Raw genomic sequence first — 144,179 nt, 5'->3', positions numbered from 1 at the left:
GAATACGTAAGATAAAAAGTACAGCAAAGATTTCGAATCCCCAGGGTCAGTTCCCTCTGGCAGTAGTTACTTGTTTGTGGCAACTAGGGATTCACAATTCCTTTCTTTCCATGAAAGGGTGAAAACATCACAACCTCACACTATTTTGAAATGAGAAAACTGGTTTTCTCCTGCCTTGCTTCCCAGCAGGGAGATCCGAGGAAGGACTATGTGAACCATTTGGGTTTCATCCCCCACTGGGGAGTTATTTGTTTCCAGCATTGCTAAGAAGAGCTGCTCCTCTTACTCCCTTAGCTCCCGAATCTGAGTGTTTGAGACACCTCCTACCTACTTCTGGAGCAAGAGCCTCTGTCTTGACAGTCATGCAGTCACAGCCTCCTAACCTTCCTTTCCTCCAAAGGCTTACCTGTACAGAGGGTCCTATCTGTAGACCGGACCCATCCCACAGGGAAGTCAGCTGCCTCCCTGGGGCCAGAATTAAGGACATACGGAGGAAACTCCCTTCCCTGGTCCAGTCATCAGATTACTATCCACTACTGATATTTCAGGTAGGCAGTGACAAAGTAGGTACCAGAAGTCTGAGGGCAATGAAGAATGACTTTAGAGGCCCTGGGACAGCTGGTTAAGGGATCGGGAGCACAAATAGTGTTCTCCTCTATCCCACCATTTGCAGGGGTAGACGAGGGGATAAATAGGAGGAGCCAGCAAATTAACTCCTGGCTCCACGACTGGTGCGTCCGGCAGGACTTTGGCTTTTTTGAACATGGGCTGATCTACAGGAAACCAGGCATGCTGGCATCAGGCGGGGGAAGCCTAACCCGAAGGGGAAGAAAGAGACTGGGACAAGAATTAGCAGGGCTTATCCATAAGGCTTTAAACTAGGTTTGATGGGGGATGGGGACGAAACCAGGATCACAAAAGTGGTGCCTGGGAGCAACATAGCAGTGCTCATGGGTAAAAGTGATAGCAAGGTCTTGCAGCCTGTCTCAGCGATGGTGGGGGATAGTGAATTGTGTGGCAGCATAGACACAAGGAGTAGTGATAATTTGGTAACTACAGTAGTGTCTGAGAATGATCAGGTGCAAATCAGGGCCTGTCCCCCCAAGAAAGTGGTAGGACAATTAACCCAACTGAAGTGCATCTACACTAATGCACGCAGCATGGGGAATAAGCAGGACGAGCTGGAGGCCATCGTGCAGCAGGGAAACTATGATGTGGTTGCCATCACGGAAACGTGGTGGGAAGACACACACAAGTGGAGTGCTGTAATTGATGGCTACCAGCTTTTCAGAAGAGATAGGCAAGGGAAGAGAGGTGGTGGGGTGGCCCTCTATGTTAGGGGTGGTTTTGAATGTCTAGAACTCAACAGTGTGAATGACAGTGTTGAGTGTGTATGGATAAAAATCAAGGGGAAGGCCAACAAGGCAGATATCATGATGGGAGTTTGTTATAGACCCCCTAATCAGGATGTAGAAACCGATGAAGTATTCTATAAGCGGCTGGCAGAGGTCTCGCGATCATCTGCCCTTGTTCTTGTGGGGGATTTCAACTTCCTGGATGTCCGCTGGGAATACTACACAGCAGAGAGGGAACAGTCCCAGAGGTTCCTGGAGTGTGTGGAAGACAACTTCCTAACACAGCTGGTGAAGGAACCTACTAGGGGAAGTGCCCTACTGGACCTACTGTTTGTTAACAGAGAAGGTCTTGTGGGGGATGTAAAGGTTGGAGGTCGTCTTGGGCAGAGTGACCATGAAATGACAGAGTTTTCAATTCTTGGTGAAGGGAGGCGGGGAGCCAGCAAAACTGCCACCTTGGATTTCCGAAGGGCAGACTTTAGCCTGTTTAGGAGCATGGTTGAGAGTGTCCCTTGGGAGGCAGTTTTGAAGAGCAAAGGTGCCCAGGAAAGCTGGTCATACTTCAAGCAGGTACTCTTAGAAGCACAGGAGAAGGCCATCCCCATGTCCCGAAAGACGAGCTGAAGGGGAAGAAGGCCAGCCTGGCTAAATAGAGAGCTTTGGCTGGACCTCAGGAAAAAAAGGAAGGCTTACATTCTCTGGAAAAGGGGCTTAGCAACTTATGAGGATTATCAAGATATAACAAAGCTATGCAGGGGGAAGATTAGAAGGGCCAAAGCTCAATCAGAACTCAGCTTGGCCACTGCAGTTATAGACAACAAGAAGAGATTTTTCCAGTATATCAACAGAAAAAGGAAAACTAGGGAAAATATAGGTCCACTGATGAATGAGATGGGTGCCCTAGTGGTGGAAGACACAGAGAAGGCAGAGTTACTGAATGCCTTCTTTTCTTCGGTCTTCACTGATAAAGCCGTCCCTCACGCATCCCATACCCTGGAGGCAAGGGGGAAGGTCTGGAGAGAGGAAGATTTTCCCTTAGTTGAGGAGAACCGGGTCAGAGACCACTTGGCCAAGCTGGACATTCATAAATCCATGGGCCCTGACGGGATGCACCCACGAGTGCTGAGAGAGCTGGCAGATGTTATCGCTAGACCACTCTCCATTGTCTTTGCAAGGTCATGGGGAACAAGAGAGGTGCCTGAGAACTGAAGGAAGGCTGACATCACTCCAATCTTCAAAAAAGGCAAGAAGGAGGACCCAGGGAACTACAGGCCGGTTAGTCTCACCTCTGTCCCTGGGAAGGTAATGGAGCGACTCATTCTGGATGTCGTCTCCAAACACATAGAGAAACAGGAAGTTATTGGAAGTGGTCAGCATGGATTTACCAAGGGCAAATCATGCCTGACCAATCTGATAGCTTTCTATGATGTTATAACGGGTTGGCTGGATGAGGGGAGAGCCGTAGATGTCATCTACCTTGACCTTAGCAAGGCTTTTGACACTGTCTCCCATAACATCCTCATTAGGAAGCTGAGGAAGTATGGGCTAGACGAGGTGACAGTGGGGTGGATCGAGAGCTGGCTGAGTGACAGAACTCAGAGGGTTGTGATCAGCGGCACAGAGTCCAGTTGGAGGCCTGTAACGAGTGGTGTCCCTCAGGGGTCAATACTTGGTCCAATTTTGTTCAATATATTCATTAATGACCTAGATGAGGGGACAGAGTGTATCCTCAGCAAGTTTGCTGATGATACCAAGCTGGGAGGGGTGGCTGACACTCCAGAGGGCCGTGCTGCCATCCAGCGTGACCTAGACAGGCTGGAGAGCTGGGCAGAGAAGAACCAAATGAGGTTCAACAAAAGCAAGTGTAGGGTCCTGCACCTGGGAAGGAAGAATGCCAAACACCAGTATAGGTTAGGGGCGGACATGCTGGGAAGCAGCTCTGAGGAGAAGGACCTGGGGGTCCTGGTAGACAGCAAATTATCCATGAGCCAGCAGTGTGCCCTTGTCGCCAAGAAGGCCAATGGCATCCTGGGCTGCATAGGGAAGACTGTGGCCAGTAGGTCGAGGGAGGTCATTCTCCCCTGGTACTCTGCACTGGTGAGGCCACAACTGGAATACTGTGTCCAGCTCTGGGCTCCCCAGTTCAAGAGAGACAGGGAACTACTGGAGAGAGTCCAGCGTAGGGCAACAAAGATGGCTGAGGGACTGGAGCACCTCCCTTATGAGGAAAGGCTGGAAGAGCTGGGACTCTTTAGCCTGGAGAAGAGAAGGTTGAGGGGGGACCTGATTAATGTTTACAAGTATCTAAAAGGTGGGTTTAAGGAGGACGGAGCCAGGCTCTTTTCAATGGTTCCCAGTGACAGGACAAGGGGCAATGGGCACAAGCTAGAACATAGGAAGTTCCGTTCAAATACACGGAAGAACTTCTTTACAGTGAGGGTGACAGAGCACTGGAGCAGGCTGCCCAGGGAGGTTGTGGAGTCCCCTTCTCTGCAGATTTTCAAGACCCGCCTGGATGCAGCCCTGAGGGATGTGCTTTAGGCAATCCTGCTCTAGCAGGGGAGTTGGCTAGATGATCTCTAGAGGTCCCTTCCAACTCTGAAGATTCCGTGATTCCATGATTCCGTGATTCCGTACGCTACAGTTACACCTGCCTTGGTCACCTTACGTCCCTCCATGGAGCAGAGAGGAAATGAGAGAAGGTAGTTACGAACCTGAGCCTGGGCTAAGCCTCGTGAGGAATCCCGGTTTCAGTACAGAGATGGGGAGAAGATAGCTGAGAAGGGGCAGTAAGGGGGCCTCATGGAAGCATCACGTTCCAGTAGCACTCAGGGCTTCTTAAGACATAGCACAGTCACACGGTTAAATGTAACCTTCAACACCCGGTAGAAGAGGACATTCCAGGAAAGACTCAGCATTCTGAAAAACAGCTCTAAAGGAGAGGGGGGAGATTAGCTCAAGGCAGGCAAAGGCAGGGACGTGAGCAATCACAGATGACTCACTGCCATGCAATGAACTCCTGCTTGTTTCAAATGGCTATGTCACACTGCTCTAGAATATTGTAAATTAATGCCTTAAATAAGCAATTAAAAGGGAAAATATAGACTACTTAAATGATAGATGAAAGTTTTTTTCAGAAAGCACATAACTTGTTATTAAAGCTAAAAGTTGTAATTCTTAAAACGTGTCATAATTTGTTTTTTAAATGTTAGATTTTTTTTTATTTAATGAATAAGTATAACGACAAAGTGGGTACCAAATATAATTATGCTGCTAGACAAACTGAGAAATGTTCTACGATTCTGTCGTAAAGATTGTTTACTTTCAACAACTAATTAATGATTTAAAAACATTTACTAGTCAACATAACATAAAGGCGCATGAAGACCATGATTTCTTATGAACAAAACACTAGCTTCAACTGCAAAAGTGTATTTTATATTTGGTGAATTTAATGAACCAACAGATTGTCTTGAATATTTTTGTTAAAAATTTAATATGTCACCATGCTGATAATTAAGCCCAGATTGAGAAGGAAAACGGTGGATCCTTGCTTTATATTTTGCGGCCCAACAAAGTTGAAAACTAAACAATCAGAATGGCCTATTTTGCAAAATTTTGCAAAACATTGGTGTTTTGCATTATCTGTGGATTTGTTTCTTCCATGACTTTTAATTTCTTCCTACTTTTTTCAGGCCAAATGCTATTCTCAGGGATGGATGTGTCAAAAGAAATGACAGTGAAAACATACGCAACACTTTATGTGCATCTTTGTTGGCCTGGTAATCATAAAGCAGAAAAGAAATGCTGTGTACTTAACAGCACACTCTTAATGCATGACGCCATGCTATGCACAGTATGCAGCAGAAAATAGCTTTTCTATTATGAACTGTCAGGGCTTAAGAAGACAACAGTCACGAATCACAACTCTAGTATCTAGGTGGCAGTGCTAAAACAGTAAATCTTCAAATATTTGAGTCACACATTTTTGTACACAGATTTGGAATAACCCGAGAGAGCAAAATACCCAACATTCTTGGGTAGAAAGGATAAGGATATGGGGCTGGGATTATAAGGTAAAACAGAGGCCTCCCAAAATAGAATTCAAAGCTCCGGTGCTGACTTCTAACTATTTCTAAACAGAGCAGCGTGAATCACATCAGGCTGAATTAGAAACAGAGGAGTTTCTTTGTTATTTAACAACACTCCACGCAGCTGGAGCCAGCCCCTTACCTCTAGAAAACTTCCAAGCAGTTGCTGATGAGCAAAAGGAGGGAAAGTGACAGAAGAGTAGGTGGAAGGAAAGAGGAAGGCGAATCAGGGCTCAGGCTGTGATAGCTGTAATCATCTTGGAGAGCTCTGTGGGAGACACACAGTGACACTCATGACAACTGAAATCTTTCTTAAACAAAGACGTCGCCTGTGGCATCTTACAGGCTTAGTTTTGCCCTTGCCAGCACAAAATAGCCTCATCAGCAACTAAATTCACACTGTCCCCCTGTCTGGAATGTCCACTACGGTCTGGAAAATTGAAGCTGATATCTGTTTCCATAGCAAAACACGAGATTTTGCCTTATAGGTCTGAAGTGGTGTGGTTTTGTAGTAGTTAAAATAGATAACAAATCAAGGTTCTCAGACCTTATGATGTTTTTATGTGAAAGTTGCAATTAAATGGGAATACCCTAAGCTAGCGTAATTTCAAACCGGGAGACCTGGAGGGTGAACATTTTGTTCAGAAATAAGAGGATTTAATGATTTGGGTTAAAAAGAAAACTCCCAAGTTTTCAGATTTGTTACAAAATAAGATGATTCCTATGGCTGCCAACCAGCTGGATATCATATGCAGGCTAACTACCAGCACCCCGGTATTTTAACGAGAAACGCGGATTTCCTAAATTTGTAGCAGCATTATTCATTCTCCCCTTCTTGCGTACTCTTCTGCTTTACAGATCTGCTTCAGCAAGATCCAGTATCAGGTACCGTTACTTCTGTCTGTCTAGGAAGCAACAAGAGTTTTCACTAGAAAGAACATGTTGCCTCCGTCAGTAATCAAATGTCTTCTCTGCAGAGCACTAATAAGGAGTGAAGGGGTCGCTGCCTTAGGAGCGCTGCACGGTAAAGGGTGAAAGCAGTTGTATTAACAGCACACCAAGCCACAGAAAATTACAGAGAAAAAGGCTGGTTTGCCTTCAGCAAACAACAGACAGCAAGTATTACACAGTATTAGAGGACAGGACCTTGAAAGATATTAAAATGCCTCACACCCAGTGGTTTCAAAGGAAATTAGATGCCTCTACATTTCTGTATGGATCACGGGTCCAGCAGATCCAAGTTTAAGTGCATAGCCGCAAAGCAAGATAGGAAGCATGAAACTGATCTCCTGCTTGAGAGCTTTTTCCTTAAGATTAATTTCTTTGATTCTAAGCCTCCTAAGCTAAATTTTAAATAAAGTTAAAAAAAATCCCTTAAGTTTAAGTAATAAACTTGAATTTGTAAGCCTAAATTTGAAAGGCCATAGTAGTACCTGGAGAACGCACCTTTTGAAAAGATAATGGGGAAGAAAGAACAAATAACAGGATGTCGTGGATGGGAAGGCTGACATACTGTGGGTAAATTTATGTCCTCATAAACCTTCAGAACAATTTCCTATAATCAGAAAGCCTCTCTAAGCAAAAACCTCACATAGCTTTTTTCTGCTGCATACTTACCCTCTGAGAAATTTCACATAGTGATGCCTAGGATACTATTGGCTTTATGTCTCGTAATAATTGCAGCCAACCACACCACATACAGCCGAGAGATGTTTCTGGCTGGGATGTTGTTGGCAGACAGATTTATGAAAATTGGACATGACAACATTTTCCTCTTTGTAGCAACTGCTCCCACTAAATCAATGGGAACTTTCCGTAGTTCTCTTTTGGAGGCTCTCAGTTTTGTTGTGCCATCTCTTCCCCTTAACATGATGAAACTGATTTTGAGTGTTAGTCAAACACAGCTCGGGATGTTTCTTTCCTGCAGAAATTTGAATTGTGTTTGTAATCCAGTAGCTTTCTTCCTAAGTGCTGAACAGCAGCCTGCCCCTGTGGGGAATACAGAGGGTTAGAAATAACTGAACATTATGTCTATGGCAAATTCTTCTTTGGGACAGGAATGCCCTCACCTAACCTCAGGACTCCAGTTTGCAAATCCACAGGCTGGGCTGCAGTCAGGAGAGACAGGTTCTCCATGGAGTCAATCGGTACATTAGCATGGATTTCATCTTAGACTAGGGTGAGCCACTGCCTGGAAATGTCTGCTTCTCTTCACTGAATAGAAAGTGATCTCGGGAGACCAGCTTAGACTAGACGTGTAATTCTGATGAGGCCAAAGCTGGATGTAATGAACCCTACCCCATGTGAGAATCATAGCGAACTCACAGCAAAACCTGGCACTAGGCTGACAGCAGTTAGCAATTGTCTTCTTACATCAACACGCTGTTGAGTGGAGCTATAATGTATATTCCTGAAAACAGCGCTCCAATTTAGGACAGATTAACACAGAAGATCAGGTATCCAAGGATCTGAGTTTTACTTTCAGATGTACCACTTGTGATGTTATCCTCAACAAGCCCCTTAGCTTGAATTCCCACTGTTATCTACTCTTATGTCTTCATTCATGATTTTCAAAAGGTGTTCTGACTTCTTTAGGTCATGTAAGGTGCTACAAAAAGAGAAAGGGAAACAATAAGTAATAATAATTGCTAGCAACTGGAAAGAATTTGCAGTTATCTGCAACACCAACTGACTTCCACTAACAAAACTGTATCTAAAAAGCTGGCAACTACATTCTGCTCTTTGATATTTTATATGTAAAAACCAAATAAAATGTGCCTTTACATTAGTTCCTCCTCAACCAGACACAGAGCTGTGTGTCAGTGATTTTCAGGCCATTATGACACAGCCTGAAGCACCTCTAATGAGATTTATGAGTGCAGACTGTCTGCTTTGTTGGGTTGTTTTTAAACACATTTTTTCCAATTACCTTCTAAAATGTCAGTTTCTCATGCAAATGATGAGAATGCTGGAAACAATGCTGGAAAATCCAAAGGCTGGTTTGTGGGGATGGAAGGGAAGGGGAGCGGGGAAGGAAATCAGTCCCTGAACTACTCGCATCGCTTGTTGTGCAGGCTTGAGAGAGAACCAGTAATTTCGCAAAAGTACAGAGGAATCAAAGTACTTCTTGACATAGCATATACTTCTCAGCGCAGCACATACATTTAGACTGTCAATTACAACTGGAAAATACAAAAAACAGTACCATAATAACACACGCGGCAGGAGGCTCGTTTGATAGGCAATGTGCATGTCTGTATATGAATGTCCATATTATCTCCTCCTCTCCATGTGACTTTCAAGGACTGCAGGCAAGATCATGAAAAAGGATGGTAAATGTGTTTGTTACGAAAATGATAATAAATATAAATTTGTTTTAATCTTGACAGGAGTTGCTTTTTTGCCCTTTTAATCCAAAAAAAAGGTCACACTGTCCTAAAAATCTCTAAATTACAGGATACACTAAAAGCTAATGTATTTGTAGTTTGCAATCTTCATTTTCAAAAAGTTTGCTTTTTCACTGCTTTATACAGCATCCACTTCATGGAAGTAAAAGTACTTTGAAAAGGCACTGCCTTTTCAGAGATAATTCAGTTTTAAAAGCCGAAAGAGCAGATTTTAAGGGCACTTAGGCATCTTTTTTGCTTTAATGGGAACCAGATGCATAAATGTCTTTGCAAATGTAGCTGCTGATTTTGACTTCGCAACTGACAGCGGAGTTTTACCGGACCCACTACAACGATACTGGTTTACATTTACACTGTGAATCTCATGTCCCTTAATGTTAAATTAAAAAATGTAGATGCATTTTATGAACTTTGCTTGCCCTTTTAAATATTTCAGTTTGTTGCCAGAGTGTATGGTACTGCATCATAATCAGAAAATTCTGCTAAGCCAGTTTGGTGGTGCTGTACCTTGTCACTGCATGAGACTGATCAGGACTATCACCACATGGTATACCTTTCAAAATGGAAATGAGAAGGGGATGCTCGAGAGCTCTCATGCTTGAAGTAGTGGAGAAGAGGCAGGGGAGTAGACACCTTGCAATGCACATGCATTTTTTTTTTTTCTTTAGAATGTGTAGCTTTACAGTTTCATTACTGAAATAGGAACTTGCATCCAGAATAATGTCGATATTGCTCACTAGAGCCCGGGGATGAGAGCTAGTAGTGCTGACACTTCTCATTTTCTACTTTTGGCAGCATTAAGAATTCAGCATGGACAAAGTGTCCATGTATTTTATGCCTCTTTTATATGTTCCAGTCTAATGTAGTTAACGTTTGTTGTTTGTGCAGAAAAAAAAACCCACCTATTTTTCAGCTATACCAATATCACAGGACTTGTGAGAACATAATGAAATATTGAAGACACAAGTCCAGATAAGGACCTAGAGCATTACCTATTTCCCTCTATCCCACTTGAAACTTGGTATGTAAAATATTTTGGTATCCAGCGTACAGACACACAAAGAAATTAAAGTAGACCTGACGAAGCAAGGGACTAGAGACTATCATCCAGCTTTCAGTCAACCATATGCATTAATCCTTCAAAACAGATATTATCCCCGGTCTAAACGCCCTGCTTGCTTTTGCACAGAGTAGCAGGGAGATTCCTTTGCTGAGTTAAAAGGAAGTACTAAGTATGCAAGCACTTAAGACTAGTGCATACAAGATGAAATTTTTATTGCAACCCCTCAGGCATTAAAGTACCTCCTACCGGCCACACTTGGAAAGATCAGCACTGGCTTAGGTATCTTCTGAGTCATGGTGCTGAAGGATACTGTTCGCTTCCCCCAGTACTCTTTTCTTCTTCATATCTTTCACATCTTCCTTTCTCAGATTCTACAACATCCACCTCCACCTTTGTCACCCCTTCTAGCTTCCATCCACAGTTACTCAAATCACAACTCCTCAGTCTCTTTCCGGTCCAGGTACAGCTGCCTTCTCTATCTGTCTAGAAAAATGCAAATTTCTTAACCTCCCTACAGAGAAGGGAAGGCATAAAGGTTCAAGAAGTGCTGCAGCCATGGAGGAGAAAGAAATGTCCAAGCAGTGAGAAGGAAAACAGAACCCCTGGACTGAGGCCAAGACTATGGTAAAGGTAGAAGGGGAGAAGAGTCTGTGGTAAAACTAAAACACAAATTATTGAGTTTTCCTTACCATTAAATGGTGATTATCAAGGCAGTTGAATGTTTCTCTTTGCTTTTTCAATTCCTGTTCCTTTTTATTCCCTACACAGAACTAACATTTGTGTGCTATAGGACTTAATGAAAAATAAAGAAAATGTAAATAAAGTAATCCCCCTTACTTGTGATGCATCTGCATTATCTGTAGATTTATTGAGTGCATTGTCAACTCCTCATTTGTTACTTATCACCTGAGTCTTTCCTAGGAAATAGGCAAGAAGACACATTTATATTCTAAATAGACTTTGCAGCTTTAAAATCGGGTGAAGTAGGTTAAAGAGACACTAAGAATTTATGAAGGCACATCTCAATGTTATCAGAAAGCAGTGCTACCTTCACATTCACTTTTGCTTTAAGGCAATATTTTAGCAGCAACTCTGCCAAAGACCGGTGTTTGTTAACTTTTCGCTACAAGTAATACACTCTCCTTAAAGGGATAGTAAGGCATCTCATAAATCTTAAAAATGTGAAAATATTTTCCCAAAAGGATGATTCTCCCTGGAGTTAGATCTTTCAGACTAGATAAATCTGAACGCTGCCTACCCTGGCAGATTTGTAGGTGTGTGGGTGCCTGGCATTACTTCCAACACATATTTATGTCCTGCAGGTACCATATGACCACGTCATAAACCTAACCCAGCTGCCTGAGAAAGAACTTACTAGAACTCCTAACTAATATGCTAGGAAGTGTTTAAATCCTATCCATTCAATTGAGCACAGTACATTTGCTGTGGGTGACGTGTCAGCTGCATTTGTTTTCTCAGTGCATTGTTACAACACATTTAGGTTGTCACTCAATTTGTCTCCTCTCCAGAACAGCAACAGAAAGTCAATGGATATGCATTTATCACCACTACATTGCCTCTCATCAGCAGCATGATTGATTCCATTTGTATTTTTAATATGACCCAGGGACATAAGTGGTGATTGAGATAGAAAGAGGAAGCACTTTCATTTTGTGTACACAAAGGAAATACGTGGCTCCAGATACACAATTACTAACATAAAAGTAAAACATCTTGTATCTGAAGAACACCTACACGGCTGAAAAAAGTCCACACTTCTCCAGACGTTAAAAATCATGTTGCTCAAAGAAGTTTGTCTCTAGCAAACATACTCTGTTTTAGGGACTGCAAGTTCCTTTTACGCTGATTGCCATTCAAAATTTAGAGTTTACCTGATGTGACCAAAATGCCATCATTATAGAGGTTTCAGGAGTACCTCTACAGAGGATACAAGGGATGGATGTCAAATATTTGGGTTTTTCACCAGTACTAGGGATTTTAAACTTTAACCCAGTTGAAGATTCACTAGGACAACAAAAATTAAGTTATATAAGCTTCTAAATAATTGGCAATCTTTAATCTAGTTATCTTTGAATAACTTGCTAACATATCATAAGATTTACTCTAAAATATTTGGAAATAGGGAATCAATCCCCTTAACACTTTACATCCAGAGATTAAGCATAGAACTCTCTATTCATACCATTCAAAGCTCTTAGCAAAAGGGCAAGCAAGGTGAAACTACTTAATTTGTATTGAAGTTAGAATGTAGAAAGAAAAGACAGAATAAGGAGACATACACTATTCTTCTACTTTCATTTTCATTTGAAATCTCAACAGCATGTGCTTCATGTGATGAAACAAGCGTGTATTATTTATCACTTGAGCAACCTTTTAGCCTTCCATAGCTTAATTTATCAGTACTTAGAAATGTCTGCCCTAGAGACTGAGATTCATCTGGTGTACAGTCATGATTTTTCCTCCAAACTCTCATTTTAACAAGACTTTAAGAAATGTATTTCTGATTTGATAGGAACATGCAAAGTCCCTAGGCCCTAGTGTCATAAGGTTGCCTTTCTTGCTGCACCTGACTGGAAGCTTCACTCAAATTTCCATAGCGGGTTTGTTTTTGGTTTTGTTTCTGTTTTTGTAAAAGGGAATCAATAGCGTGCTGAAAGAAACGACAGACAAATCATGAACATTTACCTTGTTCGCTCTTTCTTGCTGTAGTCTCACACGTGCAGACTTCAGGGCATGCTTCTCCTTCGCGTCAGGCTTTCAGGACAGACAGTTTGTGTGGTTTTTACTTTTCTACTAATTGCCATTGGGAGCTCTCTTGAAAGTGGTTCCTAAAGCTTTCCAATCAAAGAGATTAACCTGTAGTGTTTAAAAATAATAGGTTAGACATGTGCCAGCAGCTTGTCACTTCACTTAAATCCTTCTTTCAAATGTATTAGCTGGGTGTCACCACCTCAAGAAAGAGAATTAGAGAAGGCATTTGGTTTTTCACAGCTTGATTCCCAACAGTGTAAGAGGGATTTGCCTAGAAGTACTGCTCAGTGAGACCCAGGTGGCAATCTCAGTCTTCAGAGAACTAGTAAATTCTAAAAAATCACCCCTGCAGGGGAGCGAGGCTGTTCGTACCTGCTGCATGGCCGCAACTGCTCCGAGGCAGGAGCACAAATACGCCATGTGCCACAGAGCACTGGCCACGGAGCAGTTCCTGTGCTTGAGTAACTCTTCTGTAAACCATGAGCTCTCATCTTCACGCCTACCTCCTGACAATTCAACCTCCAGATCTCCCCATTTTAGTTCAGTGCAGCTTGTCCTGTTGAGAGAGCTCATAAAAGTTATTCAGGATTTTAGTGGCTTGCTTCACCCTAACACAGGTTTTCTTTCCTTTCTAAATACAAAACTTTCTGTAAACCGTCCAAATGTCCATCGTTCTTCCACCTACAAATTACCTACCATGCCTTTCTCCCCCATTACTACTGTGGGTAGATGGCACGCTACAGATACAGACGTGTAGCTCCACAGCTGCTGTTGTACAGCTGAATCTGGTTCCAGCCCTCGCGCTATCAACCTATGTATTAAGACCAAAAACTCTGCAGTGATAAATGTAGCCACTTGGGTCATACTTTAAACTGGAAATAAGAAATCTCTAAATCTTTTACTAGCAAGAAAGCTATATTTTTTATTAATAGCTTCCCAATGTGCTATTTAGCATCTGATTTGCACACACAGAATTTTCCAGAGGTCTGAGAGAGTGAAAGCAAAGCCAAAACATTTCATATTTTATTCTTCATTATGACTTTTTATGTTCACAGATTCTGGCAATGAGAACTCCAGAAACATGAACCGGACCTATACAGGATTGTAAACCTGCAAAATACAAAATACTAGCCGTAGAAACAGAACTCGCAGCATCTCGTTCCAAAAGCCCCCAGTTTTGTGTTAAAAAAGAAGCCCTCACTTATCTGCAAAATATGCTGGAAGACTTTTAACAAATTTTTGAGTTAAAAAAAAAAGTTCTGTATAAATGTCAACCTTAAAACCTGCTTAAAAAAAAAAAAAAAAGCTGCTTGTGGCTCTGGGTGTATCCAAAGCACATTCATTTTCCGGCATAGCTTTTGGCTTAATACAGTGAAGACTGCATTAGTGATCATTGTCATGACATTTCCCTCTGCAAGATTAAAGTGTTTCCATTCAAGCATCCACAGCTATTATTGAAATAACATAATTTGCGAGTTATATGAACTTGCCCGTTGCCTAGGATAATGAGTTGATGAGGCATTTGAATGAAGAACAATGTTTCTTTATTAGCAGTAAAAATACGAAGGTCTCCTCAATGGGCTTCTTTGCAACTTGCGCATGGCTCTGCTTTATTTTCATGTTCTGATGCTGATGAGAAGAAAGAGCTTTGGTAGCCTAGCACTAAGCAAACTTCATGCTCATAAAAGCTTCTGCAGTCCCTGGCCATCAGAGAGTAGCAGCAAACCCCAGCAGTACCATCTGAAACACTCATCCAGTGACTTCTCTACTTGGCAACCACTTCTGTTCTCAGTGCCTACCGTCTGCACCCCTTGCAAGGTTTCTGTAGGACACCATCTGTATCCAAGGCAAATTTACTTTTTTAATAAAAGTGAAATTCACAGCCAGCATAATGCTGAAGGCACTGGATTGCTCTGAAGCAAAACATGCAGCTCAAGGGACACGTAGCAGAGTAGTTGGTTCAGCAGCTGGGAACGTTCTGTCTTTCTCTGTTGACTACAGAAGGTGTCTATGATGATTACATTCTTCTATTAGATGCCTCGGATAAATGCCCGAAGCCTTCATGACATCTATCTCATAGATGCCTGTGCCATGCTGTTCTACTCCAGTCATGGATGCTAGTGGTATGCCACACCTTGGTCATTTAAGACCTTAAAAAGCCTCTTAGAGCAAAAGATGAAAAAAGGCTGTTTTGCATTACACCTGGGAAAGATAATCCAGGAAAACAATTACATTTTAAATTATTGTATGGCTATCACCAGCCCTTCCGAGGTGACAAAGGGTGTTTGATAGTTTGCCCTTCTGAAAAAAACCCTGAAGTTAAAGTGAGTGAAAACTATGGTATAGACCACAAGAAGCAGACATAGTTAGCATTCCATAGTTTGGCATGCACATCAAATCATGTTTCTGATCATCCTTTTTTATCAGAAGCTAGGACGTATAATGTTGTGTGTTTACTTTTGTTACTTCTGACTGTAGTCTGCCAGGTTGTTCTGTTCCCCATATTAAAAATCTAATTAAAAGGCAAAAGGTATTCCCAGTGTAAAACTTAGTGGCCAATAAATTCAAATTGACAAAGAAAGGGCATTCAATCTCAGGTATTGCATGCTAATCAACCCTGAAACTTACTTTTGCAGGGAAATGCAATATTGCACAAAAATGGTTTTAGGGATATTGATTCAAATAAAAATCAAACATCCCCTGAAGGCATTTCTGACTAATATTTTTCACCCTTAAGGGGAACCCACATATAAATAAGGGTTTTTTCATAAGAACAGTTTTTGAGAAAATGCACACAAGCATGTATTTGCATGATTATTCACTTATACAGGCTGATCAGCTAACTCAGAAGTTGTGGATTTAAAGGGAAAAAAAATGCAATGTGCTTTAGGTGATGAAAAGTAAAGTAAAATTAGTGATTTAGAAGTAGTGAATATTTGTTCTAGTGAGCTGACAATGTGCGCTCACAGCCCAGAAGGCCCATCGTATCCTGGGCTTCTTCTGATGCATCAGAAGAAGCATGGCCAGCAGGTTGAGGGAGGTGATTCTGCCCCTCTGCTCTGCTCTGCTCTGGTGAGACCCCACCTGAAGAATCGCATCCAGCTCTGGAGTCCTCAGCAAAAGAAAGACATGGACCTGTGGGAGTGGGTCCAGAGGAGGGCCACAAAAATTATCAAAGGGATGGAAAACTTCTCCTATGAGGACAGGCTGAGAGAGTTGGGGTTGTTCAATCTGGAGAAGAGAAGGTTCCAGGGAGACCTTATAACGGCCTTCCAGTATCTAAAGGGAGCTATAGGAAAGATGGGGACAAACTTTTTAGTAGAGCCTGTTGCGATAGGACAAGGGGTAATGTTTTTAAACTAAAAGATGGTGGATTCAGACTAGATATAAGGAAGAATTTTTTTACAATGAGCGTGGTGAAACACTGGCACAGGTTGCCCAGAGAGGTGGAAGATGCCCCATCCCTGGAAACATTCAAGGTCAGGTTGGACAGGGCTCTAAGCAACCCAATGTAGTGGAAGATGTCCCTGTTCATTGCAGGGGGGTTGGACTAGATGACCTTTGAAGGTCCTTTGCAACCCAAACTATTCTATGATTCTCTGATTTTCTCATCCTTTTCCTCACCTTCAGTGCATCCTGGCTTTTTTCCATAAGACGTGCAGAAGCATGTGCCTCTAGGGGTGAACCACCACTTGATTTGAAGATATCTGCAATGAATTACAGGAATATAATTTTTTTTCTGGGAGCTCTGTTTAGAGAAGAGACTGGGAATTTGAAAAAACCCTTCCATAGGGAAATGAGATGCCAGTCAAATGCAGCTAGGTGCTTTAAATGGAGTTGATATGACATGTTTAATTTTGAATTTAAAAAAAAAAAAATCTCCTGGTTTACATTAAATCAGTTTGATCTAAAATATTTCAAATTTAAACAACATGCATGATCAGAGAATGTAAAAAGACTACATTACAGCTAAAAAAGACTGAGAGGTATTGCTATTAGATGTTGTAAATATCTCAAGTTTTAAACAACAGGGAGAGAGAACAGCTATTGAGCTAGCAAAAACAAACCAGCATTGAAACTAGAGCAAATAAATACAAATTGCCCAAATAAATAAAATCAGAGGAAAGTGCGAGATGTTACTTCTAATAGGCTCAGTGGGTGTAAGAAACCCAGCTCTTTTGAAGATGGAGTGGCATACATATTTATGAAAAAAAAGTTTGTTTTTTATCATAGAATCATAGAACAGCCCAGGTTGGAAGGGACTTCAAAATACCATCTGGTCCTACCTTTCATTCGAAAGGGAGCCTAGATGAGATTATCTAGCACCATCTCCAATCACACCTTGAAAACCTCCAGTGATGGGGACTCTACCAAATCCCTGGGGAGATTGTTCTCAGTGTAAAAAAATTCTTTCTTATATCAAGATGAAATGACACCAAAGATCTTTATGACACCAAGGAACTTCATAAATCAAGATCTCAGCGTATCAACTGCCAAAGCTGGCTCACTGTCTTTCCCAATGAAAAAAAATTTGGGGGCGTAAAATCCATTTCTCAAGAAAACTATATTTCTGTGAAAGCTGAGTTTCCTATTGGGAGGGCCATTCTGATATGCCATCACCCATACAACACACATCTAAGTCTTCGAGAGAGCTTCAAAACAGGCAGCACAACCTTGAGCTCTCTGTCTCTAATCCTTATCAGTAAAATGCAGCTAGCAAATCTTTCTTTCTATTCCCCTAACCTTTTCACATAACTTGTTAAGGTGGATGAAGACATATTTTAGGTATCTATTACCTCTTGTGTTCAATCTGAGTTAAATGTCAAAATACACCTGAAACCCTGGCCTGTGTTCTTACAGCTGTCTCTGTAATATATATATATATATGTGTGTATATATATTAATACTGTGTATTCTTACAGTAACTAGTACAATGAAAGTAACTTTGCTGAGCTTGCTGGTGTATAATGAATAAATGGCTTGAGGTTCCCAGAAAAACACTTCTTTCATAACTAAAATTAGAATCACCTATACATTAGAGTAATTTTCCAAATAGCTGAAATGAATGGACGGACCTACGTACTGATTAAAAAAAAAAGAAAAAAAAGCCTCCCCCCACCCCCAAAAAAAAACCAAACAAAAAGAGAGAGGCAAAAAAGAGATTATATTTGCCATTTGACATCACAAATTTCAGAGAGACTTCCTAGAGGTAACTCTGCTGAACACAATCCCAGTGTGATCACATTGTCAGAGGTCCTTTAATACTGCAAATCTTGGGCAGGAACTGTGGCTATTACTTGTAAAGAAACAGTACTTATTAACAGTCATTCATGATCACTTTAGCATCAGTTCTTACAGCTGCTCTCTGAATCTTGTAGCTTTGCATTCATCTGCTGCCTTAAATACTCTGCACAAACTCACAGAACTGAGGAAGATGGAATTCTGGTAATACCTAAGAACCTGTTACTGGTTTTGCTAAGCAAATCAAGTTACTTAGTGTTTTTTCCCTGTAGAGGTAAATGTACTTGTGTATGTCTGATGTTTCTCTTAGAACAAGCTGCTCAGATAATGTCGCTGCTACTAAAAAATGTCAAGGACATACTTATGTCTAAGTTGAAATTCTCTTCATTAAAATGAATGATTGGCTCATCTTCGAGCAAACTGCATAATTGGCTGTCTCTGTGTAAAGCCTTCACACTCCTCTTTTAAGAAAGAAGCGCGTTTCTCATAGTGCCCAAAACATAGATCCCAACCACTGTGAAGGTGACTCTAATACTTCAGACAAACTAATATTGGCTAACCCTGACTTTGTGCTGGCAGGTTTCCATCTCCATAATAAAGTTCACTAGTCAAGGACTTGTGAGCATTGCATTTTGAGCTGTATGTAGAGGGCTGACTTTGTTCCACGCTTAAAAAGAGGAAAAAAAGAGCAGCCCTACAGGGTAGGACAATTCAATTATACCTTTAACCTCAGGTGAAGAAAACTTCTGAAGTTTTCTCTCCAGCCCAAGAGAAAAAATGCTGCAAATTCGATTTTGAATCTCCTGACATCAGAATAAGTCAAACCATTGCTGTTGTCCTGAAAAGGATGGGGCATGAAAGTGACATGACAAGCAACATGAAATCAGCACATAGGATGTGTGTCCCACACTTAGAGATCTAACACGCGATTGATTTAAATACAGCTCTGGAGACATGGAGAACAGCAGTAACTACTAGATACTACACAAGCCAGTCTAGGACACTGACTAGTGTCACCAAGAGGTGACTCTGGTCCCCTGGCGTCAGCACTTACACAATGTCCTGCAGGCAAGTCCGAGGCTGAACTCCTGTTTTAGTGCCACATAATCCAGGGGCCCCAGACACAGCCTGGGCAATGCGGCAACAACTAACATGCTCAAAAATTCACGCTGTGCGCCCTGGAGGACTGCGCTACAGCTTGTGGTTTATAGCGATCACGTAGAAAGGCCCCATCCGTCTCAGAAAGGCTGTGAGTGATCCCTTCCAGAGGGCAGTTTAATGCCTCAGAAGCCCACTGCTGGGAGTGGAAGCCGTCCCTCCCCATGCGGTACGCTTCAAAACCGGTTCAGCAATAAACTCAAACTTCAGAAATTACAAAGAACAGCACACCTAATTAGCATTCCCATGAATCGGTAATAACTTACTTTAGTTGGGTTTCAAAAGGCTTCTAGAAGGAAGGAAATTTTTTTCAGGATGTTCATCTTTATTTTTCTTATAGATTTCCAGCTGAAATCTAGCTCTCTAAGACACGGCCCTTAATGGTGTCGGAAGTGATGCACTGTGCTCTGCCACCCCGTGAAGAGAAACTTATTAAGAAGAGCAGATAGCTACTCAGCTCTCAGCTGATCAGCTATTAATTCTAGATGAATAGCGTCCATTGACGTGAGGACTGTCCAAATATTTCCTCAACCTTTTGATTGTTTGACATTGAGGTGAATTCAGCCAATTCGCTAGTGAGCAATTGCGTTTCACAGCTGACGTTTTTTCAGCCCTTGCTTGACTGCTTGTTCACCTGCAGGACACAGAGGTGGGCTTTTGTGGAGCCTGGGCTTTATTTGCACAGTGTCCAGTAAAACCAAACCTTCCCCTGTGATTGCGAGCAATAAACACCGACAAAAAAGGAAGGGTTAGTCTCAGGTTGTGTTGCTGAGTAACTACGTTTATAGCTACATAAAAATCAGAGTTCATCCACACAGAATCCTTTTCAGCGGTGGAGAGACACACAAAAACCCTGCATTATCCCCTTTACAAAACCAATTGATTTTCAGACTTCAGCATTTCAAAAAGCACAAGCACCTCGTGGGAATAGACACCATGATTCCTGACACAACTTGACCTCACTGAGCAGCAACATTGACAGCTGAGAACAAAGGAAAAATGAGAAAATATTTAAATCAGGAAGAGCCCAGTGAGGCATGTAATTGGGAGAAAAACTCTGGTGAATGTCCACTGCACCAGTGGCAGGAAAGGGCATTGTTTTAATGATTTACACGAACAAGAAAAGACAAATTCATAATTGTCAGAAGAACACTGGGGTGAAAGGCTGAAAAGAAACTGTTAGAAAAACACAGGAGTCAACTCAGAAATTTGAAATAGCAAACTGAGAAACCCCTTTTCTACCTGATTTTTTAGAATATATAAAGGAAAGTGGGAAATAATTTATGTGAAAATTTAAGATGTTCATGTTTGGTTTTGCCTATATATGCAGTCACAGTTTATGCTAGGATCTGGGAATGCAGAAAGCTCTAGCTAGTGGCATAGATTTCCAAATAGTGCCAGCTGACATCAGCAATTTCAGTCAGGGGAACATGAGCAATTGCTGAAAATCTAGTACATGATTAGTACCCTGTCTAACCCAGTGGTGTCTTCAGAGAGTTTGGGAGGCATCCTGCCTGTAAATGTACATTCTCAGTCTAAGGGACTCTGCAGTGAGGTCTCATAGAGACAACTGGCAAGATATTTAGCAAGACCTTCATGTTGCACAACCATGCACACAGAGGCCTTTTAAAATGCAACGGTAGTGAGCGTACAGGACTCCACACAGTGGCTTTTCAATGCTTCTTTCAAACCAATTATGAAAGAATGAGTCATCAGAGCCAAGCTTTTTAAAATATACATATTTGTTCATAAATGGCATGCCATGGGATTTCGCCTAGATTCCTGTGAATATCAGAATGAGAGAGTACTTATGTTAAAGCCAGGTTCCCACAGTGCAGAGAAATGGGGTTTCTCAGGGGGCCATTCAGTTTTTCCCTAGCCTTGACCAGTCTCCAAACCGCCCAATTTTTTTCCTTAGTTAAGAACTTCAAAACCTGGCACGTGGACGAAGTAAACTATTTTGTCTACAAATTTTTAGATGTACAGATCTCTCCTGCACAGCAAGAGAATCAGTGACTACTCATCAGAATGAAATTAGGTAAGGGATAGTAATCTTACTCACAGACCCCTTCTGTGACCGGGAATTGCTCCTTCCGTCTCCACTCTGTCCTGGTTTGAGGATGCACGTGTTCCGTACTCATGAACCACTGACTCCTTTTTAGAGGCAAGGAAGTGACAATGAAGCCAGAAGTTCCCACTAATAATGTTTCAGGAGAGATATAGCCCCAGGTTGCACTCATTCACAAAGTGCACTTAATATTTGGGCGGCTCTTGGTAAGAGGAGAGAAGTTCTGAGACATGGACACCAGGCAGCTCAGCACTCAGGCATCTCTCAGGCTAGTCAAACACTACTGCTCCCATCCTGGCTGACCCTGGTATCTCCTTGAACCCTGGAAAGGAAAGTGGACAGCTTGAAGGCAGAGCCCTTCGTTGATGCAGTGACTGGGAAATACCCATCATTTTGCAAAGATGATGATGAGGACCCTTTCAGAGGGCTGTGATTAATGGAGCATGGTCGAGTTGGAGGCCTGTAACCAGTGGTGTCCCCTAGGGGTCAATACTCAGACCAGTATTGTTTAACGTATTCATCAACAACCTGGATGAGGGGACAGAGTGTATGCTCAGCAAGTTCTCTGATGTTACCAAACTGGGTGGGGTGGCTGACACCCCAGAGGGCCGTGCTGCCATCCAGCGTGACCTAGACAGGCTGGAGAGCTGGGCAGAGAAGAACCTAATAAGGTTCAACAAGGACAAGTGTAGGGTCCTGCACCTGGGGAGGAAGAATGTCAGGCACCAGTATAGGTTAGGAGTAGACCTGCTGGAAAGCAGCTCTGAAGAAAAGGATCTGGGGGTCTTGGTAGACAGTAAATTATCCATGAGCCAGCAGTGTGCCCTTGTTGCCAAGAAGGCCAACGGAATTCTGGGCTGCATAGGGAAGAGCATGGCCAGCAGGTCAAGGGAGGTCATTCTCCCCCTCTACTCTGCACTGGTGAGGCCACAACTGGAATACTGTGTCCAGCTCCGGGCTCCCCAGTTCAAGAGAGACAGGGAACTACTGGAGAGAGTCCAGCGTAGGGCAACAAAGATGGCTGAGGGACTGGAGCATCTCCCTTATGAGAAAAAGCTGAGAGAGCTGGGACTCTTTAGCCTGGAGAAGAGAAGGCTGAGGGGAGACCTTATTAATGTTTACAGGTATCCAAAGGGTGGAGTTAAGGAGGATGGAGCCAGACTCTTTTCAGTGGTTCCCAGTAACAGGACTAGGGGTAACGGGCACAAGCTGGAACACAGGAAGTTCTGATCAAATATGAGAAAAAACTTCTTTACGGTGGGGGTGACACAGCACTGGAACAGGCTGCCCAGGGAGGCTGTGGACTCCCCTTCTCTGGAGACTTTCAAGACCCACCTGGATGCAGTCCTGAGTGATGTGCTCTAGGTGATCTCTAGAGGTCCCTTCCAACTCTGAAAAATTCCGTGATTCTGTGATTCCGTGAACCTTTTCTGCAGAACTAGAGATGACTACGTGAAGCAGATTTCAGCAAACAATTCTGCTTTAGTGTTCCTGTAGTAGAGTGCAAAACATTATCTGTGATGCTTCTACACACAGAATTGCAAGAACCATTAAAATTGGAAGGATAGACTTGAAGCCACTGCTATTGTACCAATACCACAGAGATTAATCACTGATTGTGTCTGATGATCCCTTTTAGCACCATGCAAAGCCATAGCAAATACTAGTTGCAAGTTAAAGACTCTGGAAAATACGCGTTAAGTAATTCAAGCAGTTCAGAAATCTTGTTTTTTGCTGAAGCTACAAGAGATGTCTGAAACCTTCAGAGTCAGCTAGGAAAGTGACACCAAAAGAGACCATGGAAGTTACAGAACACTGCTGTTGCTATGCATACTAGCAGGACTTCAATTTGTACCTTGAAGCTGTCTAATTGACTATGCGTAACATTCATCTCTATGCCAGTTGCTTGCCTGTACTGTTCCTAGTTACAAATAACTCCTCTGACACGCACTAATAACCCACATATTGCTATTGCAAACAGATTAACGTGGAACATGAGACCTTACTTTTATATTCCACAACCCACTTTCCCATTTCCTGTTGGAGGCTATTTATGGTTGACAGAAGCACTTTTTAGTGGGACCATAAGGAATTGGACATTACACTCTTGTTCTACATCATATGTTCTGGTCTTAAAAGCAAGAAATTCTGGGGCCTATTGATTTGGAATGATGGAAAGTAAGGTTGTGTGTTTTGCTTGGTTATAGGACATTCGTAAGCCACCAATACAATGTTGTTGTGAAAACAGGGAAATGCAATTTTGGAATACATCGAGTGAAGTATTTCCATGACATAAGAAGCTTCTGTTCAAGATAGATGAATCTGGAGAAGAACAGATGCAGAAATGGATTCATAGGAAAATCAAGAGAGTGTTGAGGCTTTTTAACAGGAGGAAACCAGAAAAGATCTGACTGCTGAATTGAAGAAAGATCATATCCAGCACCCATAGGTATAAATTGTTTGTGAATAAACACAGGCTCAAAAATAGAGATTGATGACCATCGACTCTAAAAGACCCTGTTGGTAGGAGCCGTGAGAACAAAGGTAACATTAGATTTAGTTATTACCAAACATATGTATAAACAATAATTTGATCTGTTTAGGAAGTGATTTTATAACTTTGCTACAATAGCGGAGGACTTGATTCATTAATGAAATGAATCCTAAAGCTATCACATTATGGCAGAGCAGGTGGTTTAGTTATACAGCCTGCACCAGATCATGGAATTTAGCGTACAACAATTCTCAAAACACCTCAGGGGAACTTTTACATCTGTACTGGCATTTTTATGTAAGCTAAAGCTTATAACTTTGTGTACCTGCAATATTTGCACATACAGCACAGAGCTGCCAAAAAAGGACAAATAAAAGGAAAGGGAAACTCAGACACTACGTTGACAGCATGGCCAGTGGTCCTTCTCGGTGCAATTTGCAGTTATAAGCAGACAAAACCTGCAAGAGGAGCACTCCTCCCGAGAAGGGCAAACCCCCCGATGGGTTTTCTGGATGTTCTGTCTCTGTCTGGATCTGCCATAGATATTCTGTCTCTGTCAAAGACAAAATAAAGGGCTATATGAACTATTGGTCTAAGCCTGCAGGGGTCTTATGCCCATAAACAAGAATTTTGCAGCCTTTTTACAAAGAACTGCTGTGCGCTTTCTACAGTTCCAGCGTTTTGCAATGAAAAGATTTCCTTGCAAAATCAGTACGAGTTATTATGCTTGATGAAGTACAGACAACTTTATAAAATCTTCAGTAAAACCAGGCTCCAGGGTTTTTAAATTCATGATAACACAGTCCTGTGATGTATGAGAGGTGAGATCCTTTATTGTTACTCCACCTTTCAAGTTCTTCCAAGACTGAAAGATTTAAAAGACAGAAGTAATCTCTCTCCCAAAAGAACTGTTCACCTATAGTGAATCTAAGACTGTTTCCAAGAAATCTTTTACAGAGTTAAAAGACAGAAGCAGAAAAAGAGAGATTTATTTGCCACAAGGGTGGTAGCTGGCTGATGGCCGTGGAGTCAATCATGCACCATTTGGGGAATGGGATCCCAAATTCTGAGAAAGACTCATCCTCTGTATCCACTTGTCTCAAAAGTATCCCATTATGAATCTATGCTGCAGTTATGAAAATACGCCAAGAGCAATGAAAAACAGGCGCTCAAACTGTAGCATTCCATACAGCAAACATGCACACTGAAAAGCCTTTTACAACCCATAAATTCTGCACAACTGCAGGTTCTGGGCTTCTACAAGAAGTTTTCTGTTTGGAAAAAAATCCCCTTCACTGCCTAATAAAACTGGAAAGAAATTGAAGAGCTAAGTGAATACTGAAGCACTTTTCTGAAGTTCTTAGCTAAGAAGAGCATTCACAGCTGAAATGTTTTATGGACAGAACTTTTGCCTGGATATAGCATTTCTCATAGCTAATGCATCTGTTCTACTTCATACACTTCCCAGCATGGATGTATGTGGTTTACACCTGTTCCTGAGAAACTTGGCTTCTCAGACGTGAACAAAATTTGCTTTAAAGGAAGAAGATTAAAACTAAAGAAATGGAAGAGTTGCTTTACTCTTTCCTTTCTTGCCTCTCTATCATTTGCTTGGAGTAGATTGTATTCATAGAAAACTAAGAAAACACACAAAAAGGAATTTTCTTGTGCTGTTTACAACATTTAGATATCCTTATGCTGACTTGTTAGTGTATTACAGCTAGCATATAAACCCTAAGCAACACAAGAGCCAATACTGAGCTCTGCGGGGACAATAAAACGCTTCCCAGGTATCCTTGAAGATCCAGAAGAGATTGCTCACATTGTGAACAAGTTTGACAGCAGAGATAAAACAGACACAGTCAGTAGCTGGGAACCTGAGGTCTATGCTAATGATATGTCAAAAGTAGTGTAAAGTTTTCCCTGCAGGTGGTCAGGCAGATGAAACACTATAAATTAGCAAAACAGAACTCTGATTTGAGTCTTCTCCTCATTCCTGTCTTAACGCCTCAGGTGGAATTAATTTTCCGCAAGGAGAACTGTGCAGAAGCAAAGTCAGAATGGCATGTCTGAAAGCCTTTTTGACACCTCTCTATACATCTGCACTTTATGTAAGAAATATTCTCTATTACAAACCTGAAGAGCCTCTTTATGTCACTAATATTCTGGTATTCTAGCTGATTCCTTAATTAACCAACTTTTAAATGCAGTTTTTAAAGCAAACTTGTCAAGTATGAAGGAATTAGAAAGGTGCTTTTATATACATATATATGTGTGTGTGTGTATATATATATGTATATATATACACTTTCTAATCATTATACCTTCTTGCAACCCCTGGCCAAGTATGCATTTTTAGTGTTACTGTCTGTGCATCTCATGGGTGATTTAAAGATGTTACTTTAGGTCAAGTTGAAAATAAGGTGACTCTTTTAAAAAAAGTTTAAAATGGAGCTGCATGCTTTGATAAAACATGACAACCTTTTCCTTTCACCTCACTTTTACAGCTACTCAGATGTAGTTATTAATTGATCTCTTTCTCTGGCCTGGAAGAATGTGTGCCTGGAAGAATAGTTCTTAGAATAATTTCCAATTGCTTTTCACTCTAGAACACGCTCTGACTAATTACCAGTTGCTTTACATAATTTGCTGGACTGTATTTTTGTTTTACAACAATTAACTTTTCTTTAAACAGATGGATGCTAATATATCACACAGCCTTGAATCTTCTATTACAGCGGATCTACCCCAATGAAATCCAGCTTCATTTCAAGTAACATTTGCCAGGTGGTGTAATGCTTTGATTATTTTGTATTGGGATTATAAACTTATCTTCTTTACAGGCTTAGAATTGTTCTGTGAAATTTCTACCTAACGTTCAGTTTATGACTGGGGACACTGAGTTTAGGAACAAGCCTCTTGAGCATTAACATAAAATATGAGAAATTTAAGCCCTTAATGTATTTAATTGCTACTTATGTAAAAAACAAGATGGTTGTTTAATTATTGTTCTTGTAAATACCTATTTGCTAAATTAAATACTTCAGTGTGCTTTTCTAAAGCACACTGGCTAGAGTCACCTCAGACTTCCAAATGAAAATAGAAATATTATTCTACGTTCTTAAACTGACCCAATAAATTTAAATTTAAATCTGGTAAGTTGCTTTCTAGCTCTAATACAGTCACCATTAAAAAAAGCCAAATGCTCTGAAATCTTCACTGTTCCAGAAGAGGGAAACCAGTCATGAGAAATTCTGACACAGTGGGCTCTGGGAAACAGCTGGGCAATCCAGCAGAGAAAGATGCGAGTCTGTCTGTACTGAGACAGCCAAGAAAGCGTACCTCTGATTTCGCCTGACTCTAACCAGCTCTGCGTCATCTGAGCCCACAGGTCCCCCAGCACTCTGCACCTGCAAGGACTTATTCAAGAGCAACCTCAGACCCAAGCTTATTCTCCTGTTTGTGTGGTTTCTAGATCTTCCTAGATCCAAGTCTTTCTAGGTGTTCCCAGTCCTGGGAGCCAGGGGCAGAAATAACCCCAATATTAGTTAAGAGGAAAGGACTGCACAGGAGTGGCCCTTCCTCTTCCTGAGCCTGAAGACAGAGGTTTGGCCCCATGGCAGGACATGCTGGAGGAGCTGAAGAGAAAATACGGCGCTGTGCTGCAGCTAAAGAGTATGTGAATTGCCACTGATTCGGCACAAAAATCAAGAAACAAAGGCTAATGTCCGCTCTACCTCAACAAAATGCTTTCCTCAGGACATCAGTGTCTGACACAAGTCCCAGGTTCAGATTTACCCTGTATCTAGAGCAATGTAAGTACTTTGTGGACAGGAGCTAGTCTATCCTGTCATTCAGAGTGAGTCTCCATAGTGGCAGAATGGCTCTTCGTAGCCCTTCATCCTCAGTTATTCCAAGGTCTAGCCAAATCTTCCAAGGTTAACAGCAGATGGGAGCCCCTGTTGTGGGCCAATACCTACTGAACTGCGAAAAAAATTAAGAACAAATATGACCCGTTCCCCACTGGAAATCAGAGCAACGCCAGTGCAGGAAAATAACAGAAAGAGCAGAAATGCCCAGTTAAAATCACTTATTCACAGAAGCAATCATTCTCAGCAGCCTCAGAGACTACAGGAGAGAGGTACTAGTACATTCAGATCCATCGTCTTCCCCCGTCTTCTGTATTTTGCAGGCTGGAAGCTTTGTGTGTAAATGAGGAGAGCAAGAAGAGCTGTGCAGCTGGTGTGCTGCCATGTCCCCGCGGACAGCTGATATTCTCCTCATCTCCATGTACAGAACCGGTAGCGCTTGCTGCGACGCTTACAGAGCACTGCTATAAACCAGGGTTCCTGTAGGGGAAAGGCAGAACAGACACACTATCGGTTATTACTAAGTATCCATAACTGAACTGGAAAAACGTTTTGTTTTGCTGTTATAAAACTCATTCAGTGTTGATGAAGACACTGTGGAGATTACACAAGATAATTTCTCTCAGCACTCAGGAAAAAAGGAACTGAATGTTCAGCATCTCACCTCACCTTATGAAAAATTTTAAGTCTAAATACAAAAATGCACAAAAGGATAGTGAGAGTTCTCATATGCCCTTAAGGGTCACCTGAATACCTGAAGGTCAGCTGTATGAGAGGAGTTACACAAAGCAAAATGGCATCTGTTATTGTCAAAACTGGGGATGAGTCACTGTGAATTCCCTGGGTATTTCTGCATGGCTAAGTCGGTCACAGACACTGGTTTACCCCACACTTCGCTGAGTCAGAATCATCTGTTCTAAAAGCGGAAACATCAGTGGATGGCATGCTAATGATTCTTTTATCCAACTCCGGGCCTTGACGGCTTGTATCCTTCACTTCTCTGTTCTGCATTTCTATTCCATTTCTAGGGCTTGTGTCCTTCACTCCTCCGTTCTGCATTTCTATTTCTATTACCCACAGGAACACCAGGGTAAGCTGGAATTGAAGCTTCAGGCAATTACATGCTGTCCGAGTGCCTGAGCACTCATGTAGCAACAAGAATATTAGACATCCAAGAAGTGCAAAGTTAGTGCTCTTGTCCCATCAGTAGTATTGTGCTGTGTCTCTGGGATGTCCCTACAGTCTCCAGGTAAAAGCTTATGCATGTAGCATCCTTGCTGCTTATGACTAATCTACCTGTAAAGGAGGCATAATGAAGGTTCCTCTACTCCAATCATAACTACACGTGCCATTTTTAGCGTATCCAAATCTGTTGCTACACCGCCACTGAAGAGGTGTCCCTTCCAGGCACTTCTGCTTGCAGAAGCCTGATATGACAGGAAAATAACACCAACAGATTTATGACAGAAATCAACAGGCATGCTGGCTATCACTGATAGCTCTCTCTCCCGCCATGGACACAGAGCATCCTCACAGACCACTGGAAAACCAGCTAAGTATATGGATAAAAACACCCCTGCACTCCAATGCTCTGCTGAATTGAGCTTTGACAAACATCCTCAAATGTTTGTACAGACTCCCCGTACCAGCCTCTTAAACGCATCTCCCTACTTTCAAGGATGCAGATGTAATAAAAGCCAGCAGTGTTTCTTGCTCTCCAGCAGCAGTGGTATCTCTGTACACACGCAGGTATGTATAAATTCATAGATACTTATTTATGCTTGCAGGCACTTTATGCAAAGTGGCAAAAGAAATTCATACTGCTCTTTTGGGGGACCGGTCTGTTTCAGTGTGTCAGCACTGATGTTTCAAGAAAAAAAAATCTTTCTTTGACCTATTTCGACTTTTCTAGTGTCCTCTTTTGTCCCTTCTAACTTTATCTCAAATTTGTGAAGTGGTTGACGCCAGATGGTTATGTAAACCCTTTTTTGTTTGCCCTGATACACTTGTGAAAGTGAGTACAACATGCCTTTCTAATGTTCCCCCACAGCCACATATCCCCTTCTCTGCCCTGAAAACAACAACCATCTTTATCCAGTTTCCTTTCTGTCTTCAAAGTTGTGGTTTTGCAGTGTTGCACAGTGAAGCACTGAACAAGTGTCTGAAGATTAGCTGCTCCCTCTTGCTTAAAGATGACTGAAAACAGCCCGTTCAAGCCCAGTATGTCAAATGCCAGCCCCGGATGATGGGATGACCGCTGGCTCCAGTGGTCATCATCTGTTCAAATTGCTACTCCTAACGATAGAACCTTGTCCTGCCAGAAATCCTCAAGGCCCCTTTGCAGCGAGCTTTGTGCTGCAGGCTGGGTCACCTCTACTCCGGGTTTAAGACTGAGGCAAGTTACAGGAGAAGGGCAGATTGAGCAGCTCCTAGCCCTTTCTCTCTGCCAGTCACCCATGTTCAGCTGACACCAGAACCCAGAAACAAGGAGGTAAAAAGACTCAAATCATGCAAGTATTTCACCTGGGTACATGCTGCACAGTCTCCACTATGAACACAACTGCAGCACGTCAACGGATGTAAGAGACCTAAGTCTAAGGCTCAAAATTGGGCTGTAATTGCAGTGAGGAGTCTCCTAACCCATAGATAGTGCCAGGAATAAAGAGGTGGTCTTAATGTAGCAATACTATTTCTGGCAATCATAGGAGCAATCTACTATATGCACCTGGAAAGGGTCATTAAAGCATCCTACCGACAAGCTTTTTTCCCCCCCTCAAATGCTCTTTTGAAATAAAATGATTCAGTCTGGTAATATCTTGCCACTTCAATGGTTTTGTGGTTCTGCACTCTGGGTGAGAAAGAGCATTGCTTCCTCAGCTGCTCCAGGAAAAGCTAATACAATGGTCACATAAAGCTAACTATTTGGTTAAATAGGCACAGAGTAAATTGACAATCTACAAAGTCTTTCAGAAAAAGACCAACTGAAAAATAAGGCAGAAGATAGGATTTCCACTTGAAAGTCTTGGCTTAATTTAGTAGAATCCAAAGTAACCAGTCATATATGAAGCATATAGGATTCTTTCAGGTTTTCCCTGTGGTTTCTCCGGGGAAAAGCAAAGAGGCCAGACACTTGCTGCAGGTAAATGAGGTGCTTTTCATTTTAGATGCCTATAAAGGTGAAGCAATTTTAGGTTAGATTTCTGTAAGATCCCTCTCTGTGGGAAAGGCCATATTGTAATGCATCCTTCCCTGCCCCCTGTAGCATTTCATAAATCCTTCTCTGCAGGAAACTGTATGTTTCAGCTGTCACATTCCAAAACCTCTCAACTGTTATAATTTTTAACTCAATCATGATATACCCGGTCTTCACTATTCCTTTCACTAAAGCCTGTTTTCTCACTCTCATGTCTAAAAATAAGATTTCTAAATGTCATGTTTCAACAATGAGAGAAATAACATAATTACAATCATGTTATGAAAATAATTTTATAGTTTTGTTTCCTAAAGGGATGGAAAACCAAGCCAAATAACATGATGCAGAAGGCAGTTTCAGAGAAAAAGCATTCCCCAAAATGTTCACAGCACCTCTTATTGTTTACTAATGTATTAAAACTTGCTCACAAAAGTATAGCTATAAAATAAAAAAAACCTCAGGTATATGTCTACTATAGATTATATTTAAAAATATGCATCCATGAATTCATATAAGCTACTCTTTAGCAAAATAGCAGACACACAGAAAACTATCTTTTCTGGACCCTGGAGACTGAAACCTATTGCCTAAATCAGAGTTCACATTGAAGACCTCTTTCTGTTGCAAGGATACCAAATACATCAGAGAGGACACCTAAACTGCTACATTTCTGTACATAAGGGTCAACTTCCTCCTCTTCTTTGCCTCAGGTATAACCTAGTCCTGTAAGTCCAGCTATATTTGAGGAATGTTCCATTTTAAAATTGACTTAGGTCATGGACACACAGAGGAGGAATCAAAGCAATTTCCTTGCTGCCCAAAACAGAGAACGACAACACACAAGAGATGGTACCCCTCCCGTCAGGCCATTACCTCTGCCCTAACCTGGCTCCTTTTACTTCCATTGCAGCGCTCAGATTTCCCTAGGCATGTTGTTCTTTTCCAGGGCTACATGATAATTTGCGCTTAGAATCATAGAATCACAGAATCGTCATGGTTGGAAAGGACCTTTGAGATCATCGAGTCCAACCATACACACATAAAAAATCCGCAACAATCTCTGCCACTAGAGCATGCCCTGAAGTGCCACATCTACACGTTTCTTAAACTCCTCTAGGGATGGTGACGCAACCACCTCCCTGGGCATGCTCTTCCAGTGCCTGAGCACTCTTTCAGTAAAGTAATTCTTCCTAATATCTAACCTAAACCTCCCCTGCCGCAACTTCAGACCATTTCCTCTGGTCCTGTCATTATTCGCCTGCGAGAAGAGGCCAACACCCACCTCTCTACACCCTCCTTTCAGGTAGCTGTAGAGGGCAATGAGGTCTCCCCTCAGCCTCCTCTTCTCCAAACTAAACATGCCCAGCTCCCTCAGCCTCTCGTCACATGACTTGGTCTCCAGACCCCTCACCAGCCTGGTAGCTCTCCTCTGGACACGCTCCAGCACTTCTATGTTCCTCTTGTACAGAGGGGCCCAGAACTGACCACAGGACTCGAGGTGAGGCCTCACCAGTGCCGAGTACAGAGGCACGATCACTTCCCTACTCCTGCTGGCCACGCTATTCCTGATACATGCCAGAATGCTGTTGGCCTTCTTGGCCACCTGGGCACACTGCTGGCTCATGTTAAGCTGGCCGTCCACCAGCACCCCCAGGTCCTTTTCTGCTGGGCAGCTTTCCAGCCACTCTTCCCCAAGCCTGTAGCGCTGCTTGGGGTTGTTGTGACCGAAATGCAGGACCCGCCTCTTGGCCTTATTAAACCTCATACAGTTGGCCTTGGCCCATCGAGCCAGCCTGTCCAGGTCCCTCTGTAGAGCCTTCCTACCCTCAAGCAGATCAACACTCCCACCTAGTTTGGTGTTGTCTGCAAACTTACTGAGGGTGCACTCAATCCCCTCATCCAGATCATTGATAAAGATATTAAACAAAACTGGCCCCAAAACTGAGCCCTGAGGGACACCACTGGTGACCGGCTGCCAAGAGGATTTCACCCTATTAATCACAACTCTCTGGGCATAGCCATCCAGCCAGTTTTTAACCCAGTGAAGAGTACACTTGTCTATGCCGTGATTCGCCAGCTTCTCCAGGAGAATGCTGTGGGGGATGGTGTCAAAGGCCTTACCAAAGTCCAGATAGACAACGTCCACAGCCTTCCCTGCATCCAGAAGGCGGGCCACATGGTCATAGAAAGAGATCAGGTTGGTTAAGCAGGACCTCCCTTTCCTAAACCCATGCTGGCTGGCCCTGATCCCTTGGCTGCCCTGCACTTGCCGTGAGAGCTCACTCAAGATGATCCTCTCCATGATCTTTCCTGGTACCGAGGTCAGGCTGACAGGCCTGACAGTTCCCCAGATCCTCCTTCCGACCCTTCTTGTGGATGGGCGTCACATTAGACACCCTCCAGTCATCTGGTACCTCCCCTGTTGACCATGATTGATAAATGATGGAGAGAGGCTTGGTGAGCTCTCCCGCCAGCTCCCTGAGTACTCTTGAGTGAATCCCATCCGGCCCCATGGACTTATGAGTGCCTGGGTGCAGAAGCAGATCGTTGACAACTTCCTCCTGGATTATGGGTGGGTTGTTCTGCTCTCCACTTGGCAGGTACCAGCAGCAGTAACCTCCATGCTTCAGTCCAGAAGCTCCTCGTCTTAGGTTTTCATACATTTCAGCCGCAGCTTTAGACAAAATGTGTCCACAGCAGAAATGTAAACCTCCTGCCTGCCAAGAGCAGAGGAAACTGTACTGCAACACCCCACTGCTGCCTGGCATCCAGTCACTGAAACTGTTGCCAAAAAAACCTTCTGAAGGCTGCAGTCTCAAAGGACTTCTATTGCCTTAGTCTCATTTGCTTCCCCTTCCTCAAAAAAAACAAAAAACAAAAACCCAAACTCAAAAAACATTAAAGAAAACCACAAAAACTCAAAACAAACAAAAAAAATCCCAACTTCTAACTGAGGTGGTGTTTCTGTGAAGGGTACATTGACCACTGATGGGACAGACACCACTGACAGAATAGACACTGTCACTTCACCTCCATCCCTGTCCGATAGCCTGAAATCCCATTCATCAGCTTCTCACCATTTCACCTTCATCCCATAAATCAAATACAGGGACATAAAAAATATTCATCTCACTAGTAATGCTCTGAATTGGGTTATGATCCTTGCCTCTGCAGAGGTGATGGATTATTGCGCTTTTGATTAAATGATTGGTTTTGAACGACAGAGTATGACACGCTACGCTTCCTCTGATGGACTGCATTGGAAGTGCAGGATGTGACCACATGTTTATGTCAGGCTCTCCTGAGGGCTCAGAACCTCATTTAAAAGCAAACTGGTCATTAAAAATAATTTTTTTTAAAAAAAGTATATACCATCCTGTCAGACATATCAACGCATCTTTTGTAACAATGTTCCTCTCATACAAAAATGCATGGGTGGATAGCTGAGAAAATCCTCTGCAAGACCTTGGCTTTCAAAAAACTTCCAAGAAGTCACATCCTTTTGGTCTCCTTTTCTTTTCTTTTTTTGCTTCTTTTTCTTTGCCTTTTCCCAATGTGTACAATTCCTATGAATTTAAAAGAAAGACTTTCTATACAAACACAGTCTGCTTAGAAGTCCAGAAAGTAGCCTGTTGTGCATTGTCACCTACATTTTCAGGTCCTCTAACCTGTCTTTGTGAGTCTTTCCCAAACTCAGAGGACATCTTTACAAAGGAGTCCTATAATTACAATTTAGCTCAGAACACCAGTTAATTTTTGTTTCATGTGTGGAGAACAGTTTATTATCCATCTTCATTCTTAGCGCATTTACTTAATTTGCTGAGGCAAACCAGCGAAGTGTAAAATCAAATTATTTAAGGAAGATTATAGGATAATAAGGTAGTCAGCATTAGTATAATAATCATTGTAATGTGCAGAATATTGCATATTCTGTGTTTTATTGCAGAAAATACAGCAATATGCTAGTGAGTAAACTGACTAGAATTTTCCAGTGGCAGAAATACACTGGTCATATATTTCTCTTTCTTAAGTAAGTTTCCTTTTAAACCTCATTCAGAGAAGGAAAGTTCCAACACTTGATTGCATCAAAAGGCATCGATTTACAGAACAAAGTTGAACTGACTATCTTGTGTGATTCATTCTGAACCCAGTAAAAATCAACGCAAGCCAATGAAAAGGATTCCCACTGCATTTTCTATGCTCTGCATCATTGCCACTAGAGACTCTAATCTTGGAGTAACCCTCCAAGACATCAGTGAGCCATCATCATCAACGATGAAGTGAAAGGCTAATTTTTGAAGCTTTGCTCCACTGAAATATTCAGATTAAGGCTTTTTATAGTATCAAATGATTTTCTGAACCCATCTGCCTGCTACGTGACAGTAAGGAATAGGCTGGGACAGTATCATAGAAACAAGGTTACCTGTGTAAATCATGGAGATGCATTGTGTCTTTTTGTGAAACTGTCTTACTTCAAAAAGCAGCTTTAAAAGTCTTCATAGGAAAATAAGTAATAAAATTAAGTTTATAAGAGGGTTTAAAACACAGCTCTCACTTAAGTTGACCTTGTAAGGTTGAACGCATATAAAATAATCCTGGATGAGAGGTATAAATTCAATTCTCACATAGATGTCTTTTTTTTCTTTTCTTTCAATTGACTGATGTGTCACTTTCAATTTTTCTATTTTAAAAGGAGGCAAAAAAAAGTGCACTCAAAGAAGCAAAAATTACCACTAAGTACATCAAGACAAAATTCCCATTCCAGCAATTTTTTCCCCTGGAGATATCAAGAGATGTCTCTACTCCTGGCTTACAGAAGTGCTTCAGGATATACACGTTCATATTCACACCGCTCCAGTTAGGAATTTTTAATATAGAGGAATTTTCAGTTAGATTTGAAAGACAGGTGAAAGTTACTTTATCTTTCTCCTGGAGTCTTCTATGCAAAGTTATGGCAAAAGGGTCAGTTTTCAACCTTGGATGCCTTTGTTGTTGGAATTCTCCAGACCAAACCATTCACCTCCGGAACTTCTCCTTTTGTAATACTGAACAGAGAACTTGTATACACACATAATACCCTTCTGTTGTCATTTAATTGATTCCTCTGTTTGCGTAGATATGCCCATGTTGATGTGCTCTCCATCTTTTCACTGTTTATCACTGGGTCAATTTTCTTAATTTTGAACAGAAAACTGGCACAAATGTTAGGAAATTTTTCACAACGTGCATTAAGGCCTCAGGAAATAGTATTGAATAACTACATTTTAGTTAATCATGTATTTAATGAGTAATACTGATACCTCTTCAAACATATTTAAATTAGGAAGCCTCCTCTCCACAGCACAATGTTGAATTTTACTGTGTTTATTCTGTGCTATAATATAATCAGAAACTGCATCATCGTTATCAGACAGATCTCACAGACTTCACAGGGACTTAGGCACCGGATTAAACCTTTCCTGAGAGGGATAGAATTACTTGTGCGAAAATACTTTGCTCTTTTGTGCTCATGGCTTAATTTCCTGATCCTACAGATGAAAAGATCTCTATGTCACTATCTAATCCTAACGGCTTGATCTACACAGTTTCCTCCCTTTGGAAAATTTTCAGAATCCAAGAAATATTTGACCTAATAAGATCTTTTAAAAATGGAACTGTATGTCAGCTTATCCTATTTATCATTATCCCTTATTGCAAATACTTTATAAATATAAATATATATCACATACACGCATATGCATTTTATTTATACATTTATTTTATATCTGTATTTCACTTATATGTATATATATTTCCATATATATGTACATATATCCATGTTCCCTGCCTTTCTTAAAATTTGGCTCATCTGTATACCTGGAATTTTCTTTTACATACTTCACATGCCTTAACTACTGAGCAATTTCCCTCTTTTTCATCTCAATACTGAAAGTCTATGCTGAAACACCTAGAACAGTGCCTTCATTATCACGTTCCTCTCCTCCTCTCCCCTGCCTGAGCTGTGTGTGAGACAACCAGGGATGCCATGTCCTATATTTCCGTATCTTCTGTAGAAAAATACATGTAAAAGCAAGGGTGGATGCAGCGCAGCAGCAACATAGAAACTGCTTAATCCTCTCAGAAGCATCATACCTGCCACATAGCCCAAAATAATTAGGGGATGAGAGATGGTAAGAACCAACACTGATTTTTAATAAGATGCTGTGATTCATTGGGCTACAGAAGATGTAAAGTACATTGCCCAGACAGTCAATAAGTAGAGCTAGACAAACTACAGCACAAAGCTAATTTCTAAATAGAATTTTAAGCAATCATTGTTTATCATTTTGCCAGCCACAGACTCTAATGTCTTTGGGGCCTGTCTGGAACAACTTGAGGGATCAATCAACAGCTATCCATTAAAAATTATTTGCCTTTTATTTATAAATAAAATTTACATAGATGATTCACAAGTAACAGAAAAACAGTCAATATCAGAAATTAGGTCCTGTCCTTGCCTCATGCCAGATCTTCCCAAATAACAGACTTGTTCTTTCTTGTCCTCATCTGCTTCCTGCTTGTTTCTGTTTTTTTAAGGCTATATCCTGAATGTTTGTCCTCCAAACAAATGTAAACTAAGCCAGTCAGGAAAACCTAGTGACAGGAAACCTGAATCCAGCAAAATGAGTCACGTCCATCTCTAAATTAGCAAATAGGTTGCCCTTGGTTTCATAAAATGTTCTATTATTCCCAGAAGCCACTATTACCATCCTGGCACTTCCCCTGCATGCTCACAGTTACACGGCAGTTAAATCCTGCCTTTCCTCTCCAGTTGTCCATGCACACTCCAAATTTGGATACTTATTAGTGAAATAATTCAGTGATTGATTTTCAAAGTCAGCAGCAAACATGAAACCAAAAGAAATTAAATTACACATATTTCTATTGACTGTAACAATGAAATGCCTAACTGAAAATTCTTCCTCGAAGCAAAAAAAAATCTCCAGTAATACACATGAAAACACTCCTTCCATAATAAACAATTCAATAAAACTTTACTGGGTTTCCAACTACATAATTCATTGAAGCGGAAAAATAAAATACCATGAATGTTACCAAGAAGTGTACTTCAGATGTACACAGATGTTTCCGCTAAAACTCCTCCTTAGTCCAATGACAGGAGTTACACTGGTACAGAGAAATCAAAGTGATGTATGGAGGTAGGGCATCTCTCCTGAAACAAGAAACAGCATCATCCCAATGAGATTGTTGCAATACTATCTATATTGGGAAATGACAACATACTACACCAACTAAAATTAGGTCCTTCGGTTCTTTTCAAGTAACCTAAACCCTCAGAGGATTTTGTGTTTGATTTTTTGTGAAAGTGTAGTGCTCAGAAATAAAAAAATCACTCGAAATCACTAATGTCATCACAAGTGGACAGAGCTTTTCGATAATGTCTTGTATAAAATTAAATAGTCTTCTGCGCAAAACATAGTTATTCCCCTTAAAAGAAAGGTAGGTGAACTGCTGTCATCAAAGATTCTCCATGAACTACATAACTGGTCCTTGTACACTGTAGGTTAAAGCACTGAACTATTGATTCTGAACTTTAGATCAAAGCACGGACACTGGCATGGAGAGCTGTTCCCTCAGAGATGATGTGTATCAAAAGATATGAAAGAGCTTCAGAAAGCCTTGCAGAACAGATGAGAACAGATGGATTTTCCAGTGAATGAGGAACAGTTTAACCATAAGAAGGCAAACAAACTACTTTTAGAAGAGAAAAAAATTCAAAGAATTCCACCTCACACATAATCAATTAAAAAATACTTGTTAGCATCGCAGCATGTAGCCATGTCTCAGCCTGCAAAAAAGCCCAAGTCTCTTAGCCTCATTAGGAAATCAGGACACATTCAAACAGGTCCAGTGAAGTCACAGTAACCTGACAGAAAGTTAAGCAAGCTGACCTGATTTTTCAACATGTGAAAGACTTACCAGAAGTACTTCTGACTGCCAGGTCACCATTTCATTTATTGACCATTCCAATGTGGAAAAAGCTTGGTAATACCTTTTGTTCACTGTTTCTATCTTATTTTCTTCCTGTAAGCAACATATGAAAAGGGAAAGAAAGGATTTATATTCTAGAGATTGATGAGGTAGAATGGGAGATGAATGGGTTTTAGTTATTTAAAAATACAATGTTTTGCAAGTTCATTTAAAAATTGATGTAATTTTCTAACGATATAAGTGTTTTGAAAGGTCAACACTATGCCCCCAAAATAGGAGTCGGTATTGCCAAGGATTTGCTTGGACTGTTCTGAAATCAAATTTTTTTCTTAAAATAAAATAAATCCATTTTGGACCAAGACAAATATATTTTTTCCTCTTCTTTTTTTTTATTGTGACCATTATGCCAAAATAGTTATTATTCCCCCAACTCTAGCCATCTCTCTTCTAGAAATAGCCTTCTTGGAGAACAACAAACAGAACAACATTGCTGATATTTTGGAAAATTATCCCCAAAGTAAAAAAAAAAAAAATTAGAATCAAAATCTAAAACCCTCTACAAAACCTCAGTCAAATGAATCCATATTTATAAGTATTTAGGAGCCCTCAGTGACCTTCGCAGTACCCGTGTACCTCATTCCAGAGATGTTCCCATTTGAAATCCTGATCTGGTTTATCCACTTAGATGAAGTTGGATGATTCAGCATTAAGGTCAAGTTACTATCTTTCTTAGTAAATTAGAAGATGTGATAAACTGCTTGTGAATTTAATCCATGGAACTGGAATGTACTTCATATATTGGGAAAAATAAATGAATGACACAAAGCTGTCCTTTCAAGTCTCAATCCCTGGCACTGCTACCCTCTTGCTTCTCTCCAGCTCCCCACTTTTCCTTGGTCTGTGATGCGGTGTGCAGAGCACCAAAGCCCATTCCCAGCATGTGGCCCAACACATATCCCATATATCAGGACCACAGTGACATGACAGACTCATTCAGACTGTCTGTGAAAGACTATTGCAGAGAAAAAATGGTGACTTATTAGCAAAATGCAGGACAGGGTGCAATGATGTGAATCTGAAATCAGTCAGAAATAACTTCTTGGGAAACGTCAGTGCAGGAAGGGGGAGAGCTGCAGTAAATAAACTAGAAGAATGGGACGTGAGAGTTTCAAGTTGACTTTTCAGCTCAGCCACAGCTTTGGACAATATGGTTTAGTAATGGTTTTTGTCATATTAGATTGATGGTTGGACTAGATGATCTGAAAGGTCCCTTCCAACTTAGGCAATTCTGTGATTCTATAACATTTTCAAATTCAGATGCCCATATTTGTGCATTAAATTTCACAGTTTCACCAGAGTTAATGCTTCTGCATGTCTAACAGTCACTGCATTTGATACCTCACATAGACACTTAAAAGTCTAAAGTTTAAGAACCTCCACTTGGAAAGTACCATTTTAATCTTAAAGTCTCAGCTTGCACACTGAGCATCATATAGTAGATGCTAAAAGATCTGTTGTGTCAGCAGAGAAACTGATGGATTAATGATGATAATGATAGCAATGATGACAAAAAGATGAAAACCCTAAAATGAAATAATGTACCAAAACATCAGCGTTATGGCAAGCTTCACATTGAGGCCCCGAGGAAAGATCATTCCATTTGACACAGCATTAATGTGGCCATTAGAGTGTAATTTAAATTATTTGCAATACCCTATCTTCTGCTAAGTGTCTTTCAAAGTGGAAAAAATACACCAACAGATATGGCATTTTTTAGATTAACAACTTCCACCTAGCCCTATTTGGAAAGAAATAAAAAAAAATATGTGGTCTGTAGGAACTAGGTTGCATACTTATGCCCTCACACTACACCCCAATTCCAGCATATCAGCGCATGCCCAATAGAAAATTACATAGTTGAGGTAACAATCTCGTTTTCTTACATCATCGTTGTCTATGGTACACTTTGTGGTCTCACCTAGATTGTCCAGGATGTGTCCCTTAGCCACATCCAGTGCGTAACCAGCAAAGATCATCCAGGCTTCACAGCCGTTGTGATGGTGGATCTTTATAGCACCATAAAAGAGAAGTATAAGCAAAATAACAGTTTTGCAAATAAACTTCAGACTAATTACTCATGCCATTTTTTACCTAAAGAACTATTTCAGATTTTCCTCTGTCATCTCAATTTATGGAGGATGAAGTTTAAACAACCTTGCTGGCTCTAATGAAGGTCACAAACTAAAAGGTACTTTTCAGCAGGAGTAAATGGAGAGAAGGTGCAAAATAATGTAATGCTACAACTGAATATTGTGTCTTTCTTTATTTTCTGGTTATGCATTTGGAAACAAAAAGCGTATGTGAAAAGTAAGACTTCTACCCTACTGAGAGGCTCATATCCACCAGTTTCTCCTATTTCAATGTTATTTGCTATAATTAGATTTATTGTGCCTGTTTCTCCATGCTGACCACTTGCCTGCTTACACAAGGCTGGGTATGGCACAGAGAGAATTACAGGCGGCCACAGTCCTGGTCTAAACAGGTGAGAGACAGGGATTGGGGGCAGGGGTGGAGCGCAGTATGATGAAGACCAACGTCATGCTTGAGGAAATCAGTGTATTACCTAAGGCAGAGGGAGCTAAACAGGAGCAGAGAAAGGAATAGCCCAGGAACGTTCCAAAACTGAAAGGAAGGGACCGCAGAGGAAAGAAGGGCTGCAATAAACTGCCAGTCCACAAAAAGCAGGGAAAGTCCAGCAGCCTGAACTGTTGTTTTTTTGTTACCCTATCATGGGTAGGTTCATTGCAGCTGCTTCTGCTCACTAAATTCCGTAGCAGTCCTCTATCTGCAGACATTTTTGCCCACAAAGTTCATTTTGTAGGTTGTTTTGTTGGACTCGATCTCAGGGGTCCTCTCCAACCATGAGGATTCTATGATTCTATGTTTTGGGAGCTTTGAGGGATTACAAATGCCAAATCATGAGTCATAATAAATAAACAGCTTTTTATTAACTAAACTGAGAGCACAGCTCCTCACACATTTTCTGGGTTTTGACCCAAAATTTCATAGTATCCTCCATGCCCTAACTCAGGCACACTGCATCGGTAATGAAAACCCAGATATGAAAAATTGTCATTCAATTAGTTATCAGATAGATTTGAAATGACTAGACTAGATAACAAAGATTTCTTGAGGAATGGTTTAGAAATAACACTTTGTATTCATAGTAATAGAACTAGGAACTTGGCTCCTTCTGCTATGCCTACCAGGATTTCTCACACAGGAGGTATTGGAAATCACACAGATGTTCCATTCTGGCAATTTCAATTTGCAAAATGACACTGTAACAGGTGTGCTGCCATCTATGATTTAGAGAAACCCCAGAGACACCCCCGAATTATGGTGGAGGCTGAACCAGCCTCTTGCAGTGTCAGCAATCATGAACACACATGGGGAACTAAGGTCTCCTTGCATGTCCAGCCTCTCCTTTGGTTTTCCAAGCAGAATAGCAGTTAAGCAGAGCTGACTTTACCAGCTTGTTCAGAAGACACTAATGAAAGCGTACTTTAGAAATCAAAATACCATGAAAAGAAATCCTGTGGAGAAGTTTCTACGATTCTTCAAGCAATTACCCACAAATACTGCTAGCTACAGAAAATAAATGACTTGATTAGCTTCTGTTTTGAAAAGGCAGCTACCGGGTCCTGTTGTCACTGTAGCAGATAACAGAGATGCTGTGCCTGCAGGCAGGACAGAAGATAGGAAAGTTGCCTCTTACAAATGTACCAGGTTTTGAATAGGAGCCGGGATGTTTAGGCAAAAATCTGCTTCTACTGCAATGAAGGTACTAATGGATTTTAAAACCCTGAGAACACTGACATGAGTAGAGCAGCACAGATGTGCACCAGCAAGAGATCCCATTGCTTGCTTTCTTAGAGTCCTTGAGTTATAAAGAACATGAAGACAGAATTTGTCTTTACTGCTGCCTTTTCTGCAGCACACTGCTAATCCACACTCAGAGTTGTTCCAGCCACTGCTCGGCTTCTTCCTTTCACCTGTATGGACTACCACAGCAATATGCGCATGCTTTGACAACTTTTATTCTTCTCTCTTTTAAAAAAAATCAGTCCCTTTATGCTTGGCCTTCCAAACACCACTTCTTCAGCCTGCACCTCCTTGAAGTCTCTTTTCTGAGCCTTTTTGAGCTTCTCCACTGTGAACTCTTACTTTCTTTTTCAGATCACTACAACTCCCATATTTATTTCTCAGGCAGGCAGGCAGCAGGCTGAGAGCGCTGCTATGTACCCACCACTTCTTTTTGCTTCCATTTCTGCTTTGAAAACACTGCAGTTCTAGTAGGGCATGCAAATAATATCTTGGCCTTTCTCTAGACCAGGATTCTGCTGTCCCCATTCCCATTCTAATTATTCCCAATTATTCTAATTTAGAGATCCCACACACTGACTTAACACTTCTTCATAGATAACAGTTTCCCCTCTTCCTAACCTCACTTAGGAAGTGCAGTAACTGAAATGTGAACCACGTTCTTTCCTTCTACTCAAATTCTTAAGAATCCTTTCCAAGTTTTGGAAAACACTGATTAGGATATAAGCACAGTCTTGTCAGAAGAGAATACAGGTCTCTGCCATTGCCCTTTATTAGAAAACCTTTTATCATTTACATACTAAACATTCACTGCATATCACTAAATATGCATAAATTTATGGATGAATATTAGAAAAGACCCAACAACATTGTATCAGGTAGGTTTATTCCCTGTCAGTGCGGGACATCTCCCTGTAGTTCAGTCTCAAAGCACTCACCCACTATAAAGTTTTAAGTAGTTCAGAAAGTAGGAATTCCATCCATTATTTCTTAAGCGTGTCTCATCTTCAAGCAGCCATTACTGATACAATACTATTCACTAACAGTTTCTCCAAATTTCTTTTGAGGATTGTTGTCAGGGTTTTTTGTGGTTATTTTTAATGTTCTCCTCCATTGATTTAGACAATGAATTTATGCTTACGTGCACCAAGTTGGTTGCCATCACACAGAGAGATAGTCGCAAATGCTAGGGAAGATAGATGTTTCCCCTAGTGAATGAAGATAAACTTCCCCGGCCAAGAAGTCAGCGCATGAGTCTAATTTGACTGGGTTCTGTAAAAGCTCATCGCCTCCATTTGATGACAGTAAGATCCTTAGGCTTTCTAAGTTAAACATGTTCCATGAATACAGTCCACGTTTCCTAGAAACCTTCACAGTCAGCTTAAGTGCAATTGCCTTTTTGAAAAATAATTTTCTATATAAAAGAGTTCTGCCTGACCTTTGATCTTTTCCTGTTATTGTTCCACAGGTTTCAACTGTATCTAAAACCTCTTCATTGCCGAGCAATACAGGTAATGCTGCCTGTGTTGGAAGAAGGTAGGGTGTTTCGGTATTTAGATTTTCCACTGCTTTTCGTTTTACTTATATTCTCTGCTAAATTATCAGGCATTATGAATTCTGGTTTTACTTTTAGCATAGCTGCCTTCCAAGGTGCTGCTATTTCAATGTGCATCCTGATATTTGTCAGTGGGTACGTTTTCCAAGAAATGCGTTCCTCCATTTGCCATTTCTATTTCTGTACAAGACACTACATAATTGCTTTAACTTACTAGGTGTTTTTACATTAGGCATATCTGTGATTTAACCCTTAAAGAAAAAGACAAATGAGCCTATCTAAAAATGAGTATCTAGGAACATGCCAATTTAGCTCCTAGATAGGTCCCCAATCTATCTTTGAATGGCCCAGGACATTTACAAGGCACAGCACAGCCACAGTGAAAGGGGAAATCCCAGTGAGGTGGAGGCCAGCTATAAGGCTGACACAAGAGACAAGAAAGGTGGCACTTGGTGCTAAGTGAGAAACGGGTCAAACTAGGAAGCTGAGAGCCATACTGTCCAAAGGTGACTAATGGATACAATGAAAAGCTTATGGAGAAAATGCTGAGCTGTTCATTAAAAAAGCTCCAGATGAAGAATGGTGTATCAGTAAGCACGCAGCTGCAATGAGGATAGTGTGTTATCGCTTCTTGACCAGGGTGGTTCAGGGGAGATCAGCAAGTCAATGTGAGAATGCAGAACAATTCAAACACTTGCTGTTCATTGCTGGTTATACACAAGAGATTATCTCAAAGTAGTTCACGTGCTAAATTTATCTGATAGCTTATCTCCCAATAAAGTATTAGTTTTTCACTACTCTGAGCTGGATTTGCTTACTGAGTTTCAAAACGCCTGCTTATTTATGTTTTCCCTCAATTTCTGTCTTTTTTTCTCAGCCAAAACCATCTCTGATCTAGTTACATCTATTGAAGGCCCAATTGATTTGCTACTCTGCTACGTCAAATAATAGTTCTGTTCTATTAAAAGATGCTTGTTTGTTATGTTTTACTAATAACACTTGTAGGGAGTAACTGTCAAAACAATTTGATCGGTTTAAATAATTAAGGACATGAGCGAAGGCAATTCTACTGCACTACTCCTCGCACTATTATGGGTAGATGATCACCAAGAAAAAGCCTTCACTCGAAGCACAGTTTAGGTCCCTGTTTTAGAAATGCAAATAAAATGGAAAAAATGTGTTAATTTGTAGAGTATTGAGGCAGTCTACCAGCTCCATAGCAACCCTTTTCCTAAGTCCTGTGCAGGAAAAAAGGATCTGTTTAGCATGAATCTGTACAAAGGATTAAATCAGTCTTTAGCTGGCTGTAACACGCTGGAGCCAAAAATCTGCCTGAGATACGTTCCACGCTTTCCAAAAGCGGCACCTTTAGATGTGCAGTTATAAGTGCCCATGGCTGCTTATACTTTTTTATTGAACATCTATAGCTTATGTTACAGAAGAGGATAAATTAACTGACGGCACGGTCAGTTTTGGTGTTATAAATTGAAAAATCTCTGTTAACAAACTAGCTTAGAAAAGACAGTTACTAGCCTCCCAAGAAGGATAACTAATGACATAAAATCAAGTAAAAGACAGGTTCCCTTATAGTGGGAGTTGTTCTAGTTATGCTGATGGCAAATAATCAATAATCAGAAGACACAGATATACAGAAACAACTATTCATTCAATATCAAGTAAATCTGTTGCACTTAACTCTGAGGAACATAAAACATTTTCCTGGAGAACTAAAAAGTTTAATTTGAGACTACCATCATTCTTGTATGCTACATGATTATCTGAAGTACGTTCGTGGAACAGTAAGGCTTTCAAATTCTTGATTAAGTCTTGCTTGTGTATTTTTAATTACTCCAGACTTTTCTCTCCTGTCAAAGGGTGATTACATTAACTTTTACTTATATATTAACTTATTATTTATATTAGCTCAATATCCTGTATGGATTCTGTACAAAGCCAGGAAAAACCGTAACCATTTTAAATCTGAAGTATTAAAATGGTTATAAAGTTGGCCACCTCCATCTGTCTGTCCTAACCTCCCAGTTGAGTCAGAGACAGATATACATCATTAGTTTCCTTTTATAGTTTATAATCATTCAGGATTGGGCAAATACAACCATTTCCAAACTCCATTATAAAAATTATTCCAGGAGACTGATCCTGTGAGGACACCTAGTGAGCAATTCCATATAAAAGCAAAATAGTAATTATTCCTACAACATACACTATGAACAAACATTTTCATCAAATCTTTCCTCGCAGACAAATATTATTACTGTTTGTATTACAGCAGCTTCTAAAGCCAGGCAGTAGTTGCAACAGGCTCCCTGTATGCTTTTTCTACAAGCATACAGAAAAAGAAATCTGTGTCCCAAAAGTTTACACTCTAAGGGAAAATTAGCTCACATATTTTCACAAGCACTTGTACAGTCTCTAGTAACATAACTTTTAGAGCCTGGTTTAAATATTTATCCTGATATTATTCCTGTGACTACCACGGGGCCGTGACTGAAGGCTTTTGCTGGAGCAGGAGCCTTCTGGAGGGGCTCTCCAGAGAGGGAGCCTTCAGCAATGGCTCTCCTTCCCCAAGACAGCTATTCCGCGCTCTCCTCCATCGGATGCAGTGAGACGGCTTCCAACCAGGTGCATCTGGCACTGGAAGCACTGTACGGAGATACTCTGGACTGGCAGGGAAAACACCTGAGATGCAGGAGAAGGGATAAGGAGCGTGTGGCGAGTATTTCACACAGACTGCGCAAGACTTGACAAGTCTTTATTTACAGAGGGAAAGAAAATGACTCTGAGACACAGAGCTTAATCCAGTAACCCTCTGGATTCAGTTAAGAACAAGACATGGTATAAAGGCAGACTTTCTCTCCCTTGTTTTCTCATTTTTTTTCCCAGGCAGCGTGATTCTCCAGGTCACTGCCATACTTTAATCTGCACAAAGTATTTGACTGGGATTGCCATCACTGTTTTTTTTATTAGACTGAAAAAAAAGGGGCAGAAACAAAACTCTCAAAGTTTACCAAGTTTTGATAAATCATTCTGGTGTTTGACCCTCTCTAGCCACAAGATATGCAAGCTTTGCATCAGAAGAGCAGCAATAATCAACAAATGATCAGCTGCAGAGTACCTTAGCTACAAAATATGCCATAAGGTCTTAATGCAATTTTAAAGGACAGAAATATTTCAAAGGAAGTGTGTTACATTGTGTCTATTTGTAACATCTTAAAATTTAGATTTGGAAGAATACCACATTCAGCCTCCAAAGACAAAATTTCATTTTGTACAGTACATAAATCACATGTTTGTTTAATTGTGTATACTACTGCGCTTCCCTAAGGTTGTTTTTGTTCTCTGCAAAGGCAGTAACTCTCTCATTGAAAGGCTGCATAGAAGAGATTCTGAGAGTCTTCTAAATTAGTAACGCCCCAAACACTGTTTGTGGCAGAATTATTAATTTATAATGCCTCCAATTTCCATCGAATTAGTGCACTAGCCAATTTCTCCAAATCCTTGCTAATATTTAAGACGTTGCAAGGTAAAGCAACAAGCTTAATGAAAAACAGAAATTAGCTACAGAAGGAATTTTTGCTACATCTCGTGGCATGAGCGTAGGGAATCCAAAATACCTGAAAATCCTGTGAAAGGAAGAGCACAAGTAGATAAATGTTTAGGTAAATTCATTAATTCTGACCCGTGCTAAGGTTTGGCATGCCTGCCCTTTTTGGGTCATCCAGACAGTCTTACACTTCCAAGAAACTTCCAGTCTAGAAATGGTAGCTCTGTCATTACATTGAAAAACACCCTCTTATGTTAGTGGAACTAGTGGAGAACAAAGGAGTTAGTTTGATGTATTTGCAAAAGCTAATTAGGTATCGTTTAGAGAAATATCTTTCTTAATCTTTTGTGAAAGCCATTCACAGAATAAACGTACCATGTGTATGTGCAAATAAGCGGGATTTAAGAATGGGTATGGAAATTCTGAAAACATACATTATTTTTTTCCTCGCATATAAGCATTGAATATTAAAGAGTACTTACTGAAAGGATTGTCTGAAAATATTTTTACAAACTTCAGGAAAAGAAACTTGACACTGATTTATTTTATGCAATTATGTTAAACATCTGAAAGACAATTGCCATGTTATGTTATTTGATGAGTTATTCTGTTAAGAGCAACCTAAAATAAGCTTATTATCTGGTATTGTTTCTGCTCTGAGACTTTTTAAAGTTATTCATGGACATTCATAGTTACTTGAAAAAATTAACGCTTGGGAAATTAAAACATTTATAAAAATTGTTGCAGAGGTACTTTTGGCATGAATCTTCATGCCAGTAGTCATGAACAGTCGGAACCACCCAGAAATGGTAATATCATAAATCTACAATGAAATGAAAAGCGAATATTAGAAAGAATGGCAGAGAAAAATTTAAATAATTCTGATATCAACTCCAACATCCAGTGCCTGCATGCAGTTTACTGAAGGAAGAAAAATCCCTGTTGATCACCAAAGCATCGTTGATTCTGCCCCTCACAAACTCCATAGCACCTAAACGGGACCTGACATTTAAACAGCTATCTAGGGCAAAAGCTACTCACTCATCAAAATTAATGCCTCCTAAATGGCTTTGAAAAACTCACCCTTGACAATCATTATACAGAATGCATAACATCCATAGAGCTGCACATAAAAATGGTAATGCCTTATTTTGTTCTAAGGGAAAGGTTAGAACATGACCTCTCATTTTACATAACATCATTTACAAAACTGTTATTTGATTAGAAGACTACTTAACATCATCTGTGTCTAATTTAGTGTGTTTTAAATTTCCCAGAACAATAAATATGAAGATCAAATAAACTGAATAATCAAGGAGTGCTTTCTGTCAGAACAGCCAAGCCACCCTTACTGCCCCAGCCGATGTAGCTCAGGCTCTCATTTTTCTTATTGTTTCTGATTTCATAGCACGGCCAGACATTCTCACCCAGACCCAGCCAACCTGGATTAAACCACTCCCGCCCTCTATAACATATGTCCTCAGCTCTGTTTGAAAAGGGGACGTGGTGTGCCACCCTTAGCTGTGCAAGTCAGAGTGGTATAGCTGAAATGACTATGTTTACCTGAAGTAATGGAGAAAGTGCCCTACTAGCAAAGCTATGAAAGCTTCCAATGCACCGCACAGGGTGAGGAGGGATGGTATCATTTTTAAGCAGCATGCCACCTTGGAAATGAAGCAGTTAGTGAGTGGAGCTTAACTCAGGCACGCTGTTTTGCAAACACACCTTTGCTGCTTCCACAGTAGACTCAGATCCCTTTGCACGAGGCAAAACCAGCGGGGACCCAAGGCACCTTATGCAGACTTCTGCACCCCATTCTTACCACCAAAAGTGCCTGGGAGCACAGTGAGCGGAGGCTCTGCATGGGGTGACTGAGGTCAGCTGGGATTTCTAATGTCAGCCATGCCATCTCTCAGGTGGTGGTTTCAAAAGCCTCCCTGAAGCCTGTTTCTTCAACTTCCTCCCTCGCAACTGCGGGTCCAATTGTTGACTAAAGCAGGTGCAGTCACACAACAGTGCAAAGATCCAGCTCATGTTCGTCGCTTCATCTCCCTGCACACTTCTCTTCGAGAGCGTGAAGGAGCAGAGAAAAAGGAGATACTTGATATGGCTGTACAGGAGCAAGCCTGCATCTAGCACAGCTTATGTTGCACTGGATCTGAACCAAGCTGTTGGGACACCACCTTTGTAGGAGGGTTTATTTGCTTGACTCAAGGGTGGGCCTGAGTCAGCCGTTTGTGTTTGCTGCAGTAACACTCCTAAGTAAATCCACACCTGGAACTTTTTATAAGAACTTTTATATTCATGCTCTGTCTGCATCAAACTACTCACTTCTGTATGGCCATTTTTACACATCTGACATCCTACTTCCATTTTGTTTGCCATTTCCCCGATTCTCCCTACAGCTGAAACACCTGAGTATTCACCGTCACAGTACTATAGACAAATGACTCCCTTTTACAGCAACCATACGCACACCTTAATGCCAAACATCAGAAGGGGAAGAATAAAGCCACAATCCTTCCCTTGGTTGTTTCCAAAGCTGAATGCATTACCTCCTCATTAGGAATCATACTAAATTATGGCATAAAAAGATGGGATGCAAACACCGGCCTTCAGTGCAACCTACATGTGTGCAATGACATTGGTGGTTTTTTGCAGTTGCCATTTATGAATGTATTGATCTTAGACCTTCATTAATTTCCATGAAAATATCTTGCATTCAAGAAATTAAAGCTACATAAAGGCTTTAATTTGCTCAGTGCCAATGAACTTTATCAAATCATAATACCAACTGCAACTGAAGAAATGCAAGCAAAATTCAATTACCAGGGAAAATAATCATGCTAGATTCCAAAGATGTTTTATTTGCTAATGCCCATAAATAAAAATATTTTCATCAACATAAAAAACCAATGGGTTTATCCCAACTCAATTGGTGTGGTTTTATACCCCCATAGATATTTCCCCCATGAAGTGAGATTCTTACTGTTTTATTTGTTCTTGTCACTATATCTTTTTTTTTTTTCAGATAAATTCAATTAGGAATTCTTTTCCTACTCATTATAGTTAATTTGCTTTGTTAGCTTAGAATTTCAGCTCATGCTTGAATCTGAAGAGAACCATCTGGATCAGACGCCTGGAGAACTGAAGCATAAGGATGAGAGGGGAAAAAGGAAGGAACTTTCTCAAACTTCAGGCAGTGTTTTGCTTTAATTTCTCTCTTTCACCACAGCTATGTTCTGTCGCAGTAAAACGAAATACTCACAGGAAAACAGAAATGCTAAAGTAATTTACTTCTAAAAATTACTAATAGTTTCTAGATACAACTCCAAGCACAACACACACGCACACAAACATATTCAGAATACCAAGCCAGGAAAACTAAAGCATTCATCACTTACTGGCAATACGGCACAAGAAAAATCACAAGTTTGAGTAAAATTTTCAAAAGAGAGTAGTCCCACATTGACTGACAGGGGAATTGGACTTTTTCTTTTTACAGAGAATAAAATTAATCTGAAAGCTTTCTACAGTTCCGAGAGCCAACAGGATACTTAAACACCCTTGAGAAGTGGTATTCCAAATGAAATTTTGTTTTCAATGGACTAAGATTTTATATTAAAGTAATTAAAATGTTATTACTGCATTTAAACTCCTTTCAACTTTTTGAATAAAGTAAAACACAACTTCTCAAAACAGAAAAGAGCTGTTTCAAAGCAAAGTCAAAGTATTCTGTTCTGTAAACATCAAAATAGAATGCAAATGAATTGTTTTATTTTGCTGGGCTTTTGTCTAAACAAGAATTCATTGACTTGGGCATACTTCCATAAAATGTCTGGGTTTAACAAAAGCAACATTTTGGACAGAAAAACCTTCTGTCCGAAAATTTCTGATTAACACTGATCATATTGTCTTTAAATGAAATAAATTAGCAAGCAGCTACATCCCAGATTTTCAGATTTATGTAGACACCTAAATACACAGATAGGCCCCCACTGGAATATTTTAAAGTACATAAATGTGTACATTGCTTTTGGAAATGAGAATTAGCCTTCTAATCCTTTCAGATACTTTTGAGAAATTAATTTAAATCTGAATCTGCTATCACATTTTGAACTATCCTTGTTTCCTTCTTTCTCAGAGAATATGCAGAAAATTCTCACTTTAAGCTCAACAGTTTAATTTTTTAATTATATTTTGTTTAAAGAAAAATTGTTTTGGGAAATCTTGGCAACTGTTTCCCAGAACAGAAGGTAGGAAAGCTTCACCATTCATGTTGGACTGTGTTTTGTCATTCCTACTTGACAACACAGAGTCACATCAGTAGCTGGACTAATGGATCATTAGGGAAGGATTGGGATATCAGCACAGTTGGCTCTGCTCTGCTCTTGGCTGCCTTGTTTGTTCTAAACAAGTAATCCATCTGTTGTTATTTTCCCAAACTTAGAGGAGGGACTAATAGCCAGAGCTAGAGAGCTGCAGTTGCCACAAACCCCCTGGCTGGACTAAGCTGGCTGCTCTACATGGCATCCCAATTCCTGGCAACTGACAGAAAATACGGCCAATGTTTCTAAAATAGCCATCCTCTCTTCGTCTGTCTAGGTCTAGCTTTCATTTCTGCAATATTCCAGACCACCTCAATACTTTTGAATGCAGCGAGAGTATGTTATTCTACACTTTGCTGTAGTATAACCAATACCAGAGAAATCGAAACAAAACAAAAAAGCAGAGGAAAGAGACAGAGGGTGTGTATATAACTATTATAGCCAAGTTTCGGGAAGAGATAGCCACCTGCATCCAGACAGACCTGATTTACCTCACTGACCTGTATATCTTAGTACATAAATCAGCCATATTGATCGTGGTTTTTTTTCATTCTGCTAGTCTACCCAGCTCCACCATTCAGAGTTTCCAATCTTGTTTTGGACAGTCAAACCTGTACACCTGATGTTGCAACCCAACATTTATGCACACAGCCTGCACAGTCTCACCAGAGACATGTTATCACCTCTTCAAGACAGCAAGATATTTGTGCTCTTTCATTTGCATTCACTTGCCTTTCTCAAAATAAGAGTTATATGGTCACAAGCAACTGGAACAAATCTTGAGTTGGCTCTGTGCCTCCCTTCTATCTGGGGGAGAACCTCTGAGCTGCCACGTGGAGGATGCCGTGCCAGAAATGCTTTCGTTCACCAAGCTGGTGGCTTAAGAGCATCTCTGCACGTGGTCCAGGAATGGACAGATGTTCTCCCCGAACACACTCTGAAGTGCTTCACAGAGAAGGGCTGCTAAGAGAAGTACTAAGGGTTCAAGGTTTCAAGTGCTGAAATAGTGCCTGACTGCAGTTCCTTTATGAATGCAACTACATGGGTATGGCTCAACATTGTAGATGCTCACACTCCCAAATCACAGAGAGAAAAAACAGAGTTTGCAGTTTGTCAGACAAAGATGGTAAGGTACAACTTAGGTGTTACAAGCCATCAATACCACAGTAACCACTAGGAGGAAGGAAGTGGCACAGTGTCATTGGGATCTCAGCAGTGCTGCAGACCACAGCCTTATCTATGACACTGCAACCACCTCCAGCCCTGCCTTAGCACAGTAGCTACACCAAAAGTTGCAGTTCTTGTAGGCCTTCAGAAGACAGTTACCTGCAACATCTACAACATCTGCTGCAAAGGATAACCTCCCCTTAGGGGGCTGTTAGGTCTCCTTTTCACCGATCCAGCCCTTTTATTCAAACCTCTGCAAAGCCATGGGACCAAGAACCCCATCCTGAGTTGGAGACCAACAGCTGAAAAAAGTTGACTGTGTAAATACAGCGTAGTCATACCCACATTGCTTGGATTTATATCTCCAATCCTCTGTCTCCTGCCCTTTTCTTATATAGATGTGCCATTTACTTTTTTTTAAATACATGCACCATAAGTTTCACATTTACATTTCAAAATCTGCCAGACTATTTGCAGTGTCCCTTGATACAGAAATAAACACTGTAATACTTAATGAGATTAGGGGAGTCAGCAAGTCTTCAATATTGCTGGAAAATAAAATGTGCTTTTTCCCTGCGAGCTCATGAAAACAACCAGCAGAGAAGGATGGAGTATTAGATAATGCTATTATTAGAAAACAAGGCTAATGGTTCTTATACTAATTAGCTCCCTATTGAGATTACCTTATCACATTTGTTCTTCTTGATACACAGTTTATTTACAAAAGAGCTAGTCTTCAGTGATACAGGTTTTCTTTCTTTACTTCATAGCTTCTGAATAGCTTTAATTAGAATTAAAGTACTATTTGGAAAGCCTCTAGCTAAAGAATTTTCAATTTTCTGAGATAACTGGTTATTTAAAGACTAGTGTATGGATTTCTCATTAAATCGAGTTTATAGCTGAAAACTGCACGGACACCAAGCTTGTCAGAGTTAGCAGCATGTTAACTAGGGCTAGGCAATAGGTTTAAAAAGCACAAATAAGATACCATTTGTGTTTTTTAAGTACAAATGGTTTCTTTATACTTTTGAACTCTGTCCTAATGGAGACTTGTTATGAAGATTATGCAGAACATGAAGATTATACAGAACAACACCTCCTACAGCTGTAGTTAATATTACACATTTGCTGCCATAATTCCATAAAATAAGAACACGAAGTCATGGAAGAGTGTATTCTGAGTTTCATTTTTGCAAACAAGAAATTGAAATTTATCTCACAATGAGCAAGCCAATCAGTAAAGGCAATGTTCAATAGATAAAGCAGATGTTAGAAGAATTTCTCATCAAGATTTATGAGTTAAAAAATGAGTTACAGCGTCTGGGAAAATGCAACCAAATGAGCTACGCTAAACATGTCTACTGTTTTCTATATGGATTTTAAAAGAAACAGCATCAACCTAAAAGATAATTTTTTAAAAGCTTTATCACTTATCGTATTACTGGTTTATCCAGTTAGGATGGAGGAAGACCATACCAAAAGGATCAGTGACTAGAGACAGGGATGAGGAATGCATCTGTTTCTGCCGTTCAGTAATGTTCCCCTTCTAACCAAGCCGCTCTTACGGCTGCTTGCATCAGGTGGACCCCAGGGCCAGCTGGGGGCAGTAAGACCTGGAGGTGCCATCAAGGCCCTGACAATAGGAGCTCAAGGGACAGCTGGTCTGGAGCGACCATGGTCCAGCCTGGCACAGCTCTTGGGCCATTCCCCTCGCCTTTAGGCGTGGTGGGAGGGAAAAAGGAACGTACATGCCAGGTACGAGAGTATTCACATGCATCATTTTGGGAATAAATATCTCCTTGTACTGGGAACAGGCAAAAAGGCTCATCCCTACCTAGAGAGCTTTTTCCTGCAGAAGATAGTATAACAGTGTGAGCAGGACACAGCTGCAGGGCACACCACATCCATGAGAGGTGGGAGAGGGAAGGGCCTCCTACCTGGATGCAGCTGCGGTCGGAAGCAGGCACGCTTGCAGGAGGGGCATACCATGGTGGTTTAGGATGTCTTGTTCTCCGCCAGCTCCATGAAGATAGTGCATGTGTTATCCTCCTCCTGAAGCACCTCCATGGTCTCCTCCCTTGACCTGGGGGCCTTCCTCCTCATAGCAGCCACACTGTGGACTGGTGCAAACAGCTCCTCTGCCAATCCTGGGGGAAAAGCAGGAGCAGGGGGTGGCTCCAGCACCTCTTGAGGAGCCTGGGAAAGTCTCCTCGAGGGACTCCCCAGGGCTGCGATAAGCAGGAGATGGGGCTGGCTGGGGAAGGGTGTCCCTGGGCGTCACAAGTCAAAGTGCCTCTGCACAGCCCTTGAGGCTTTGCCATCACAGCCAGTGCCCATCCACCCTACCACACATCCCACTCCTGCCGAAATGCCCTCACCGGGCCAACTCTAGCCCCACACTGGCCCAAGGCAAGGCTCCCTCCAGCGCCCCCAGCCTGCATGGCTCCCACTCTCTCCCTGTCCTCATCTTCCCCCGCCCTCCCCAGTCTCCTTGCCCTCACCAAGCGCTGGGCAGCACCTGGGTGAGCCGGAGGAGGTTGAACAGGGAGCAGGGGCTCATTCTGCTCCATCCCTAAGGGCTTTTCCTGGCATTCAAGCTTGTCCCAGGACAGCCCACGAGCAAACTGATGTGCCAGAGCCCAGCAGAATTAGCCCAAGCCCTGTTCTCCACCCAGGTGCCACACGCAGCCACTCGGGCACCAGCAATCTGCTCTCCCTTTGTCATCTGCAGGCTGCAGCTCCCAGGACATCAGCTCTCACCTCTGACTCAGACCATGCAGCCTCCTGGGAGCCAACATTACCAGGACATGTGCCAGGGCTGGGCAGCAGCATCATTGTCAGAGGTCTTCGTAGCCAGCTGTATGGGTTGTGATTCCCAGAGTCCTTTGCTGAGATGAATGGGCCTGGGCAGAGCATCCTCCTTCTCCTCTTGGAGGAGCCCTTGGTCAGAGCCATCACATCTGGGGCATCCCTCCTCCCCTGGAAGCTCAGTGTTCTCCTAGGAGAGCTCTGCCCCTCCCCTCAACACCCTGCCTCCACCTCTTTGCAACGCTTTCAGAGACCTGGGCAGACCCTGCCCAGGCATTCAACTTCACCAAGCATGTGGGCAATTGCTCTTTTGGAAACTTACCCTCCTCCTCCCACCGCTCCCTGCCTCCCCAGTACAGGCACCAGCTGGCATCACAGCCTGGATGTATGTTTGCTGCAGTGCTTTCTCCTCCTCCCAAGATGGCTTCCTGCAAGAGAAGGAAGGAAAAGACATGAGCCTCTCCGAGCCGTGCCCTTGCTCAGCAAGCACTCCTCCTGGAGCTGGGACAGGGTTTGTGGCGCTGCTGCAAGCAGGTCTCCTCCTCTCCTCCAGGCAGTCCCTCTCCTTAGGGACAGCCTAGCTGCAGGGACCATGGTCCCTTGAGCCATTCCCCTCTCTTTTAGGTGTGGTGAGAGAAAAGAAAGGAACCAATGTGTCAAGTACAAGGACCCCCATGTGTATCATCTCAGGAAGAAACGTCTCATGGCCTTTGCAGCGGGGACAAGTAAAAAGGTTCATCCCCACCTGAAGAACTTAAAGTATCTCTCCAACATCCATAGCCACCTGATGTTTTTGGAGAAGAGGGACAACTGAGAGGAGCAGAACCCCGCTCTGCCGTGCCCTTGAGACACATTTTCCTTCCCTTTGTACCAGACATTTCTGTTCAAAAATAGGACAGTCAATGTCATCTAATAGAGGTGAACCTCTGTAGATGGAGAGCTCGTCTACACCACACAGGTCTACTTGGGGAAGTTACTCTCAAGTAAAACATCACACGAGTCTGCAGTGCATTTTTTTGTTTCATGTTACCTCCCCGTGAGAACAGCCCTAGTAAATAGTACGCTGAAGAGACCACTAAAGGAAGTTGCACATACTACTTGAAAAAAACACTTCTCTGCAAAGTTATTCATATGTTATAAATTTACATCTTAGGAATGGTAAATAAGCTCTTTGTCACACTGCATCACTGTCAAACAGAACAGGAGAAGCTGATAAATAACACCATCTTTTCCAATAACAGGTCAGTCACACTAGTCCGGTGTTCATAAGCATGGGAAAAAGTAATGGCAAGGGAGCGAGCATTTGTCGTTCTTCTGTAGCCTTGACTCAAAACCAAGCTCCTTTCATTGAATTTAATGAATTCTGAATTAGGATTTTAATGACCATTACATGCATGTATACATGTAGTCACTAAAAAAATAGAAGACTGCAATTCAATTAAGAGTCTCAACAGCAGTGAAAGCAGGCTTGCAGCTCTGACAACGCCCAATGCCCGCTTTCCTTTTACAGAGCTGACAAAGACCTGCTCTGGAAGGTCACAACCTCTGTGTGCTACTCTGTGCTTGGGGTCTGTTTGGTTTTTTTCCCTCAGAGAGAAAGCACTTTGCCTTTTTCACTCTCTGCAAACAAAGCATTGTGTCCACTTTGAGAACGGAGCCAAAAAAAAAAAGCCAGAGAGAAGGAATGTTTCATGGAGCGAGGTGTGGCCACTTTTTAGCTTTTCTTTTTGAATTCCAACAGATAGCAGTGATAAGCCTTTTCCTTTTGCAACAAAAAGAATTTACTGACCCTGCAGAGTGAATAAAAAGAAACATGCTGTAAAATATAACTGCTGGGAGCAGTTAGAAGGTTCCACACTGTTTGCCTTCCTTTTCTGAATGCCTCATTTTGTAGAAAAGTACCTCAAAACCAGGAGAGAAAAAAATCAGGACAGGAAAAGAGCTGCTATTCAGGGCTTGTGCTACTTATTACTTGTATTATTGTGTGTGTGTATACATATATACAGGAGTGTGCTTGTGCACATGTTCATATACACGTATGTTTACATGACAATATTAGTTTTCTGTTCCAGAAGTGCTTGTGAGGTATGATAATCTCACTTAGCATTTTATTATAAAAGAATTGTGTACAGCATATCAAAAAGGAAGCGAGAGAACAATACTGTTAATTAAACCAGAGGCATTAGAAAACAGCAGATATCGTAATACCTCCTCTCAACAGCTATCAGAGCCGAGGCTGCTGCTGTAGCCTTGGAGTTTGTTAGGAGTAGAGCTGTTCCACTCAAGATTGCAGACTGCCATCTTCTGGTGGTCTTACTTAAAGCCACACTCAGTAAGAGAGTCGTCTTTTGAATAAGCTTACTTAAAACATCACCTTTATTCACATTGACTCTTTCAGAGCATGTTTTGCAAACACCTTTATTCCAGTATAGTGTTGCAAAATGGCTCAGGTTGCATCCATATTGCTTTTCAAGGTTTTGTCCATTGCCAACTTAAATCCAAATTCAATTTGTGTCCACACGAGCCCATGCTCAAGCACTGGCTTGAGGCTTGGGTTGGACTGGGATGGAAGACATAAGAGGTAACTTGAGCCAATATTCTTTCTACCTTCAGCAGAGTAGATGACCCAGGTATACCATGGCTCACCAAAGGGCTCACCATACCAGCCTAGACCATCTGGTGTTCCATCAGCCCTTGTGGCAATGGGATGCAGACTGCGTTACAAAAAGAAGGCAGTCAGTGTCCCATAGTAAGAAACATCTTCTGCGTTGAGTCACAGGCAGCCTTTGCTCAGTAATGTCTATATGCACTGTCCTGCATCCCGCTCCTCACAGTGTGCTCATACAAAGTTCAGGCATGTTTAAGGTTGAGCTGGAACTTGGTTTTGGCTCAGCCTTATAAAATGCAGTAAAGGTGTAGCATACACGTAAATAATGTGAAAAAAAATGGCATATGTCTCATTGAAATTAGAAGAACATTACCCACAGTTTTCTTATTTCCACCCACAGTTTTCTTATTTCCTTCCACTAGGGTGTATTGATTTTGTTTTAACTTCTTGAAAATGACAAATCTGCTATCATTTGTCACAGTCTTCAAAACAAAATATGTTTCTGAGACATGTTTAAGGAAAAAACTGTTGAGATAAAAATAATACAGAAACTAAGATTTGATTCATCTCCTTAACCACACAAAAAGAAAATTCACTTTCAACATGCACACCTCCAAAGGCAAGACTAAAACCTGATTGCTTGGCTCTAAAACTACTCTCTAGTGAGAATCCCATAGTAGCAGCCATAAGATTGTCCTTCTCTATGCAATAGAGTTGCCAGTCTTCCCCCACCTAAATGAACAAAGCCAGCAGTACATTATAATGTACCACATTCTTTCAGGCCAAAGAAAAGTAAACTGAAAACACTACAAGCTCAGATACAGTGACAGACCACTTGCGTTCATTACATTTTGAGAAAGAGGTTTCCCAAGCTATCTTTTAAAATTTCCAGGTTTTCTTCTAAGGAGTAGCATCGTTCCTGCAAGGCTTGTTTTCTACTATAGCAGTGCAGCGCTTGGTTCACTTTCATGCATATTCCACTTTCATTGGTACGGCGGTCTTGTACAGCAATCTTGTCAATCACTATCTCAGCCACACAGTCACCAGCTACAAATTTATATTCTGAATTGCCTGCATTTCTGGTATATGTGGCCAGTTGGGAAGGACTTGTTTTTTTTGTCAGATACCCTGTCCCAAAGCTCTGCTTCTCAATAAAAAACAACCCCACCCATACACCCAAACTACCTGGAATTCAGAAGAACGGCTGACGCTGGAGTTCAGCCTAGAACACAACTTCTTCATTTGCTTTTGTTCTGTTGTATTTACTGACACTGAAGTTTTCGGTCTGTGACTTTGATGTCAACTTTATTATTGTCCTTCTCTGTAAACTACAAACAGCTATGTACATCTTGCTTACACTAACTCCAAGGTGAACGTAAATATTTTCCAGCAATGACTTTAAAAGTAAATTTTAACTACTTATTTTACAAAGGTGGATATCTTCAAGACATGGGAAAAATCGCTGGCATTTGTCATTTACAATTTGTGAAATAGCAAACTGCAAAATTTGAGTTCCTTAGTTTTCTGTCACTGGCTACCCACCTCACTGCCACTGGTTCTCAGGTTCTCTCTCAAACTGGATTATTAAACTAGAGATATACTACTGATATGCAGATGTATTTGAGACTTGAATGGTAAATAAATTAGATTTAGTCTGATAAAAACTAAGGCAAAACTTTAGGTAAAGGTCTGCTGCAAAACAACTACAAAAATGGAAACAACTTCCCCAAACTTATAAATATAAACCAGTTCGTTTATAAACCACTTTATTTCAAAAACTACCGCTTTCCTTTGCTTTTCAATGGAGGTAACAAAAGATCTGCTTCATCATCGCTTTGGTGGTGTACCCATCCAAAAAGTCTAAATTATAAAATATTGAAAGAAAATGCTTTAATGTTCAGTTGATAGACATATGTATGTAATTTACTATTCTGTGAAAGATTATTCATAACTTCCTGTTCCTTTATTGGGCTTCACACAGAAGTATTGGCTTTGGCCCTTTTTTAATAACAAGTCAGCTACTGCATTCTCTATTAATCAAACGATATTACCTGTTTCCCCGTAATGCATATACTATCAGTATTTTGAAGAACGAGGGAAAACCTGAATGCAACTGAGGTTCCTTAGTAACTCTTTTTGTAACTGTGGTCTATCGAAAGGATTTTCTACAAAAAGAGAATGAAAGGAAATAAATGCAGTAAAAATAAAGCTCAGATTATCAGATTTTAAATCAAAATAGAACTAATACCATCACACAGCAAGGGACAAGAGCTTCTCTTAAACTGCATTTAGGAAGCGAAATCACTTTGATAATCCCCAGTATGAAAATTTACTGGATCTATTATTAGCAATGGAAGTAACCTCAGAGTGTAACACCTGTCCCATACTGCTTTGGGCAAAATTCAGAATGCCACAAATCTATCATAGTCCCTCCCAACAGGGAAGTTCAAATGCTACTGTTCAGCCTGCAAAATACAATTGCAATTTATTAGTGGAATGGTGATTCTTAGAGTCACTAATGACTCTAGTAATTTAATTTTTTTTTAAAAAGACATGAAAGAAGTGCTATTATAGAAAATATTTCCAGATACTTTTAAAAACCTTTAGAAAATATAAAATCTCTTTTAGGTCAGAAAGGAAATTTAGAAGAGAGATTTGAAGAAAAAAAGGAGATGATAATCTATTTTTCAAGGAATGCAGTAAGTTTTGATCATGCAACTTGACATTTTCATGTTCTATTGTGTAAATAAATTCTCCATCCACTTCCCATTTTCTTTAGAAAGCATCTAACATGGTCCCTGAATTGTGAATGAGAGCAATGCTAAATGATGAAATTGGAAATACAATGGGACACCAGCCATTTCTGAAGGATTGTGTAATAGATAAAAAGCTCCAAAAATTTAACTCCACTCAGTCAACCATAGAATTAATAAATATTCAGTTTTTAAGGATTAAAAAAATAGATCTACACCATGCAGAATAAAAAAAAATTACAAGCAGAAGACAGTTTACAATATTATTTAAGTCAAGTCACTCTTCAATAGTTAATAATAACTAATTGCATCTGGTTTCAGTTTTTAAATGTGGAGATAAAAATCTTTTAAGTGTCCATTCCTGTTTGATGTTCAAGAGAGGTTAAACTAAAGAAAATCTACAGTGAACATCACAAGGAAAGGATCCAAGGGAAAGGTTTGACCTCTCTTCATTCTGATTTAAGTTTGATGATGCACTGTACATGATGAGGGTACCACTATCTCACAACCCATCAGCAGGTAATTCATAAAGAGGTCAAAGAAAGGAAAAGGCCATAGGATCATGCATAATTTAGCAATTTCATCAATAAAAAATTCTTCAGATAATAATAAAGAGCACTGAAAGAGGCATGTGGAGAAGGAGAAAGGGAACAAAAATACCCCCAACACCATCTTGCAAGCAAACTTCGACTTTGAGTGCATGCAGGAAAGTAGGCAAATAATTCCCCAATTTGCATCAACAATCATGATTATCATGCAAGGAAGTACAGACACACATATATTTATACTTTGTACATTACACTTGATCCACTTGGGTTGGTGATGATACTGCAAAAATAAATAAGGTAAATAAATAAGAAAAAAGAACAAGGGAAAAAGCAGTAAATAATTATTCAGTCACCTTGGACTTCACAAACTGAGTTTTAATAACAGAACAGTCAATATTAAAGGCACAAAAGCAAAACCTCTGAAGAGTAAAACTCTTTACAGAAACATGTAGCTACAATGGTTTAATCAGACCTGACATAGTTATTCTGATTCTTGAATTCTATAATGGTTACAAAGAATCTCTCCCTATTGTGTGTTGCAGTCTACCATATTTTTTTTTGTAGTGTGGTAAAACTAATACTTCTAAAAGCTATTACTATTTCAAATTACTGGAGAAGAGAAAAGCAGATATTGGTTTTTGATCATCCCATGCTCACATATTTTAATTTCATTTTAAGAAAAACTTAAATAGATCATAGATAAAACTTAAATAGATATCTATTCTAGTAAGTAATGCTCTAATGTATAATACTAGAAATATTAACATGCAACCTCCTACAACGTCTAGAAATATTCTAATTTATTGCTTATATCTATAAACATTCATTTTTAAACATCAGAGACACTAATCATGAATAAACAAAAATTAAATCCAGAAATTTTTGAACCTGTTTTAACTTTTAGACATGTTAACTATGAGGCATCCAGTCAACCTCACCACCACAGATCTTGCAAGTGCAAAGTCTCATCACTCTTGATATTAAACAAGATAACAGGATAGTCAAGGAGAGTAGGGATGGAGTCAAATTCTTTACTGAGTTAACTGCTCGTAGCTGTGATAGTCTGAATTTCCTTTCCACAGTAATTTTTTTTCCACCCAAATATCATAAAAATGACAAGCATAGGAATTTTTACAATGTAATGTAATACCACAAATGCAAAAATTTATGATACCAAAACGAAGCTAAAAGTCCAGTCACTGTCTATCAGATTGGCTAAACATACACTGCATTCTTAAATAACTTTTGTTAGTTTTTCACAATCAAGCTAATTACGTTATTTAGGAGAATAAAATGTGTGTAGAATATATAAAAAAGAAAAATTATAAATTTGTCTTGCATGTTGGACTTTTTTGATTATAGGTCTGGGAAATCTGTAAATAGAACCCAAGTGGTATGAGAACTGGTATCTTTTCATATGGAATCAACATGTTCTTGAATGCTGATTGCTTGTTTGTAGTCTTCTACAGCTTTTTTGTTGAAACCCAATTTAGCACGAATATCAGCTCTAAATTTATACATCAAGGCATCATTAGGCTGAATGGACAATGCTGTAAAAATAAGAAATAGAATGTTAGGCAATTTTTTTGTTTGTTTGTTTTTTAACATCACATAATTATGAATAAAAGCATCATCCAAAAATTTTTGTCAGTGCTCAAATTCTTCTCCAGACATGCTTTCACAAGAGAAAACATATTACATACATTAATTTTACATCAAAAAGTAGGCAACTTTGTTATGTTATTTATACTTGAGATTTTTTTGCTATTTTTGTTGCTATTTATAAATCCCACTTTAATTTTGCACTGACAGCAGAAACCATGCTTTCCTAAGAAACAGAAGCAAAATCTTTGAGAAGAAAACTACCACCATCCAACTTCTGGAACATGGCAATGAACCCAATATTTTATTCAGTTTCCCCATCGTACAAATAGGATTTAGGTACTTGTTGGAAAGCTTAATCTGCTGTTTTAAAATTCTCCTTTAAAGAGAAATTTTTTTAAAAATCAATCATCTCCCTGGTCTAGTCAATCTTCACTATCTAACACTATGAAAACATTAGTCATGAAAGTCATGAAGTAAAAACACTATTTTGACAAATTCCACCGTAAAAGTAAACTAATTTCTAAAAAAAACCCAACCAAACAAAAAAAACTAAAGAGAGTTATCCTTTCAGGAAGATCATTACCTGTGCAATCAAGTGTTGTCAAATCGAAGTGACATTACTAAATTTCATTTCAATAACATTAATACAAACTAAACATAGCTTTAGATATGGGAAGAATTTTGCCTGCGTATCCAGCCAGAGCTGCTGAACGTTAGTAGCAATGACAAAAGCAGCAATGGAGTAATATAGCTCAGCTGCTTTGAAACTGACCAAAGATCAAAATCAAGATAAAAGTTTGATTCAGTTCCTCTTCTCTATGAACCATGTCTATTCCCAAAAGAAAAGCTTATGGAAACCAAATGCTGTTTTCAAAACTTGTCCTACAAAGAGCATGTTCATTAAATTCATGTCTATATATCAAATAAGCTACCCGAATGGCGTTTTCTAGACACATAGATATCTCAACACATATACACACACACAAACACTCACAAAATTTTTTTCAGACTTCATAAGTATAGTATTTTCCCATAACTTCTTGCCACAATTTCATTTAGAATGGGGCTCTGTTCAGCTGCTAATGACATGCAATATATGAAAGTTTATCTTTTAATTTACATATTTTTTCAATTTTGAAAATGGAAAAAAACAATTAATTAGCATGATTACTTTAACTTCTTGTTTTTAATCACATAATATCTGATAAAATTAGGTAGAAAATATACTAGCAAAAATACACACATCCTTTCTGAATCATTAAATAAAGCCAAGTAATTTGTTATCATAGTTGTTAGTATGCTACCAAACAGAAACATGACAGGTAAATAAAGATTACCTGTTGAAATGTCTTTCTCAGCTAGTTCATATTGCTTCAATCCATTATAGAAGTTTGCCCTGTTAAAATACACTGCTGCAGAGAATGGACAGAGACAAACTGCCCTCTCAAAGTCTTCTTTTGCTTCTTCAATATTATTTAGTAATGTATTTGTAATAGCACGATTCATAACAGCTGATTCATTTCTTGGGTCAAGTTGTAATACCTTGGAATAATAGCAATAGGCCTACAAAACACACGAATTGGAGACAAAGTACACTGTTTTGAGGAAATGGCTTATGTACAACTTGTAAATTCCAGTTTCTTTCTTTAAGCTATTAGTATTCTTAAGTCTTTACTCCTTCTGTTTAGAGTTCTTTGGGCACAGAAGAGAGACATAGCACCAGCATGTTTATCCACAAATAGGTCCACCACCACCCAGTCAGATTTTTGAAAAATAACAGCTGTTTATGCTAAATTGTAATTACAGCAAAAGTAGTAAGCTACAAACTAAGGCCAATTTGAATTAACATAGAAAATACTTTATAATGCAACACCTATTCTTGAACTTCTGTCTTCATAGCTAGGCAGCCTCTGTGAGACAGTAAGGAGTTACAGAAACACAGTAAAGAGGAAGAACAGCCTATGCAAGAGGAGTCATGGAATAATGACACCAGATGTATAAGAAAACAGATTACATGATCACAGAAGAAGCCACATACAGGGAACTGACCTTGGACTCCTAAAGAATTTCTGATCCAAGTCTAACTTACGTTCGAGAGCAACAAGGAATCTAACTCGGAGCACATACTGTGCTATATGAAGTACAATCTAGGTTTAAAATCATATGCCAAGGCTGTAATATACATGATGAATTCCTTAACAAGTGAAATGCAAGCTGAAGTGTTTACAGATGCAACTCTAGGAGAGAATTAATTCAAGTAGGTGAAATGTGCTGAAGCATCCATGCTGGTTCTAGGCTTCCACAGCTGTCGGACCACAAAGCTCCAATCAAATAAAAGCCTGAGTCTATGCCTAGGAAATGCGACTGGAAGACCAAAGGAAAAATCATTGCAGGGGCCTCCTCACATGGAGAAAAATAAATTGTCCTTGCCTTCAAGCAGATTTCAAATTCTCTTAACAAGAGGAATTTCAGTATGCAACTCTTCTGTATTTCAAGATACCCACCATATTTAAGCAGAATTAGGTGATTTAAAACTTCAAAGTTACTGTGGTAACTGACCGATCTGACTTCTTGATTGAAGTTAATCAACAGGAGATTCTTTTCATTCTCCTTGTCATGGTGCTATAGCGAATCTGGGCAAGTTATTTAATATATGGGAGTTAGGCTGGGGGGGATGTTACTGAACATTAGTGGGATTTTGGTATCTCAATTATTAACAAATTTTTGTGATGTGTATCCTAGCTGTCATGAATCTTAGTTCACTCATATCAACGATAAAATACATAGTAGTAGGGCAATTATTTATTGTTAATTACTGCAGATTAATTCATCTCCTGGTAGAGGACTATGAAATTCACTATAAGAAAGTTTCATGTCAATTACACTTAAAAACAGCTTCATACCAACAGTATATTGAAGGAAAAAATTTCTGAAGACAGTATAAAGGCAAATTGTAGACTTACCTGTGAAAACTGTCGATTATGGAAGTAGATATTTGCTACATTGAAATAGGCTAATGCATAGTTTGGGTCAACAGAAATTGCTTGTTGATAGTCCTTCATGGCACAGGGTAGATACCCCATTAACTGATTGATGACACCCCGATTTGTTAGCAGTGGGGCAGTGGTAGCGAGCTGAAAGGAAAATGTAGATGCATTCTTACTCAGGGAAAATTTACACTTCTATAGTAATTAATTCTGATTTTCAAAGATACATTTACTTTCCAAAAAAAAATTGAATTGGATTACCAAACTGGCAACTATTAATGTACAGTATTGTCTGGCTTCATAGCAACAGGTTGATTTTATTAAAATCACTTTAAGCTAACATCTACCTTTAGTGCGGCATTTGCATCTTGAAACGCAGCAAAAGTTTCACCCACTTGAAGACAGACTGAAGCTCTTCCATCGTATGCAGCATGGCATTTTGGGTCAATGCAAATGGCAACTGTAAATTGGCTCCATGCCTTCTGAAGCTTTCCAAGGGCCTAAAAATGAATTGCAGTATGTCTACAATAAGAAAAATAAGAAATGACAAACATACTAATGGTCCCACTTAAAAAATTACAGCAGAGAATGGAAGCATGCTTGTATTTACAAACGCAGTTAACTAAATTACAGAAAAAATGAATTCAAATATCTTGTTAATTATGCAACACTCATTGTCCTTGGAACTATGCAATGTATCTGTCACAGCTGTTTTATCTGCGAGTATTACCTTTTCTACATCATAGAAGGATAGAATGGTTAAGTTTGGAAGGGATCTCTGGAGACCGTCTAGGCCAACCCACTACTCAAAGAAGGGTCAGCTGGAGCAGGTTGCCCAGGACCATGTAGAGTCAGGACCAAGGATGAAGACTCCACAATCTCTCTGTAAAATCTGTTCCAGTGTTTGATCATTGTCACAGTAAAAAAAAAAAAAAAAAAATTCTGATGTTTAAATGGAATTTCCTGTATTTCAATCTTTGTCCATTGCTACCTGTCCTGTCACTGTGCACCATTAAGAAGAGCCTGGCTCCACTTTATTTATACTCCTGCATCAGATATTTATCTATATCCCTATCTATAAGATTCCCCCTTTAGCCTTCATCTCTCTTTCCCTTCTCTTTATACGACAGATGCTTCAAGCCCTTAATCATCTCAGTGGCCCTTTGCTGGATGACTGCCAGTATGTTCATGTTTCTCTTGTACTGGAGCGCCCAGAACTGGACACAGTACTACAGATGTGGCCTCACCAGTACTGAATAGAGGAGAAGGATCACCTTCCTTGACCTTCTGGCAGTGTTGCAGCTAACATAGCCCTGCGTATCATTGGCCTTTACTGCAAGGGCACAGCACTGACAATTTCAGCTTGTCCATCATGATCCCCAAGTCCTTTTCTGCAAAGCTGCTTTTGAGACAGTCAGTTCCCAGCTTGTAGTGGTGCATCAGATTATTCCTCCTCAGATGCAGAACTTCTCACTTTCCTTTGTTGTACTTCATGAGGTTCCTGCCTGCCATTTCTCCAGACTGTCCAGTCCACCATCCCTCTAAATGGCGGTAAAACCATTTGGTGTATCAGCCACTCCTCCCAATTTTGTATCATTTGCAAACTTGCTGAAGGTGCACTCTACTCCATCATCCAGGTCATTAATTAAAGTGTTAAACAGTATTGGACACATTACTGACCCCTATGGGTACTTCACTTGTGACTGGCCTCCAGCTAGACTTTATGGCACTAATAATGACCCTTTGAGCCTGACAGTTCATCCAGTTTTCATTTCACTGTGCACTTATTTAGACCGTACTTCACCAGGTTTTCTAAAAAGACCTTATGAAAGACTACTGAAAGCTTTGCTAAAGTGGAGCTAAACAACATTCACTGCTCCCCTCTCATCTGCCAAGTTAGTCACCTCATCATATAAGGCTATCAGGTTGATTAGCATAATTTCTCCTTCATAAACGCACGTTTCTCATGAAAATCACAGTCACCTTCTTGTCCTTCATGTGTTTAAAAATAATTTCCAGAATTATTTGCTTCATCATCCTTCCCAGGACAGAAGTGAGGACAGAAGTGAGGACAGAAGTGAGGACAGAAGTGAGGCTGACCTGCCTGTAGTTCCCCAGATCCTACTTCTTGCCACTCTTGAAGATAGGAGTGACATTTACTTTCTTCCAGTCTTCAAGAACCTCTACCAATTACTTACGACCTTTCACAGATAATTGAGAGTGACCTCACAGTGACGTTGGGTGGCTCCTCAGAACTTGTCAGTGTATTCCATTAGGTCCCATGGACTTGTGTGTGTCCATTTTGCTTAAATGTTCTGTAACCTAATCCACCTCCACCAAGAGTAAGTCTTCCTTGCTCTGGACTTTTCCATTGGTCATAGGGACTTGGGATTTCTGAAAGCCAGTCTTACCAGTAAAGACCAAGGTGAAGAAAGCATTGAGTACCTCTTCATGTCCTTTGTCACTGCATCCCCAGTCACGTTCAGCAGCAGGCCCATATTTTCCCAAATTTTCCTTTTGCTACTGATGTACTTGTAGAAGCCTTTCTTGTTGACCTTCATACCCCTCACCAGATTCAACTCTTCATGGGCTCATGACTTGTGACTTAAATACTGGAATTCACATGGCAATAAAATTAAACCACTAGGTAGTTCAGCAAAAGTACCTCCCCTGGATGGTCAGATGCAACTCTAGTATACCGTACCTTGTGAAGGACTTAGCACAGTCAAGGAAGTGCTTAATTCTGGGCAAGTAGATAAACATTTTACCTAATATACGTATTAATTAAGCAAAGGTGGAAGGCGAATAATCTAGTTCCCCACATCAAAATACTTCTCCACATGTGGCTATGTTTAAGTCCCAAATAAGAGAAGGCATCTAGTGAGATTTAGGCCTCTCAGAAATTAAGCACCTGCCACTATGTGAACTTTCTGGGTTGCCTCCTGCACCTAAGATGTCTTATTCCTACCTACTCACCAATGTAGTCACTCCAGGTTTTTCTCTCACACAGTACTTCCCAAAGCACTGTGAAAGCGTTAGTTAGAATTTAAGTGAATTGGCAAAGCTGTAAAAGGAAATTTGCATGACACCTATGCAAGACAACGTGGCACAGGCTACTAACATTAGTCCCTCGTTTACGCTGGCAAAAAATAATTCACAACAAGATTCATGACAATTCAAGATACTTCAGACAAGTGGATATAATAAAGGACAGTAACTAAACAACAGAAATTAGACACAGATAGAAACTTTCAAGTCATATCATATATCGCTTTGCTAATATAGAAATTCGTTTTCTATGTAGGTAAGTAGTTTTCAGAGATCATTATACATATGGCCTTTAGCAAGGGATTTTAGCAGATTTGCTAACAGTGTAGTTTCAACAATTACAACATACAAGACTTTGTTTTACACTGATTTGTCAACACTTTGGCTGTTTTTTACTTCAGTAAACAGCTCATTACCACAAAACGTGCCAGTTCTTAATGTTGGCTTATCAGAGAACCATACATGCAAAACAAAGGAGCATAAGGTTACTTGATATTCCATTATTCAAGAGCAGAACTCCAACAAGATTGGGCATAAAAGCGAAAAGAAAATCATGGTCTATCCATTTACTTAAAAAGAAAGAAGACACCATAAGGCTTGTTGAAAGTACATGGATTTTATGTTTATTATGATTACTTTATGCCTTACGTAAATGTATACATATAAGATTGATGGTATTTCGTTTGATTAAACATAGCATTGAGAATGAATTTTGATGTGTTACCTGCAAGTTGTATCCTAAGCAAATTCTGGCTTTTATACACTTTGGATTCAGATGAATTGCTCTCAAGAAATCTTTCTGTGCTTGTTTACAACCAGCTTCATGTCCGTTTTCCATGTACGAGTTTCCTCGTCCAACATAGGCATCCACAGAAACAGGATCTAGTTTGAGAACCTGGTCAAATGATCTCACAGCTTCTTCAAAGTCATGAAGTCTAAAAAAAGATATATTAATGTCTGATGTTTAAAAATTCTATGAATAAAAATCTCAATTTATGGATGATCAGAAAATACTACCCCATAATCCCCACCAGAAGTAGTTCAATTCTGACTGAAAGGGACACTATTTTTATTTCCTTAAGTTTGCATTCTGTATGTGCAGCCTTATGGTTATAACAGTGAAGGCAGTCAGTGTAAGACCTTGCAGACTTCAGTTGGAATTCCTTAGACTGAGGAAGAAAACAGCAAAATTCTCATTAAGTTTTTCTGGGCCAAGATTTCACCTTTTCAACAGTTGTTCTCAACAGAGAGACTTTATCCGAGTCATTCATGCTGTCCAAATGTCATGACCAAACACGCTTTTGGTAGTGTGTTCAGGCACAGATGTTTCAGGCATAAATAATTTCCTTCTTATACAAGCCTTCTCTCTGTTTTTTCTCATACGAATTCTTGAACTTATCCAATCTATGCTAAACTTGCAGAGTAAAAAGAGGCGATATTCAAGGTTGTAAGCGCAGACCATTCTGGTCTTAGAATAAGCCAAATGTGGAACTCCATCCTTAGATAAAACTAGATGCATCTGAGGTATATTGAATATGAATAAAAAGGATTAAATACCTGAAATGTCAATGAATGCTAATACGTATCTTTACACATAAAGCAAAAACTTTAACATGTCAAAGTACAGAATCGTTTTACCAAGATGACACTGAAACATAAGATACTATTTGAATATAAGCTACCTGAAGCACAGCCTGACTTCTCTATCAAAAGAGGAAAGATTAAATATATTTAGCTAACAAATAACTTTAAGGGTTGTAAACCAAATGCTTTTTAAAAGCACAACACTTGTTGCAAAAACAAATTAAGGCTTCATTCTAACCCTGTTGATAGGCAGTCATGAGGTTAAAGACTGCAGGATGGATCCCAAATGCATCTTAAAATGGGTTATACAGCTGAGTTATATAGTTACTAGTGACTCCTTTTAAGAGTTGGATACAGACATGGGCACCAAATTCACATGCTCAGTTCTTAGAAGCAGGATTCAGCGTTCCTGTGTGAGTTCTACATCATCCAGACACTGTGAAAGATGGAGCCAGTTATGCACTAACTACAGGTATAGTAACACAAGAAGTTTTGATGCTACAGTCCTGAATATGTCCACTTCCACACTGTCTCACCAGCAACACGTTTAAGCAGTGATAGATGGCAGAATAACTGTAGACTAAAATAGATTGGACTAAACTAATAGGCAGACAGCTATTAAAATTTCCTTTTTATCATAGGTGATATTTGTGTGAAATAAGAGCTACCAAGTGCCAGTATGATAAATAGACTAAGATACTAAGGAATATCTTATTTCTTCCAATTTATATCTATTTTAAGTGATTAACAGATTTAATTTAGTCTTTCTAAATAAATCTTATCTCGATGAAACTACACCTTAGAATTTCCAAATAAAAAATTCAGGCAAGGAAGACCAGTGAGGCTTTTGCTTTTCTTTAAAGGACAAAGTATATATTTAAACAGAAATTGTATTCCAACTAATTCTGACCAAACCAACCCAACTCTGTTCATCTCATAATTCTTTATTCTTCTTCTTGGTTCTATTTTATCATCCTAATATTTCCTCCTGATGCTGTCATGAATACATAGTTGCTTGATACCAGAAGATTTTAATACCAGTTGTTAAACTTGAAAAATATCTAATTTTCTTTTTTCCATTCCTCTTTTCCATTTTCCCCTCCCTCAGTTCTCAGTGTACTCAATATGTAAAGGTGAACAGGAATACAAAGCTCAGGAATTATTTCATTTTTCTACTCTCCATCAAACAAAACTACATATCTTACCTATGATAGCAGATTCCAATAGCTTGAAAGATCTGACTATCACCTGGACTAAGCAACGTTGCTTCTTTAAAGTCCTGAAAAGAATAGACATTAAACTATGTAAACTGATATTTTTTCACTTTAGCTAAAATCACAGCTGAACAATTTTATACTTCCATATAAAAAGGGAGATGACTTCTGACAAAGGCATTATACGTTCAGAAGTACTGGAGATGTATTCAACTGTTTTCACGCTTCTTGTCCCAGACTTTGATAGAATAAAATCTCCAAAGTTATGTGATATCATGGTATTTCCTACAAAATTGGAAGCAACATTTGCAGAAACAAAACCTTCCAGAAAGGTTTTTTTTGTTGGTTTTTAATGGAAATACTGTACCTCAGCTGCTATTATTAGAGACATATATATTGAAAATATATTTTGTTATATGCCATTTCAATAGAATTCTTCCAGTAATAAAACCATCTAGTTACTTTCTGTTATTACTTTGACAAACGTACCAAACCAATCTCATATTTGCATTGGGAGACTCTATGCACAATGTCCCAGTGAAAGACTTCATAGGGCTTTTGACTTTTGCCTTTTGGTTACATTCAGAATATTTTTCAAAATGCTTGTGTTTTTGATATATGTGGTTCAATTGTAAAAACTGTACAGGTGCTTTTAAAATCAAATACAATCATTTCAATTATGATGTAAGGAAGCACTTTAGGCTTCTGCATGGGAAAGCAATCAGTATGTAGTAAGAATGGTTTAGCTGATGCATCCACTGAACTACAAATTAGAAAGCGTTTTTTACTTGTTCAAATTGTAAAAACAAAAATATGTGGAAGATTTTACTACTGTTGGAATTACAAAAGTGGTAAAATAATGATGTGCTGATATATATATATATATATTTGTATTTTGTTGAAATCTGTCTCCTGGTGAACATGCTGTCATAAAATTATAGGTCTGTTTTTAAAAAACTACTGAGATACACCGTTCCCATCCAGCAAAGCCTTTCAAAGAATACGCAGCAAAGCTAATGGGATTCTTCATGTGCACAATTTGGAATATACACTCTGCTCTGTGTGTGGAGCAGAGTAAAAGCAGGATCAAAGTTCCAAGGACAAGCTTTGGTTTACTTAAACCAAAGGTGCTATCCCCACACTTCACAGAATTAACAGGAAAAGACACCTCTATATAGCAATTGAGATCTTTTATAGACAGAATTGTAACTTTACCTTTTTCTTCCAGTGTATCCAATTCAAGAATACTTTCACTTCAAGCAGTATGTATCTGTGCTTAAATAATTATATCCTAATTCCACCAGCACTATACACGTAATACAGACATACTCCTTGCAACAAAATATTATCAGAACTGAAACATAAGAAGGTCTCAAGCATCACTGATGATTTTCTTAAATTAGCTGTTATATTTTTGTGTCTGTTGTTCAATTACCATTTTGTAAATTTGTCTTCACTAAAATTCATTCAAAGAACTTTTTGCTCATCCTGCTGGTTCTGTCCCAGTCTTTCTACTGGCCTTAAATATTAGTTTGTACCAATCTCAATCCCTTTTGTGAACTATTCTTATCAACTGCATCTTGAAGCATGAAACCAATAACACAATATTTCTACTTAAATTATTTCTATGCAAGGTCTACCAACTGTAAAGAGCTTTTGTTGTGCACTTCCAATAAGAGATTTCTGGGTCATTGGAATGAGATGCACATTCGGTCTTCATTGTCTAATTGCAAATAAGAAATATTACTAAATTTTTAGAATGCCTATGCTAAAATTGTTGCTATGACATAAAGAAGATAACACATTTTAAAGTTACTAGTCCACAATGGAAGCAATGAATGCACTAGTTGTACTGAAAATTAATATCCCTGCTTTAAAAAAAAAAATAAAACTTTTAAAAAACTCAAGAACTATTTAAAATTCAAAACCAGAAACCCATCTGTATGAAAGAGTAATGTTTAACACTGTTAGGTTTCAAGCCTGCTATTGCTATACCAGATAGAGTCAGATGGAATGAGAGTCATCTGCACAGTGAGTCAGTGTCAGAAATACATACTATTTTCTTATATTTAAGAAAATTATCTTGAGGTGAGACCCTTCCTGCCCTTTCAACAGAAATAGTAATTTACACACACACGCATGCACACCCAGAGGAAAAAAACAAGCCCACTCAATCAGAATCTCCATTTACTTAGGCTTCTGCAATAAATTAGTACTCATCTGGATCCAACATAAATTACTTCAAGATTAAAAAAGAAGGAAAAATCAGGTTCTTGCTTATTAAATTTTGCGCCAGTCCTATGTTTAACTCTAGCAGCATAAAACTGTAAATGAAGAAAAACTGCATTTTATTTGCATCCTCCAGCCAGACTGGTATTAGGTATTGAGCAAATGAGATCTGGGCACAAACTATTTCAGAATATAAAAACTGTCAAGATGGTCTTTATGTCAACAATGGCTTACATTTAACAGAAAACTCTAAATTTCCTTTACTGAAAGAAGAATTTCATACCTCACATGCATTGGCATAATCACAAAGTTCCATGTAGAGTAGTCCACGATTAATTAACACTTTAAAAGCTATTTCCTTACTCAATTCAAGGAGAAGAAGAATTCCATAGTCTTTCAAAGCCTACAAAAACATAAAATGCATTTTAAACTATAATTCATTCAGAGGGATACAATGATACTTCAAAATTTAAAAGACGTGCTTTCAAATTCCTACAAATTGTGTGCATACACACAGACTTCAGTGTGGCTATTCCAGTATTTTACTGTTTACAGACTGAATTTAACTTAATGTGGAACTTTTTGATAATTATAGATACCCATTCCTAGAGTACAGAAGAAAGACAATGCAAATACATTAAATAGATATAATTAAAATTTATTTTTTCATTATATAAATTTCAGATTTAGAAATAAATCTTAATTAGTTCTACTAGTAAATTTTATGTCCAAATTCTTATTAAAAACCCAACAAATTATTCTATATTAGTCATTGATTAATGTCAAAATAATGTACTTTTAAAATTAAGTATCTTCAAATATAATTTGTTACTGTAAAATCTAAGCACTAGTATTAACTAAATTTGTATGTAAATTTTGCAAAAGAGTAAATAGTGACACAATAGCATAATAGAAGCTTCAATTCTCAATTTATCAAAACTGAACAGCATTTCAACAATGCTTGATCTGAAGAACTTGTAGACAAACTATTTTTTTCACCTGAAGAATGAACTTATATAGTATACTTAAGAATAACTAGACACTTTAGACCTAATATGACAAAAATACTTATACAAAAAAACTTTTACCTTCAGTTACTGTAATCACCTAGTTTTCTTCATCATTCTTGGCCAATTAACCTCTAAGCACAAATGGCGTTTGCCCAAGGTCGATTTGATTTGAGACATGCAAGCTCAAATATTTATGAACGATTCCTGTCTCAGAAAATCGGCCTCATCAAAAAGACAGTTCAACATGATTGCGTTCCCAGTGCGAAGCTACATGGTGCCTTTGTGTGCCCTGTTGTGCCTTTGCTTCATAACAAAGTAGAACGCAGAATCACTTAGAGGTAGCTCACAGGCAAGTAAACAGAACTATAAACACATACAGAAATACAGAGCTGTGAATGAGTGTTGGATGTAGTCCAAATTTCCTGAAGATCACAATCATCCAGGAAGACATTGCAAGAGGTCAGAAATTTTGACTAATTGTAAAAAACAGGTTACTAGCTAATATGAAGTGAGTGCTCGTGTGGTGTTGAAGAAAAAAATAAATACCAATACCTTTCTGAAGTCCTTTATTTGATGATAACAGACAGCTCTGTTATAATATGCCAAAATGCAGGTTTTGTTGAGGTCAATAGTTTTTGAAAAATCTTCAATTGCAGCTTTAAATGTCTACAAATGAAAAAACACTATGTATAAATCATAATTCAAAGTTCATGGCACTACATGTTTTTCCTCAAATAATAGCCTATTGTAAAATTTTATTTCATAGTTTTACATTTTGGTTCTTCATCAGTACTGGAAAGCATCCAATCATTTCACTGTGTCCTCTGTGGACTACTTACTGCAGTGGGAGCCCTCCTTCAAAAGCTCTATTTGTGGGTAAACAAGCATTCTTTGTGTTTTCTTACATCATATCCATATACTGTAATACATAATCAATCTTTAATTTTACTATCTTCCATTTTATACCTTAAACTAACATAGAAAGTATCTTCTGTGGAGTTTTGGTACTTCTGCCAATCACTAGGTAAGATCCTATTCTGTAGAACTTCAGAGAAGAACCAGAGAGATGCTCAGTAGCTTCTCCAACTCATCAATCATTTTCGGTTACATAGAACAACTGGAGAATAGCTTCATCAGGGAATGGAAAGTACAAAAATCAAGTTGAACTCCTGGTTTTCATCAGTAACACTTCCACCATTATTTCAACAATATAAAGTGTCAAGTAAGATACATTAAGTTTTAAGGAAGAACGCAAAAGTACAACGATAAAGACAGTCCCACCTTATTTTGATACTTTAAAGTTCCTCGGTAAAAATAAGCTCGCACACTGTTAGGAAGAATTTTGATCGCCTCATTGCAATTCAGAATTGCCTTAGAGTACCTGCCTTTACTTCCATAGTAAGCAGCACGACTCATATATGCCTGTAGAGATTCAGACAGAACGATGACATGGTAAAAAACCAGCTTTGTTTAGCATTATAAAACAAGGGTTAAATAGAAGACAGAAATGACAAGTTTATAAAAACATACATCTTACGAAGCTTGTCATTTATTTTATTTAATGCTTGCCATGTGCTACTGGCAGATTACAAGGCAATACACCCATAAATGCAAAACCTGTCATCTTTGAACCTATCCAAAAGTGCCTCACAGAAACAAACTATCAGGAATCTTTATATTACCTGGAAATGTGATGGACAAAGGGCAAGTGCTTGATTGAAATCTCGGATGCACTTAGCTTGTCTGAGTTGCATTCTACACAGTCCTCGCTGATAAAAAGCATCAGGGTAACTTGAATGTAGTCTGATAGCCATACTAAAAGCATGACAGGCCTAAAAGGATGACATATCATCTGGGTTAAATACCATCTGTTTGTTCTCTGAAACCATAGGCTGCTTCTTTTGTACAGCTAATTATGAGCTATTTTTGCAGTTGGAACCCACCATGTTCCTTCATTGTTTTTTATCACTTCCATTTATTTACTGTTGCTCAAAATTTTGTAATGTTTAGCACTCTACCTAATGCAATCATAACCTCAAGGAGGCACAATCTAATTCATTTAATAATCTCATTTCTTCGGTGAGACTCAAAAGTGTAACCAAGCACGTGGTCTTCTGTCTGTAAGAGCTGAAATAGTGAAGCTGTTTATTATAATGGATGATGGATTAACATGGCTAGTATGCAGCTCCTTTAAAATCCATCCAGATAGCTTTTTCCTCTACATTGTACATTGTCCTCATCTTAACCCACGAGCCTTTAATTACATTTCCTCTCCTCTGTCCAGCTGAGGAGGGGACTGACAGAGTGGCTTTGGTGGGCACCTGGCATCCAGCCAGGGTCAACCCATCACAGAAGCAGACAAGGCAAGAAATTCTTCTCTTCCCTGTGAAATTCTGCTATTTCTAATGTTTCTAGTTTCTGCCTTGAGTCTTTTAGCAAATCAACAACTGAAACATATTTACTAAAATATCATATCAATAACATAGAAAACATTTGCATGAACTCACACTAGGCCTGCCACAAATCTCACTGATAAGCTTTCAATAGTTTTCAACAAAAAAATGTCTAACATAGTTAGAAGTATTGATTTTGTTGAAAGAAGGAAAACATATTTTTCTTAGGTAATGCAGTTTATTTAAGTATCATATATAAGTGCCAAAGAGAACCAACTAGGGGTGTCATGAGCTATAGTAACACAGAAAACAATCAACAAATTACAACCAACTCCATAACACAATAATCTAGGAATTCTTTTGTCCAAGTTTACTACCAATTCACTAAACCATCGATACTCCTACGAGTGTTGTTTGTCTATAAGATCTGTGAAGACATTGATAAACAGGTAAGAAATTAATGTACCTTTTTATCCCATCGGAACGGCAATTAATGACATATATTAAAAAAAATCATTACATTAGCAACGGAAAAATAACTCAAAAACTTGCAAGACAGTCTAACGTAAATCATGAATTCAAAAGAAAATTGCTTACGGCAGTGCAGGCCGTTTAAAATATTGAAATCAGTCACTCGGTTATCATAGTTGTTGTTTACAAGCAGAGGAGTCAAAAGCTAATATATTCTATATAATTAATACCAACCTGTAATAAACTTTTTTGCTCCATGTGACACAGGCCTGTGAGATAATGTATTTCTGCAGCCTCAAACGTATTAGGCAGGATTTTTGCTGAAGTCATCAGGAGCTTCATAGCTTTTTTAAAACTTCTCACAGCATCCTGCAATAAAGAGGATATTAATAGTTGTAAAGCACTTAACTGAAAATCTGCAAGACTTGTTAGACCTTTTAAATTACTTTTCAGTGGTTTTTTTCTTGGTCTTTGGAACATTATGGTAAAAATTACTAGCCTGGTGTTCCTTTATGTCACTGGAGTTAGACACACTCTTGATCTCTGAATGGTTCATATTAATAACTGATTAGAAAACCAGTGAAATATTCCTGAGTTTTGTTTATGTATGACAAAGTAGCTAACGTACATGATCTAGAAATAACATACAGTTCTTAATAGATAGGCAGATTCAAGGTCTTAGGAATCTACCTGTTGCTTGCTACTATTGTGTTTAGGGCAACAGGACTCTCTACATTTTGTATAAATAAACAGGACTGTACAAAAAGAAACAGCTAATCCAAACGGCCAATTTCAAGAATTCTGCAGGCCTAAAATATTGGCTAACTGCAGGACTCAGGGGAGTGACAATATTAGTTAAACCCTATGACACATGAATATTCACAAAGTTGAGAAAATACCTATAATTATACATTATATATTCAGTTCACATACACAAATTGAATTTTTGTACTGCATTTTATTAGACAAAAAACACTAGACATACTTCTATATTATTTTATTTCAAAAGAAGCAATATTATGACATATAATGGACCTCAATCTATTTAATTCTATCTTTTAATTGATCATCTTAAGTGTCTTAAAACTAAAACTGCCTAGTTTATGCCGAACTATTAGTGCTGCTGTTGTTGAAAATTCTTACTCAGGTCTCCTTATAATTTACAGAATCAGGTACTCTGAAGGTTTATTTATATACTAGCACCTTTCATAAAATATTAAAGGGATATAGAAAAAAAAAACATTGTCTTGCTTGGCATATATATAATGTAAACTTTTCTAACCTTAGTTTTCTTGGCTTTCATTTGTATTTTTCCTAAAATAACAAACATTGAAGGCTCAGGCTGAATTTCAGTAGCTTCACGTAAGCACTCTATGGCATTATCGTGATTTTGACAAAATGACTGAATGAGCGCTCGCTGAACAGGCTGAGACGTAAAGGATTCTGGAAGGAAACCACCATGAAAAACAATAATCTCTTTTACTTTAATGTCATGTTTTCCAATATAAAATAGCTTTAAATTATATGCAAACTTTAAAATGCTATTAAAATATTTGGAGGATCAAAGCTTGTTTTAACATCCATAAAAATACACATGTAAACTAAATTCCTACAAAAGTCTGAAGTTGAACAGTTATTTATCAATGAGTGTAGTTTGAATGCTAAACATCTGCAAATATTTACTTTCCTCTCCCCACATGTAAGAAGGCTTTGCTCTGTGGAAGTATCACCATATGCCTGCTTTGTTTTTATATTCTTGTGCCCTGTGTATCCACACTTGGTCACTACTAGAGACAGGAAATTAATCTCATACAGTGTGGCTATTCATATAGATTCACCAAGAGCTTCAGGATTGCCATTTTATGCCCAGCACATAACAAGGAACTACTATACTGCAACATTTTTACTGTTCAAACACATTGGGAAGGTTCAGTTCTAAAGCTGTTTGATATTTTGTTAGGGAAGACTGTACATAAGTACAGAACAGAATCCTTACTCAATATTGCTTTAAAGCAGAAATTACTAATACTGAAAGGCAGAATTAAAAAGCAAACTCAAAAGATAAAGGAAGTTCTGAAATCATAGTTGATAGTACAGGCAATAGCGTACACCACTATTACATTTAAAGGCTTCAGGCATGCAAACAAAATACACTAGTAATAACTTCCTATATTTTAGCTCATTCATGGTAACTAACCTGTTTGCATGCCTGAACTTAATTTTTTTAACAATTCCTTGGTTACAGACTGTTGCCATGGTTCACAACTACCTAGGAAAATTGATGGAAATTGACATTACCTTCATCCATTTCTGCAAGTTGGTGAATACATAAACTTGCCAGCTCATGTTTCTTCAACTCCATTAAGTACTGTCCCCTGTAATGACGTAATTAGTAAAACTAATTCCAGGCATTTCTTTCAAAGGGCAAATACTACTGAAATATGCCTTCCAATAAAAACAACCAAAGTTTTTTCCTTTTTTTTTTTTTTATCAGAAATATCTGTCGAATTTTTAATTTTTTCTCTCACATCACAGTACCAAGAAATTATATGCTTACATCTCTTCACATTGTAGGAGTTACTAAAAAACTTTTTCTTTGGATTCCAAGGATAGTAATCCTTACAATCTCAAGAACTGCAGCAATAATCTTAGTAACAGTGTTTCTAAAATCCACCGCAGACTGATAGCTAATAGACACATTCTGTTTTAAAGGACAATTTTTTGCTTCTTCAGGTATCAGTGTCGGTATAGGAGGTCATGCTAGCCAAGCCACACTCTGAGAGACAAGTTGAGCAAACCCACTCTTAAAACTGGGAAAATACAGTATTATTAACTGGAACACAGTAACTAATTCTCCTAATACACCTGAGGAGTAATATCTTAGCATTTCCTCCTTAGTTCTTATGGCTTTTCAGGGGAGGAAACAGCTTTATCCAGTAATTTATTTTTTAGTCTTGGTAAAAGTCAATACTTCTCACTGGGCTGAATATGAGGAAGAAGAATAGTTGAAATCTAAATTGGCCTGGACTCAATCCTTCACATTTTTGCATTATGTGGATTCTGCAGACAAATCATTGAAGGACCCATCTGCTTGGGGAAAACATTTAAAATTATTAATTTTTTAAAAGTTCAGACTTGCCTTTTTGTCATGGCACCTATTTTTCTTTTTCCCCAGCAACTCTATGTACCTCAAAGAGCAGAATCCTGTATATGAAACAAAGTTCATATCCAAGGTAACAATAACAATAGTTGGGTGACACTATGCAGATAAAGTTCTTCAGGTTTTAAAATGCTATGAAAATATTGCAGTTTTTTAAAACCCATTCAGAGCAGGTTTCAAAGAATATAAGGGTATTTACCAACAGCATGTTGTTGACTAATCACTTTCCTACCTTAATATGTAAAGTTGTGATTTATTTGGATAAACATGAATGGCTCGGTTTATATCCTTCACAGCATTTGGTAAATTATGAATCTGTAATTTATAAAGACAAAACCAGCAATTTAATTGCTAATATGAACACAATTTGGAGACACTATTTCTGTAAATGTGGATCTTCAGGATGTAATGCCACATGGCAACAACTCACAAGGCGCATACACCCTCTGTAAAGGAGGTCAACATATTTTTAATAAAGGTCCGAAACATTTACCCTACATATTTCCATACTCTCCCATAGGGCAGATCGAAACTCCAAACAGTTTCTTTACTTTTCCAAAATCCAAAGAAGAGTCTGGACTATGGGGAAGGAGATTAGGTCATGAAATCCACATGCACATATGTCTTGATGAATCTTCATTGCTGTAATGAATTTGGATTTATTTTTCAAGTGTCTGTGCATGTGGTCCCATTCAGCGTGCTTCAGATGCTGAGGAGAAAGGAGACCATTACAGCGACTGATCATTACAAGGACTGATTCATCCAGCTGGGACAGCTGCTAACTTGAACTCATTAAGGAGCAGCATTGATCGAATGCATGTACTGAACTTTATTTTACAGCTTTAGATTGAAATTCAAAAAAAGAAAAAAAAAAGGCAAAAAATTCTCCCAAAAAAATTCTCAATGAAAAAAAGGAGAAAAGTAACCTGACCATTAGTGGATGACCTCCGATATAAGCTATCAGGCACAAGTTCTTAAAAACAGTATCAAAAAAAAGTATATCAACAATCCCACAATCCCTTAGATGGACTCTGAGTTAAAAGCCATTTCCTTTAGTTGTGGAAGAAAATGAACAGTGTAAGCAATTTCTCAAATCATTTCAAAAACAAACTAAGCACTGTAAGACACAACAGTTGTTTGAATTCCGCTAATGAAATCTACAGGAATTGGGTCGCACTGAATACATTCCTTGTACTCCTGGGAGGGTTTCAAAACAACTGCTAGCAGAAACTATTCTCAAATCCAGTGAAGTAGAAGAACACATTCTATTTCACAGTAAATTAAAATATCAAAAGTGTTTTCACTCCCATTTGTAGGAAAGAAAATTTGAGTTTGACTTTCCAGAAAAATTAGTATTGTTAGGAAAATTCTGTTTAGAAGACACTGTATTTAAAAACTTTTTTTTATATATTTAAAAAATACATATTTTCCAAAAAAAATTTTTGAAATATATTTAAAAAAAATATTAAAGCTCAGATTATATATAGACTGATAAAGAAAAGATAAAATGACACTTGAAATATTTTGTGTCATTGCATTAGATGCCAACAATATTTTACAATTGCAATGTATACAATTCTATCATGGTGACATGGACTACTTGAAACGTATAGCTATAAACAGGTTCTAACATCTGTAAAACACAAAGGCATGTGTATTAAAATACTGACAACAATCACCATTATAAATAAAGCTATATTAAGTGGCAAACAAAAGCAAAAGGAATTTATTACCTTATGATATGCTTGTGCTCTGCATATGTAGGCTCTAACATTGAGAGGATCAATTTCAATGGCATTAGTAAACCATCGAATAGCTTCATAGTATTGATCGAGATGCAACAGCAGAATCAAACCAATATTTAGGTATGCAAAGATGACAGAGCTAAAAAGAGATTATTTTTTTCCTTTTGTTATTGCATGAAATATGTCATTGTATTAACCACAACTTATACAGGTTTCATCTACTTTCATGACATTCACCACACATCTATTTTGTGTTTGCACTGAGATAAAGAATTGTAATTGCCAGCAGAGGAGATAGCTCATTAAAAAACACCATTTCAGTAGCTTGTGATGTTTGGCTGCACACTAGAGGCTCTCTTATCACCAAAAACAGCACTCCAAATGTGAATTGTGAAGAAATTATGACAAGTCTCTGTTATAGAAGCTGGGTTAGAAATAGAGCTAGCTGGTAATTTTCTATATACTGAATATACCAAGAAATACTGAATCCCTCAACACTAAAACTACATTGTGGTTTCAAGACACTAAAAAACTTACACTTTTTCTATCTAGCTTGTTCCCCTATTTTCTGTCATTTCACTTGGCTAGCTGCTAGGGAGACCAGGGTTTCCAAGATCTGCAATATCTTGCACAGCCCACTCTTACAGACTGTTTTTAGTCAAAGTTCAAGACCTTCTATAGCAGAGCTAAGACAAAGGAAGAGCTGAGGGGTCTTTAGGCCTGCCACAGACTGGAATGGGAGCCTTTGCTCAAGACAGGACTGTTGAGGTTGCCTGAGGCTGAACAAGAACTCAATACCTTTAGAGTAAGGTAATTAATGCAGCTAACTGGTATGGAGGCTTGTTGCATATTGTAAGACCGTTTGCACGGCAGGGCTGCTACAGAGATAATCTGTTTCTGCAGCGTTTTCAAGTGGTAGGAAAAAATGCAATTTGAAGAAGTCACATCAGCTTCAGTCACCAACTACCAAGGACCACAAACAGCTTTTTCTTTTTTTAATTTTATTTCAGGGACACCGTTGACTGGCTTTTGCTAAAGAAAACATTGTGGTATTTTCTTTTGGGAAAAAAAATAGTTTGACTTTCTATCTGCGTTGTGGACAGATTCCCTCGCAAAAGACTAATGACATTATTATGGCATGAGTAGTCAAATTACGACTTCAGTTTCATCTTTCGTCTGCCAAACCGGAATAATTTATTTGCCAAGTTCCCATGTAAGGCAAAATAAAATTTAATTTTGAAATACATAAATAATTATTTTTCTTATACTCAGACTATAGTAAAAGAGGCAAAAGATACTAAAAAAAAAACAATGTTATGTTTTTGTGTGGTTTAATTCCAGTATATTTGCTGAATAACAGTTCTGATTCTACTTTCCTTTATTAGTACTTTTATGCCCTCAGGTAATCAGAATATAAACAACATATATTAAAATTCCCAAGTCCAATCACCTGTCCAAAGCCAGGACACTTTCAAAGTCAGAGATTGCAAGTGACCATTGACTCTGTTCTGAGTAAACAATCCCACGATGAAGAAAAGAACAGAAATTTTCCTGAGTGTCATTGATGAGTACTGTGGAAGAGGGAGAACAAAAGTCAACTGTTCAGATATTCACGTATATTTCAGTTACCCCAAGCAACTTATTTGCACATTACTTTTTACTCTAGTTTTCTTAAGAGTTTTATAAAATATCTTAGATAAAGCATAACATAACATATTAGATCATGACAGAAACTGTTCATTGTGGCACAAAATACCTTCAGGACGTATTTATAATAAACACCCACTCAAATTCTTAAAAGTGAAGCAGAAAAGCTTAAGAAGCAGAGGCAAAACAACTGAATAAAAACAACAGCAGCAAGTGACAGTGTCTAATAGCAAACTTAATAGAAATGAAAAGGAGCAAGTTATTACCAAATACTGAATGACCACCGCACATTTCAATATTTGCAACATGAAATTTCTGTGTTATATTGCAGTATAGTAATTACTGGTGAACGGTCATTCCTTTTTAATGATAAACATACACACCACTAAAAGAAAGCAACAATACCAGAAACACTGAAGTCCTGCATAGCTCTTTTTGGATCAATCTGTCGTAGTATGCAGCCTCTATAGTAGAATGCTAACCAACAAGAGGGGTCTAGATAAATGGCTGTTGCTAAGTCTTGTATTGCATTTCTATACTGCTGCTGCTTAGCATAGGCTCTTCCTCGATACAGCCTAATAAGGAAGAAAATTTCTCATTAAATGTAATTTCCCTTAGAAAATTATACCTACAGCATGAAGTCATAGGCTATTATTTATAATATTAACAGGTTGAGTCAACTTAATATCAAGAGTTCCTCCACTGTTTTTGTCATGCAACCTTGAAGTAATTATTCAGGAAAAATGTTGAAAAACAGAATAAACATTGAATTTTATTTCTGAATTTAACAAAGCAAGTTTGAAGGAACAAACTCCTTCAAACTTGGTAATCTATACCATATAGGCAGATCACCACACTTGCATGAATCAAGTTCAATATAATAGAAACCTGTACCAGCTTTGGGCATCACTGAGTTGAATGGAACTCTCTCCAAGTTCCATAGTCTATTGGTGCAGCGGTTTCTGTATGGGAAATACCAGATTTTGTTAAATCTGATTTAAAAGACAAAATATAAAACTTCCCTCATTACTATTAAAGCTTTCTAAAAACATCCATTATATTTAATACTTTTTTCAAACAGACAAATTTACAAAATCAGATCCTACTATTTTACACTATTCCTCCCTTAAATTCAGGAAGCTAGCAATATATTTAATCAAGATAAATCATAAGCACAGGTGGAAAAGTGTGAATAGAGAGCAATGGCTGTAAAATTATTTTATCATAGAATCATTCATGTTGGAAAAGACCTTTAAGATCATCGAGTCCAACAATAAACCTAACACTGCCAAGTCCACTACTAAACCGTGTCCCAAAGTGCCATCTTAGTGTACTTCAAATAGGGAAACAAGACAACACATAATATATAAAACTTATATTTTTGTATTACTGAAGATAGCTTTCACTTATGAAGCAGGTCTTATGCCACATCCCACTTCTATGCAGAGCTATCATACAAAATACATACTATTCCTTTTTCAATCTAACATAGTAAAGTCAGTTCCTCAAGAATTTAAATCACATGCTTAACACTACACATACACAAGGCGCTGATACTAATCATACTTAGCAGGACTATTCACAGAGCCTACACATCAACACGTGAGCCTCAATGAACTAGTGGATTTCAGGAAGCCAAATGCAGCTTTACGTTGCTTCAAGATTTTATTTCACAGTCAGAGTTTTAGAGAGCATCTGTAAATTACTTTAGTAGCACAGAAACCTAATGTCATAAGAAAGCTTTGCATGATTCTGTGGTCCCCTGTGATGAAGTAAATGGATTGACAGGTATAAGATACACATAGGGGAATCCTTCCCGAGCCATTTCTATTCAGTTTGGATGGGAATCAGTTCCAGAATAAGATATCTGAACTTAGGTGTCTATTTGTAGATGTCTACCACATAAGTTAGGTGTCTGACTTTCCATTACAGTTGATGAAGGTCTAGTCAATATAATCCAAGGAGATGAGGGCAATTCAGTTCATTCAAAAATGTATACTTACTGGATGTTTAGCTGAACAGCTCCACAGGCTTTATAGAAAAGTCTATATTCAGTTTACCTAGAGTCTACTAACTGTATTGATTAGAGTCCTTGGTGATAATGGCTGCTCAGACACCTATATCCCATGGATACAGCAAGCTGACACCTAAATTCAGCTATCATAATCTTGTATTGAATATCTGCTTTTATTTTTATTTTACATCTATTTTCATGAATCTAGAATAGTGTATAAAAACAATGCAAATCTTTGCAAGAATTAAAAAGAAGTCACATTTTCTACTAGGGAAATAATATAATTTTTTTCAGTCCTTGTAAGCCAAACCTCAAAATCATTGTTATAATTCAAAAATAAAGATGCTTCTCATTCATAATTCACATTTTCACAGAAAACATTAATTCAGCATAACACTAAAACTAGAAGTGTCAAGGCAACCAATGGAAATTAGGCATAGAACTATGTAATCCTTAAAGACATTCTTCACTTTGAACATGTATTTAAATCCAGCTCTTTAGAGCAAAGCACATACACATGTGCTTAAGTCCAACTGACTCTATATCTGCATTACTCCAGTGGGATCTTAGCACATGGTTCTGTGCTTAGCTAAATTAAGGTCTAGGGACTAATCCAAAGTCATTAAAGCAATACAAAGATTCCCCCAATGAATATCATGGCCTAGAAGTCTTATTATATTTCTATTAGACACCTCTGTGGAAATGCAATTGCTTTATTATTGTTTAATGCATATTCAGTCTTTTATGTATTAATATTATTTTAATAATCCACTTAAAATTCAAATACTTTTGTCAACTATATATTCTACCTCGCTTGAGCATTGCTGGGGTCTTCCTTGATCACAGCTGTAAAATCCTGAATAGCTGTAGTCAAAACTGAATGATCAAAGAAATGTATTCCATGTTTCATAAGTGCATCTGTTCTTTTCGGATTATACTGAAAACACTATAATGAAAACAATATAGTACATGGTGTTATACCTCATTCTTACTATTTCTAATGATTAAAAGTCTTAACCAAGCATATAAATAATATATTCTTTTATTCTTATATTTTCTTTTTTGTTCCTTTGTCCTTTAATGTCTGCTGTAATTTCCACTAAGTGTAAAGTGAAATAAAAGAGTAGTGATGCAAGCTTATTAGTGGCTGATAATTTGTAGACATTCAGTAATTTATTGAATTAGCCAGCAGGAGTAACAGAAATTACTTATTTATTTCCATAGCACTTTTTTTTAAACATCATTTTTTTGGGAGGATATCTGTTCTCCAAGCTACTTACCAGATATATCCAAATACAGTTTACTTTTACTAAAGTTACACAAAGTTACTACATTATTGTAACAGTACAAAAAAGTGAACTTACTTTGGCGTAATCATCCATAGCCAATAACAATTGATTTTCCTCAAAATACAACTCAGCTCTCCTAAAGTAAATGTCATCATCTGTAGGGCAGCATTGTATTGCAGAGCTATAATTGATGATTGCCAAGGTATTATCACCTTGTTTCCTGTAAATTTCAGCCATTGACAGGTATGTATCTGAAACAACCACCCAAAATATAAAAGGCACTATTTAGCAGCCCAAAACAATAAGTCATGTCCTCCTTACAGGGTAATTAACACAAGCAGTAGAAATAAAACAGCAGATCATACAAAAAGTTGTTCTAATCTGAGCAACAGAACTCAAAAGTTTAGAGCTATAGCTATGTGCCCAACCATGGAAACCACGCAGCTATAAACTGATAGCTCTTGCTGGATTCACAGGTACTAAAAAACTTTGCTCTCTGTAGAGCTCTGTAGAAATGGCCCATCAAGCCATTTAGTGTAGATTTGTTGATCACAAACAAATATAAAGAGATTTAGTTTAAATGGGCCCACACGATATTTATCCCACTGTATTAGATCTGGTCAGTATAAACTTTCTTTATAACCACCCCTTTGGTGCTCTGATTCAGATTTGTGGCTAAAACAGTGTTGATTTCAGCAAGAGCTAAAACATTGTTGCGTACAATGCTTGCACAGGATCAAGGCTTTTTTATTATTTTTTTCCTCCCTCTTCTGCCCTCTCCCCAATGAGTAAGCTGGGGGTGGGCAAGAAGTTGGGAGAGGACACAGCTGGGACAGCTGACTTTAGCAGGCCAAAGGGACATGCCATACCATGAACATCATGCTCAGCAACAAAATAAAAATAGGGGTAGAGGAAGAAGGGGTTGGGGGTGTATCTTCCAACTCCATAGAATCACAGAATCATAGAATCATTTAGATTGGAAAAGACCCTTGGGATCATCGAGTCCAACCATCAACCCCACTCTACAAAGCTCTCCCTTACGCCATATCCCCTAATACCACAGCTAAACAACTCTCAAACTCATTCAGGGATGCTGACTCCACCACCTCCCTGGGCAGCCTATTCCACTGTCTGACCGCTCTTTCTGTGAAGAATTTTTTCCTAATGTCCAGTCTAAACCTGTTGCAAATGTCCAGTCTAAACCTACCCTGCTGCAGCTTAAAGCCATTCCCTCTTGTTCTATCGCTAAGTACCTGTGAGAAGAGACCAGCACCAACCTACAATGTCCTTTCAAGTAGTTGTAGAGAGTGATGAGGTTTCCCCTCAGCCTCCTCTTCCTCAAACTAAACAGTCCCAGCTCCTTCAATCGCTCCTCATAAGATTTATTCTGCAGGCCCTTCACCAGCTTCGTTGCCCTCCTCTGCACTCGCTCCAGCACCTCGATACCTCTCTCGTATTGAGGTGCCCAGAACTGGACACTATACTCAAGGTGTGGCCTCACCACTGTTGAGTACAGGGGGACAATCACCTCCCTACTTTTGCTGGTCACACTATTTCTAATACAAGCCAGGATGCCATTGGCTTTCTTGGCCACCTGGGCACACTGCTGGCTCACATTCAGCTGCTTGTCAATTAGAACCCTCAGGTCCTTTTCTGCCAGGCATCTCTCCAGCCACACTTCCCCAAGCCTGTAGCAATGCAGGGGGTTGTTGTGGCCCAAGTGCAGGACCCGGCACTTGGCCTTGTTGAAGCTCATACCATTAGTGTTGTCCCATCGATCCAATCTATCCAAGTCTCTCTGTAGAGCCTCCCTATCCTCATGCAGATCAACACCTCCACTTAACTTGGTGTCATCTGCAAACTTACTGATGATACACTCTATGTCCTTATCAAGATCATCAATAAAGTCATTAAACAGGAATGGTCCCAACACTGAGCCCTGAGGGACACCACTTGTGACCAGCCACCAGCTGGATTTAACTCCATTGACCACCACTCTTTGGGATCGTCCATCCAGCCAGTGCTTGATCCAGCAGATCGTATGCTGATTTAAGCCATGAGCAGCCAGTTTTTCCATAAGAATTCTATGGGGAACAGTGTCAAATGCTTTTTGAAAGTCTGGGTAGACGATATCCACAGCCCTTCCCTCATCCAATAATCGAGTCGTCTTGTCATAGAAGGAGATCAGGTTCATCAGGCAGGACCTGCCTTTCATAAAACCATGCTGACTAGGCCTGATCTCCTGGTTGTCCATTATATGACTTGTAATGGCAGTCAAGATGATCTGCTCCATGACCTTTCCTGGTACTGAGGTTGGACTGACAAGTCTATAGTTTCCAGGATCCTCCTTTCTGCCTTTCTTGTAGATGGGCGCTACATTTGCTACCCTCCAGTCCATTGGGACCTCCCCAGTTAGCCATGACTTCAGGTAAATAATGGAAAGCGGCTTGGCGAGCATGTCTGCCAACTCTTTCAGCACTCTTGGATGTAACCCATCCGGTCCCATAGACTTCTGTGCATCCAAGCGGTGTAGCAGGTCACTGATCACTTCCTCTTTAAATTAAAATTTCCTTTGTTGCAACCTGTGACCATTGCCTCCTGTTTTCCTGCACATCTCTCAGAAGAGTCTGACTCTTGTCTTCTCTGTTACAACCCGTTATGTAGCTGAGAGCAGATTTCCTTCTTACCTTCTCCAGGCTAACTCATCTCCCTCAGCCTGTCCTTACACAACTTAGGTTCCACACCCCTAACCATCTTAAAAGCTTTCCAATGGACTTTCTCCAGCTTGTCTCTCTCAAACCAGGGGTGCAGCACCACAACCTGGCAGAGAGGAATCACTTTCCCTGACCTGCAGGGCCTGGTCTGTCAACCAGGTGATATCTTTCCCTTTTAAGCTCCTCCTTCACAGTTTAAACAGTATGGCTGAACAGGGCTGCCTGAAGTACAATAGCACAGTCTCCATTACAGGGTTGTTATCAGCTTTCCCCATTAAATTAATGGATACAATTTCCATCAGTCCTCCTTTTTTTCTTCTTTCCTTTTTTTTTTTTTGCATTTTTTAAAAACAAACTAAAAATTAAGTACTTATTTTTGCCTTAGAAACCCAGCTTCTGTCCCAAGCCTTTGAATGTTCATGTCTGCTTTATAATCTTTTTATAATATGGATAAAACAACCGATGTGAGGTGAAAAACATACAAAAACATTTGCACAACTACGGCCAAAGTCAACTAGAGAAAAACACTATGAAAAATTAACTATTAAGTTACACTTTGATAGATACTTACCAGCTTTATTTTTGCTCCATTTAGTCATAAAATTCAGGTCATCCAAAGCAGCAGAAATTCTGTCTTGAAAGAGGTAAATCAAATGTCTATGCCAGTAAGCATTAAGCAGTAGTGGTTCTAAGCTTATAGCCTATAAAAAAAAATAAGTAAATAATTTACATTGCAGAAGGAACTTCTTAAATGTGCTAACAATATTACATAGGAAATGAGAACATTTTTTACACTGAAATTATTTTATAAAGAAAATTCCTAGACTAACAAACTTTTATTTTACCTAAAAATCTGAAAAATTTTATTAATGTCAATGGTTTATTTAAAAGCATCATATACTTACACATATGCACAGAGTTCACGCTACCAGAATATTCAGCACAAACTATTAATCAGCTGGGATATTACCGCATTTGATGATTTCTTTAAAATAGCTATCTGAACTTCTTCTAGAAGTCGGAATTCTTCTTGAAAATAAGAAATAATTAACCTGTCTCTGTGAAAAAGGAATCAGCTTTTCAAACCATCTTGTTTCCTATAGAAAGTACTTAACATTCTCTAACAAAAAAATCACTTGACAGATATTATCAGTCAAATAAGATATTTCACATATGTTCGTTATGCCTATTACACATGCCTACAGCCGTATGGAAATAAATATAAAGACTGATAGAAATCTGAGACTGTTCTGCTACAACAGTAATTCTCAAATTTTGGTCTATAAACTATTTCTGGGATCCTTAAACTACACAGGAATTGTGTTCTTATATCTTAAAGAGAAAAGTCAATGATTTTTTCACTAAAATATGCAATGGCAATGACAAGCAATTTTGACAGTTGATATCGGTCAATGAACCACTTTTCCAGGGTGCGGAATTTTTAGCATTTCACATCCTTGACAGTCTGTTTCTAAAGTTTGGGGTGAATAAAAACCACAGAAGATAATCATTGAGTTTCTATGAATATAGTCAATTTTCAGATAATTTATGAAGTTTGGAAGGTAATATGTACAGATTGCAGGTGCATAAAATAGGTACCTATGTCCCATTAAAAATAAAAATTATAGATTTATCCCCAAGAGAAGCATTAACAGAAAGTGTTATAAAAGTAAATTTCACCCTAAGACAACCTGCATTTTGGTAAAGGCAAACTCTAGAAACAGAGTAAAAACTGAAGGGTGGATCTCACTGCAGGACACACTGTCAGCCTCCTTAAAATTTATTTTGGCTTGAGACTGTTAGCTGAAAGCAATGCAGAAAACAACATGAAGCCAAGCTCTTTTATACTTCATTGTTGTGTTCCTCTGCACATTTCCAAATATTTCAACTGACTAAGCTTCACATTTTAGCAAAATAAATGCTATTTACATTATTCAAAGGTGCCTGTTGTTAAGATTGTTTTCAGGGATCCTGGCAGATTGATGGTGTTCTATTCCCACAAAGCAATATCAACACAGAAGTTATCAATCTTGCATTCTCAAGTACTCCAGTACAAGAATTATGAACCCCAAAGCAGCTGCTTCTCTGAACACCAAATGCTGCGTTAAGAACTGAGATGTTGGTTGAGGAAAGAAGAACATCTTTTGCTGTATGATATTATATATAGGATGAAGTACTTTGGGGTCTCAAACTGGTTATGACTAGCTGTGTGTAATATAAACGTCAAATGACAAAGAAAATATCATACCAAAAGCACAACACATAACTTCTCTACACAGGTTTCACAAACATACAGAACTATACCATTGATCAAAGAATGCCTTTGAAAGCTTTTACAGCTTCCACATGTATGTTTTTATTCTGTTTGGTTGTTTCTTTATAGTTGTGCAGGGTCTTGGGCAGAAGTAATAGCAGGTTTGTAGCACTATAAAGGGAACTTAGATGTGTTGAAAAAATAAACGTACATAGAAAAACACTAGTATTATTGCATAAAATCTTAGTGCCAAATGACAGCTTATAAACAGGAAATACATGACTTTTCAATTTATTTGCTTACTATCCTTTAGTCAAAAGTGGTAGCATTCAGCTAGTTATCAGCTCTCCTGATTCTAGTTTTTCACCTGTTGAAGAACTCAGACATTCAGGCAAAAAAAAAAAAGTATTTGATAGAAGAAAAACTTGGCATTAAACTTACTTTTTCCAAGTCATCCATAGCTGACTTTAACTTGCCTAACTTTCTTTGTATTGCTCCACGTCTGCAGTAGTGAAAAGCTGAAGGATGCTCTTCCTTTTCTATTAGCTCAGTTAGTCGTCTTACTTCTTTTTCTAAATCTTCAACACTAACTGTTGCATCTTCAAGAAGAACAGGCTGCATTGAGTCAACTAGTTGAGAGTCCACCATCTCAGTTCCTTTTAGTAATTCAATATCCTTGTCTTCAGAAGCAGTCCCTCTAGGAGGAAAAGTTTCATCAAACCAGCAGTTCCATATGCCATGGACCCACATGCGAGCAGAAGTTTCTTTTGGAATTCCACCCCTCACTTTTGCAAACTTTTCAAAATCTAGCAAACAAGGGATGCTGTGGCTCTGATATTGTTTGATTGCTGAAGAAACCTTGATACCAAATTTATCATTAATAGGAAGCCTTCCCAGAGACACAGACCTAAGGAAAAATATATTAAAATTAACTAAAGGTTCCCAGATATATTAACAAAATCAAATTGCAATCTGCCAGTCAACAACTATTCAAAAATCTATTGTTAACTCTCTTGTTAACGATAATTTTTTAACTTATCAGCCATTTATCAAAAACCATTACTGAAGCTGCTGGTAAGCAGAATTGTTCTGAATGACTCGTGTTCCCAGAAGGTTCAGCACTTATTCTCAGTTGCATGCTTATTTCTCTAAAAGCTTCTAACTCAGGTTTACAAGGACAATGCTAAACATAAGAAAGGACAATATTTCTGAGGGGACAATTACCAGCCTGGCTAAGTGATGATAAATCCTAGATGGATGAATATATCAATTATAGATCCCAGTGATATTAGGAAGAGGCCATGAGAATATAAGCAGAAGAAGCACCACCCAGAGGTGAAAAAAAATACTTGAATTTATAAGGACATTTCCAAAATTATAATCTGGGAAAATTCATAGCTCCCAAGATAGGAGCCTTCACAAATGTTCAATATCAACATCTGCTTTGAGACGAAGAAACAAAAGTCTTTAACAGAAACAATCTTTAACACAAACAATAGTAGCCTTGCTAACACAGAAGGGAATAACACAAGGAAATACAGAGAAAATATGTTATACATATATATTTATAATACTATGTACCTAATGTTTATAAAATTTTATAATAAGGATCCTACTAGAAAAAATAAAAGGAAATTAAATAAAAAATGCAGCAGGCTCATGCACGAAAAGCATGCAAAACAGTACAAAGATGAAACCCCCTTGGTTTAGCAAAACTGATATGTAAGCCTTAGACAGCAAAGAACATACAGTAAAACAAGTCTAAATCAAGACTTTGGAAAAAGGCCACCTTCTCCCTTAGTCACAGCTCACTATACCAGTATATCACACCATTTAAGTATCTTTGATTTTCTTAAGAACAAACTTACTGAAAGGTGCCTATAAGCAGAAAAAAGGAGAAGCTGAATGGAAAACTGAAGGACCTGGCCTGAGCACCAGTATAAGTACAATGTGGACACATATGACTGTACACAAAAATAGACAACATTTGGGGTTTTTTGTATATTGAATATTTTCTAAGGTACCCCATATCTGAAGTACGTAAATGATAAATATTCACTAGAAAAATATTTAGAAAACAAGAGGTAAAAAGCAAACTACTTGTTTGATATAATCTACAAAGTTCATGGTACAAAGGAGGTTAGTCCAGCCTAGCATTTTAGTTTCCTAAGAATTTAGGATTTCCCCCTTGTCTTTCAGAAGAAAGAAGTTCGACCATTTTAATCATGCATTTATACTTAGATAAAGCAACTTCTGTTGTTGCATGAAGCAACACTATTTCCATTTAAAGTGCAGTATATACTAAGTGTCCAAAAGATACCTGAGCAGTATGTATTTTTTCTTTGCATTAAAACCAAATATATTCTTTGCAAATAACTAAACTATTATTACTTAATTCCAGAGTAATATTTAATATTTGAAAAGATTAAATTAGATAATATTTAATTAGATAATATGGCTACAAATTAAAATACATTCTTAAAAAGGCAATACACATTAATTAAAGAAAACCTTTTATGAATCTTTGGGTGTTTACTTAGTTTCTTAATCACAGCTTCTAGTTTCCTAGGATTTCTTTTTTCCTTCGATTTCTTTGTTTTCTTTCTTCTTGGGAAATCAGTGTATTTAATCCCAGACTTTTGAGGTCGCTTTACAAGAACAATATAATTCTCACTATCCTCTTGTCCAGTCAAAGTAGGCATTTTTTTTACTGCTGTGTCTGTCTGCATTGACTGAGGATCATCACAGATTTGATTCAATAGATGCTTGGTAGGGGAACTTTTCCCAATCTCTGTCTCAACCTCTTGCTCAGCTATCCGTTGCTTCATAACCTTCAACTCTTTCACGCTGATTCTGAAATTAGCTGACATTTTTAATGTATTTTCATCTTCGAAAGCAGTCATCTCCAGAGCTGAGACTGATCTTTTAATCAAACTTGTCTGTTAATAAAAGGAAACTTAATTTATTTAGATGTTCATTTATAATAAGATTTATATATTTCCTTAGTATTAATGGACTTGATTTTATTTTATAAAAAATCGTAAAGGAAAAAAGAGCAACATGGGAACTACACTGCTGGGAAAGAATTATAGTATTTAATGGGAAAAAAGATCTGCATACCTCAGGTTATATGTCGAAGCAAAGAGATCTGAAACATTAATTCAAAGTTATCTGAAGCTCATAAATGGCTAAAATCAATCTTCTCTAAAAAGTATCACAATAAATTTGAATTAAATACCCCCAGTCCTTGTAGGAAAGTTAAATTTTAAAATAAAAAATGTATGCCACTGGTGGTGACATTTACAAAAAGATGAATTGAGATATATTCATGAACTCGTAAGAAAAGACAGGAGAACTCTGTATAATATTTGGAAGTACAATTGTATTATATAGAAACACAGTTAATACCTGAAAGGAATTATGCACTTGTACTTTTTGCCCCCATCCCTGAATTGCCTGATGAAATCAAAACCAAAAGAATAACTGTTATCCTCTGGTGTGTAATTGTTAATGATTAATAAGTACTATTTGCAATAACAAATGTGTTGCTTCCCAGTCTTTTTGTTAATTCCAGTTCACTAACCTGCGCTATAATACTAGGCATAACACATCTTTGCCAAAGAAATTAAAATGGAATCTCTTGTTAATAAATAAAATTAATGAAAAAATAAATAAAGCATTGTATAATTTTGAATAATTTTTATTTAGACTCAAAGAAGCACTTTCTCAATGCTTGGTTATAGACATCTGCTAAGAATTATTTAGTTTATACATTTATTAGGAAGACAGTGCATCAGCCTTTAGTTTATTTTAATAATAATATAAAGCACTCCATTTAAGTAACTAAATAGCTTTCATTGTTTATTTGTAGTAATGCATTATACCCTGAAGTTTTGAAAAGATAAAAAAAAAAATCTCAATGTCACCAGTGTGCCACTTTTCTTCAGGAAAATGATACTTTTTTAAAAAATCTAAGCTTCATACTGGTTTATTAAAAAGCTGAAACTCAATGTAAAGCTATCATTTATCACTACATTTATTAGTTTCATTTATCACTAAATCAAATAGTTTGACTGCAAATTGCATAAATAATAAGTTGCTACTTGCTAAATCCTTTTAATGAACTATGCATAGTTTTGTTAAACGATTGCTAGCTGAATTCAACAGGACTACTTCTTTTTGAACATGAAGCTAGTATTTTAAAAATAAAGCATCAATGGTTAGTTCAAATTGCAGATCTGGTGTTTAAATTATTTTATTTATCATTGCATACAAACTGCTGCCGTACTTCATGTCCCTCTTTAAAATAACAGGGTCATAACATTTTAAACAGGTCCTTGTGGACTATATAGAAGTTTTAAGTAAATATATACTCCTCAAATTCTCACTCAAAATCAAATTTGTTAATAAAATATTACTTGTATAATGCTATCAAGGTCATCTTTGCACGAATGTAAAATTTGCACAGTTTATTGCTGCTTTATGTATTTTGTGACAGCTAACATAACTTCAGTAGCCATAAAAGTACATAGCACTTTACAGATTGGAAACTTGACATCATTGATACCCTGATATGTCTAAAATCCAAGGACCTGATACCACAAATCTTTACTCAGATATGTTGTTCCGCTCATTTCAGGTTAGCTAGAGCACAGACTTCTCACACTTATCTCTATACAAATGCCTATGAAGTTAACAGGGGTTGTCATTGCAGAGCCACATTCTCCTATTTAACGTAACCAATCCACTTGAAAAAGACCTTTGAGACTCTCACTTTTGCATCTAATAGGAAAATATTAAGTTCAGTCCAGTTCAGTGGAAGAATTTCTTCCACAAAGTCACAGTTCAGGAACAAATACAAGTAAATAAATACCTCTGAGCTCTCACTGTCAGAAAAATTGGGCAAGGATTGCCATCTTCTTGGTAAACTTTTTGTCTATAGATAAAACAAAAAGCAAAATAAGTCTGAATTATTCTGAGACTAATATAAATAGAGCTTTCCGGTACATTCTGCTTTTAAAAGCAGAAACTGCCAAAAGTTGACGGCACAATTCTTCCCTTTTGACATACTAAATAAGATTCTAATTATTTCTAGCCAGCTCATGCAAAAAATGTTAAAACCAGCAAGTGTTCCTTTATCATCATCAAATTTACTTTTTTATTACACTTCCATGTCATCTGCAAGTCACATATTCTTGAATGACATATTCTCAGATAGCCACAGCCACTATTTAAAAAGCTTTTTCAAGGACAAAAGCAAGCATGTCTTGCCCAGAATGTTTCACCTTCAATAGGAAACACATTATCCAACGGATCCTAACTGCTCTAATAGTACAAACTTGCAGATTAAGCCCTAAATTTTAATATAAAATAGTGCCTCCAAACACTAAATTATACCTGGGAGCTCAGCTGCAGTAACAATATGCTAGCCTCAGTTTGCCCATTTCTGGCTGCAAACACATCCACACATGCATTATTTTTCCTCAGTTCCAGCTGAGGTTTCAGCTACATTGCCAGCCAGTTACAATCTTTCATCTGTATTTTAGCTATGAGAACATTCAGTTGTAGCTCAAATTCTCTATTAAAGAAATATTTTCAGCTTACTTCCCATGGCATTTTGGTAAGCTTTTACCCACTTCTGCCTCTTGGATCTATGAACTTGAAACTGCTAACCCTACGTAAACACATATAACTGAACGCTACCATTAGGCACTTCGGGTTCCCTGTGGAGCCCACAGCTCTCGTGTCCTACATTGCCTCCATGAAAAAGACCAACAGTGTTTGAGATAGTCAGGATTCTGCAACTGGAAAGACTCACACTGCATCTTAGAGGCACACTTCAATCCTTCACTTGCAAATCACCTGCACAGAATTGTCTATCCTTTAATATTACATTCAGAGAAATTCTAGATTAAAAAAAAATAATTATCACACACTTGGAAACATCTCTTTTCCTCTATTCTGCTTCTTGACTCTGCCAGTTTTTTAGTTGTCTGGGCATAGTGGAACAACCAGTAAGCCGCTCCATTGAGATATGTCATATTACTCAAAATCTGTTATTTATATCACAGGCCCTCCGCTAAACCATCCGCTGTAATAATGCAAAATATGAAGCACCTGTAAAATATGCAATGACTCTTTCCAAGCACAGTCTCAACTTTCAAAAAGTGAGATTTAGCATTTTCTACCTATTAAAAAATGAACAAATACCTAACATGAAATTGTTTCTAGAAGTCAACTATATAGGAACATTTTCTCTTATGACTAGATCTTCAAACTATGAATTGTTTTGCTAATCTTAATTTTTAGTGTTACGTTCTTAAAAAATTGTACTGTAATACACACCAGTCCATAATCATAGAAATCATGATCATCTTGCTCAGCTTCTACCTCTTCTTCACGATCAGTGAAAAGGTCTTCAAATACAACATCGTGAATAACATTGCTCTGAAATATTAACATATTTGCATATTTGAATACATGTAATACTATTATTTTAGTCAGCTATAGGAAACATAGTAACAGATAAATAAATAGAGCCTATAATGTATTTGAGCTAAAGATTTATGATGATCAAGACCAACGTCACAGAAATCATATATCCTAGTCTTCTGATGGAGCATGTTCTTTAATGTGATCAAGAATTGCCAGGGGCAGAGACCTGAGGAAACTGATTAGTGCTACCTGATTGTCTAAAGTTTTTACCTTTAGCTTTGGTAATTTATGTCAGGTCACAGTAGTCAATATAGTAGCAAGAATACAGCTCTCGATTTGATCATAGTAAGAGTAGGAGGTGGGGTACTATGCCAGGCTTATTCCTGCTATCAATTAATCCATGCATAAGTGCGCTTTATCTCTTGTACAGGAACGTGAACTGGTCGCAAAATGCTAGTTTCTCTGTAATCTTTGCTATACAAAGTGCAGAGTGCTACAAATACAGGCATACAATAGGCATGGCCTTTCACATGAACAGCTCATCTCTTTCAATAACGTAATCATGGTGGAGATTTTACATTCAAAACATTTAAAAATTCAAAAACATTGGCATTTTCTGAAATTGACTTTGTTACATATAAAAAAATATTTTACGTTTTAGTAGAAATCACTGCCAGCATAGCATAGCAGAAGAAAAACTGCAAAAGTAGCCTTCAAACATAAATGTAAAAACGTTAAGCAAGATAATATAATAGCAAGAGGTGATTAACAATAATTACTACCAGAAACAACATTACTGTAGAAAATTAAACTAAACAATACTATTCAATACATAATATTACAAATTGTACGACTTACATACCATGCTTACAATATACCAAAGTGTTAATAAGATAGCAGCATAAAATACAACTATTACAGTTAAGAAATACAATGTTAGAAAAAGACGTAAATTTCTGCAAAAGATACTAAAAATACATTTAAAATATTTACCTCATATGCAGGAAATAAAATTTCCTTTAATGAAATTGAAGCAGAGAATTTTGGTGGAGCTGGAGCGCAAAACATTTTTAAAGCTTCTGGATAAATGGAAACCTTCAAAACCAATACAATTCAGTTATCAACTAATACGACCCCAGTCTATACTGAATATGAACTATTAGGTGATAAAATGCTATTTTCTGCTAAACATGATTTTGTCAAAAACAACCCCACCAAATACAATGAAAGCCTGAGAGCTATAGTGCACCACAGCCTGAATGAACTACCTGGTTTGCTCTTTTAGTGTTTTTGTTTCTTATTAATTAGCACATTAGCATATTTTATTACTTCAGAGAAGGAATTAAGAACTGAGACAGGACGTTTCAGAACAACTCTCCCCATTGATGAAACACTCCATATACATTTTTGTATCCCATATTTTCAAATGTTGAAAAAATCAGCAGAACTTTATTTCCAAGGTGTTCTGTTTTTTTGTTGCATGACACAATAAAAATAAAAAAGCCCACTTTTTTCCCCCCTGGATTTTGTGTCTTCATTTGTAGGATTATGCACATACAGCACACATTTATTATAACTATTTCTTACTTTCTCTCCTAACAGTTGCAGTTGTGGCTTTTCAAGACAATATTCAGCTACTTTTTGGCATTCAGTTAGACTTTCTGCTGCATGAGGAGGAAGAAAGTGAATCTCATCTGTCCAATTATTCTGGAATTGCTCTGAAATAGGAACTCCTTCATAATAAATTCTGGAGCAACATAAAAAAATTAATAAATTACGCTAATTATTTCATATATTAACACCACAGAAATAGCTTCGTTGTTAAAGAAAGAAAATTAGATAAATTTAAAATCAAATTACAAATAAAAGATGACTAAAACTTGTTTTTTCTAAAGATTGAAATTACTTAAAATACAACGGAAACCTGATGCCAACCTTGCAATTTTTGTAGTGACACACCAAATAATTTTAAGACAACTTCCATGATCAGGTCCATGGTGTTTATTATAGCATTCACAAGAAAAAGCTCTAAATTAGTATGAAATGCATTACATGCATAACTTCATGCATGGCAATTACACCACTCCAGTGGTATCAGACACAGTTAAATGACAACTCACAGAAGGAATTTTTCACTTTAGAAAGTTGTAGTTTGAAGTAATTATACATCCCAATTTCCTATTTAACTACAGTTTCAATTTCCAAAACCAGTGAAGTTTTACACAATACAGTAATTCATAAGTATGGTTATATATGCATGTGCATATATGTATATGTGTGTGTGTGTGTGTGTATATATATCTAAATCCTGTAACAACTGTTCTAACTCTATTTCCTTTGTTCCTGGCACCTCTAAAGTGAAACTCAGATTTGAAGGATCTATTTCTACTACCAACCTGGTAAAACTATTTTAGAGATCAGTAGCAGCAACTATTAACATTTATCACTTCAACAGATATTTTACAGGATTTATAAATAAAATTATAACGAATATTTTTATTTAACAGAGTAAAAGTTACATTTTTTTTTGCTATTCTTGTAGCTTGTTTTATAGTAAAGAATTACTTAAGTTCTCACTTATAGAGTTTTACTGTACTAGTAATTACAAGCACAGAATGCTTACGTTATATATACATTATATATATACAAAAGCACAAGAAACAACACTCGATTTCATATATTCAGGCATCCATATATGTATCTAAATTAAAATGCACATTACATGAAACACGACTTTTCTCAACACATTGGCATATGCCAACACTGACATCTACTGGTGTTAGTCAGGTTTGGGGTAGTTTTTCTGCAAACACTAAATTAATAATGAAGTTTCTTTGTGCATTCATGGAACTAAAGTGTGCAACTTCTGTTACTTGCAATTTCACTGTCAGATGTATATTTGCTATAGTCGACTTGATCCTCATTTATGCTAATTGCAATGTATTTCCATTTTAAGACCTAGTTAAATTATCAGAATACTGTGTAAACGGGGGGTGTCTCAACACAACTGAGAACTAGCCATTTCGTTTAGCAAACAAAATGACTTCTGAAGTACATTTGGACGTTAAAAAGGAATCCTTAAAATGTAGCACTAGTCCAGAAGTTGCAGTTCTTACACAGACAGAAAGATTATAGATCTGGGAGTAGTTCTTGAACTCTTTCTGGAATGTTCCTTTCTTCAAGTGGAAGCTTTGACAAAAGACCTATTTCTTAAAGAGAAGAAAAACAAGAACTGAAAACCTAACTTTTGACAAGTGTTTGGCCTTACTAGTTTTTCTTTACATCTAAGTATTTGGAGGTCTGACTCTTCAAGATGTGTGTCTGTATAAAAGGAATGTCAAGTGAAGTTATACAAGATACAAAAAGGTATAAAACAATCAAAATATTCCTTAGCATTTGGCAATTAAAAGTATTTTAAATGAACAATGTAAAAGGAGCTGTCCCTGTTTAGGGCACTTCTGTCATAATAGTTTTCAATTCAAGGAGTTTATACTAAGTAGTCAACTGTGAGTTAATGTAAAACAACATTCAGACTTCCCATTTCTGGAAGAGAGAAGCAAACATGGAGGAAAGCTCCAAGTAATACTACTACTGATCTAATAAAATTCTGTTTCCCTCTGCTGGTAAAAAACTGTAAAATCAGAATGTCTTAGGGAGATGCAGGCATTCCTGCATGAAGAAATCTTAAGAAACAACATGAAGCTACAAATCCTGTTAACATTTTGTAGGATACCTGCCAGGAACAGGTTTGACTATCCATATATAACCTTCATTAAAATATATTTAGCTTAATACTTGTGTTCATGTCTAAAAAAGTAGGGTTTTTAACTCTCAGATAACTGATGCCTGCAGAGTATGCCAAGATTAAACAGGAGAGCAGAAGCACGGTACCTTTGCTATTTGATTAAATAAATCACTCAGTCCCAGGAGAGAGTAGTAGCTGACCTTGGGAAGTTTACGTCTTGATAAATTGATACACCCTGCTCTGCAAGACGTTTTTTGCAGACGTGAATGAAAAGTTATATATATTTTTAAGCCTGTGGATATTTTTCATAGAGAAGACAAGACTTAAAAGCAAGAAAATTATTGCTTTCTTGATCTGATCTACCATAAAATCCTACCACTATAGGATTCTCCAGACTTTGTTGCAATCAAACAAGATTCTTTCATGGAAGAACTCAGAACTAGTACCAAAAAAAATAAAGATAGATCTGTTGCTATTTAAACCACTGACAAAATAATTTGAATTTTACTATCCACTACACTGAAATCACGCTTATCCCCACATAGCTCATTTGCATTTGTGAAATTAGCTTAATGCAGGGAATTGGTCAGTAATTAAATGTGAACAGCTTAAATTAGTGTCAGGTAAATAATACCTTCGACCTTCAAGGCTCACAAAAGGCAACCAGTTTTAAAAATGAAAAACAGAAGATGATGGTAGAGCACGCCACTAGATGGCAGTGCTCCAAAGAATTTAGTTTTCTAGATTGCGAAGATTAAATGAATTCAGCAAGGAATTTTGGTATGGGCTTCTTTTTAAACTTTAATTCTCTTAATCTTTGGGGAATGTAGCTCTCTATGTAAAAATTTCTTCCCAAAAATTTCTACTGATTCATAAAGCTCAGACTCACCCTCAATTTCCTCAATCTGTTGGCTACTTCTTGAAAATGAAACCATTCTCTTCTTCAAATCCCATCCTCCCACAGCTTCTACAATTCCTCTCTCCTAGTTCCACCCCACTCTAACTCCTTCAGCTTCTTGGGTATTTCAAGGGGTTCTGTCCTCTACTCTCTTCTCTTCTTCTACTGTATTGCTAGTAATGTTCTAGTCAAAGACCATGTACAGGTTCCCTCTCCATGGTAATGAATCAGACCATGATTCATCACTCTGTTCTGCACCAACAAAAATATCAGATGATCTTCCTCTTAGGGATGTCAAGCTGCCAGTGCTAGCTCAACAAGGCTGAAAAATAAGGATCTTATGAACCTTTTCTCTTTTCAGACTTCACGTCCCCCCACTACTTACTTTCTTCAATATGACGGCTAGCATTCCATCATTCACAAAGACTCAGAACACAGGTATTATTCACAACATTCTAAGATTAAAGTCTTTTTCTAATCTCTCTACAAAGCTAAAGTCTCGTATCTAATTTCATATCTTGCTTGCTGCAGCATCCGTTTCTTTAGCCTAGACAAGCATCACCTTGTTCTGTTCACATTCATTCAAAGCGCTACTGCAAAGATCACAGTTGCTTGCTTTGAACGTTATCCCATTCTTTGAAGTAATAGAAAAAGAGAAGCTCATTCAAATATAAGATGGTCCTCTGCTTTCAAAGCTTTCGCAGCCTTTCCTTTTTTGTCATCTCTAGATGAGTAAAGCAATAACAACTTCTATTTTTGTGACTTCTGACTCTATCACTGACTTCCTACGGTTGTGGTTTTCTCCTTTTTGAACATCTTTTTGCCAACCCTTATGCTGCCTCTCACATATGATAAAATCTCACTACAACTAACAATTTATTCTCTCAGAATTTCCTTAAATCCTCTTCCACCATGACCTGCAAAATAGTTAATGGCTGAGCTACTGGTATGCTGAAACCCCTACTTACGATGCTGATCAGTGTCCTTATTCGTATTGAGTCCTTATATTCTCTGTCTGTATGTACGCAACAAACAGAAAATGCTGCTGAATCAAAAGCAAACACTCCAATTATGGCCATAAATGATATTGATATGCTACCCAAATTCCTGACGGAAGCAGAAGCTCACAAAAACCAAAGGGAAACATCAGGGTCTAATCCTGTACCCTGAAATAATGCATCCTTGATGGTTAGGGTAATCGTGACTACATCAAAAGAATTCAATGACTAAAAACTTTCATAAAGCAATTTATGGATTCATATTTTAAGGTCAGAGATAAGCATCATGATTACCCAACCTAACCTTCTAAATAATACAAATAATAAAATTGCATCAGTATTCCCGCATCAAGCTCACAATTTGCTGGGTGAAACTCAGGATATACCTCAGAAAGAAATCTAGTTGTGATTTAAAGGCTCTAAGTAATGCATAATTTCAGAAGCTGCTGCTTTCATTGCTATACATTGAAATGTTATAGCTACTCTCGATTTGACTAGACTGAAACCTCAACTACTGGGTCTGTTACGTTTTCATTTAGCAAATCCTCTTGCATCAGAAACAATACCATGCAAATAGCATACTCAAACCAACTCTGTATCTCTTGTGTAAAACCAACATAATGATCTTTTAAAATGTCTTAATAGAGAACTGGTATTCAAGAAAAAGACAGGAATTTACACTTCTGCTTGCTCCCCTAGAATGGTATTTGGAACGCTGTCTTAAGTGCATTAAGTGCACAACATTCCCACAAACCTTTATAAGGAAGAAGAATCACAGATTTAGCCAACGGGAAATCTGCTGCCACTCTCTGGAACTTAGATTTTTCCAGGACTGCAGGCAAAAATTTCCCTCCATTTCAAATCGAGAACATGAAGCCTTATTCTAAGGGTGGATGCATCCATTCTTTCAGGGAAGGGCAAGGTAATTTATTTTTTTCTTTTATAGGACAGGAAAAAAGGCAGAGTGGTGATTTCCACCTCTTTATGGTAATTCATTATTGAAGCACAGAGCCAGGAAATGAGAATTCGTTCCTTATCTGAAGATTCAAACCTCTCTCACCATTAGATTCTTTGACCATTTTGGGTACAGGAAGTTGTGCTGTTGAGCAGAAAAGAATGCAAAAGTCATGCAGCCAAGAGAGAGAGAGCAAGTGGTGACATGACTGTCTCAGTTGTTAGAGCACTTACCTGGAACAGAAAAGCTCTGTATAATATTTCTAATCCCAGAAAGTTTTTTCTATATTATTGCTAATGTCTCACCTCCTTTATTTTAAGGTAAGCATGTTTAATTTAAAGTTCAGAGAGTACTACACAGCCATCTTCTGTTGCTTATCTTTCAAGACTGTAAAGCTCCTTTCAGAGTTACTGCTTTTCAGGATACAACCTCCCCTCCTACAAAGGATGACCCTAATTCCCTATTCTTATCCTTATGACCTTGCATTTGGCTGCACTAAAAAGCATGTTTTTCAAGTGAGCCCAAGTTAACAAGCTACACAAATTGCCCTGTAAAACTGAACCAGCCTTATCCTTATTTACCACTCTTTAGATCACTACAACCTTTATAAGCAATAATTTTATATTTCTGGAGCTGGTGATACACACAAACCATAAGTAGCAAACCGCCAATCTGAAAAACCCTCAGGAAATACTTGAGAGTATTAAGGTTCCAATTCTGAATTTTTTGACATTACTATATAAACTAGAAAGGCACAAAAAAGCAAAAATGTATCCAAAATAAGCAGCAATTAAAAAAGAATATGCTTCGTATTCATTCATACGCACATTATTTTAGTGCAAAAAAAATGTCCAAAAGAAGCAAGTGAAACAACCAAAGATTTAGGAATTCATCACCATCAAATATAAAAATTGGTATTATAATAACATGATAAAACTGAGTAGGCTTATTCCAAAATCCATTTACAATTCCTCACTACTTCTTGTAGAACAAATTTTTTTATAGATCCCTTTTACATGCTGCATCAACCTTGGAAAAATTAACTATTATCTATTTTGTTCTACTTCAGCTCCTCATTCATTAAAGATGCAGGATCCTGCAGTTATCACATGACTACCTTTTACATATGCAATGAATACTTTTGACTACAAGTTTATCTAGGTCCTAGTTTTGTATGTGCTCAACTTCATGCATGTGTTGAGCTCAACAGAACTACGCTCAATTACTTAAAGTTATGCTTGTTCCTAAGCGCTTGTAGAATCAGGATTGAGGTAAGATTGTCTCTGTGATAAAGGGCTAGTGGGTGTGCACTTTAAACCTTTTACTACTGCAGAATTTTACATTCACAGAAAGCCTACTCTATTTGCTCAGTATTTCTTGTTATTTCAATGGGACCTCTCATGTGAGTAGAATGAAGTATAAAAATTCATATGTTTATAACCTAAATTGTGACATATAGCTTAAAATATGTCTACAAAATGCAATTTATTTTAAAAATTAACAAAAAAATACATTCTAAGCAATATACAAGCCTTTTAGTACCCTTACTCTAATTATTTTAAAATACATCTACCAAATAAGGCAATTTTTTTCAAATCTTTTTCTTTGCCGCTTCTTTGAAACTACTAAATACTGAAACACCATGAAAGTTATTTCTAAACATACAATGCCTTAACTTACAAAATTAATTAAATCATAGTAACTTTGAAAATAAGTAAATTCATACCTTTTCTTTTCAGCTTGCTCTTTCAAATAAACATATTTGGAACTCATTGGTTCTTCCTCCTTATTGTTTGCATCCTCTGCTGTAAATAAGATATTGTGACCTCTTATGTCTAAAGTATGATAAACTCTAGAAGCCAGTTGTAAATAAGGAGGCAATATAAAACTAGGAAAAGCAGTACATAGACGATGAATGCCTGGATAATGCCGACCTCTAGAAAGGAAAACAAAGAAATCAAGGATTTTAATATCCATTCTCTATATTCTAAAGTACATAGTTTATCGCATGCTACATCATGACATACATCAGACCATAGGATAGAAATTGCTAACATAAATACCCGGCATAAAGCACCTAGGAATTTCTACTAAAAGTAGAGATCATATTATATGGAAAAGAAAACCAGGTAAAGCTAAAATGGTGATAATAATCTTAAAGTAAAAAAGTGCAGTAATCACAATTTTACTTTCCTAACTTGGGTAGAGCTTTCACTTGCTGCACTGAAAACTTAAACCAAGTCATGCATATTTACAGCTTAAATGGGGTACGGGAATAAATGTTATGTTAAAATGTTACACATACATTCATCTGCAAATTCTCTTCCATGACAGAATAGCTTGTAAATAACCTTAAAACTTTGAATTAATTTTATGATATACCACTTGAACTTCTTCCTAGCTTTTCAATTCAGCTGTTGATTTTATAGGAAACATGGGGTTTTTTAATATCTTCGAAAAGTTAATAACTAAAAAATTCTACCATTTAACCCTAAGTTGTACTGAAGGTGATGAAAGTCTATTGACTTCCACAGGCCATGGATCAAATTCTAAAAACAGTCTCCGGCTACTGTATGAATGCTACAAAGTTAATAAATGTCTAACTTGCAGACAGTTACAATGTGAAGAACAGTGTATGGAAAACGGCTGAGAAGTAAAAAACTCAGAAAAGGCTCCCTAAACATACTTTGAATTAAATTTCATAAGTGCCTTCATGATTTAAAGACAAAATCCCAAATGAAAATGGTTAAAATTCCACTTTGAAATTACACTGAATAGATTTCAGTTTTAACTATTTTTCTGAGGTTCTCCTGAGACAATGACAGTTTCAACAGAATGTTTTCTTGTTTTACTGAGAACTACCCCTTGTGTTATAAACAGATATTAGAAAGGGGAAATCAACAAGAACTACAAAATGAAGTAAGGAAAAACACAAGATTGATTTATCATGCAATACGTATTTAAGTTACAAAAACAGTATTTTATATTTTCTTATGTTTTCTGAAAAATAATGACGGCAAAAAAGATAAAAATCACACATGTAAAGAAAAAAACCCTCAAAAATCAGTGTAATATAGCAGAAATTTGACTCACAATCACAAAATCATCACATCAAGTATATACCAGACATATCCCCATTACATTAATATAGCTTGAGTCCCTAAGTTTATAGGCACATGAGAACCCAACAGGAAAGGGTAACAATAAAAGTCTTTTTATATTTTAATTAAAACTGCTCAAGGTAGTTTTTTTCAAGCCATACAACTTTAACACATAGAAAAGAGCCTAGTTATTTTATACTTCAACAAGACAGTTTCACCAGATCTTACAATCTGAAGTCTCTACTGAAATTAGTGGCATTTTTGCCTGAATGAAAACAGGGTCAAGGCTATGAAATAAAATGTGGAAGTTAAACACAAAAATGAAATATCTGGTTTGAAAAGCAGCTCAATCACACAATACAGGAGCCTGATTAGGAATTAAGGCATGCTTACAGCAACCCCACTTAACGCAAAGGATTTTTTTAAAAAAAATAATTGAATACTTTTAAAGCATAAATGGAAATAAGCAACTACTTTGGAGTGTGAAATCAGAGATCAGTGCTTTAATAAGTAGATCATATTAATTTAAAATTAGAAAGAAATATTTTACACTACTTTCTTAACTCCATAGAGATAATGTAATCTTCATAAACGATTATAGTAGTTTACCTCAGGATGCTCTAACACAATTCACTTTCTCTGCAATGCAATTACCACACAATTAAAAAATAAAAATAGAAATAAAAAGGCAAACAGTTTAACTTTAAACTTACAACATTTGGAGTGATTTCTGTAAACAATGGTAAGCAAAATAATTTTAAAGTTCTTTAGGAGCTTTTTCTCTAAGTTTTGTCATTTAATTTAAATAAATAAAAACAATTTGAATATTATTTTAATTGCATTGTCATTACTGCTCTTGTATAGAAGTTTATCATTTCATTGAATAAACTAACTGAATGCTTTACCAATGTAAACTGAAATATTTGGGGCATGCTGCAGGTAAAGGTGAATGTTTTTACAACACACACTCTCCTAAAAGAGACTATTTATCATTCTTTGAAAAAAGAGGACATGAAAATACAATACTATGTGTGTGGCCTACATTACCTTCACTTAATGCACTAAATACAGGTTTTTTAGAAAATCGTGCAGTTTCTGCACCATTGATAATCTGACAGTAAGTATTTATTGAAGGTAAAACACTCATTGTCTGTTGACACTATTTGTTTTAATATATAATCTTGCTAACCAAATGATCTTTAAGCAATGCAGATAAGCAATGGCACGCAAAGGGTCACTTAAATGCCAATTTGACTGTTTCATAAACTTAAACATTCTTTTCCCATGACTATTCTCAGCTACTTAATTGAAAGTATTATCCATTTACAAACTTCAGGCCTGCCATAAAAAGGCTCTCTTCTGTATCCAATAGACCTTTCAGGACCCTAAGAACAACAAAAGCTAATAATTAAAGCTCCTTCTTTTTTTTACCCCTTTTCCCAATAGAGAAGTGAAGAAGCAACCTATGGTACATCTAAACAAAGCTATCTATAAAGATCTTATTAGCAGTGAAGACCATAAAACTGAAGGGTCTCACTTGACACGGGATGGACAGGATCAGTTAAATTAGGACACGGTCTGTACTACTTTTGTAATCTGCACTCCTACTACAGAATGACAGGACAGATACAACCTATGACAAGAGCAAGGTAATAAGCAGTTGTTCTTAAATTACAGCTCTCCATGTAAAATCTCCTGAATTTCAGACAAGCACTGACTGTAATACAAATGCAAGTTAATGAATTTTTAATACATCTCCTCTATTTAAAGATGATGACTTACAGCTGGCATTGCTTATATTAAATTTGTGGTATTTTCCATTGTTTGTTTTTAATTATTTTGATTAGATTATGCTTGGAATTGTATGGACAAATTCAACCCCCACATAAGCAACTTCACTTACTGCTGCAGTCAAGAGAAGTTTCATCTGCATACAGCAGGACTGAATAGGCCCTCTGGATTTTAAAAACCGTAAATCAGAACTATTTCAAGGAGATGAATAGCAGATTAAACTAGAGATACCAAACTAAACTTGATGATTTAGATCAGAAATGGCAAGTGTTCAGATCCAAATTTGGGGGGATGAGATTGTTTCTTCTCCAAACTTATCTATCATGCTATGCACTAATAACTTAATATATTTTCAGTATTTTTCTTATAATAATACAATGAGATTAAAGAATTACTTGACATTTGAAGCCTGAGGAGGAAAAGTTTGTTGCAAGTCATGCCCCTCTTGTAGAGGCTTCTGAACTTCATCTGGTTTAATTTTCAATATTGCTTTTCCTTCCACCTGTAGCACATCCAAGGATGGAGCCTAAAACATTCATGAACAGAAGATAAACACAGTGTTATAAACTGATAGGTTATATGGATATTTACACACCCACTTTGGAGTAGGACAAGAAGCAATGGCACACAAGCAACTCTCACCATCAGAAAACAATTCAATTCAACTAGAGTAGTTTAGAACTGCTGTCACTACACAGATTACAGCCATACCCACAGCTATTCAGGATATGGAATAAGCAGAAAAGCATGATAAATCGAAATTTCCAATGGGCCCTACCTAAATTGCATTTCTGAATAGTGTATAAGACAAGTGTATTTCAACATATTACAGAGAGAATAATCAAAAGAGCATCAAAATCATAATACTACTATGTAGAACAATTAAACTTAGACGAGCATGAACACATCTAAAATTTGTATTACATTTTTAAGCAAGTTAAAGCACATACACATAGTCTAAAGGACAACATTTTCAGGAAAATTTCTTCAAGGTTATTTTTATTAAATACAGAAACCTCAGCAGAAATACAGATGTAAGGAATTCCTACTGTGTCCACCCACAGCTGCTCATTCCTATTTATTAGAGCATCACCTGCTTAGTTATGCCCAAAATTGTTTTTCACACTGAAAAATAGATCAGATAACTGATTCATGTTGGAAAAAAAAAAAAGTAAAAAAAAAGTCTGGAGGGAGGGTAGAAATTGATGTAGATCTCTGATTCCCTTTGTAGAGAGTCCCTACACATAAATTTGTTCAGAGGCAGCTCACTGTAATCCAGAAGCAAGAGCAAACAGCAAGGAAAAGGAACTACTGAAGTCATCACTATTGCCAAAGTGTCTGCATCTGTTTCATAAAACTCAGCTTTAAAATCTATACCCTTGTGCTGCTTTTTCCATATTTCTATGACCTCCAGAGGTCCCTTCTGACCTCAACCATTCCACAATTCTGTTTCCTGCAAACTGTTAAATGCCTTCCTAAAGCAGACTAGAAGTGCCATCAATAAAAAGGATTCTTCGGAACACCACTGAAGATCTTGCATACATAACACAGCAAAGCAGGTTCAAGAAAATAAAGAAGTATAATCATAGCATAACAAAGACACAAACAGAACAACACAGTGGGAAAAATTAATTTTGAAGTGCTTTGTCTTGAAAAAAACTCTCTCAATATGAAAAGTTAACTCCACTTTTTTGCCCAACTCTTCCTGATACACCGTGATAATTACTTCTGTAAGGCTGGCTAGCTTAGTTTATAGGAACTCAAAGAATACAACTGTTGTCACCAAATGCCTTTCTAATTAAGATTTTCAGTCACACATCTGGTTAAACGAATCACAAAAGCATAGCAACTGACTCCTCTTTTCCACTCACATGCTTTATTTATCCCAGAACATAACTGGGCACAAAGTCTATGTCTACTGATAATTTCAGCAGTATTTAAATTCTTAGAAGAAATCACTGCATGAAAAAATTATGGAAGTTTATAGTTCATAAACAAGTATATTAATCACCAAGTAAAAGATACTGAGAACTGTAGAAGATACCTAAATGAGTCACTACCTTGTGAAAAGGCTTATTCAAAATTAAAATGGTTTCATATTGAAACCAATACTACTGTTTATATCAGCATATACATGAAAAAACATGAAGGACCACAGACAGATATTTGATATTTACCAGAGAAGCTGGAAGTCAAAGTGTTACATAGAGAAAACAAGCTAACAAAAATAAGGAATACAGAAAAGTTTGAAAGTAACATGTCTACCTAAAAATGTATCATTAAAATGAGCCAAATATAAGACTACTATGTCTGCTTTTGAACGTCAGGTAAATGCTTCTGTCATGATCTCTCATCCAATTTAAAGAAAAAAAGTAACCTGATTGGATGTGTTGCCATTACCAGCTTTTGGAATGTCAAAATACTCAAATAATTTAGAAAAAAATGCCATGTAAGCGATATCCAAAGTAACAGAAAATACTCAACAACATTTGTCAATGTCTTAGACACCAATATGGCTAATGAAAACCTCCAAAACTAAAATTATAACTGCTCTTATTTTAAAATCATAAGCCAAAGTTTAGTGATCTCCTCTTTCACGTGAAACAGATCATGAAGGGGGACTTCAACACACTCTTGCTAATGAATTATGGAGACTATACTAAGTAGAGGGGAGTTTCTTTAAGCCTAAAATCAGAGAACATGAGCCAACATACTTACTAGTAGATGGACACTTTAAATGTATATAATCTCACATTTTATTTCATTTTCTTTGTAGAAATACCAGAAAACACACTTTTTAATCAAAATATTTATGTAATTCAGTTACAGATGCAACATAAAATTACAAAATCTAAAGCAAATATCTGCATTTTTTCATCTGATTGCTTTGTGTTTAACCAAATTTGCAAGTTCATCTGCACAATCAATCCATTTATCTTGAAATCGCATGGGCTCTGCAGCCCACGAAGCAAAGCAAAATAATTTCAAAAATAAGATGTCACAAAAACATGCCAATGAATAGTATTCCATAGAAATACTAATATACAGTACATCACTGTTACTCTGTATAGAAATAGTCCTGCTAAGGATGTGATAGAACATTTAGCTAATACATATGGGTTGTTAAAAACATTTCTCTTTCTTTTTCTAAAATTCTGTCTCCATTATTTTTTCCGCATGTAAAAGTGAAAGCATACACTTTCAGGTTAAATAATATATTTAAATTACATAGTACTTGCGTTAAATAGAACCAAATGTATGTTAACTATTCAGGTGCCAATCTTGCAAACTACTTTATGTTGTAAGATCACTGAACACGCACTGATGAGTATTGTGGCAACAATACCACCAGTGCATTACAGAAGTGGCATGCTGGCCAAAATAATACTGTCTAAAAACATCATCACAGTACCCCAGTACTGTTTAAATAACTGGGAAACTGTTCTGTTGGCAAATAGTATATAATTTAGAAATAATACATAATCTTACTATATTCTTGAATATTATCAAAATTACCATCAGTGACATTTTACTGTGTTTTGTTTACACATCATTCAGTACATTTAGTTTAATAACCAACAGATCAACTGTTGTTGCAGAGTATACTCTTAAAACTACCTCCAAACATCATTATTAATATTAATTATATAAAACAATATAGCCAAGTACAGATGGCATGTAAAATTTCAGTTACTGATGGTTTAGAAATATTTCTGACCTACAGACAGACAAATATTGTAAGGAAAATTTCAAAACACAATATTTTTTTCTAATTTAGCAGAATTTTTAAAAAGTAACATAATTTCATTTTCATCCATCATCTTCAACAGAAGAACTCTAACCCATCTAACAAAAATAATTTTGCTACCACAAAAAGTTGCTAGGAAATATGACTCCGTAGCTGTTGAAGAATGCCTGCCAGCCGGAACTGCTCAGGCCAGAATCACCAGGTCATATAGGGCTTTACTTCATGTCCACTGCAGCCCCATTGCAGAAAGCAGTGCCAGGACTGATGGGGAGTTTCTGTCGTCTCCCTGTGACTCACTTCCACAACTCTCCTGTCCCTTAGCTCTTGAGCATAAGCTGCGTGCATCTTTGGTTCTTGGCTATCATAAAATTGATCAGGAAAGTTGGTTGCAAATGCTCTGGAATTCTGGGTACATACCTACTTCTCTCTATCCCTTACTCCATGCAGCTTGAAAAGACATAATCAGAGCCAAACTACAGTCAGTGGGAGGAGCTGAAGGAGCAGTTGAAGCAAGGCCCTTAGACATTCAGAAGGTTTCTCATTTTGACTAGACCTCTGCCTTATGATGACTAGACCTTGAAACAACATACTTGCAAATATTGGGCCATCAACAAGCATCCAACATGTGTGTCTTTCATCCTCTTTTCATTTTGGTCCCTTTATCCCCTTTTCAACACCTGTATCTGTCTTCCCATCCAAATTTGTGTTCAACTCCTTTATTTAAGTTTAGGCCAAGGCTATCTGGTATATCTGCACCTAACAGTGCCCACTGGAAATGCATCCCATTCTTAGTTGCCCTTCTTATTATACCATTTTAAACATAATAAATAGTGTTATTATGTTTCACAACAAGCATATATAATAACTTTAAGGCAAAGTAATCATTTACATCGAGGCTGCAGAAGGAACCAGGTTAGTGTTTTATTTTAGTATCTGGTTATAACATTGAAATACCAAAACACTAGAAAATGACAACAAATGTGAAAAGACATTATTTGGTTTTAGCAACAAATTTGTTCTGTGTGGTACTGTCTCTATAAACTTGATACGTGCTCTCTACTAAAAAACTAAGCTTTATAGAGTTGATATCTTAATGACAGTTTTTGACATGTTTGAAATATGGCAAAACCAAAAGGATATTGAGCATTATGCCATTTTCCAGGAAGGCATCCACTTGTTAAATCTAGATTAGGATTCTATTTATACATTGTTTCATTTGTAATCTTCTTTCCAATCTCATAAAGAAAAGCCTAACCCAACATCTGACCGAATGAACCTTAATTTGTTTTTTCCTCTAACCTTAAGCTGCAAGACCAGTATGAAGACCTGTTTTATAGAAAATCTTTTAAAGGGCAGGTGGGAAACAGCTTGCATACCTCTGTATGCTCTAAAGCATCAAAACTTTAAGAATGGGAAAACTAATATTATCTCACAATAGTACTAAACCTGCTTACCTGCTTATTATATGTTAACAGCTCATCTTTAGGCCAAGATTCATTTTCCGCTGCTTGAGACTCTTTCTGAACTACTGGTGTCTTTTGAGGGAAAAGGGAAAAAAAAAAAAAAAAAAAATCAGTGTTAAGAGGTGAATGTACAATGATTTTTTAAAATGCTTTTCTGCTCCCTGACAGGTAAGTCAGTACAATATTTATTATATGCAATTATTCTTTCATCATCCATGCATTTCGTGAAGCACCTAGAATGTTGTATCAGTTTTATCTTAAGCCAAATATTTCCTCAACAGTTAACTGGATTTCCAAAAATAAATACAGTAATAGGCAAAGGACCTCCAATGATTAACGCCAAATAATAATATTTATAGAGATTTCTTATCAAAGATCTGGTCGGTTTCTTCTACAAATTGTACTTGTAAGAAGGAATTGTAAAATGTAAGAAGAAACATACATCAGAAATTTTTATCAAGAGATCTATGATCCTTTAAAGCAAATAAGTCATTACTGCCCCTAAACATAAAGAAATCCCACAAACATATCTAAGTTTAAATATTTAAATTTTAAAAACAGTTTGAATGAAAGGCATAGAATGATGGGCACTAATATATGAATATAGATGAATGTCTTATGAGTCCATTGCCCTAATCAGCATGCTACTTAATAAAAGCAAAATTCTTCATATCCAGCAGCTGAAAAATCAATCCCCATAAGAAAAGGAATGAAAAAGAGACACAAAAGGGAAAGAGAGAAAAATAAAGGTATACTTGGGATTTATGAAGTACCAAAATGTTTTCAAGAACTATTTCATTTCCTTCCCAGTTTTATCAGTTTAAAATATGAACTACCTATCTTAACAACTCTGCAAGCAAATAGAAGCACTATTAACTTATTATATTTTAACATTCCTAGATAATGCAGAATGTTAACAGGCTTGCTTGGTGAAAACTTGGCAGGACTTGAGATTCAGTTTTTATTTCCTCATGTTCAATTGGTGCCTGTTGCATAAGCAAGAGAAGAAAACTAGTGTCAAACAAGAATGCTAAAAAAATATTATTCATACTACCTTACAGAACAAAACAATATATATGCATAAATTAAAGTTTGGGTCTTCATTAGACAAATTAGTTTGAAAGCAACAAGTACATTCAGAGACAAATGATCTTAGGCTCATCTTTTGCAAACATTTACACACACGCTTAGCTCTTTATTATAAATAACTTCTCCATGGAACTGCTTATAGTAGAGAAGTTTAAAAGCTGACTGCAATTTCCAGTTAATCATTTTGTCCACAGGAGAAAATTATAATTGCTCCACTGGCAAGAAAGCTACTACAAAATTTGAAGTTCTTCTTAGTTCCCAGACATACTATTCTTTCTTGTCAAAGGAACGGTTCAACAAGTCCCCTTTTGGTTACAGTACCTCCATACGAAAAAAGCAGAAATAAGATGCAGCAAAAATCTCAAAACAGATGGTAGTTTTAAGGACAGTGTGCTTTCTAAGCACATGGTTAGCATACATGTACGTAACTCAGCACACACGTACTTTACCCTTTGTGCCATATACTGGCTTAGGAACCGATTTTTAAAGATAACAGTAACAAACAGAAGTGCCACATCTAAACTCTATTTCATTTTTGAATACAGCTCTTTAAAACTGCTACAGAAATAGTGGATATTTCTAGGGAAAATATTTCAGAGCCACAAGTTGATGCAGGAATGCATTAAAGATATCAGCTGAACAAGTGTTAAAAATAGTCTGCCACGGCATGAAAAAAATCCTTTGCTGGCACTGCAAATGTCCATTTGCTTTTTTAATGTAAGAATCTTCCACACAGTAGAATTTTTATTGTCCACCTAGCAATCTAAAAATATATTTTTTTTTAATGCCTAGGATTTTTTGCATTTAACTTTAATACCATGCAAGAAGCCTATTCTGAGCTGTAACATTTTTTTCCTTGCATATTAGAAAATGAAAAGGGAAAAAAAAGAGGAATCTCCAGGCCAACACAAAGTGATAGATGCATATACTACCCAAAAAATGTAAACTACAAAGAAATAAAAAGCTATGGCCTTGCAGAATATTGTACATGTTGGTGTTTTGCTTTTAACCAAAGCCTTAGTAATTTATCTACCTTTGAGAGAAAAGACAGCTTAAGCAAAAAACCAATTCATATTACTTATATTGTCATTACCATGAGCGCAAGCAACTAAAATAGAGGAATGTTGTAACAACTCAGACTAAAAATAACAGAGTCAGCATTATCTTCTCAAGCTATACCAAACCTTCCTCACCTTTGCAACACGTGCATATTTTCAAACATGGTATTTACCATGGACTATTCATTATTACAGTCCATCTTAGAAGACTGTAATTCTCTCCCCATGCAATTTATTATCCAACTCATGGAATCAGAGAGAAATTTTCACAAAGCTTTTCATTCAGCCAGACTGGATCAACGCACATCTCTAAACTATTGCATAATATGTAAATTACAATTTTACATATTAATTTTCCTGTTCTGTCAAAACCAACAGAATTATATGAGCAAATATTATCTTAATTTCATTTTAGACACCTGTACATGTTATATGATTGATTTCCTTTGTTGGGTGCGGTGTTTTCTCTTTTGTCCACTCCTCATGGGAGAATTGCAGGCACAAAGCTATTGTGTTATTTTAGTAAAATTATGTGTACTGTCTACATATGTACTATGGGCTGTGTGTTTGCATTAACAAAAACAAGGCTAAAGAGGTGTGATCTAACTTTGGGAAATAAAAGCGTTGAGAACTGTGGCAACTCTTAATTCCTGTGGGAATCTGTTCTTGACTGTTCTGCCCGTTCTTGAGGAAGCTGTTTCCTGCACTGATATTTTAACCTCGTGATGGAAACTTCTACTGCACCTTTAAAAAACAGCTTTATTAGCCATAACCTTCCTCCTGCAGGTGTAGAAAACTATTTAGGTACCTGAACACCCTGATAATTCATTAGAAACCATTTTAACATTTTTCAGTCATTTTGGTATGTTTGTGGTATCTTTTGTAGCCAAAAAGACTCACTGTGAGTCCTGACATACAGAAAATTAAGATTTTTGTTGTTGTTGTCTGGGTTTTTTTTAATAATTACCTCTATATTTATCTTACTTAAATATTTTCATATGGTATTTCTTTGATTCCTCGTTTGATAGTTACATGCTATGAAAATAGATTCTTTTCCTCTCTGTTTTGACAAGAAAAGTCTCTATCACCAGTGCAGAAAAGACCCTGATAAATGACAAGTCAAAATCAATCTAGATGTGTGAACGTACAAATATTTTAAAACATTCTTTTAACATGGTGAATTTATACAGATTATTTATACACAAACATAACTAATCACCCTGTGACCCTTTAACAAAGCCTGAAACTCTCAGAGATTACCATCTGCCAGATTAAAAGCAATTTGTTCTAATATTTTACCAGCATCTTACTGACCTAATGAGGATTAGTCTCCCATTTTGTTAGACTTCAGGGTAAAAAGATAGTCGTTGCCCCATAAAGCCTGTAGTGTTTTTAAGACAAGCGTAAATGATCCGGGTCTAATGATCATAAGGAAGTGGAAAGCAATTGTTGATAAAATATAACAAACTGCACAACTGGATTGTTTTAATTAGTTACTTACACTGGTAAATTTGAAGAAATAAACAGATTTCAGAAGTCCATACATGTAAACCACCTACCCAGCATCTCTCTCTAGGCAGTTTCTTGCAACGTTATGAAAGTAAAACATCTTTTTTAAAAAAAAAATTAAAGTAATATGAGTTTACTATTCCAGAAAAAAAAAAAATCATGTGGTAGTGTCCACCCCTGAAGACTAAGCAGCTCAGGAAGTGGCAGCAAGTGGCATAGCGTTTGCCATGATTAACCTTATTGAGCATAGTCAATAATGTGTGTAATAGTAGACTCATAATAAAAAGCATCATGGTCTTGATTTAGCTATATTTTAATGGATGCTGAGACCATGAGAAGAACATTCCATAAGTCACCTGTAAGCAGAAAATAAGAAAACCAATAGGAAGAGCTAGCGTTTTCCCATTTAAAGAGAATTAAATTAAATAAATTGAAGTCTCTTCTTTATTTCCATGACACTTAGAATACACCTTAAAGCACCTAAAGGGAAAAAAATGAAATATTTTCAATAAGCCTCTTAAAATACTGTTTTATCAGAAAGCAATATATGATCTGTTGTATAATTTTCCTGTCAGCTGAAATATAAAGAACATATAGAGCAAATAAGTGAGATACTGTAAAGTTATGAGCAAATACTTGTTTGTATTTGTTTATAGATACAAAGCAAGTACAAGTCTATCTTTTCTTGAATTTCAACAATAATTAGTCTCCACCAAACCACTTTTGAGTGACTATTAATGCATTACAGAGAAAATCTTCTCAAGGCCTCACTATTGAGATTAGCTGACAAGAGATAGAGATTTTTTTTTAAAACTGAAGTATATTTTATGTTGGCTTCCTGATAGTATGTTGCACTGTATAGTCCTTGTTTAATAGAAGCATTCAAATTTGATGTTATTTTCAAGAACAAAAATGTTGTTCATTTAGTTACCACCCTCACAAGCTCATCTGAAGTACCAAAAAACTGATTTGCTGAAAAAAATAACTAACTAAAGACAATGAGCTGCAGGTTCATCACCAAGAAAGCTGAACACCAAGCTGAATACCAAGAAAATGCATTTCTGAAATGAATATAAATACCCTCCTATGGATACTAAATCCAACATATAACTTAATAACTCAATGTACTTCAGGGGTAGCAACAAGCCTCAAGGCAACAAAATTACTCCAGGCATTGGAAATTATATTATTCTTATAATAAAAATTCTATTTTTTAACAGAAAGTGTGGTAGGAATCATTATTCATAACTGATTTCTCTCAAAGGAAACAGAGCTAAGTACTAATGTCCCACTGAGCTGGCATTCCATTCCCCAGATAATGCTCTTTTCAATGCTGGGGGGAAAACAGTGCTCAGCCCCCACAGCAATATCATAAGCTATCCGTGCTAACCAGTCATTAATGCAAGATCAAGAATAAGTAAAGAGAACAGAATATTTTTTTGTAAGAAATGAAAAACACATTTAATTGTGAGAGCTTGTTTTCATTTTGGTAGTTCTGTTCTTTTCCTAGGTATTTCTGTTTCATTTAAAAGAATACATTTCTTACTTCATTAGAGAAGGCAAGCCTTGAAGCACAGTGTAATGTAAATAAACCATGCATAATAATAATAAAGAATTGCTAGAGTCTTCATCCTATTTATAAGGTCACTTAAGTTCAAAAGACGCCTGCTGCAAACGCCTTTGATTTAAAAAAAAAAAAAATAAATGTAATCAGCAAGGGTGTCTGTCATTCATCCTAATGTCCATATGCCCATACCTAAAAAAACATTAAACAACAAACAACTGCACCAGAAAGTCATTACCAAGTTCAAATTTTCATTTTAGTTTGAGCCTGATTGATGAAAGTTTTGGAAATAAAGAATTACACATCACAGTACTCCAGAGGTCAGATTTTCAAAGCTCAGAGCCCAGTAGTTCCCACTACAAACAACAGAAAATCAGTTCACTTCAAATTAAGAACATTAAGACTTGCTAGAGGCCATACTTTAAAAATTTTACCTAGAACATAAACCATATTTATAAAAGAGTAAGAAAAAACACACAACGCCACACATGTTACTAATCACTAATAGTTATTTTGGGTAAATTGAACAAGAAGTGATTTTCCAGATCCAGGATCTTCTTTAGCCCTTTTCCTATCTGCCCTGAAGTATTTTTGTATCCAGATGGCAAATTTCAACCAAAGGCAACAGTCACACAATATTACATTCCTAAAATACAAGTCAAGCAATGACAAGGGATCACCTCAGTGCAGCCACACTGGGGAAAGTCTTCTCTGGTTTCAATCCCAATTGAAATACACCAGAAATTATTCAGAGAGCGGGAGACACTGTGAATGCCTCAACCACACAATCAGTTCTCAGAAGAACAGAACAGAAGAAAATCAAATCAGAGGACATAAACCTATTGGAAACGCAGCTTCGGACTATTGCTGCTCATGGATTTACACACTGAAATTAACTGAGTTCAGGATTATGTTTTCTCCTAACTTTTGTATTTAATCCAAAAACAGTCAATCTCACATTAAGAGAGCATAAGGTACTACACTTATTCTATGAGAGATCTCTATGGTTACAAAAGGTAGCATTTTGATAGTTGTGGGACACAATGTTCTTTATCATCTCCTAAAGCACTCGTTCGTATGCTTTTCATCAGTCTTCCACACTTGCTTGCAGAGGCAGTTGCTGCTGAAACTCCATGGTTCTATTTGTTCCACAGCAACCCTAACAAGTGCTAGCATAAATACCAAGTGTGATAGCCATTTTTGTGACATGAGTTTCAGCCCTCTTGGAACTAGAACAAAACTATCAGTCTGGCTAAGAAAGGACAAAGAGACATCTGATAGTAAATTACTACTTTAGTTAACAAATGAATCAACAACCCTTTGGTGAAAACCTAGGAAAATTTTCTATAGCAGGTACCCGATGCCTAGTATTACTGATATCTCCTGCTATAGTTAATTGAAGGGACTCTCTTACAGCTGCTTACACAATCTACCTAACTGTGACAATAAAGAATTTGTCTTATTGAGAGGTCACAAGTTAAACAATAACTAAAAGAAGCAATATTTTCAACAATATCCCAAATGCATTTAATGCGCTTTTTCATCTGTCAGACTAGAATATGTCATCTTCAAAAAGGGAAAGGAGAGTAAAGAAAAAGTGGTATTAAACTATAAGCAGTATAATAAAAATAACACCCCAAAAGAGCTTATGTTTTAATATATTTTCATATCAGTTCATTTTCATTTTTAAGGGACACCAAAAAACTGGCAGAAGAAACAGTGAAGAATATTCTATGATACATCAGTGTCTTTATGCATTTGTTTTGTCTGGCTTCTGTGTTGTAACACATTGTAGGAGCTGGAAAAAAAATATACAGCTCTTATAAAAGTAATATTTACCCAAGAGAAAAATATTGCTCTTGTTCTGGTTCACCTACTTCCATTTTTATGCTGTAGTTCTGGCCAAGAACACTCTCCAGGAGTTCTTTGATCATCTCGTCTGAGGGAGATGGAGAAGTAGACTGCAGGGAAGCAATTATTTCATCAATAGACCTTGCAACCACTTTCACAGGCAATGCTGGTGTGGAAGTAGGCTCTTCAGGTTTTCTCTGCTGGAAGTTCTTCTCGTATATTTTTGAAGTGTCTGGTCTAGTCACATCCCTTACCTCTTCCAACTGTTCTCGAGCAGACCTCACACTTGGCTGCTTACTTCCTTTTCTCAGCACTCTTCCCAATTCAACATCTAAATCTTGTTGCTTTGCTTTTGAAATCACTCTGCTTCTCTTCTTACAGCTTTCCCTGGTTATTTTTCCCTTTCTTGAAACATTTTTACTTGTATAAGAATCTGTAGAGCTAAATTCATCACTGCCTTTAATCACAGTATCTATTTCTTCAGTTTTCTCTCTTTTAAAATTCTGAGGATCCATTTGTAGCATACGTACTCTATCCTTTACTTTACTAACAGCTTTTGTCTTTTCTAATGAGATAGGGGAGCTATTAACATGAAAATTAGACAGGCAGTAACTTGGCTTTTGAGGTGGTGCTGGGTGCTTGACCATTACAATTTTTTTAGTGGTACCTGCAAATGATGCTATTACTGGCAGTTTTACAACTGTACTTTCATGACTACAAATGGCATTTTCTCTGTTAACTTTTTCAGACCAACTTTGCTGATTTTTGTCAGCACTGACTTCTTCCACAGATTTATTTCTTTGAGTCATTACCCTGAGATCAGGAGTTTGTTTTTTCATGTCTCTTACTTCAGAAGATATCCTTACTTTCTGTGAACACCAGAACACCCAATGAATTAATTAGGAATATTTTTATTTATATTCATGACAGGCTTATGTGGACTCTTTGACCTCTGGAGAGGATAATGTTCTAAACTGATGTGATTGATCTGGTGTTAAATCTTCCAATAAGGGCTAAATGCTCACGTTTCTAGGAGCAGTAACTATTCCTTGTTTGATCTTCAGACCATCCCACTGAGATTCCCTGCATATAGTCTCATGTTCCTTAATCATATTCAGCTCTTCCACACAACTCAGTCCAAAGTGCTCATGTTTTCTAGCAGTTTTCTCCTACTGTATCAAGCCTGTAAATTCAAACAGAAATGAGGTTTTGTATTTTATATACCAACACAGAACCCAATCTTGCAAAGACTACTTCATTTTGCTAAGGGCCCCATTGATTTTAACAAGATTGTTCTGAACATATATAATTAAGCAGCAGCAATGGCTATTAGCATTTTACCTCAGGAAACAACCAAACCATTTGTACCTTTGCGAGCATAAATTGAGAGTCGGCCAGAAACTCCTAAGAGAGAAAAAAAAAACCTAAGAAAGGATTTCTCCGAAGGCTTTCGCCAATTAGCCACAACAAGCTTTCCACCTACAAAAAAACAGCGACCCCCTCCAAGCCCCACGTCTCTCTCTCTCGAGCAGGCAAAGGGCCTCCCTCCCCTCAGCCAAGTACCTCACAACCTGACAACCCACAGCCGGAGAGGCCCGCCACGGGGCAGCCTCCCCGCCACGGGGCAGCCTCCCCGCCACGGGGCAGCCTCCCCGCCACGCACCGACACGGGCCCCGCGCAGGAGGGCTGCTAGTCTCCCCCGGCACGGCGTTGGCGGCCCCGGGGGACGACGAGGAACCGGAGCCGGGCCCGCAGCCCCAGGAGGAGCCACCGCCGCCGCTCCCTCAGGAGCCGGCGGGCAGGGGGAGGACGCGCGCCGTAACCAAGCAACGAGGCTCCCGCCGGGGGAGAGAGAGCGGCCGCCGCCGCTCGCCAGCGCCCCCTGCCGGCGGGGAGGGCTGGGCCTGGCAGCGCCCCCGATCTCCCCGCTCGCCGTGTGAGGCGGGACGCGGAGTCTTTCGCGGATGGGGCTTTGGTGGGATTTTACTCCCTTGAGTGAGCCTATATGGAAAGGTCTGCAAGTTTCGGCATCATCCAGAGGCGTCGTTAGAAAGGTTCAAGCCAAACCACGGGTTTCTGCAGGCCACGGTGCAGACGGGGTCATTTGTACCATTGCATCCTCGTTTCTCTGCTGTGGAGGGCAACCCTTGGTCCGCTCTCAGGCACCGGCTCCTTAAAGTTCTGCCCTGAAAACAAAACGTACAAATGGCATCACTGGGGATGTGTGTGCCATGGAGTGTGGCCGCTTCCCAAATGCAATGACAGACGCATTTTTCCTGTCAAACTAATTTTCGCAATTGCCAAAGGGTCAGCTTGGAGATGAAAGCCCAACTCAGCTGCGTTTGACTCATTTATCATCGTCAATAAAGCTTCTGTCATCGGGATTTAATTTATAGTAATAGGGATTGCCCGCAACAGGATAGACTCCATCTCAGACTCCATAAACCAACAAGCTTTGCAGTATTAACATGGGCAAAAACTCCAAAACCAGTTCTCTGGGAGGAAACCTGGCTCCATGTCGTACAGTTTTACTAGACTGTCCGTCAAAGAACAGAGGTATCAAATATACTTGACAGCTGTCTGGTGAAAGTTAAATTTTAACAGTAGTTCTTTCCACACATGAAGTATGATGTAAAAGTGGACCAGGAGAATTTATGACCATTTCAGTGTCCAGCAAATGTAGGGATGATAACATGTGCCAAAAACCATCAAACCTTATGAAAGAAATTAAAAAAAAAAAAAGAAAAAGAACATATAAATAAAACAAAAATGTGAAAATTCAAAGTGAATCTATCAAGATGCTTATAACTATGGCACAAACCTACAAGGTCACACTGGCCGGGTTCCCAAGAAGGCTGGTTGTGTGGCTAAATAGGCGAAATGAAGCAGCTTATAGCAGTGAGGGGAAAAAAAAGTTTCCTCCATATAATCTGAACTCAAAGCCGGTGCTTTTGATTTTTCATGAATCTCTGGGCTGCAACAGTTCTCAAAATTATGTTTGTAACACACTTACGTCTCTTATGGTGGGTAAAAATAAAGTCTTTTTTTCTTTAGTTTGGGTCTCCAAACACCCACGTGATAACAAGGAACTGTAGGGTCTAACTGCGTATATTGGATTCAAATATGTCACTCAACTGATTGAAAGACTCCACTGATCTAACAGGCAAATGTCTTCTATTATCCCTTCCTTTCTTTGTAGCTTTCAGCTACAGCTTTGTAGCTTTTTTTTCCCCCTACTTAATTGTATTTATTCCTGGAGTTCAAGGGGGTAGTCAGTGTACATCTTGAAAACAATGCTTCTTACACTGGGATAGAAGGCCCACTTTTAGCTTGCTAATGCCACTAAAAACTTGTTGAAGATTAAAAACTCATTTGCCAATCACATTGCACCCCAATTAGTATCAGGTTTTCTTCTGATAGCAAGATAACTGACTAAAGCCCTGTAATACACTCTAGGAAGCCTATCTATTTGGTGTCTAATTTGCTTCTCCCTCTCCCTAGCAGGAATCCCACAGTAGTTGGAGGAGCAGAAGGTGGAATATGAAATAGTTTATCCGCCTTGAAGGATTCCTGTTAGCTGCCCAGGCCATTAGAGCAGTTCAGAACAGGAATGAAGTTTTTGATTGCCTCATTGAAAATGAATCCTATTAGCAGTTTAATGCAGTTGTAAGCCTAGAGAACAGATACATTTCAAACTAGTTAAACAGTAAGTAAAGCCTCAACAATTTCATTTACCCAGAACAGTTCCTCTCTGCAGGAGTCACAGTGGGATGTGGAAGAAAAGACCCTGCATGTGAAGAGGTATTTGCATCAGGAAGTTCCAGTAAGAAGCCGCTGAATGGCAAGAAGTATTTGCATCAAAAAAATCTTAGGAAGAAGGAAAAATCCTTAGACATGGGCTTCCTCTTTAGGTTAGTAGTTGTGGTAAAATGGAAAATGCTGTGTTACGGTACGGTATCTGTTGTCTGCCAGGTCTGCTTGCAGCAAACCAGGGCCTGGCTCCTGGGGAATGTAGTTCTGTTACAAGAAAGATTCCAGCCTTGGTTCATAAATGTTTCCTGGTTTACAGCATTTAGACTCTAGGTCCTGTAAGCAAAGGGAGTAAGCACCCAAGGGGAGATGATGTCAAGTTAAATCCCAAATGCTATATTTTTCCTCTACTAATCCCCACACATTCCAGGAGTAAGTGTTGCCAATATATCCTCTAGATCCTCAGCTTGAGCTACAGAGATGACAGCTGCCGAGATTCTTCTCTCTGATACACAGGAAAACAGGGAAACCTTTTTTCCTTTTACCCAGGTATTATTAGCACATGCCCCTCTCTATATGATCACACTGATGCTTAAAGCCTGAAGGTGTTTTTTTATTGAGTTAAACAGGTTAAGCCCTATCTCTGTAGCTTGCATAGCGCAAAATTTAATCAGCAGATGAATCCTTATACTTAGCAAATGGATCTAGATTTGGAAAACCTTGTGCAAGTTCAGTGCCTGGGTACACATTATTATTATTCTTAATTAGGCCTCACCAGATCACTAAGCTTTCTAATATCGCATAAATTGTATCAGCTAAGTTATTAGTCTATTAATGCTACAAGAAAAGGGTTTTTTTCTCTTTAGAAAGAGAAGTGGTCATTAAAAAATTGTTCAGTTGGTTGGAGAAAGTTGAAAATGGAATTTCTTTTCTCCTAAATTGGCTGAGTCCACACCATGTAGGAAGTCCCACCCCTGGTGCACATCATTGCCATAATCCAAGTTCATGCTGGAATGAGACTGAGGTGCACATGGTGCCCCACAGGCTTTGGGACGAAACCAGAGCACAGTCCAGAGAAGTTAACGGTGCTCTCCAGTAGTCGCTGTCATCTGGGCAATCAGGAACCAGGACAGTATGGTGCATATGAAATGTGTACAGCCTGGTATGGGCTGTCTAGCAAATGCCAGAAAGAGTCCTCGGAAAGCTGAATTGCAATTACTTAAAAGAAAAAAAGGAAAGTAAGAGCATTTTAGTAGTAGTAGAGCAGCAGGAAGAGCAACTACTTTGCTAGTTCTTCTGTGGCTTACATCAAGGTTGTCACTAGATGCTAAGCCTCACCTTGGTATCTATTTCCAGCAGGCTGTGAAACTCTTGTCACATGAAATAGGCCAAAGCCCTGCCAGCCCAGCCGGACGATGCTGCTCTCTCCTTTTTGGTGTGCTGCAGCCAAAGCACCAGTCTAGTCTACCCCAAAAATGGCAGACACTTGCTCAAAGCTGTTCACCAATGCAATAGTTCTAGCAAGGATAACAGCATATTTGCAAATACAGTTTCACCACGATGCCCAAGTAGCGTTATCCCATTTTAGAGACAAGGAGCTAGAACAAAGAGAGTCTGAATGGCTTTACTAAGTCTCCCAGTAGAACCAGTGGCAGATTCATAACTGAGTCACTGCTTGTGACTGCTAGTAAATAGAAAATCAGAGGTATGTATCCTCAGGCTACTGTTTTGCTCTTTGCATCAACATCTTTGTTTTAATGTTTCTGCCATGTATATTTATAAAATGGCCGTAAACACTCAGAGCAAATCAATTAATTATAAGCTAAAACACTGACCTGTGAAGTACAGCCACTGGGAATGCAGCACACAAACTTTTTTGACAGTTATGCTGTGGGGACGGTAATCTGTAGCAGAACAGTGGAGTAAACAGGTTGGGGGGAAATAATCTCTTAAATCAGAGACTGTCAATACTGAAAAGCTTTTTGGTTAGTTGCAAGGGTTTGATCCAACTGAGCTGAAGGAAAAACTTTTTTTTTTTTCAGTGATCAATCCATATTGAATCCCTTGTGCAGGAAGCAGCCATAGAAAGGTTTTGTGGAATTAGTATTATAAATCACACATTCAATCCCTTTGTGAGTGTTGAAAGCATTGTCATTCTTCTAATCGCTATATCCTATCTTTGATCCATAACAAATATGCACACCCAGCTCTGCTAATCTCCATTATGATTGTGAGATACCTGTATTTGCCAGTACTATACCAGTAGAAATAGTTAAAATTTTTCTTGCTTCTATGATCCTGGGCTTTGTTGTTTGTTTTTTTCTTTCCTGATTGAAACACATTATTTAAATAATGGCATTTCCTGTATAGTTCAAAATAAAAATAAATAAAAAGTTGGAAACGCGGTGGAGCCCTTTTATTTAAAAACATATTTATAATGAGAAAATAAGTTGGTTGTTTTGAGTGATCATGAATCACAGATTTTATTTTCAGTATGACATGACTATAATGTTTCCAGATATGTGCCATTTTACTACATAATCCAAGAGAAATAACATGGGTTGCTTCTAGAAGCCCATCACACATAGCCTTTATTATAGGCACAAGGTCAGAGACACTCTTGGCTTTGAAGAAGGCTGTAAGCAATAAACGGAGAAATTACAGCTAAACACCTGCCAAAGTCTTTGCTGGGCTCAGCCCTTTACTTGCTTTAGTTTTAAAATTTGATCATATTATCTCTGCTCTCCGCTGTCTTTCAGTTAATACAGCAGATTTTCCAGTCCAACTCTTCTGTTCTCTTAGGACAACAGCTTGACTGTGGATATATGGATGTAGATATATATGTGTGTGTTTGTAGATCTCATAGGTTTCACGCTGAAGATTCAGTGTTGGGGGACATAGAAATCCCATTTAATCACAAGAAAAATCTTCACATCTGATCAGTTTCTTCAGCAAAAGGAAATGCCCTGCAAAGGGTGAGGAGCGGTGTCTGCAGAGGCTGAAGTTCCAGCTACCTTTAAGGACAATGTTAAAAAAGATTTAAAGGATTTCTGGCACAGCATGGACGGTGATCCTTGATACTGATCCTGAAGAGGGGAAAAGGATTGTTTGTTCAGCGAGTAATAGGAAAGCCACCCGATCCTGCTATGAAATTGTCAGGATGGAAGAGAGAATCTCTCTCTTTCGGAGGAACCGAAGGAAAGGTCGGGTGTTGGATTCCTTCCCAATCGTCCCACCTTGAGTCACTACCTAAAAAGAAGTAAACCTGAAACCACATGCACTGCAGAAATATTTTGGCAGCTGCTTTGTTGGTTGGGGAGGGGTGGAGGAAGAATGAATTAAATCTGATTCTTCCTTGTCTCACCAGTAGTTACACAGAGAACTGAGCAAACGTGGCAACAGAAGGGAAGGCACATGGTGAGCTAAGTGACCTTCCTGATGTCATTCCCTTAAATCTGCTCAGCAGGGAGATTCACCCTTGAAACGCTTGAAGCAGCAGCAGAAGCTTAGGCCAGCTGCTGGGAGGACCAACCACTCTCCAAAATATGGAACAGCTGCTGCCCCTGAGGAGTCCTAAAATGTTACCAAATCCAGACCTTCCTCTACTTTCCCATAGATGCTAGTTGACTATCCTATTTTATGGGTCTTGCTTCTGATTTTAGGGTGTTACCAGTTGATACTCACGTTATCACATTTCAATGTAAAACTATGGGACATGTTACATAGGGCCTTCGGGCATCCTTTTCCAGGGCAAATATCATTTTTGCTACACAGAGGTTAGTGTACGTCCCCTGATGGAGCAAATGGCCAAAGTGTTTCTTTATATGTGTGACCATGCTGCCATACATCCCACAATAGCTGGGTGTCCATGTTAATACAGCTCAAGAAAATGTGCAGTTAATTCAGCCTGAATTAATTTATGCTCTAGGAACTGCAAGCTGAGTAAAGCTGTGGAACTGCTCCCTGGGGAGGAGTTTAAATAAGCCAGCCTTGATTTTGTACATTTGATTCTTCAGAGCTGAAGCCAGCCAAGAAAGCCATTTATGATGGATACTGCTCTCTCTCAATGCTTTTCTGTAAAACTGCTGTGGAGACAGAGGCAGGGAAATGATTAATTCTTTGCGAGTAAAGGAGAATGGAGCATACAATTTGAAAATATGGTGCTATGCAGTGAAAGAAGGTTAGCATTCCTCCTCTCTCCATTGCTTAAAATCCAAGTTACCAAACCAAGTCCACCTTCTGCATAGGAAGGTCAGTTTGCAGAAGAACTGGAGTATTGTATTGGCATGAATATTACAAGCAGTTGGTCAGCTTTGCATCTCTTGTCCAATACAGCGATATTTGGTTTACATCAGTAAAACAGATGTTCTCACAGAGAACTCACTGCAGGTTTTGGAGAAGAAAGACTCATGGAGAGTGGAAATAGCTTTTGTTCAACCAGCAGATATTGTTGGGAAAAAAAAATAAATGGCAGACTTTGGACTATGAGGTCACTTGGGCAACTTTAACAAAGAAATAATTCTAGGATTCATGCACAAGTGTCCCTCCTACCACACTCTGTTTCTTATACTGGTTTATATAGATTAACTGCACTCGCTGCCTCAGTTTGCTTTCTTGCTTTCTTTCTTCCTTGTACGTGCATTGCAAGAAATCTGTATGTGTCCTGAAATACCATTTTTGCAATTTGGGTGAGATTCTACAAAGTGGGTGCCATTGGTGTATACGTGTTTCCCTGTGCATAATCGAATTCCCATCTCCTCTGACAGTGTTTCTTCCATGCCATATTACCGCAGTTCCTTTAAAACAAAACAAGGCACACAAGACTTTCAAAGAGAGATTGAGTAATTGCATAAGAGTTGGCACACTGATTGAAATAAACAACAGAAGCATTTCTATTTACATTTCAGTAGATCATAACATAAATAAAAAACCCAATAACTGAAATAAATACTTACATGGTTGCTCTTGAGTCAAATGAGAAATATCAAGTGCATTTATTTTTACATAAAATAAGTAAAACACACTTGGCCAGTCATGCACCGCAGTGTGAGCATCCTGCCAACTGGAGTTCTGCAAACAGCATACACACATCTACTAGCAAAAATAAAGTGATTATATGCAATGGATTGTGATTTACCTAATTAAGAACTATTTTGTTACAGTAAAGAAAAAGCAAACAAGAAAACAGAGGCTTCTCTACTCTCATCTCTTCAACCAATGGATATTAATTTATTTGTAATTTTTCATTTTGTTATTTGTGCTTCTTTTTCCTTTAACTTATCTGATACGTGAGTATTTGGGGGGTGAGAGGTATTATTTTTTATATTGGGAGTGTCACTCAAGTCACTACATGCTGAATGATGCTTAGAAAAATGAAACACAATGAACTGCAATGAAATTTAAGAAAAAAAATTAAAATAAAATAAAATAAAATAAAATAAAATAAAATGAAATGAAATGAAATGAAATGAAATGAAATGAAATGAAATGAAATGAAATAAAATAAAATCCGGCAGGTCTGGGCCTCTGGAGGGGGCGACACGCCGCTGCGCTCCCGCCGGCAGCAGGGCGGTACCTGCCCGGCGTCCCGGCCTCTCCGGAGCTCCCTGCGCCCGGCGGGGGCGGCTGAAAGGGCGCAAAACCCGCGGCCGAGAAGCGGGCAGCGGGAAGGCAGGGCCCGGCTAGCGAGGGGTGCGTCCCCCCGGCCCTCCTTGCCGGGGACGGGGCGGCGGGAGGGCACGTCTGCTCCTCCCGGGAGGATCGAGACCACGGGTGCCGGGGAGGAGGAGGTGCAGTGACAAAATGGGGTGCCCCCCTCCTACCTCGGGTTGGTCGGGGGAAGGGGGTGACTCGGCTGTGATGGTCGTAGGTAAGAAAAGCTCACGCAGAAAAGGCTCCGAAGCAAGTGTTGACCCCACGCAGGGCCCTCACCTGCCCAGGTGCTGCTCCTGAGGGAGAGGAAGGTAAACGCCACCTTATCCCATCGCACCGGCTGGTGAACTCCGGGGGCGCGGGAGCCACCGATCCCCTGGGTGGTGCTCCGGGCAGCGGGGGGGTATCCCCGCCGGCCCTTCTCATTGAGGGCTCAGCGGCAGGAGCACAGTGCCAGGGCGGCTCTGCCCTGGGGGGCCGAGGGGTGAGAAACAAGCTCCCCGACTCCGCCGCCGTCTCTATGGGCTCCCTCCGGAGCGAGGGGCGCTCCCGACCGTCACCGACACCTGCCCGCGGAGCGCCCCGGGACGGCCCGCCCTCCCACCCCGTCCAAAGGACCCTGCCCTGGGCAGCGGCACGTTCCCACCCGATTACTGTTTGCCCGCTTGCATGAGGGAGGATTCCGGGTTGGAAACAGATGGGAAGAGGGATTTCCCACCGTCGGGGGGGGTGGATGAGTAAGGACAGGGGGAGGGTGGGAGAGACTGAGGGGTTCCACGCCGTATGAGGCGACCCGCTGCGCAGCTTCCCTCCTCGTGTTGGGCCCGCCTGGAAAGCCGGGCACCAACAACCCTCTGCAGGAGACAGATGAGGGGAAAAGAGAAGGCGGATGTACAGCGAGGAGCAGGGAAGGCATCATGATGCCGACACAGCCTCACAGCTCCTTCCCGATCTGCCCCGCACAAGCACTGCCGAGAGATTCCCTGCCAGGACACGACGGCGTTTGGGTAAAATCAAATAAGACCCTGCAAATTAAACCGGCAGGCGCTGCCCCTGCCAGTGGAGAAGTAGCTCTCACACTGGAGCGAACTAAAATAGCGCTCCGAACTTAAAATTAAAGCCCCCACCGATTCCTACGGCCGCCCGCCCTACGCGTGGGACAGTACCTGCGGGCGGCGCTCCCGAGCAGCGCTGGGCGAGCGGCGCCGACGGGCTCTCGGCCCCCGTCCCGGGGCCGCTCCCCGCCTGACAGCCCGGACCCCGCAGAGATGTGCTTCCTAAAAAGCGGCCGCTTGCCGAGTGGTCTTTGCGGGGCCCAGCTCTCACTGCCAACGCTGATGACACGGTCTCCCGTGGACGTCCTCCCCCAGCTCCACACACCCGCAAACCACACACACGTACTTTCCTCTTTTAGGTCAGTTATTATGTTTTCCTCCTTGGCAGCGCGCACCGGTGGAGCCTGGCACCTTGTTGCCGTTTAGATGGGGAAAATACAGCTCACTTCAGCCTGCAGTTTTCTCCACAAAAAAAAGAAAAGCTGCACAAACAGCTCCCCTGAAAAAAAAAATTAAAAAAAAAAGCCAGTGTACAGCTTGATCAGAAACTGGTGCTACTCTAACTAGAGCTAGGGAAAGGCTCTGCCTAAATCGGGCCAGGGCTACCGTCCTGAAGTCTAGAAAACACAAAAGCAGCTACGCGCGTCTGGAGAGCTCCTGGCTGCTATCATGTGTCCTCCATCCTAAAACAGTCCTTCACTTCCAGCTGCAAAGGGTACGGACAAATCGCGCTGGACTCTCGGAGCATCTCACCTAGGGTTTCGCAGAGGCTGAAGTGCGGGGCAAGGGCAACTACCGAAACACCCTCTTTTTCCTGTAACCGTGGGCAGAGCCATCAGGACCCTCTTCTTCACACAAGGAAGGCTTTTCTCCACCAGGGCTGCAACACAGCAACCCCGGCTGAAGGGAAGTTCCAGCAGGCAGCGGCTGACTCTGCCTTGGGCTTGCAGATTTGTACACCAAGCCGAAAGGTTCTCTAAAATCACAGCCCATCTGTGCTCTCACCTCTGGCAGCAGCCTTAGAAAGAGGGAGCCGAGCCCGACGCGCAGCCCGACAACAGGAGGCGCTGCGACTTTGCACAACCCCCGACCTGCCCTCCCCTCCCCGCCCGGAACGGCCCGCCACGGCCCGCCCGGCCGGCGAGCATCCCGGCCGGGGGCGTCTCGAGGGGCCGGGCCGGCGGGGAGAGCGGCTCTTGCCGACCGCCACGTCTGCTCCGCCCGGCGAAACGCCTCCCGCCGTTTTGTAGCAGCATCCGAGGAGCGTGGCCGGCTTCCTGCCTTGCTCTTTTTTTTTTTTCTTTTTTTTTTCCAGGTTACGGAGTGAGCCCTGCGTGGGCTGCCCGGTGTCCCGGCGGGTGTTGATCCCGCGAGGCTGGGCTCTGGGAAGCGGGGCAGCAACCGCCCCGAGGTCACCCGGCGGCGGGGGGGGGAGTGTGACACCAGCTGTGTCGCTGGGACCGCTGCATCCCTCCCAGCCTCGCCGCATGCAGGCTGGGAGGGGTGCAGCGGTCCCAGCGACCCTCAGGTACTAAAATGAACAAACCACCACCGAAGGGTCTCTAATTTCACACATATAGACCGCTTCCATTAGTGAAAGAGGGAGGGTGCATACACGAAGACCGCAATTTTAATATCTCTTCGATTTTCCAATGGGTTTTGTTCCAATTTCCACGGGTGCAGTTTGACCATTTGAGAAAGCAGGGTTTAAATCCAGTGCTTTTATCTATTTTATTTCCTTCAAGACACATTTTCATCCCTTGTTCTCGTCTGCTGATTCCAGAGTTTTGTTTGTTTCGAGGATTTGACTTAATTCTGTTGCCAGATTTAAAGAAAGAAGGACGAGGATGGAAAGAACAAAGAAAGGGATAACAGAAAACGCATTTAGAGGACAAGTTAGAACGTATTTGTCGAGGTGGAGATATGCTATATCTCGTCATTTGAATGATGGGTCTCCGTATAAGAAACTTTAAAATCGTGTTTGCGGGGGTGACGTTTTCGCAGATCACTCGAGGACAAATCACTGTGGAAGCAACTGTGATCCTGCTGAACGTTACACGTGCCAACCAAAAATTCAGACCCAGATGTGTATTGTACTTTGTGTGGTATGATACGCAAGCCTTTTTCAAATTCCCAAGAAACTTTATTTCCCCTTCAAATTCCCATTGCCCAGGAAGTTATTTGGGTTTGGGGAGTTTTGTTTGTTTGTTTGGTGGGTGGGGTTTTTTGGTTTTGTCCTTTTTTTTTTTTTACTATCAGGTGATAAAAGTTCTGGTAGCTGGATAGGAATAAATTCATAAAGGATATAGCAGAGAAACCCAAGAAAAGTCTGTGGTCTTGACATAAGCTCGAGGAGCTGGACAGGGCAGGCGCAGAAACAGAAAATGTTCGATCCGTCTGCAAAGCCTGAATATTCTCTTCATAATGATAAAGAATGTTGTCCAATGTCAATTTGTTTTATCGGTGTTGCCTCTTTTTACCTTTTACCAGCCTGTGTAGATTCCTCCTCCTTTCTTTGAGAGAAATCACGTTAATGAGCAAGAAGTTGGTAAAGAGATACCCGCTACTTATTGTTGCTACTCCTGGGTGCCTTGGCACCAGAGAAGGCTTCCGAAGGAGCCTTCTGGGCTGGAGGCTTTCCACAGTAAAGATATAAAATGGTTTCAGTGACTCACCTGATGTTTGCCAAGTGGAGGTTAATATCGGTAGATCCGCATTCAAGCCTCTGTCCGCATTTATTGGGTGCCTGTTGTGTTATGTCTCAGCGCGGTGACTCACATGGTTTCTAAACGTAAGGCACCAGAGAAAAAATATCACCGCCACCATCTACATAGGACGGCAGCCCCGTTTGAAGGGCCCATGGAGGAGGCGGGGGGAAAGGGGTCGGAGGGCTTTGGGGAGCGGGGAGCCGAGCCCTCCTGCTCGCAGCCCGGAGTGCCGAGCCCGGTCCCCCGCCCCGAGGGCGCTGGGAGCCGGGGGCGTCGGGCAGGGGAGGGGGGCGCCGCCGAGGTACCTGCGCGGTAACCGGCTTTGAAGTGAGGGGCGGGAGCGGGGGGGAAGCCTGTGGACTGCAGGACTCGGGACTTTGGAGCACGTCCTGGCCATCAAGTTAAAGGAGCATCTACTGGACTTCAGTAAATATTGCCCCTAATCTCAGGGGTTTAAGGCTGGATGGCCTTTTGCATTCTCTTCAAACAGAGGGGGCTGCCCTTCCCTTATCTACCTCATTTAATTTCCACCGATCCCTCCTAGCATTTGTCCTGTCCATCTGAAAGGGGGGGGGTGTTCCTCCCCCTTTCCTACTCTTCCCCCTTTGCCCACCTCTGTCTCTCCTTCTTTCCCCACAAGCTTAAACCAATTACGCCGCTTTGCAAATAAAGTGCCGCCCCGGGGGGAGTTGCAGGCGAGGGGAACTGCCTTGTTTGCAGGTGCATCTCCGGCTTTGTAGGTGCGAACGCCTTTGTGCGGCGGACAAATGGGGAGAGGAGGAGGAGGAGGTGGGTACTTCTGCGACGTAAGATCCACATCAGCTCAACTCCACTCACATCCCAGCCGGCACTTCCTCACTTTCTCAACTGTCTCGCCCCACACCGCTCCCTGCCTCCTTTTTGGCTGGTTATAGAGGAGAATTCAGCACCCCCCGCCCCTCGTGAGAGCTGGCTTCCTGCTAGGTCGGGCTTTCGGGCTCTTTTCCTGCTGCCCGTCGCTCGCTTGCAAGAGGGCTGGATGGTTACACCGGGCAGGTTGGCTCCATAATGTTAGGGACTGTGAAAATGGAAGGGCATGAAACCAGCGACTGGAACAGCTACTACGCCGACACTCAGGAGGTGAGTAAATCCCAGGGTCTGGCTCCGCTGCTGCCCCTCTGCAAGGGGGAGGGGGGCCGGGGGGAGGGCTGGGGGTTTAGAGGGGGGCAGCAATCGGAGGAATCGGTCTCCACTCCAGATCCTGCCAGTGCAAACGTGCCTCCTCCCTCCCTCCGGCGCTGAAGCTGGCCAGGCTTCCCCGAGGAAAACACGGCTTCCGAGAGCCCCGGGAGGCGTTTGAGGGAGACCCAGGGCGGTTGCGGGCCCGCCGGGAGGGCCGGGGGACCGGGGGCAGCCCTTGATCTCATCTAAAAGGCTTTAATCTCCGCTTGCGGCGCGCACAAAAGCGTCCCGTAAACTCTTGGCTCGGGGCAGAGGACTCGCCGCGCTGCCGGCCCCCGGCTCCTTCCCGGCAGATGGCAGGGGGCGAGGGAGCCGGTGGCCAGCGCGTCCCGGGGCGGGGGCAGCGCCTTCCCCGGGCTCCTCGGCGGGGCCGCCGGCCTCTCTGCTGGCCGTTGCCGGGGGCCTCACCTGTTAAAGCCGAGCGAAAAGAAAGGGGGGGGCGGGGGTTGGAGAAAATAGCCGTTTGTTCGTACTTTGCGAGACGGGCTGGCGGCGGCGTGCGCTGCTGCCGCGGGCCGGCTGGCGGCGCTGCCGGGAGCGGCCCCGGGAGCCTGAGCGAGAGGGGGGCCCGCAGCCCCGGACCCACCTCCCCGGACCCGGCCCGGCCCGGCCCGCGGCACCCCGGGAGGCTCTTCCCTCCCCCCTCTTCTCCCCCCCCCCACGCCTGTTCGGCAACACGGTGCCAAAGAAGGGGGACAACCGGCCCGAGCGTCACCAACTCCGGCGGAGGAGAGGGCCACGGAAGCGACCGGAGTCCTCCTCGCGGCGCGCCTCGGCCCTGCGGGGACCCGGGGGGCTCGCTGTGTGTCGCTTGCGGCTCTGCGGTGGGGGTCCCCGGGGGAAGGCAGCGCCTGGCAGCCCCGCCAACAGCCCCGCGGGTTGCCGCCCGGGAAGGAGCCGTTTTAAGGAAGTGTGGCGGCGAGGCAGGCACCTAGGTGTGCGCACCCGGGCATTGCATCAGCACAACCCGGACACACGGCTACACAGTCCCCACGCCTCGTCCCTGCACCCCGGAGCTGGCACACAGCCCCCATAGGGCCACGCGGGCACAGGCAGATACGTGTCACCCTACTGGCATCTTTTTTAATAGAGGAAAGTCGGCTAAGGGCAAATAAGGGTCATCCTAATTATGTGCCGTTTCCAGACTCATTTATCCTCGCCATACTCATTATCCACAAACATAAAGTTAAGCGACCTTTGCTTTTGCTATATTTTAGCCTCAATATTTTCTCCTCCCCTACTACTTAATTTGAATCCCTGCATGGATGCAAGTTGGGAAACACACCCGCGTTCTACCGTCTCAAATAATTAATGTGATCCTCTAAATTAAAAGCGCGTTTATAGGCTCGTGGAATTTGTAGTGAACAGTAATGAATTTTATACACTTAACCGTCGCCTAAACCTCCTTTCCTTAGCCGTATTGCCTTTGGTCGAGGTAAAATGGGAACGTCTTTCTTCCTCCTGTTAAATCAGATGCCGTACTGGAAAGCACAATTTCAGGCTCTCCGGTTCTGCCTTTTTTAAGAGTTGTGTTCTGTGGTAGGGTGCTGCATTTTTTGCACGTCGGGGAACTGTAGAAAATCTCAGGCAGGGAAAGTTCAGGCTTTTCGTACTTTGGGAAAGTTGAGGTTGGGTTTACTTTTTTTTTTTTTTTAATATATCTTTAATTTAAACACTGACTTGATAGAAAATGAAGACAAGGGGAAAGCTTTCCACAGATGAAATGCGCGGACGTGAGCTATTTGGTTTGAGTATTATTTTTTTTATTATTTGGGGTTTTTTTTGTTACAAGACATTATCGCATCTTTTGCAGGAACAGAAATTTAAATCGGCGCAGGGTGGGAGAGATAAGTGAGATGATAGTTCTTAAAATAATCTTTCTTAAGCGCAGGCAGTTGAATTTCTCCTTGGCGCAGGCCGCGTACGCCCGTAAATTTCAACAATCTGAGGAGTTTCAATATTTAGGTAGCGAGACGGGGCGCAAAATCAGCAAAACCGCGGGAATATTCCTGGAGGAAGCCTCCTCCCGGGGCAGATAAAGCCCGCAGCCCGGCTCTGCGGGGGTGCGGAGCTGCTCCGGGAAGGCCATCGGTCCGTGCGCCCCGGGGATCCCGGCGCAAGCCGCGGCACGCCGGTAAAACGGGAGGGCGTCGGGACCGAGAACCTGGCCCCCCCCCCCCGCCCCGTGTCTATTTATAATCACGTATGAATTAGACCTTTTCATCGCGCCAGCGGCCTTTCCGCGCGGCTTTTGGAAAGCGCCTTCCCGGGTGTCGGGGGAGCGGACGGCGTCCCGCGGCGGGGGGTTTGCACGGCTCGCTGGGCAGGACGGGCGGATCCGGCCCCGGCGCGTTCCCGCACGTCCCCCTCTCCCCCCCTAACCCCCTCTCTCCGTCTCGCTGCCCTAGGCCTATTCCTCGGTGCCCGTGAGCAACATGAACTCGGGGCTGGGCTCCATGAACACCATGAACACCTACATGACCATGAACACCATGACGACGAGCGGCAACATGACCTCCAGCTCCTTCAACATGTCCTACGCCAACACGGGGCTGGGGGCCGGGCTGAGCCCCGGTGCCGTGGCCGGCATGCCGGCGGGCTCGGCGGGGCCGGTGAACGGCATGCCGGCCGGCGTGGCCGCCATGGGCACGGCGCTGAGCCCCGGCGGCATCAATGCCATGTCTGCCCAGCCGGCCCCCATGAACGGGCTGAGCCCCTACGGCGGCATGAACCCCTGCATGAGCCCCATGGCCTACACGCAGTCCAACCTCGGCAGGACGCGGGACGCCAAGACCTTCAAGCGGAGCTACCCCCACGCCAAGCCGCCCTACTCCTACATCTCCCTCATCACCATGGCCATCCAGCAGGCGCCCAGCAAGATGCTGACGCTGAGCGAGATCTACCAGTGGATCATGGACCTTTTCCCCTACTACCGGCAGAACCAGCAGCGCTGGCAGAACAGCATCCGCCACTCGCTCTCCTTCAACGACTGCTTCGTCAAGGTGGCCCGCTCCCCCGACAAGCCCGGCAAGGGCTCCTACTGGACCCTGCACCCCGACTCCGGCAACATGTTTGAAAACGGCTGCTACCTCCGTCGGCAAAAGCGCTTCAAGTGCGAGAAGCCGGCGAACAGCAAAGCCCCTCAGGAGGGCAGGAAAGATCAGGCCGGGGCCTCCAGTTCCAGCTCCAACTCCCCCCTGCACAGAGGCCACAATAAACCCGCGCAGCTGGACACCGCCACCTCCCTCTCCAGCTCCAACCCGTCCACCAGCCCCCAGTCTATGGACCACAGCGGATCGAGCACGGAACTAAAGACCTCGGCCTCGGCCGCCTCCTCCACCATCAGCTCCGTCCCCGCCCTGGCCTCCGTCCCGCACCCCCCTCACTCCTTAGCCCACGAACCCCAGCTCCACCTCAAGGGCGATCCCCACTACTCCTTCAACCACCCCTTTTCCATCAACAACCTCATGTCCTCCTCGGAGCAGCAGCACAAGCTGGACTTCAAAGCCTACGAGCAGGCGCTGCAATATTCCTCCTACGGTGCCAGCATCTCCGGCGGGCTGCCCCTGGGCAGCGCTTCCATGGCGGGCCGGAGCAGCATCGAGCCCTCGGCCCTAGAGCCCTCCTACTACCAAGGTGTGTATTCCAGACCCGTGCTAAACACCTCCTAGCTCTGCACCCCCCGCCGCCGGGGGCGAGCCCCTCTTCCCCTCCGCCGCCCCCCGCCTCTTCCCCTCCGGCCGCACCGCTGCCGCCCGCTCCCCTTTCCCGGCTTCTCTCCCCCCTTTCCCTCTCCCTGCGACAAACCGAGGTGTTTCCGCACGCTGCGTGCACAGGACTGTTACTTTTTAATTGTCTCGCAACGCGTTGTGTCTTGTTATGATTCCACCACGACCTCCTGCAAAGCCGGCCGCGTCCCGCTTGTACATAACCCCCCTCCCGCCTCTGCCGCCCAGCCCCTCTCCCCGGAGATCCCCCCTAGCCTTTGCAGGGTGTTATTAAAAAAAGAAGAAAAAATTGTTGAGCTTGTAAACTACTTGTTTGTGCTTTCCGCCCCTTTGTCTCCCCCCCACACCCTCACCCCTTCTGTGCTCTATAATCTCATGTAAGTTTACAGGTATGTGGCAATACTTTAACAATACGGAGATGAAGAAGCGAGTAGACATTTAAGACTTTTTTTAATTAAAAAGGCTTTGAAGGACAATACTGCTGTGAAGTAGCAAAACACTAAGAGAATCTCTAAGCAACAAGAGGACTATTTACTTTCTCGGATCATCCTTTTGATACTTGCAAAATAAACCTTCGGCTACTACAACCCGCATACACCCAGATGCTGCGGGACGGATCCTGCACTCCCGAGGGGACCAACTGGAACTTTGGAGTGCAGGATGCGACCCTTATTTTTTTCCAAGTGTTACCTGTCTTGGGATGTAATATAAAGTTACAAGAGGTCACAGCCAGTTGGATATTTTTTTTTTCCTTCCCATCTGTTACTGAAGATTCTCGTTCATCAGGAACTCTCATCAACATGTGGATGACATGCTTATTTAATTTAAGTGTCTTCATTCTGTACCAGCTAGAACTGTGTTATCTATAACAAGGTTATTTTCCCCCTCCCCCAGGAAACGTTGACTATTACACCGACGCAAGGAAAAGAGGAGAGCTCTGTCACTCTCCCCTTTTCCAACTTGTTTAATAAATCCACATCAATTTTTTTTTGTGTGTGTGGCCGTTTAATTATCGCCATCGTTAGCTTGTTTCATCCAGTGTTAATGCACTTTCCACAGTTTTACACGGTGTTAGCATAGCCAGACGGGTTTTATTATTATTCCTGTTCGCTGTCTCAATGTTCTTAATTTATTGCATGGTTTATATTTTTTTCTTTCTTTACAGCTGGAAATTGCTTTAAATGACAGTAAAAAAAGAATTACACGTGAATTTAAGAAATTTTGTTAATTTTATAAATGTGATTGTAATTGAAAAAATATTTTGATTTAAAACGATAACTGAGAATTTAATGCGTGAAGTATGTTTTTGATCATTTGCAGTTAAGGACTTTAAATAAATCAAATGTTAACAATGAAAGACTTCTGCTATTTTCTTTCAAAATTTCTGGGGCGGGTTGCGGAGGACGGAGCCGTGTGCCAGAAAAACAAACGCGGCGCTAAAGCGTGGATGTGAAGAGGAACGATTTGTACGGCCAGGCTTGTGGAAGGAGGGAAGGAAGGGGACGCGCCCGCAGGCTGCGTTTGCGGGGCGCCGCGGTGCCACCGGCGTGTGCGGGTCTGTATGTGGTGGTGTCTTTTTTATTCTTCTTCTTCTTTTTAATTCACGGTGCCGGGGTAGGTTGAGAGAGGGAGGGGAAAAAGACACCCGAGGCGGTGTAACCTCCTGGGTGCTTTGCAGCCAGAGCCGGCGTTTCCCCGCCGGACGGGGCGAGGCCCGAGGGGAGCATCTCCAGCGCTGTTCCGCCTCGCCCCGGGCCGCTGGAAAGGCTGGGCCGAGCTCCCAGCCCTGGCTCGGATCTATCCCGGCGATAACAGCAGCCGCGCTGGTCGCCAACAAGCGGCATCGTCGGGGCGAGGAGCAGGGGGGGCGTTAAACGTGAACAGATTTCGCTGTGCTCAGCCGCCTCCGTGTACGGCCGCCAGATAAAAGAACTGTGTAATTCTCATAATTACCGCATAATTGCCCCCCTGACGGGTTAGGGACAACGGCGGCAAACTAAATTTGAGGGGTCGATTTAGAAAATAAAAGCCAAACCAGCGTCCCAGAAATCTCACCGAATTCCTCCAGCACCGCTACCCAGCGAAAAACGGGAGAAAAACCGCATTGGAGAGCCCTTATGCCCTGGGTTTTGCAGGTGCGGCCGGACCGGCCGCGGTGCGGGGCGGGGGGGGACCGAGATGGGAGCACGGCGCTCCCGGCTCGCCGGAGCCGAGCTGCGCGGCGCGCTCGGTGGGGCGGAGATTTTCCGCGGGTCCCGGCCGACCTGTAGGGTCCTGCAGAGGGAGGGAGCGGGGGTTTGTGCCCGGGACGCCGGGTTTGGCCGGGTGGTCCATGACCCGGCTGTGCCGTCCCTTCGCCCTCCGTATTTTCTGAACTGGCAAAGGCCGACAGATGCCCCGCGGCCAGGGGCAGCTCGGGGTTGCTCGGCACCAAGTCCGGGCAGGTGGATCCTATTTAAAGTCCCGCTTCTTCTGCCAAAAGGAGCTTCGTGCGGATCGAGACAGGATGAAGCCCGTTTGCAGCAGGACTTCACTTGTCTCCCGCAGGCTAGTCTGCAGAGAATATGCCACTGCAGCG

General features: G+C 39.6%; 2 protein-coding genes across 2 annotated transcripts; one reads left to right on the top strand and one right to left on the bottom strand.

Moving 5' to 3' along the window:
• Positions 1 to 62,388: 62,388 nt before the first annotated feature.
• TTC6 (tetratricopeptide repeat domain 6) lies at positions 62,389 to 135,426 on the bottom strand. Its single transcript, XM_074586810.1, has 34 exons — positions 134,056 to 135,426; positions 125,150 to 125,673; positions 124,855 to 124,890; positions 123,513 to 124,669; positions 116,407 to 116,487; positions 111,600 to 111,730; positions 108,039 to 108,248; positions 101,304 to 101,463; positions 100,710 to 100,811; positions 99,627 to 99,728; positions 98,155 to 98,217; positions 95,818 to 96,220; positions 95,150 to 95,159; positions 93,723 to 94,188; positions 91,599 to 91,728; positions 88,389 to 88,564; positions 87,834 to 87,970; positions 85,416 to 85,585; positions 84,814 to 84,934; positions 83,352 to 83,502; positions 81,851 to 81,933; positions 80,757 to 80,833; positions 79,741 to 79,901; positions 78,693 to 78,827; positions 77,277 to 77,426; positions 76,876 to 77,016; positions 76,147 to 76,260; positions 74,868 to 74,987; positions 72,347 to 72,420; positions 70,282 to 70,492; positions 66,857 to 67,009; positions 66,486 to 66,656; positions 64,860 to 65,085; positions 62,389 to 63,467 (listed from the first exon to the last, which is right to left on the bottom strand). Exons 4-34 carry the CDS (start codon positions 124,323 to 124,325, stop codon positions 63,331 to 63,333), a joined length of 5,379 nt encoding a protein of 1,792 aa, XP_074442911.1. The 5' UTR covers positions 124,326 to 124,669; positions 124,855 to 124,890; positions 125,150 to 125,673; positions 134,056 to 135,426; the 3' UTR covers positions 62,389 to 63,330.
• Positions 135,427 to 137,419: 1,993 nt separating this feature from the next.
• Positions 137,420 to 142,958, top strand: FOXA1 (forkhead box A1). The gene is made up of 2 exons (XM_074585191.1): positions 137,420 to 137,771; positions 140,282 to 142,958. Exons 1-2 carry the CDS (start codon positions 137,700 to 137,702, stop codon positions 141,542 to 141,544), a joined length of 1,335 nt encoding a protein of 444 aa, XP_074441292.1. The 5' UTR covers positions 137,420 to 137,699; the 3' UTR covers positions 141,545 to 142,958.
• Positions 142,959 to 144,179: the final 1,221 nt, after the last annotated feature.

Source organism: Larus michahellis, chromosome 4, assembly GCF_964199755.1.
Source record: "Larus michahellis chromosome 4, bLarMic1.1, whole genome shotgun sequence".
Classification (NCBI taxonomy): domain Eukaryota; kingdom Metazoa; phylum Chordata; class Aves; order Charadriiformes; family Laridae; genus Larus; species Larus michahellis.
Note: the sequence above shows the minus strand (reverse complement) of the source record. Positions and strands in the feature narration are given on the sequence as shown.

What these genes read in the sequence shown, in the direction of transcription:
- TTC6 (XM_074586810.1), bottom strand. Translation starts at nt 124,325, where the DNA reads ATGAAAAAACAAACTCCTGATCTCAGGGTAATGACTCAAAGAAATAAA. An exon ending in TGTTAACATATAATAAGCAG is followed by an intron (nt 111,731 to 116,406) that starts GTAAGCAGGTTT and finishes TGAATGTTTTAG; the next exon opens with GCTCCATCCTTGGATGTGCT. An exon ending in GCAGGACTTCAGTGTTTCTG is followed by an intron (nt 84,935 to 85,415) that starts GTATTGTTGCTT and finishes CCTCTTCCACAG; the next exon opens with TACTCATCAATGACACTCAG.
- FOXA1 (XM_074585191.1), top strand. Translation starts at nt 137,700, where the DNA reads ATGTTAGGGACTGTGAAAATGGAAGGGCATGAAACCAGCGACTGGAAC. An exon ending in ACTACGCCGACACTCAGGAG is followed by an intron (nt 137,772 to 140,281) that starts GTGAGTAAATCC and finishes TCGCTGCCCTAG; the next exon opens with GCCTATTCCTCGGTGCCCGT.